Here is a 138,546-nt window from a genome sequence, read left to right on the forward strand (position 1 = left end):
TCATCTGTTCATGATATTCTCAATATTAGGTTGGTGTTAAAAAATTGTAAGAAACACCAGTAAGTAGACAAGAAGCCCTTCTAATAGGAAGAATGACTGATATACATGAAGGAGGGGATGTCAAGTTGATAAATGGTTTATTTGTAAAGTCTTCATGGTATTTCGGGAATGTTAGCTTTTTTTAGATTGACAGCGCCAACAATATGAGCAGCAGGGAGAGGACGGCTGTCTGTCATGGGGATTTGTTTAGGTTCACCCCACACAGTGGGTCTGTATTGGTATCACAGAGTGATGTAGACAAAAAGGCAGAAGCTTTATAAATTTTCCAAAGGTTCCAAATTTTTAGTTTTCAAAATGTGTGCCTCCGAGAAAATACTGAGCGCCCCACACCCATGTCCTTGGCCCACACATAAGGAACTACCCTACATGTTGGGCTCTAATAACTAACTATTGTTCCATCCAATCTCCCGATACTAAACCCCCATTTGTAGTCCTCACAGAACATTCTTCTTTGCTCTCATCCTGTCTGCTTCTCATACAGCTGCCTTCAAGATGCTCCATAATCTGAAACTTTCAGGTTTGTTCATCATCCACAAATCTCTATTGTACTCTGGGGATTCTTTAGACCTCATAGTATAATAAGTGGAGGCCCAGGGATACTCACCTTCCCTCACCTCTCTTGGGCTCCTTCATGGAGTCTGGTGTTCCCTCAGGGTTCCCTCACCTCTCTTGGGATCCCTCATGGAGTTCGAGGATCCCTCTGGGTTCATTCACCTCTCTTGGGTTCCCTCATAGAGTCCAGTGTTCCCTCTGGGTTCCCTCACCTCTCTTGGGTTCCCTCATAGAGTCCACTTTTTCCTCAGGGTTCACTCACCTCTCTTGGGTTCCCTCATGAAGTCCAGTGTTCCCTCAGAGTTCCCTCACCTCTCTTGGGTTCCCTCATGGAGACCAGTGTTCCCTCAGGGTTCCCTCGCCTCTCTTGGGTTCCCTCATGGAGTCCGGTGTTCCCTCAGGGTTCTCTCACCTCTCTCGGGTTCCCTCATGGAGTCCAGTGTTCCCTCAGGGTTCACTCACCTCTCTTGGGTTCCCTCATGGAGTCCAATGTTCACTAAGGGTTCCCTCACCTCTCTTGGGTTCCCTCATGGAGTCCGGTGTTCCCTCAGGGTTCTCTCACCTCTCTCGGGTTCCCTCATGGAGTCCAGTGTTCCCTCAGGGTTCACTCACCTCTCTTGGGTTCCCTCATGGAGTCCAATGTTCACTAAGGGTTCCCTCACCTCTCTTGGGTTCCCTCATGGAGTCCAGTGTTCCCTCAGGGTTCACTCACCTCTCTTGGGTTCCCTCATGGAGTCCAGTGTTACCTCAGGGTTCCCTCGCCTTTCTTGGGCTCCCTCTTGGAGTCTAGTGTTCCCTCAGGGTACCCTCACCTATCTCGGGTTCCCTCATGGAGTCCAGTGTTCCCTCACCTCCCTTGGGTTCTCTCATGGAGTCCAGTGTTCCCTCACCTCCCTTGGGTTCTCTTATGGAGTCCAGGGTTCCCCCAGGGTTCCCTCACCTCTCTTGGGCTCCCTCATGGAGTCCAGTATCCCTCAAGGTTCCCTCACTTCTCTTGGGCTCCCTAATGGAGTCCGGTGTTTCCTTGGGGTCTTCTTCCAGCCTCCTGGGTAACATCACAGACCCTGGGGAAATAATGAATCCTGTGAGTGGGCCTCAGCAGTCACATGGGGCACAATGACATTATGACACTTGTTTTTGGAGAGCTTGAGAGCCAAGATATGGGTGCACCTCACATGACTGTGATTGGGTCTCAGTGGTCACCCGGGGGCTGTGACATTACCTAGAAACTGGAAGAAGTCAAAAGAGAGTCATATGCTGCAAGAGAGCCCAGGAAAAGTGAGGGAACATTAGTATGAGAGTTTATTATACTTCCGCACCTCCTCTGGGCCTCCACTTATTAACAAAACAGATGGACGAACCTCCTGAATATTTGCAAAACAGATTCTGTAAAGTTTGCCCATCTCTACTTGTTACCTAAAAATACTCATGTGGTCCCGATTGTAAAAACCTTCAGAAACAACCTTAAAAAACGTCTAACCTTACTGATGCTACACATGAGCATCTTCCACTCTGACCTTGTCTCGAAAGAGGAAGGTATAGATTGATGTAAATTGTATTCGGATTCCTGTCGTATGTTATCTGTGAGGACAAGGTAAGATCCTTCATGAAACGACATTAAGGCTTCGCTGTCGCCACTAAATGGAGAAGTCTCTGCTTAGTGCACGGATCCTGCCGGAGCCTGATGTCATTAGCAGATACGCCATATACTGGATCTCGGGGACAGGTTTTATCGCTTACCGTATGCTGACATGTGAGCTGGTAGGTGATAAGCTCTCCCGAAAGGTTTTGCAATTTATAGTCACAGATTTCTGAAATCCAGAGCACATAACTGGGGATTTACAGAAGTTACAATAAAACAAGGCTCTGCCTGCTTGGAAAAGACATCATGTGCAGGTCTGGATAGCCAACATCACCAGGTATTGTGTTTCATGAATGGAAAATGGAAACGTTGCTTCTAAGGGCGATCGTAAGGGAGGTAATGGGGGAATTTATTAACCTGTTACGTTTTCTGGTGGGGATGGGAGTAATTGTGGCGGATTGTTGGCCCTTGGCTTTGTACAAAAGTGCTTGGAGAGGGGGGGGGGCAGGGCAAGGGGGCCTTAGCTTGGTCTATTTACTATAACATGCCACAAACCTGCCATGAGTTACATGAGATATCTACACCAGACTACAGTGCAGGCAGGGGTCCGGCTTTACTCTAATCTGGAAAACCGGGGGATGCATTGGGACTCTGCATCTGTATTACTGGATGGCGTAGCCCGTACCCCCCTCCCCATCCAATGTATACATTCTGAGCCTTATGCAGATTTCCTACCTGGCACATTAATATCTGGACACTTGGTGATGGAAGCTTCAAGATGATCATAAATGGGACGAAGTCATGAAATTTCAATTAGAAAATTCCTTATTTATTAACCCTAAACTTCCCATCAAAGTGAGAGTAAACATCTATAAAGAGAGCTTGTGCCGTAACAAAAGAAGGATTATACTCATCCGAAGCAGCTCATTGTGGGTGGTACTGGAATTTGGTTGACAGGTCCAAGGTCTCCTGCACGGAAATCACTGCAGGCAAAGCGTGGAGATGTTACTCATAGATAATCCGATCACTTTAATGACTTGTACTCATGCAGATATGAAACCCCAGGGCTTACAAGTTTGTCAGAATATACAGTATACTTTATAATACTCTTACATTAGGGTGCATTCACAACTCACAGAGTCTATCGGATAGGGGATATTGTCTGAATGGGGAGGGGGTGTCGATTAATGGAACCCCAATTGGTCCTACGTAGCGGGCCAAAGTGAAAACGCACTGCGGGAAAAACGCGGCAGAAACACATCGCAGATTTTCCTGCATTGTATCATAGAAAGACCACAGAGGTTTCCTGCTTCCATTATAACTATAGGGAAACCGCCACCATTTCCATAGGTATAGTTGACATGCTGCAATTTCCAAAAATACAATGGTTTTGGAAATTGCAACATTTGCACTCCAGTGGTCCCTGAATAGCTCTACTTCCTGTCCTACAAATGTGCACATGGTCACTGTCGCCAATCACTGACCTGTGTGCACAGCGCGTGATCATGGAGGCCAGTGATTGGATGCAGTAGTCACATGCACTTGTACGACACATCATCTCTGCAAGCCAGGAAGTAGAGGCCAAGAAGGACACTGGAGCAGCAGCATTAGAGCGGTGGAAGCTTTAACAGGTTGTTTATATTGTATCCATTAAATGACATTCCCTGAATTTCTGCAATTTTTTTGTAATCCTGGATAACCCCATTCAAAGAGAGTCTGCCTCCCAAACCCAAAATTGTGCTGTGCTTTCAATAAGAGCATGAACATACAATTATGGTCACAAATGGATAGAGCGATGCAAAGATCATCATATTTTTATAGATATGCAATTCAGCTTGCAAGTGCACTGAGGGCGGGGTCTATGTTTGAGATTTGCCTACAGAACGTTGCCAGTACTCTCCTTTTGGAATTGGTGCCCAGGTCTCCACAATGTCTTTGATACGGACTCTTCCATTACTGCTGTCTGTAGGTAAATCTGATAAATCAAGCCCCGCCCCTGTGCACTTGCAGGTTGATTTGCATATTTGAAAAAATATCATTATTTCGACATCTGTTCCATAGCAATACTATTGGCTTGGGAGGAATTTTGGGACTCCCTTTAATGGTCACAGACAGACTAAGCCCCGCTCTGCACCCTTGTGCCCGTGCCCTCGAGTCGATCCTGGTGCACATGCCTCCCACCAGCCCCTTGCCCTCTCCATGTTCTTCTTCTCCTTTTCCTTCCTCGCTTCCTTTTGCCCTAAGGATCTGCTTTCTCCCCTCACCCCGTGTCATTCAAGAGGACAGAATAGCTGATCCTCAAACAAATGACACTGCTTGAAGTTTTTCCAAATTTCTCTTCCCTGATATTATTCCAGATATTCCAGATATTCTCTGGTCCTATAAATATTGTTTTTGTCCCAGCGCAGGACTGGAAAACAGCTTTGAAATTCCGACTTGGAGCCGGGCACCAGAAATGGCTGGTGTTTATTTATAGTTCCCCACGTGCTTCCCTTGGTAACTCTTTCATTGCAGACGTAATGCTCCATCCGCGTCCAAACCCATTGGTGAGGTGCATGGAGTTGCCATATTTTTTTTATGCACAGCAGGAAGGAAGAAATACTTAATGCAGCTTTAATAACAGGGATTCTTTTTTTTTTCTGCAGAACTTTTCCTTGGCTCCTACAGTGACGAAATCCCGCTGTAATTCGAGAACAGATACCTCTTCTAAAGCATGTCATTAGCCAAAAAGGAAAAAAAAAACCCTCACCAACAGCAGCCCAGATGTTGAAAGAGTGCAGTAGCATCCAGCAGAAGAGACCAATCTTGCTCACCACAGACAAGACGTGTGTTACTCCTGCTGCTCCTTAAGAAGGCACTAGAGTCTGTTGTATGGACATGTGAACTCTTCTCCACGGCACGGACGGAAGGCAGACAATATTTTGTCTGCAAACCAAGAAGGATTCGATACATTGACACTCTCAAGGTGCAGGAGATCTGGAGACCACAAGACAATATTTCATTTGGTGGTGCAAATATCATCGGCTTGAGGAATGTAAAGGGTGGATCCAGACGTCAAGGGGGAATATTCCTGTTTAGGAGTTATAATCCAGTGACACCGCAGTGTCATACAATACGGTATTCCATACATCGCCCCAGAGCCAGAGAGACGTGCGAGTTACAATGATTGGATTCCATCTCCTATGGTTTGGCGTTTTGTGCAACCTGTGCTCCGGTTACTACAATGGACCCCTGCAGCCAGAGATGTCCAATGGGACTTTGCACCACTACTTTGTTCCCGATGGGGACTACGAGGAGAACGATGACCCTGAGAAGTGTCAGATGCTCTTCAGAGTGACGGACGAAAGAGCGTGTCCGGGAGATGGACAATCTCTCTCCTTGAAGGAAGAATTCGTGGTCATAAAAAGACAGATTGAAGATGCGGAAAGGGTTCTCGAAAGCATCAGTAAAAGCATATCTTACGACTTGGATGGAGAGGAAAGCTATGGAAAGTATCTCGGCAGGGAATCGTCTCAGATAGGCGAAGCCTTCTCGAACTCGGACAAGTCCTTGACGGAGCTTGAGCTTAAGTTTAAGCAGAGCCAGGAGAACGAGAAGAACGAGTTGAAGGGGTTAAACGAAGACTTTGTGGATATGATGATCCACACGAGAGCCGTTCTCAAGGAAACCTTAGACGTCTCCCTGGGACTGCGGGATAAACACGAACTTCTCTCTTTAACCATTCGAAGTCATGGTGCGAGGCTAAGCAGACTCAAAAATGACTACCTGAAGGTTTGAGAATCTGGAGTCGGTTGTCGCTAATTTATGCAAATTCTGATCATCTAAAACATAATTTTTTACAGATTATTCCAAGCTATGGGTTTCAGACAGTAGCCAGTTATCTGTATGACTTCCTCTGACTGGAGGTGACACCCTGCCGGCCGCCTGGTCATTCGGTTACAGTAAGAGCTGCTGTGCAGTAAGCTGCAGACCCTCCGGGGTAATGAAGGGGTTACACAAAGCAGTGACATCATCAGAATAGTTTACGAGGAAGTAATAAAATGCATCGTAAATCAATCTTTGCATTCTTTTTAATATTTAAATAGTCGCCTTCTATGTCAACATTTTGGTTGATCCTCCAATGCTGGCAGAACCTGTAAGCTCCCGGGATCTGTCGTCCTTCCAGCGTTTATTGAGTTAACTTATATCGAAACTCGGGATATAATTGGGTTCTGTATTATTAGAGATACGATGTACACCGGTATAGTTTTATTTATTTTATCAGTATTGGGGTGTAAATGAATTTGCTGTATATAAGATGCAACTTATTACAGATTCTTAAAGCTTTTTCTCTGTATAATAAAATCTTTGAGGTTTTTGTTACTCGTACAGCACAGTATTATGTGTCCTATACCTTCTTCTGTCTATAGGGATTGCTCAAAAACAGCGCCACTCTTATGCATTGGTTGTGTGTGGTATTGCAGCTCCGTCTCACTTGAGTGTGATTTACCTGTAATACTGGATACAGCCCATTGCCGAGAGTGACTGCGCCTGGGAAAAAAGCAAACCGGTTTTCCTAACGCCAGGCAACCCCTATATATATAGGCATGCTGCTGCCAGTTCCAAGCTATACATGAGGTTCATGTGTCATGTACTGTAACTGCATTTCGGCATTTTGTTGCATTCACATAGGTCTGGTAATCTGGTGCAGGACCTCTCATGTGGTTGTGCCAGATCAAAAAACATTGACTGCAATGATTCCCAACCTGGTCTATTGACAGGTCCGGTGCTTCACCATGTTTGAGGCTATGAAGCTCCAGTTAGAGCAACGCTCCAACCAAAAACAAAATTGCGGGTACCACTTCTAAATAATTTTTACCAAAAGACCAAACTTTTGAAGGAAGCAAATGTTGCATGAAGGCGTGCAGTCATCTTCCTAACAAGAGCGCTGCAGCCCCGTCAGGTTTCCCAGGCACCACTGTTGGGAATCACTGGGTTAGAATTTTGGAAGGCCAAATTGTCATCAGTTGTGTCTGGGTCAACCATAAGACAAGATCAAAAAAACATTGACCGCAGGGTTTCTCAACCCAGTTGCTGACAGGTCCCGTGCTGGACAAGAGATCACCAGTCACTGGGTTAGAATTTTGGCTGGCCACATTGTCATCATTGTCAACCATAAGACAACCTACAACAGGGGTTGGGAACCTTCGGCTCTCCAGCTGCTGTGAAACTACAACTCCCATCATGCTCCATTCACTTCCATGGGAGTTCCAAGAACAGTAGAGCAAGTATGCATGCTGGTAGTTGTAGTTTTGCAGCAGCTGGAGAGCTGAAGGTTCCCTACCTCTGACCTACAACTAATATATATGACCCCAGGACTAATCTTTGAAGCCACTTGAAGATCCCACCACCATGTATCTTTGATATGAACCCATAAAAGAGCTAAGTAATTGTTATCTATGCAATGTTCTGGTCTATTCTCTCCACGCTTCTGTATCTGCTAGATATCGATACCATAAAGTAATGGCGTCCATGTAAGAACAATGTATTAGCAAATTATTCTACACCCATGCTTATGGTGACTCCTAAGATTGAGCCAGAGAGGAGCAGAGCGGACTCCAGACATATCAGGACCAGGGGGTTCCTTAGTCCTAGCTGAGGAGATGACTCTGAAGTTCTCCTCCGTCTATATAGAGCCTGTGCATGTCCACTGACAAACCAACCCTATTGGGAAGTGGTTGGCTCCGAGGTCACCCCCAAAAGTGATCGTCTTCTGCTGGACCCATTATTGTATCTAAGCCCAGTCCTACCATGGGATCCCATGGTACCAATAGTGAACTATAACTACTGGGTGTCCACTTGTAAAATTGACAACTCACAACTGCCCTGGGCTGTCAAGGACTGGTAGGAGTTGTAGTCATGTAACAGCTGGAGGGTCACAGGTTGGAGATCACAGCCTAACACATATTCTTGTGAGGCTACACCATACACAACTAAGCCCCACGAAGTCATCCTATTCCCATGGCTCTCACTTCATCGCATCCCACACTTCACTGCGAGACAGGCTCATATATAACAGTTTTATTGACAATAAAATGGACTAATTGTTCGTAAATCTTATACAAGCGCATGAGTCATGTAGATTCCATCACCACAAAAGAGATTGGAGAAGATGCGTTCCACTGACTTTATAGAGTCTCGTGGCCACCTACTTAGTTATAGAGAGTCCACTGAGGTTACGTTATACGGATTCAGCTGTAAGTACATTTATAGTTATATTATCTGCTATCTTTAGGGGGGTTTGATCATTTGGCATGTGTTACGAGCCTAAAGGGGAAGCCAATGACCTCAAAAACCGGACACCCTCAGCATGCCCCCTATCTTATTAAAAATACTTCTATGTATCCAATATTATTCATGGAATTGTTTGTTCTGGAACAAGCAGAGGTTGCCCTGTAGTTTGTATCTAGGGGTCGTTCGTTACCCTTGTCTCGTGGCTGGACACGTTCAGATAGTTGTATCATGAGATGACCAGCTTTTCATAACAACATGATTTTGACATATTTGTCCCAATTGCATGCTATAGGTGTATGTGATGCTATAGGTGTATGTGATGCTATAGGTGTATGTGATGCTATAGGTGTATGTATGCTATAGGTGTATGTGATGCTATAGGTGTATGTATGCTATAGGTGTATGTGATGCTATAGGTGTATGTATGCTATAGGTGTATGTGATGCTATAGGTGTATGTGATGCTATAGGTGTATGTGATGCTATAGGTGTATGTATGCTATAGGTGTATGTGATGCTATAGGTGTATGTGATGCTATAGGTGTATGTATGCTATAGGTGTATGTGATGCTATAGGTGTATGTGATGCTATAGGTGTATGTATGCTATAGGGGTATGTATGCTATAGGTGTATGTGATGCTATAGGTGTATGTATGCTATAGGTGTATGTGATGCTATAGGTGTATGTATGCTATAGGGGTATGTATGCTATAGGTGTATGTGATGCTATAGGTGTATGTATGCTATAGGGGTATGTGATGCTATAGGTGTATGTATGCTATAGGTGTATGTGATGCTATAGGTGTATGTATGCTATAGGTGTATGTGATGCTATAGGTGTATGTGATGCTATAGGTGTATGTGATGCTATAGGTGTATGTGATGCTATAGGGGTATGTATGCTATAGGTGTATGTATGCTATAGGTGTATGTGATGCTATAGGTGTATGTGATGCTATAGGTGTATGTATGCTATAGGTGTATGTGATGCTATAGGTGTATGTGATGCTATAGGTGTATGTATGCTATAGGTGTATGTGATGCTATAGGTGTATGTATGCTATAGGTGTATGTGATGCTATAGGTGTATGTATGCTATAGGTGTATGTGATGCTATAGGTGTATGTATGCTATAGGTGTATGTGATGCTATAGGTGTATGTATGCTATAGGGGTATGTATGCTATAGGTGTATGTGATGCTATAGGTGTATGTGATGCTATAGGTGTATGTATGCTATAGGTGTATGTATGCTATAGGTGTATATATATGTGATGAACTTGTGGTTTTATTGTAAATTGCAGCTTGTCAATGATTTTGTTACATTGTATCGGATCAGTTTCAGGATAACATGAGTTGTCCCATCTAAGGACAGGATAAGGGATAAGTTACAAACTGGTGGGACTAGTGAGACCCCGACTGATCATAGGACCCCCCGGTGTCATTGCCATCACCGGTAACATCGGGTTATCTTGTTCTTGCCTCACATGGTTTAATGAAGGAGAACAGTAAATCATTCTGGCAGTGATGGTCGGTGCTCTTTGCTTTACCTCTGACACATCTGATATCTCGCTCTGTTGTGTAGGTTACACTTTTGCTGGCTTCATTACCTTGTATATTAATGTGTCCGATCAGTGCGACAAAGGCAAAAGTGAGAAACGTTACAAAATGCTGCAAAGATTTATTACTGTAACTGTAAATAATCCAATAAAAACCGTCACTAATATATAACTGGTATATACTCTTACATATCAGATGGGTCTGTATACGGTATATACTCTCACATATCAGGGTCTGTATACAGTATATACTCTTACATATCTGAGATGGGTCTGTATACGGTATATACTCCTACATATCAGATGGGTCTGTATACGGTATATACTGTTACATATCAGAGATGGGTCTGTATACGGTATATACTCTTACATATCAGATGGGTCTGTATACGGTATATACTCTCACATATCAGATGAGTCTGTATACGGTATATACTCTTACATATCAGGGTTGGGTCTGTATACAGTATATACTCTTACATATCAGGGTTGGGTCTGTATACAGTATATACTCTTACATATCAGGGTTGGGTCTGTATACAGTATATACTCTTACATATCAGGGTTGGGTCTGTATACAGTATATACTCTTACATATCAGGGTTGGGTCTGTATACAGTATATACTCTTACATATCAGTGTTGGGTCTGTATACGGTATATACTCTTACATATCAGAGATGGGTCTGTATACGGTATATACTCTCACATATCTGAGATGGGTCTGTATACGGTATATACTCTTACATATCAGATGGGTCTGTATACAGTATATACTCTTACATATCAGAGATGGGTCTGTATACGGTATATACTCTTACATATCAGAGATGGGTCTGTATACGGTATATACTCTCACATATCTGAGATGAGTCTGTATACGGTATATACTCTCACATATCAGATGAGTCTGTATACGGTATATACTCTTACATATCAGGGTTGGGTCTGTATACAGTATATACTCTTACATATCAGAGATGGGTCTGTATACGGTATATACTCTTACATATCAGAGATGGGTCTGTATACGGTATATACTCTCACATATCTGAGATGAGTCTGTATACGGTATATACTCTCACATATCAGATGAGTCTGTATACGGTATATACTCTTACATATCAGGGTTGGGTCTGTATACGGTATATACTCTTACATATCAGAGATGGGTCTGTATATGGTATATACTCTTACATATCAGAGATGGGTCTGTATACGGTATATACTCTCACATATCTGAGATGGGTCTGTATACGGTATATACTCTTACATATCAGATGGGTCTGTATACAGTATATACTCTTACATATCAGGGTTGGGTCTGTATACGGTATATACTCTTACATATCAGTGTTGGGTCTGTATATGGTATATACCCTTACATATCAGAGATGGGTCTGTATACGGTATATACTCTTACATATCTGAGATGGGTCTGTATACGGTATATACTCTTACATATCAGATGGGTCTGTATACAGTATATACTCTTACATATCAGAGATGGGTCTGTATACGGTATATACTCTCACATATCTGAGATGGGTCTGTATACGGTATATACTCTTACATATCAGATGGGTCTGTATACAGTATATACTCTTACATATCAGGGTTGGGTCTGTATACGGTATATACTCTTACATATCAGTGTTGGGTCTGTATATGGTATATACCCTTACATATCAGAGATGGGTCTGTATACGGTATATACTCTTACATATCTGAGATGGGTCTGTATACGGTATATACTCTTACATATCAGATGGGTCTGTATACAGTATATACTCTTACATATCAGGGTTGGGTCTGTATACGGTATATACTCTTACATATCAGTGTTGGGTCTGTATATGGTATATACCCTTACATATCAGAGATGGGTCTGTATACGGTATATACTCTTACATATCTGAGATGGGTCTGTATACGGTATATACTCTTACATATCAGATGGGTCTGTATACAGTATATACTCTTACATATCAGGGTTGGGTCTGTATACGGTATATACTCTTACATATCAGTGTTGGGTCTGTATACGGTATATACCCTTACATATCAGAGATGGGTCTGTATACGGTATATACTCTTACATATCTGAGTTGGGTCTGTATACGGTATATACTCTTACATATCAGATGGGTCTGTATACAGTATATACTGTTACATATCAGAGATGGGTCTGTATACGGTATATACTCTTACATATCAGATGGGTCTGTATACAGTATATACTCTTACATATCTGAGATGGGTCTGTATACAGTATATACTCTTACATATCTGAGATGGGTCTGTATACGGTATATGCTCTTACATATCAGATGGGTCTGTATACGGTATATACTCTCACATATCAGGGTCTGTATACAGTATATACTCTTACATATCTGAGATGGGTCTGTATACGGTATATACTCTTACATATCAGATGGGTCTGTATACAGTATATACTCTTACATATCTGAGATGGGTCTGTATACGGTATATGCTCTTACATATCAGATGGGTCTGTATACGGTATATACTGTTACATATCAGAGATGGGTCTGTATACGGTATATACTCTTACATATCAGATGGGTCTGTATACAGTATATACTCTTACATATCTGAGATGGGTCTGTATACGGTATATACTCCTACATATCAGATGGGTCTGTATACGGTATATGCTCTTACATATCAGATGGGTCTGTATACGGTATATACTCTTACATATCAGGGTTGGGTCTGTATACGGTATATACTCTTACATATCAGATGGGTCTGTATACAGTATATACTGTTACATATCAGAGATGGGTCTGTATACGGTATATACTCTTACATATCAGATGGGTCTGTATACAGTATATACTCTTACATATCTGAGATGGGTCTGTATACGGTATATACTCCTACATATCAGATGGGTCTGTATACGGTATATGCTCTTACATATCAGATGGGTCTGTATACGGTATATACTCTTACATATCAGGGTTGGGTCTGTATACGGTATATACTCTTACATATCAGATGGGTCTGTATACAGTATATACTCTTACATATCTGAGATGGGTCTGTATACGGTATATGCTCTTACATATCAGATGGGTCTGTATACGGTATATACTCTCACATATCAGAGAGGGATCTGTCAGTGTAACAATGTATCGGTCACACGTGATAGATGAAGCGACTTCATTGGTTGTTTTCTTGCAGGAAATCGCTTCCTCTGCCCTTTTATCTGCAGCTCTCTGGTCCGGGCGCAGTTCGGGGTTGCCAGTAATTCCGATGATATAAATCAGGATAAGTAATAACGTTCTAAGATGAAAGGAGACTCCGGATAATAAAAATAATTCTGTTTGGTAAAATGAAAGTGCATTGACTATATTATAGGACAAGAATCTGATTTTATTAAACTTATTAAAGATCCCATAAATTCTGCTGTCAACTTAAAAGTTTCCAGACCACGGAAGGAATTTGTGTTCCGCTGCAATATGCTACAAATGTGGTGGAAAGGACCGTCTGGGGTACAACTCAGGAACATCTACTGCTAGACGAGGCCCTTGTCAGTGATACGTCTCCATTATGGGGGTAAGTAGTAGAAGTCAGGACTACAGAGGAATCGCAACTACAGAGGACGCCGCCATCCTGCAACTTTTACCAGGAATTGTACCTACAGAGGACATCACCTTCCTGCAACTTTTACCAATGTTCTGTTACTGTCTATCTTATATAAAAGTGACTCTTTGGTGCACCAGTTGTCTTCCCCTAGATACACATCTGCATGATGAAAGGAGCAACAGATAGGACTAACAGATTTGAGGCCCTAATCCTAGGTGGATGCAGTCGGTACTCCGGGATTCTACAGACCCGGCTGGTAATAAATACTGCCATTCTATTTTAATTTGTAATGGCCCCTTTAAATTCTTCGATACTGTGGCTGGGCTGCCATAATCAATGCAGCAATCAGCTCATACACGTCATAGAATAGCAGATACTAGGAAATCCAGAATATTGCATCTTGAAAGTTCAGGGTTCACTTTTGAAATGTTGGAGCCAATAGCTATAAAGATCTGCCAACATCCCACTTTGTATTGTATCTTAAAGGCATATTTTGTTACCTTAGCCATGTTTAACTCCTGAGTGTATCTTGCATCTGGTATATAGAAGTCTACGGGGTTCTGGCTACACACAGTCTTCACTGAAGTCAGATTTAAAGTGTAAGTAGGTGAAGGGAACATACTTTTTCCATATACTTCTTTAGTTCTTATCTGAGTATTTTGCATCCGTATCCAATATAGAAGCAGATCAGTTTACAATGCTGTCTATGGCAGGGGAAAGAGAGAGAAAGCTATGAGGCTGGTTACAGCATTAAATGAGTCATTTCCTTAAGAAGAAGTCTCTGCTTTGAGAATCTCTCCTCTGCTAACCCTTCCCCTCTCCATAGACTTCTATAGTACAGAATTGATCACTTTAGGTTACAGTTCTGGACTCTGCACATAGACTGTTGTCTCTAGTGAGACTGGTGAGCGGAGGTGCAACAGAAAAGTGTCTGCCTTAATGTAGGAAAGAACACGTGCACACAGCTTTAGGGGATGGTGTGTATGGGTAATATGTGTATGGTAAAGATACCACACAAAACACCCTAATATACCACCTGAGCAGCAGCACAGTAGAGGACTCCTATCTTATGTCCTGGAAGTCCTGGAAGTCCTGGAAGTCATGATCGGCCCCCACAGATATAGCCCTGATCTCAACATCATCCAGTCCGTCTTGGATGACATGAGAGAGACTGATTAGACAAGCAACATTCACAGAAGATCTGAGCTTAGTTCTTGAAGATGGCGGCGGGAACAACCTCCCTGCCCAGTCCTGCCAAAAACTGTCTGCAAGTACCGAGAAGAACTGAGGGAAGGCAAAGGGCAAAGGTCACACTAAATTTTCTTAAATTTGTTAATTGACAAAAACAAACTATTAACCCTTCAATTTCTGAAAGTGTTCTTACTGTGCAGCAATATGCCCACGTGTGCCTATAAGTGTTGCACACTAATGCACAGTTCACGTACAATATGTCGCAGACTGTGGAGTTACCGAAAGCATTGCACACGCTCAGCACTGCAAAGTTATTGGAGTTGTTTGTACCGTAGACCAGTCGTGCAGATGGTAAGAGCCTCTCAGACGTGCAGACAGCCCGGGATTCTCACTCTTCAGATGATTTAATGGAACATGATGGACATGTCAGGCTCAATCCACAATCCTCCACTTGCCCCAACCTCTCGTCGGCTGAGTCACGGGCAGGATGAAACAGGGACCGCTCTCCAGAAAACACAACCATGCAAAACACGGATTAGGTCATGCAGATGTCGCCTGTGCACACGACGGATTCACATGATGTCATGTAACTGTGTATGTGCTTTGGCTTGTAAAAAAGGAAGAACTTTAATGATGTATTTTTATGTCTGAATCAGAAGTGTTGTGTCTACATCCAGTATACAGCTCCATATACACACGCAGGCTGAGGCCCCACGTTGCAGAAACGCAGCATTTTTTGTTGCAAATTTTTGAACCAAAGCCAGGAGTGGATTGAGCAGAAGGGAGAAGTAGAAGTTCTACCTTTATGTTTCTCTGTTTCTCTTTCCTTTTGTAGCCATTCTTGGCTTTGGCTCAAAAAAATGCAACAAAATCTGCAACAACAAAAAAAGCTGCATTTCCGTAACGTGCGGCTTTCCAAAACCAGTGCAGTTTTGTAAATTGCAGCATATCGATTATATCTAAGGAAACGGTTTCCGCATAGATATAATTGCAACTGAAGGTCTGTGCAGGAAAACTCTACGAACTTTCTGTTTAAAGCGCTGCGGGAAGAGCCATGATGCTTTCCCACCGTTGTTTTTCTGCAGCGCTTTTTAGCTGCGGGACGTCTCGTAGGGCCTCAGCCTTAACCTTTTTTTGCTGTGTATTACATAGTGAGGGCCAGTTACCTCCACGGTCTGACTAGCACTGCCTTCTAATTGCACAGCTTTATCCAATTGCAGTAATATATATATATATATATATCTCCCACTTCCCCACCTGCCTTAGATTATCTTGATATAAAGTGCACTCTGGACCCTGTTCACCCTGTGGTCACACTGTAGACCTAGTCCAGGTCCAATAGAGGTAAATTGTCCTGTGTTCTTACTGTAGATCTATCCAGGTGCCCAAGAGGTCTGTTTATTCCGTGTAGGTTCCCATCTGAATGAATTGCCTTTGAAGGGGTTGTATGTTTGGAGAGACTTATCTTATTGTTACGGGCAGTGGATTGTGGACCTGCTGTGCTACCCAATTGGTTTGGCTTGGGGCCATCTCTAAGTGCGTCACCCCAGCAGACATACCCGTCTTCAGCTTTTTGCCCCCATATATGGGTCTGGGAGCCCACCAGGCTACTAACTCCAGAGGTGAGCCCAGTTTGGTAGCAGCTGACCAGGCAGACAGAACTGATGTGCTGAGCACCACAGAAATGGGATACAAAAGGGGCAACACGGTGGCTGAGTGGTTAGCACTGTAGCCTTGCAGCGCTGGAGTCCTGGGTTTGAATCCTGCCAGGGACAACATCTGCAAGGAGTTTGTATGTTCTCCCCGTGCTTGCGTGGATTTCTTCCCATTTTACAAAGACACACTGATAGGAAAAAAAAATACATTGTGATCCCTATATGTGAACTGAGACTAAAAGCAAGACAGACAGACAGATAAACAGTTTGAAATCAGACAGGGAACAGGACAAGGTCAGGAAGCATACGGTCACAGGTAAAAACAGCATGAAAACAGGGAGCAAGGACTCTGAGCAGCATGCATGCACACAGGTAAAACTCAAACCTGACACCATAATAAAAAAGAATACATGCATGGTATAATGGTATACAACACATTGCCTAGCCTGTCTGGGACTAAAGACACTGCCTTAAATAGATACAGACACACAAGGATAGGTGGGAGGATGTTAAGCAGGTGCAAAACTAATAATTAAAGAGACAGAGAAAGAGTTGCATTCAAAAATTCCTTGGAAATTCCTTGGACATTACCACCGATGAGCTTCTTATCTTCAGACCACCAAATGGTAATTGATATTTGCCATTGACCAGTGGATTGCAGGGTGAGGAGACATGACACAGATAAACTTGCACGGTCGCTGACAAGTCTAAAGCATTAAAGGATTGTCCAGGAATTGGAAGAACCAGAGAGGAGGCTTACAGCTTAGAACGTTCTTATGTCTTGGCCACTACTTACTCTGAGAATTTACTTCCCCTCAGTAAATTCTTCCACTGCAAAAGTAAAGTTGGATTGACTTTTGGGCCAGAACGTTACCTAGCCCATTATACATGTCCTTGGATGATTCCTGGGGTAACAAATGATCCATTGTCGTGGTTTATTATACAACGAAAGACAATAATTTATTGAAAATATTCTGGAAATGAAGCCATAGAAGACCATAGAAGGTGTACGATCATCCTTGTAAGGAGTATACGCTTGTAAAGTACAGAATGTAGCTTGTTTTCATGCCTTTGTGGAACATGTCATCCAGAGCTGTGCCAATGTTTGCTCAAGTTTTTGGCCTTACGGTAGCGGAAAATGTAATATTTTTACCAGTCTTTTATTTGTCTGTTGCTAAACATTGGCAAGTCCTCAAATGTCAGGAAAATGGAGAAATAAGTGAATAATAAAGGGGAAAAGTGATGCCTCTGCTTAATATAAAGATAGTTTGGAGAATTGAGCTGTGCCCTTCCATTTGAGTCCTGTTGCTCCATGCGTTACTGTGTAACCCTAGGCTCAATGAAGGGTTAAAATCTTATCCCATTAGTGATAGTTTATAATAGGTGCCTGTAAGTTCACTTGTGTACAATTATCCTCTAGCCAACCTCTAGGACCCCAATGGATTAGAAGAATGGGGGCTCAAAAGTTCCCCTAAATTCCTCATGTGAATGGGGCGGTGGGGGGCTGCATTGCCTGAGCTCCATCAACTTCTCTAAGGATGGCAATATCTGGCACCTCCATAGAAGTGAGTGAAGGGTTGGTCACTGTTTCATTCACATGGAGCATTTAGGGCAAAAACATAAATATAGAGGCCAAAAGGGGTCACAGTTGTATCGAGGCACAGAAGCCAAGGGGCCCCACAGGTCACACTCAACATACTAGGGCTGAACATCTTAGATCTCCTTTCTGATTTCCTCCAAAGACTGACAATCCATGCTCAAAAAATTATGACCATTGCAAAAATTTGATACACAGCCTTCCACTGTAAGAAAGGAAAAAAATAACCCCTTATTGGCACAAACTAGCATTTGATCAAAGGCACATAGTCAAGGAGCGATTCTATGGGAGAAGCAGTGGCACAGAAGAGGGAATTATTATGTAAGTGGATACTGACAGGTGATGGGTATGGGGGGGAACCCAAAGAAGTTGTAAACCAGTGTTGACGGTGGTCCAGGTCTATAGAGAAGGAAATGTAAATTCTAAAATGTATGGATAGAACGAGGCTGATGGATATAAGAAGTTCTGCAGGGAAGCCCCAGATGATCTTTTGCACGAGCCATAAGTCGCTCCCCTGGTTTTGGACCTCTGTTCTCCCTATCATTAGAGTCCCAGGAGTCGAATCCCAAGTAATCAGACACTTATTCCCCAGGCACAGATACTGGCACAACCTCTCTCAACCATTTCATTCTTGTTACAACCAATTTTTCCTATCCCTACCAGAGAGTAACCATATCATTGACCTTGATAACTTGAGCATTAAGAACTTGTACCCCTAATGCCGCATATAATGTGCAACGTAATGGAAAAATTGTAGCACGGGATGGAGCGAGATTCCTCACTTTATTGGTTCGGCAATGTCATTTGGACACTCTATGCTTGTATCATTAGGCATTGTATCATTGCACGTTCTGGTAAAAACAATGACTTGGCGTGATGGAATTAGACATGATCCACATAGTTGGATTGTCTCGATGAAATTGGTGCAATTCGTTGACTATCCTCTAATGTGTATGGGGGATAATCCTTAGTCAATGGTTTATGTACACCTAACCCACCCTTGGCAAACAAAAATTGACAAGCCTAAGCAATGTTTACTCTCTTCGGACGTGTGAGGTCATAAAGAGCCGAGGACAAACTTACCAAATTTAATATAAACAAAAAAAAGTACAGTGCTTAACAAAAAGAGATGTAACAAGAAAGACCTATACATACCAATGATATAAGATGGAAGACATTAAACAGACCTCCTTGTACGCCTGGCTGGGAGCTCAGGAAGATACTGGGCAGATGTACTGGTGACTGGCGGCCGACATCTCCAATATCTGACGAAGAAATCATGAAATTGTCGTACAAATTTGGAAACGCAGCCTTAGCACAGACCTTCTGAAACCTTCAACCAAAACCCCACTATGACAACGAATACAGAAGACATCTACAATTCATAATAACTATCAATTTTTTGAAAGACCATCCGATGGCTTCTCTGCAGACCACACTAGACTCAAGCTTTGCTTTCCCATCAGTCTGGTTATCGCAACTTAGTTCTAGTTCTTGGAAACTTAGCGGGAAGACGTTGCAATCTGACACGAAGATGTTAATTATCCTTCTTCAAAGTGATAGGATGACTACTGACCCCACTAGGACTCTGTGTCTAAATGTTTGAGATTGCTGCCGACTCGGTGGAGAAAGTTTTGCTGGACTGTGCTCCCTTTTATGTGGGAATCTCACATCCATTATAAAAGGTTGGACATTAAATAGACTTTGGCCACTGAATGGTTTAACACAACGGTTGCCAACCTAAAAACCTTTGTACAGTCTTCACCTTAGGTTTAAGGTAGTGCCATATCCAGAGGACAGAGAGCTTTATGGCAAAGATGACAAGTAGTCTGTAGCCGGAGCTGCTTGACACCAACACTCTCCGAACCATCCACATCAGGAGGTCCCATCCCAGAGGTGACAATGAAAAACAGCAGAGTTTTAGAGATATCATAGGTTCCCCAGTGCTCCATACACAGTATAAAGCTCCTCACCCTCTCCACACACATTATAAAGCTCCTCACCCTTTCCACACACAGTATAAAGCTCCTCCCCCTCTCCACACACAGTATAAAGCTCCTCCCCCTCTCCACACACAGTATAAAGCTCCTCCCCCTCTCCACACACAGTATAAAGCTCCTCCCCCTCTCCACACACAGTATAAAGCTCCTCACCCTCTCCACACACAGTATAAAGCTCCTCCCCCTCTCCACACACAGTATAAAGCTCCTCACCCTCTCCACACACAGTATAAAGCTCCCCACCCTCTCCACACACAGTATAAAGCTCCTCACCCTTTCCACACACAGTATAAAGCTCCTCACCCTCTCCACACACAGTATAAAGCTCCTCACCCTTTCCACACACAGTATAAAGCTCCTCCCCCTCTCCACACACAGTATAAAGCTCCTCACCATCTCCACACACAGTATAAAGCTCCTCACCCTCTCCACACACAGTATAAAGCTCCACAGCCTCCTCACCCATAGTATAATGCTCCACAATTGCCCCACACAGTATAATATGCTCCACAGAGATACCCCCAGTATAATGCTCTGTAGTGGCTCCACACAGTATAATATGCTGCCCATAGCCCCCTCTCCTCAATATAATTATCCACAGGGGCCTCACAGAGTATCATATGCTCCGCAGAAGCCCCCTGGTATAATGCTCCACAAGGGTACCACAGAGTATACTATGCTCCCCAGAGAGCACCCCCAGAGTATAATGCTCCACAGGGGCCCCATACAGTATATTATGCTCCCCAGAGACCGCTCCCAGAGTATAATGCTCCATAGTGGCCCCACACAGTATAATATGCTCCACAATTACCCCACACAGTATAATATGCTCCACAAAGATACCCCCAGTATAATGATCTGTAGTAGCTCCACACTGCATAATATGCTCCCCATAGCCCCCTCCTCAATATAATGATCCACAGGGGCCTAATAGGGTATCATATGTTCCACAGAGGCACCCAGGTATAATGCTCCACAGGGATACAACAGAGTATACTATGCTCCCCAGAGACCACCCCCAAGAGTATAATTCTCTGCAGTGGTCCCATACAGTATACTAAGCTCCCCATAGACTTCCCCCCATAGTATAATGCTCCATAGTGACCCCACACAGTATAATATGCTCCCCAGAGCCCCCGACAGTATAATGCTGCACGGTGATCCCGCACAATATAAAATTCTCCAAAAAGCCTCCCCTTCCCCCCAGTATAATATGATCTGGAAGCTTTCAAGCTGCTTTAGGTGAACCTCAAAAAATTTGTTTGGATGATTTTTCGGGTCACATGATCGGAAGCAGCTCTCTAACCCCCCCGGGACGTGCAGCCCCTTTCTCTTTCCCTGATCTTACAGGTAATTATTACTTGTACTGTGGGGGCTGACTATAGTAAAGTCCATCATCATCATCATCATCCACTGCATCAGATAAGTGACTCTAAACCCCCTGGACAACCCCTTTAATATAATAAACTTGGTGTAACATTAATAACTATGGCTTGTGCTGCTGCTTTATTTGCCCATTGAACTTTACAAGTGCAAACTAAGCTGTAGTAATGGAGATGCCGAGTCCTGCACAACGTGTACGCAGCCCTGATGTCTGCCAAAGGTTACTGGGTGAAAAGTGATCGCAGTCATGTGACTATTATTAGGTGAAAGGTGCGAACCCGGCACAGTGTAATAACCAAACAAACTAAGCCGCAGGGTTCCTGGTAATAGGATTATGGCTGGTAAACCAGCAGCCGCCTCCATGTATGGGAGAAATCTGCAGGATACATTTATATCCAGGGAACCTGCAACATCGAAACTTCTAGTTCTAGAGCAGGAGGGGCTGTGCAGATGTATATGGCGTATATATATATATATATATATATATATATATATATATATATATATATAGCAGATTGATGTATATAGCGTATATATCTGTAGCAGAGTGATGTATATAGCGTATATATATGTAGCAGATTGATGTATATAGCGTATATATCTGTAGCAGATTAATGTATATGGCGTATATATATGTAGCAGATTGATGTATACGGCGTATATATATGTAGCAGATTGATGTATATAGTGTATATATATGTAGCAGATTGATGTATACGGCGTATATATATGTAGCAGATTGATGTATACGGCGTATATATATGTAGCAGATTGATGTATATGGCGTATATATATGTAGCAGATTGATGTATATAGCGTATATATATGTAGCAGATTGATGTATACGGCGTATATATATGTAGCAGATTGATGTATACGGCGTATATATATGTAGCAGATTGATGTATATGGCGTATATATATGTAGCAGATTGATGTATATAGCGTATATATATGTAGCAGATTGATGTATACGGCGTATATATATGTAGCAGATTGATGTATATAGCGTATATATATGTAGCAGATTGATGTATATAGCGTATATATATGTAGCAGATTGATGTATACGGCGTATATATATGTAGCAGATTGATGTATATCATTGTAACAAGACATTCAGTCTGCAGTTACACTATTTACTTCGCTCGGATCGAGGATTGACGGGATTGACATTACACAATTGGACAACGTTTTGTTGGGGAAAGAATCATTCAAAATTTCCAAAAATTGAAACTATGTAACATCTTCTAGGCTTCAGCTCTAAGTTACCCAAAAATCAAGTCACTCTATGAAATAACCTCATTGGCTCTTTCTAGGACGAGTTATGGCTCAGATAATACGAGCTCTGTTAAGATTTCAGGTTTCTATTTTCAATGTCGAGGTTAATTCGGGATTTCTATGCGTCTCCCTGCCCCGTTCCATTCTGAACTTTGACCTTTCAAGGAATTTTTTTCCACTTCACAATCATGGAGTATACAGGAGGCGTTGAAAAGGCAAAGAATAGCCGCCATTCACCTCCGACGCCCCACTAGGACATGTTTGGGCCATGGAGGATACGTGTTCTCTTGTACAAGATCCTAAGAATAACAACCTGTAGAGTCCGGATAAGAAAAACATGGCGTCTCACGGACTGAAGAAGGGCAAATGTCTTTGTGCTGTAATTGTATAGTGAAGACTATTACTCTACACAACTGTTGCAGCCAATGACTGTAAGTCTATTCTATTTAACCCTTTATTACCAAGGCGGGGTCTAATAGGATGCAACATTTTGTCACTATGTTTCCGCCTGCTATAGCAATAGACTTCTTATCTCCTCTTGTCCATGGTCTGGTGTTAGAACTCTATCAGTAACTTTTGTCTCAATATTGGTGTGAGAGTGGACGAGCCCTTTAAGGTGGCCACCATAGAGCGGGCGCCGCTACAAGTGTTACAGTTTCTTTTTGTCCTTCTTCTTTCCTGCCTAGAGATGACTTGCTACATTGTTGATTTTTGCATTTTCCAGCTTTCCTCCTCCTACAGAGCCCTGTGCAAGGCAGAGATAAGTATTTGCACTGTGCACAGGCTGTAGGTGTCACATTTCCAGAAGCACAGGGCCGGCTCTGTATGGCTGAGGGCCAATGACAGGGTCAGGAAAATAATCTGACAGCAAGAAGAAAAAGCATGACAGAAAGGGAGAGACTGAAAGAGAAAGAGGCTAAGACAACAGGAGGCAATGCTGGGGGCCGGTGCATAGAGCAGACTCTGTAATGCTGACACTCTCCAGGACACATACACAGCTATTGTAGACCACAAGGTACTGTGCTCCCATTATATTCCAATACGCAGTACAGTGCAGGAAATATAGAAATGCTCTTGTAGGGGATGGGGGAGGGGCTGTGTAATCTAAGTACAGGCTCAGGCTCTGTTCACATGTGCCTTTGTTTTGTACGACGGATCTGTACAGAGATGAAAAGAGAGCGTGCAAAAAAATTTTTTTTTTTTTCTTACAGGCACAAATTTTTTAATGCATTTTTCAAATCTTCTAGTAAAAAAATAATAGAAATTAGAGAAGATTTCAGATTAAAAAAATAGATAAATAAATTCATATTAAATTATGTAAATATTTTATAATATATTTAATATATAATATATAATAATAATTATATATATATATATATATATATATATATATATATATATATATATATATTATTATTATTATTATTTATTTTTATTTTTTTTTAATTTACTTTTTTTATTTTTTTATTTTTTTTGTTACACCTTTCTATCCGAATCCATCTCTTCTGCCCGGTCATGTGACTCTCTGACCAGACTAAATATTCAGCACTCAATGCATATTCCTACAATCCTGCATGATGGACTGTACCATTCAGACTCTTCACAAGGGGACACGGAAACTGTTGTCACTCACTCCTGATGAGCAGCAGACACTTCCTATCACACAGTTATAATGAAGGAGCTCGCAGCTAATCTTGCTATATACTTATAGTCTCCTAGATTATTTAGAAGTCTATGTAAAATATTACTGTCCCACCGGAACGTACATTGTATAATGGCTGAACACCATAACATGAATGGGAGCAGAGCTGCAGTAGCGTCACCTGGCCACTAGGCATGCCACAGTGCTATCTGCCTCTAACTCCATGCACTTTGTAGTACAGGGACCCCTCATTGTTCAGATGTTCTTTGCCCTTTGGAGGAGGAGTCCTGGAGGTGATGATCCGGACCCCGCAGAGCCCTGATCTCAACATTGTTCAGTCTGGTTGGATGACGTGAAGAGACAGATGGATTGGAGCAAGCAACATCCATAGAAGATCTGGGCTTAGTTCTCCAAGATGGCGGCGGGAACAACCTCCCTGCCTAGTTCTGCCAAAAACTGTCTGCAAATACCGAGAAGAACGGATGGAAGGCAAAGGGCAAAGGTTACTCCGAATATTAATGGGATTTACATTTCTCTTTTCTTGACCAAATAATCTATTAACCCTTCTGTTACTGAAATCATTCTTCCTTTTGCATAGTACTGTAGATAGTTGGATGGTCTCGTGGACCTTGGTGGGTTCAGTTGACTTTCAGGCTCATGCCTTGGTGTAACACAAATATTTCTTTCCGTTTCAGATTTCTTAGAGCGGACTTGCGTTGTGCGGCCGGGTCACGATGTGGGCTTCTCTAGCTAAGAATTTATTACGGAGCAAAGTCCAATTCTCCGCAGCCTACACATCACTAAAAGCTGCAAGGAACAGGCGTTTTCCTTGTGGATCTCTGCTGCATGTCTCCCGCTGGCAGCACACCGCCCCGGTCTATGAACAGACTTGTCTCACTGAGGCCATGATTCGCAACGTTGAGACTCTGGATGCCGAGCGCTTTGTGTGTGTGCACTGGGAGGATGGAGGCCGGAGTCTGTACCCGTACGTGTGGCTGAGAGATAACTGCCAGTGCCCGCACTGCTTCCTCCACTCTGCAAAGGCAAGAAAACTCCCCATCGAGAATCTGGATGTGAACACTGGCCTAAGCCATCTAAATCTGACGGATACAAATAAGGTATTCTTCATGTTTTCTTTAGGTTACAGATTACTGAGACATTCAGCCCCATCATCCTAGTAGTGCATATCGGGTGCTACAAAGTAACAAGGTTTTCCTCCTGTGTGAGAGCTCATTTGCATAACTTTTTTCCCAGGGATCATTGCCTGACCTCTGACTCCCTATACCAGTAGGGGGTCTCCACAAGGAGAAGCAGCACCACTTAGTACTACATAAATACCACCGCGCGTCCTGTTCTGATCTAGAATTCTCTGCACTTAAAATTCTGGCAAATATTTTCAATTTCCAAGATTTACAACTATCTATAGTGCAGACGATCTGTAGACTGGGATCATTTTACTTTAAGGGGTTATGGCATGAAAAGTATTCCTATGGATAGAGGATAAATATCTGATTGGTCGGGGTCTGGGCGATGAGACCCCCACAATCCCAAAATGGAGGGTCCTGACCCCCTTCCCCCCCCCCCCCCCCCCCCCCGTTACGCATTCAGCCTGACTACAGCCAGGCTGTATATGGATGAGACTGATGGTGGATGGGGCTTCCATTCACTTCAATGGAACTGCTGGAGACAACTGAGTTAAACCACTTGGGAATGGGGCGCCATCACCACCAATTACACCCACTGGTCCTCCACCAGTCTCTGTATCTTGGCCTCTAGCGAGGATGTCCCAAGTTACCTAGGCCCAAATACAATGGGACTTTACTGGCTAAATGACCCCTTTAAGATAAAAGCAAATGTACTATAAAAATGTTAGTGGTCAAATATTATCTTTCCTACCAAGGTCCTCAAGCTCATTCAGAAGACCCATCCGGAATAGGGTTGTCACTTAAAGGGGTTCTCCAGGAAGTCTTTTATGACTTCCTTCCTCCAGGAGTTCATGCTGTACCTAGGTGTTCTGGGCTGGTTCGGGGCCCAGGTCATGTAAGCAGCACCCGGCCCCAGGGTTGCTTTCCCTTTCTCACATGTAGTTACCTATGGTACGGGAGCTGGAAGACTTTAGCAAATCCAGACCTTAAAGCGTAAGTGATCTTCCAGAATGGAAGAAAAGGTGGAGTGACTATGGAGCCAGGTGCTGGGGATCCTATGACCGGGGGTCTGAACCTGCCTGAACCCCTAAGTCAAAAATTATTCCTGGAAAACCTCTTTGTAGGGTTTGTGCAGGACTTGAAAACATGGCTCCTTTCTTCTTCCCAGGTCACATGTCAATGTCACATCCCTGTCCCATTAAATTGATAGGAACTGAGCTACAGCATGTCCCTGTGACCAATGGCCATGATATCACCTCCTGATAACAAGAAAGCAGCCATGTTCTCGAAGTCCTGCCCAACCCCCTACTCTGGATGGGTCTCCTCATTGAACTGGGGGACCTTGGCTTCTTTCCTTGTTTGCCATTCAGTAGACTTTGCTATGACATTTGACCAATAACATTTTTATAGTGAGATTTATTTCATCTTAAAGGGGTTGTCCAGCCAGCAAAGTTAAAGATTGATTGGAGAACCCCTTTCATTCAAAGCTTTGCCTGAAGAATGACCAATGGGAAAGAAAACAGGAAGGTAAATCAATGAAATTCAAGATCTGAATGTTTCCCTATAAAACTATGTATCAATCTGCTCCGCTCCTCCTGCTCTGTCACATGCTTAGTGAGTGTCTTACGAGACTCCTCATCTCCTTCACATAAACATTTACTTTACAAGGGAGATGGACCCATGAAAGGAGAAAAGGAAGCGACGGAACCCTGGGAAGATCATCGGAATGAAAGCAATCGCGATCGGCTTTGATGTAACAATCGCTGTTGCTTTTCCTTTCTCTAATGGTCCATGTGGGCATTTACGTAATTAGCCCCAAGTACTCTAATGTAACCATTATAGGACCGAACAAAGGAAATGAAACATTAAGTCGGACCTACTTGGGAAACCACTTCTTACCATCAGATCAACACTTTAGAGAACGGATATATTTGGAAGAAAACTGGCTAGCTACTTGCATTTTTGAATTTTTTCTGCAATGTGAGAATGGGATTAGCCGGAATCCCATTCACTTTGGATTTTCGCAACGTGAGGCCCCATCTAAGAGGTAATGCCCAAAATCAGACAGGACTCTGTCCACAGGCATTGCTGATAGGTCTCAGAATTGGCAACTATGGCACCCACTTAACAACTCAACAGGCGCCATATTTAATATGGCACATGTCGGGAAGGGGTTAATGACCTATTCTAAGGAGAGATCATTAATATAAAGTCTTGGATGATCCCCCACAACTCACTGCGGTTATGGAGACCACCAATAATAAGGTCTTACTGTATCTTATATTTTTGCATGTTTTTGTCTTCCCTAAAACGTGTAACATTTCTTGTTCCTTCCTTCCCGCGGCAGATCAATAGCAGGATATCCGTATTCCATGGCGGCCTCGCTCATTATTCTTCTTTAAAGACGGTATAAAAAAGCAATAAATAATTTCTTTGAGAACCAGAACATTAAAGTGACTTAAGATTTATGAAGAAGTGGAAATTTTTTCCAACTTTTTTGTGAACTCAGAGTCTGGTTAACGGTTCGAGACAGCTGCGTAGACCAACGTGATACTTCACACACACGAGAAGACGGCTCAGGGGCACCTGCTATACATTAAGGGGGCAGAAGATCACATAATAAGGATGTATCCTGTCTGAGATTTACCGCTTACACTGGGGATAGACCAAGTGCAATGTTGCGTGATCATATTAAACGTATCGAATTCTCCAAAGGATACATAATAGAAAGGAACACTAAAACGATGATGGAATTTATAAAAAAGAATCAAAAACATCTAGAGGTCAAGTCTACAGGATTTTCTGTGAGCTCCTATAATAGATGACATCCTATGGAGGAGCCATATGGTCAATCAAACAAATCCCAATTTTGACAGATTCCTGAGAACTAGATCACAAGAAGTGGTGGAATTTATACAAAGTCCCAAAGTGTTCGCAAGATGGAGCTTAATGTCTCCCAACTGCCTAATAAGTAGCCACATGGACTATGTGACACCATACGGTTACTATGTATTTCCAAATTTTTTGTGAATTATGATCAATAGTTTGTACTATTTATATGAGAAGTATTGTGACTGTTGTCAGGGGACATGTTGGCATGTTTGATCAAAGTTTTTCCTTCTCTTTGTCCACCATCACAGGTGTCCATTACATGGCCGGACAATCACCAGAGCGAATTTGACGCCCAATGGTTGAAGAAAAGATGTTTTTCAAAAGAGTCAAGAGCAGAGATGCAAGAGGAACTCTTTGTTCAAGGTAAATACCAAATATTTTTGTATTAGGGTGGAACTTTTCGAGAAGAGGTACAACATTGACTTCAATGGGGGCTGACGACACTACACAATTGTTTCCATCTTGATGGTTTCAAAATCAAGAATAATAAGACTTTGAGGGCGCCCAACATTCTCCGAACCTCAAAAGATCTTCCACCAAGACTTTCTATAACCATGCCATGATATTTTACAAAAATTTACAAAAAGAACTCTGCCCCACACATGTGAAAGGATATCCCCCTGGGTATCCTGAGGATCCATGAGGATTATAGTTGTGATGAATTATTCGGCCAACACTGGTGCACGTGCCTAGAGATTGTGGTCCCGCTGTAGCATAAATAGGAAAGAAGACCGGCCCGGGCGTTCAATAGCTCAATCTTGTGGTTGGATCATTTACATCATAGTAGCGATAAACATGAAACATTCCGGTTCAATGAGGGCCGATCTTAAATCTAAAAATACTTACAAATGCAGAAGGAAAGTTCTCCTGAGCAGAAAACCAGTCACGTTGCGATATCCTGTAAATAAATCAACCCCAAAATTCAGAAATTGGAATGTGTCGCTGGCGTCTTCTCTGTTTATGACACAAATTCAAGGTTTGAATGAGGCCGTTTTAGAAATCAAGTCCAGGTGTGAATTGTAAGAGGTGAGAACTATTAGGTCAAACTGCAACGTTTTGTAACATTTTAACCATTGAGTGACAATCGCAGTCCATAACATTGTGTCCGTTGCATTCATTTAGACTCCAGGAGCAGCTCAATGGTTAAGATTAGTTACTAGTTCTACAAAAAGTTGCAGCGTCGCCCCAACCTAAAAGAAAAATAGTTCTTCTCTGTTTTCAATCTAATTTAGGTTTTCACTTTAGAAGTGGCATTTTTTGGCTGATAGAAGGAAAAACACTATGAATTTTAAAGGGGTTGTCCAGGGAGTAAGGATTACCTTAAAGGGGTTGTCCAGGGAGTTAGGATTACCTTAAAGGGGTTGTCCAAGAAAAAAACAGGCAAATGATTTTTTTTAAGTTGGTAAGGGTCATACTCGTCTTTCTGTGTTGCCCAGATGCCTCCCAGTGCAGTCTGGTCCTCCCGATCCATTGTTGTCTTTTGGTAGAATTCCCCCACCGGGCGTGACTCAGCGGCCTCAGAGAAGGGGTCTATTCATGAGGCTGCTAATTGGCCTCAACGGTCATGTGACCACTGCACTGAGGCCAATCAGCAGCTTCAATGGATTGGACCTGGGGCACAGCCAGCAGTTTTATGAAGAGCAACCCCCGACCTTGGGTTACTCTGCTCCCTCCCCTGATCTCTCAGGTAATTATTCTGCTATAGGGGCTTACTGTATGGTCAGCCGGCCTCCATATCACAGGTACCTGTAGAGGGCAGTGTGATCTAGGGGTCACTCACGGAGTCCGATCATATGACCTGGGGGTTGGAACTAGATTCCCTGGTCCATCATCCACTGTCTTATATATTCCCTTTAAGACATTCCCTTTAAGTGTTTTACGTTACATTTTGTGGTCAGTTTTTAATGATGCCTATGGGAAAAAAAGACAATAAAAAATACCATTGACCCCCAAAAACTCACTAAAAGGCCATAACTGCACAATAAACCATAGATGTGCCACCTCTTCAGATCATAGTTTGGTATTTCTTCCCTATGTTGTCACCTATAGCAGTTCCTATACATCTATACACGTCATGGTAAAGCCTCCTGAGCCCGGCTTAGACTGGTAACTATCACAGACCATATAGTAGATATAGGGTCCTGATGTCTTTAGCGTCTGTTCCTTGGGTCATGCAGAACATTGCGCTCCTTTCCTACTACCCCAAGTGAGTTTTTATAAGGTCATAGCCAAAGGTCACTCACGTGTTGAGTTTCTTACGAGGAATGTACGTATGAAATTACCCAAATAATGGGGCGTTTTACGATTAGCCATAACTGGGATTTCATTCTCACGTTGATTTTTTTTTTCCTCTATGGTCCCTTCCTTTGGTTTTTCTTCACCTTTCTCCTGTGCATTATCCCTCCACAAATTTCGTTCTCTCTAAATTCTGTTTCTTATACGAGACTTTGGTGTCATAACACAAACAGATACAGAAAATTTCCCCGTTTCTCTTCACACCTTAATGGGTGCCTGTAAGGTCCAAAATACCCCTCAAACCAATAATAGTGCCAAGTGGGGCCTTCCATGGGAGTATTTCCCACATACAATGTCTAGAACATTCCCCCAATATATAGAAGGAGTAAGATAATCCTTTAATAGTCCCACATTGGGGAAATTTCAGTAAAAACTCCCCCATTGTATCCTCGGGGTAAATTGGATACAATTAAAGACTCGTAACAATAAGGCAGAGAATGTGGCAACATTGTATAAGGTCTCAGCTCTGGAGTCTCTGCCGTACGGGGTGAACGTCTCTGATTTATTGTGTAACCGCCGCTTCAGGAGCCGGTGCCAGATTTTATTTTCCACTCTGGAGTCCAAAGTCTCATAATACGTTTCTTGTTTCATTCCATTTGGCAATAAAACTACAATTTTGCTCTCTAATGGATTCAGTCTCTTGACGGTTACTATATACAGTAGCCGGGGAAACTCCACTTCACTGTTAGGACGACGTCTTATTTGTCTCTCTAAGTAATACACGCATAAGATTCCACATTACTGTACACACAGCTAATAGTCTTCACACTGCTGACAGTATTCTTACATGATGTGAGGGTCAGTCTTAAAGGGGTAGGTTAACAATGTGTCATCAGTGAGGGTCCAAAATCTGGGACCACCACTGATCAGCTGGTTGAAGAGGCCTCAGGTTTGGGCGAGTCCTGTGATCTCTTCACTGAAAACCAAGCACAGCGCCATACATAGTGCAGTGGCTGTGCTTGGTATTGCATTCAGTTTAATGTGATGACGTTACTGCTGTCCAAATAACTGATGAAATTTACTTGGTGAGTGCCGCGGCCTCCTCAAACATTCCCCCCATTGAGATCTGTCCTAGGTGGTCAAAATACCTGAAAAATTTATAAGTTTGTAGATCAGAAATTTTCGGACGCAGGGGTACTTATTGTGTATTATGTAATTATTTACTTATTTCTATATCTGATCTAGGGAAAGAAGGGTTATTTGAACTTTTAATGTTTGTATATACTGTGTTACCTTTAATTGTATTACCCCGATCGAAAAATCTGATCACTACTACAATACATTGCAATGCTTATGTAATGCAATGTATTGTAAAATTGCTATAGTTCTATTATTGGCAGCCTATCCTAGAACAAATGTAATGACAAGCTGGATCCCAGCTGTCAGGGTAATGGATTGCCACCCCCAAGACTATGATCCTTCCCAAATGGTGACGTCCATGCACCACCAGGAATATGGTGCTTTGGTCAAGTGTGGGCACTGATTATGCCTGGTCTCCGCTGTACAATACAGCAGAGACCCATTGGCTATGGAGCCCACCATATACAAAGACCCAACATTGGCCGTAATAGTATAGAAGACATGGAGAAGAGGATTATAGGCCCCTACATGGCGCCATTATTGGCTTGGGAGGCGTCTCTGACCTGACAGACTATATGTAGCATGTTATGAAAATCAAGGGGGTTGACATCATCTTATCTGACTCGGACCCTTCTATGACTTCACTGCCCTATGGACATATCATATTATTTATTGGGATCTTTGGTTCGCCTGAAGTGTTTTTAAACATGTCACGAATGTATGGAAGTGTTTATATAAGCGCTTAACGCAGCAGTAAATTACATTGTACATCAAGGAAACCGTCTACGGGTACGAGCGATACTTAATATAACGTATTGCTAAACATCTGGTTACAAGGAAACAGTTTAGTAATCTACACCAGACGATGGAGGAAACGCGAGACCTCTACATAATGACCTACATTGCATGCACCGCCGGGGAATTGGGACTTCATGGCGGTTTCCTCCGCTCTTCACGCAATGCAATTTAATGAATATAAAACAATCTGGATCAATTAAATCAATGACTTAATCACCAGGGGGACCATCGGGAGCCTGACCGAAATCCCTCGCAAAAATATTAATTAAAAAAAAAAATTCTATAAATATGTCATTGCTCAGAAATTCATGAGGTCATATGTGATATAATGGAATAATCCGGAATATTCAATTTGAGGGCAAATTTGGTCGTCTCCTTTGCAATTCTCTTAAAGAATGGTATTGGCAAGTCTCATATTTTCCATAGAATTAATGATGATTTACAAAAATTACCCGACCATAATGGAGTCGCAGGAAACAAGAAAGAGGGTCGGATTTTTTTCTATTTTTAAGAAACAGCGCCACAGTTGTCTACAGGCTGTGTCTGGTATTGCACGCCAGTGATTATTTTTTGTTTTATTGGCAGGGGGATCCCATAAACCCCTTCCGTCAACTTCACCTCTTTGCATCCTTTAATAGATGCCGATCCACTGATTCCGACCCGGTTGAGTAGTCGGTGAAGATCTGTTGACAAATCATTCCTGGCGATCCGCTCGCCCCTACATAGTACACATTGCAGCCGTGAGTCAGATACGATTTCCTTCTCATTGCCAACACCCGTCCCTTCTAACCATTATTATATAATACAGACCAATTATTTTCGGTTCCCTTTTACGCTTTTTGGCTTCGCTGTCAGACTTACATTCGGATTAATGATTTCAACATCTTTCCAAATGGCAGGATGTTCGTTGCACCAATAAAAGCTATTTAGAGTTTGGCTGAATGTGGATTTTTTTGACAGATTTGTGTGATTTTTAACACCTAGTAAAACGTTGGGAGTGAATCACACAACACGTTATCCTGGAGGTTAAGGGCTTCGGTTCTGTTTATATAATTTGTGGAACTCTTTGTTACTTTTTGTCCTGAATTCACCAATTTTTTTCCCCACATTTTTTTTTGTTTCTTTATTCATATTGTTGACTTTGTTGTTTGTGAATGGTTGAGCCTTCAGCATCAGTTCCATCATATCTCCATATAGTTAGGGTATAGGTCTTCATTCTGGGATAGTGAGTGGATACTTGTAAATTATCCCGTTCTGCCCTAGTGGTCAACCCCATAGGTACAACTGATACAAAGTATCCAGCACTTTGTTCTGACTTGAACAATCCATGCACTAGTAAGTGAAGAGGCAGACATGTACAACAAGGTCTCCGGAGTTTATCTATATGAAGTCATCTTCCCTTGGACAGTTTTTCAAGTATTTGCTTTCCAGTTTATTGGAGAATTGAGTTTAACAATTCCTGGTTGTGTTGTCCAATATATTACATTGATAGGTGACCGCTTGACAACCCGGTCATGTTGAACTTATCCTAAAACACCCATATACATGAATGTAAAGTTATATGAACCAGTTAGGACTGGTCTACTATCTTATGGGAATGGTATCCTGACTATTTGGTCTACTATCTTTACTATCTTATGGGAATGGGGGTCTCCTGGCTATTTTGGGGGGAAGTAGGATTGGTTTGTTGAATTTCAACACCTAATCCTTTTGTCTCCGAGAACACAAGCTGACTCCAGAGATGTCTGGCTGCAGTTTACACCCCTTTCCTTATTCAGAACATATGTACATCAGCAGAGTCAAAAGTGCAGTGTATAGGGTTGTCTGGAAGAATAGAGTTCGGTCAAAAGAGCTTTAGGCTGTCGACTATTGAAGGTTTATAGGCACCTTTAAGTTCATGGTGGAATAACAGGAATAAAATATCGCCACTGGTAACTTTGTAACTGTAGTAGATAACGCCTCTCTAATAAGTAACGTTGTATATATTGGACTATTTTTTGGAAAATGTAACCTTCTTTCTGTATGGTTCATGAGAGATAACAATGACAAGGACGATCCAATTCCATAAAAGCAGAGAAGTTCTGACACTCAGGATTCATATTTACGGCATAAGATGATTGTCAGCGCCTACAGGGAAACTTACATTCTACCTACATTTGTCATCCATGTAATGGATTCTTGAGTCTACTTACTAGACTTTGTCTCAGAGTAGTATAAACTTTCCTCGAGGGTTTTTACTTCCAGGTAGGATCTAAGACCCTTGAAAGCAAAACCACAGACATGAAGTTGCTAACACGTAATCTGCACGTGTCATACTTTCCAAAAACCTTCAGAGAAGTTCAGAGACCTCAGTGTTTGTGGGTTTTCAAGGTTCTTCCGAAGACCTTTTTTCATTAACATTGAGAAAAATTACAAAAGACGTTGGAAAGCTCCTCCAACCATGACGGTCTATGGTCGAGGGTCTACTTTGTGGACACATCAGCAAGTTCTTGTTATTTTAGATTAATTACTGACATGACCTCGGAGAAGACTGTCGGCAATTTGTCTACAAGGCAGATTTTAGGGTTTTCTTTCCATTCATATTTCTTGGAACTTCTGGCATCTCCAGTATTCCTGGTATTGAGGCTCTGGTTTACTTTTCTTGTCATTATTAAAATAAATGAATCTTGGCCTCTGAATACGAATCAATAATTCTTAGTGGAGAGTAAAAGCTGCTCCAATTCCATTTACTGTGCTACGCTCTGAAGGCCGTGTCTGGCCTGGGTTCTATCCCATCAAACTTCTTGCCATGTGTTCTGACTCCAGCCCTGTAGTATCTAGAGACCGTTATCTTGAGGTTTTGCTTCTTACATACTATCGCGTTTCTTGCTATGAACCTTCTGCTTTAAAAATTTAAAATTCTATAGGGTCTTTGTACTTATTATCAAGAGCCCAGTAGCATTGTATATCTAAGCAATGAGCGCTAGCAATGCTGTTACCTGTACATTGCTGGTAACTGTATCACTGTCATACAACCCTTGTCTTCATGAATAAATCTTAGAGCATGTTCTGTTCAGGACTGTTTTTTTCCAGACCCAGAATACTGAAGTTTGAAAATACTTTCCATATTCTTGAAATTTGACCTGACTTGTCCATTGAGCTCTTCTACTTGTCTGTTGCCCATCCTGACCTACCACCTACCAAAGCGCAGCCTGCCCTGATCCCAGCCATTACTGTTGCACACAGATTCTTCTTGTCCTGACCTCTGTCCATCTGAATCCATCTTTGTCCTGTCTTCTACCTTTCTTGTGCCCATCCCGACCTACCACCTGTCTATTATCATTCCAAAACACTGCAAGCCCTGACCCTTACCTTTCTACTGTTGCACATAAACTCTTCCTGCACTGTCCTCTGCCCATCTGAATGTAACTTCATCTTATCTTCTACATGTCTTCTGCCCTTCCTGACCTACTACCTGTCTACTATTGTGCCAGAACCCTTCCAACCCTGGTTCCAACCTGTCTACTGTTGCACACAAATTCTGCCAGCCCTGACCTCTGCCCATCTGAATATATCTTTGTAATGTCTTCTACATGTATTATGCCCATCCTGATATAACTCCTGTCTACTGTTGTGCCAGAACACTACCAGCCCTGACCCCAGCCCTTCTACTGTTGTGCACAAACTCTACCAGCCCTGTCCTCTGCCCATCTAAATACATCTTCTTCCTACTGAGTTAGTCTTGGTGGTATATGATCTGTTCTTGTCTGCTGCTGTCAGCTAACAGAGACTACCTATGGGATACTGGCCAGGTCAATACAAATCTTTGTACAGGGAAAAAATCAGGGGAATTCCTTGGAGTCACATCCTGGGTATAACCAAGAGGAAATCAGTGACTTTATGTCTAGTAAGGTGTGCCACAGGCAAGAAACATCTAAGATACCTGCATGATGCTATCCCAAGGTTTTAGGATAGAAGTTGACTGGACTGATATAAGGTCTAGATACAGTCCTGCTTTGCATTTCATCTCTGAATTGTATTGACATGGCTCCCAGGTTATGTTTAGTTACCTACCCTGTTTGATGTCTTGACAAGACGCCACCATCCTAATGACGACCAACATTGCTACATTGTGCATTTCCTTGTAATCAACAGGGGGCTTTATCTGACATATGTAAACCACTAGAAACCATTCCTCATATGGCTTGAGATTTTCACAGATGTCGACCCCCTGATTTATCCACATCAAGGGGACTTCTCCCAAGTTGTAGTTAAAACCCAACATGTTTGAGTTTGAAAGCCTCCCTAAGACTAACAAGTATATACTGCTCCCTGGAATCCTAAAAGTCTATTCCTAGTATTTGTGTTTCCATGTGAATAAGCAATAATCAGCCCATCACATAAACTGTATATGTATATGTAAGCTTTATCTATGTGTATATGTATGGAGTCCCCTGAAAAACCAATGAGTGGCACAGTGTAAATAAATAGTTACCCTCCTCATAGAAAGGGAGTTTTGTGCCTCTTAGTAACCATCTTTTGTATACTTTGTAACAAACAAGTTCTCAGATAGATAGATAGATAGATAGATAGATAGATAGATAGGGAGATAGAAGATAGATAGATAGATAGATAGATAGATAGATGATAGATAGATAGATAGATAGAGAGATAGATAGGGAGATAGAAGATAGATAGATAGATAGATAGATAGATAGATAGATAGATAGATAGAGAGGTAGATAGGAGATAGATAGATAGATAGATAGATAGATAGATAGATAGATGATAGATAGATAGATAGATAGATAGATAGATAGATAGATAGATAGAAGATAGATAGATAGATAGATAGATAGGTATAGATTAGGTATATAGATGGAAGCAGCTCTACTTCTATTCAAGACAATGGGAGGAAACCAAGACCGAGCATGTCTGTTACATGAATATACTCGCATATAGATTTGCAGATCACATAAATAATCCATATTTCTCTTGCAGAACATCAGTATTGGGGCAGTGATCTGAAAATCCCCACAATGTCATATGAGGACGTCCTGAAGTGTGACCAGACGGCCCTCCAATGGCTCTGCACCCTGCGGGAAATGGGGATTGTGCTGCTGGAAGGGGCCCCTGTAAAGCAAGGGGAGCTGGTGAGACTCGGCAGGAGGATCGGCTACATGAGACACACCTTTTATGGGTAAGTATACGCTGTACATTGGATTTCCATCACGTCTCTGTCCCAGATAAATATTTATCATGTGACCTATTTCTTATTTAGTCAAAGCAGGAAAATGTTTGAGAAAAAAACATTGAAAATCTTTTTGTGAAGTTTATTTACAGAGGAGTTTGGAGAGAATTTCACATGTCTGAGATGAAGTAACACATCAGTCATCCAATATACAATGGAATAAGATGAATTAACTTCCGATTCTTGGTCTTATATGATGAAGGGCTCTTGTACAAGGTCTTATTATGGTCTTACGTACCTTGAGTTACTGTACGAGATAAAGTGTCTCCAGATGTCTCCAGTTTAATATAGAGACGTATAACATTGCCGTATACACACAATGCCTCACATACAACATATCCTACTATTATACAAGAGAACAATTCTCCAACTTCCTCAAGATCAACACACTCCTATCCTGAGGTTATTTACTAATAGCTTAGTCTAGCAACGCTATTATCTAATTTCCAGTCTGTGACCTCTAATTTAGCTCTGACTTCCCCCATCACTTCATGACTATGCCCTGTCAGCTCAGAGACTATGCCCGACCACTCCAGCTCAGTGATATATAGGGGTATAGGATAGAGGAGAGAAGCTGAGCTGTGTGATATATAGGGGTATATGATAGAGGAGAGAAGCTGAGCTGTGTGATATATAGGGGTATAGGATAGAGGAGAGAAGCTGAGCTGTGTGATATATAGGGTTATAGGATAGAGGAGAGAAGCTGAGCTGTGTGATATATAGGATTATAGGATACAGGAGAGAAGCTGAGTTGTGTGATATATAGGGGTATATGATAGAGGAGAGAAGCTGAGCTGTGTGATATATAGGGGTATATGATAGAGGAGAGAAGCTGAGCTGTGTAATATATAGGGTTATAGGATAGAGGAGAGAAGCTGAGCTGTGTGATATATAGGGTTATAGGATAGAGGAGAGAAGCTGAGTTGTGTGATATATAGGGGTATATGATAGAGGAGAGAAGCTGAGCTGTGTGATATATAGGGGTATATGATAAAGGAGAGAAGCTGAGCTGTGTGATATATAGGGGTATACAATAGAGGAGAGAAGCTGAGCTGTGTGATATATAGGGGTATAGGATAGAGGAGAGAAGCTGAGCTGTGTGATATATAGGGTTATAGGATAGAGGAGAGAAGCTGAGCTGTGTGATATATAGGATAGAGGAGAGAAGCTGAGCTGTGTGATATATAGGGTTATATGATAGAGGAGAGAAGCTGAGATGTGTGATATATAGGGGTATATGATAGAGGAGAGAAGCTGAGCTGTGTGATATATAGGGGTATAGGATAGAGGAGAGAAGCTGAGCTGTGTGATATATAGGGGTATAGGATAGAGGAGAGAAGCTGAGCTGTGTGATATATAGGGTTATAGGATAGAGGAGAGAAGCTGAGCTGTGTGATATATAGGATTATAGGATACAGGAGAGAAGCTGAGTTGTGTGATATATAGGGGTATATGATAGAGGAGAGAAGCTGAGCTGTGTGATATATAGGGGTATATGATAGAGGAGAGAAGCTGAGCTGTGTGATATATAGGGTTATAGGATAGAGGAGAGAAGCTGAGCTGTGTGATATATAGGGTTATAGGATAGAGGAGAGAAGCTGAGTTGTGTGATATATAGGGGTATATGATAGAGGAGAGAAGCTGAGCTGTGTGATATATAGGGGTATATGATAAAGGAGAGAAGCTGAGCTGTGTGATATATAGGGGTATAGGATAGAGGAGAGAAGCTGAGCTGTGTGATATATAGGGTTATAGGATAGAGGAGAGAAGCTGAGCTGTGTGATATATAGGGGTATAGGATAGAGGAGAGAAGCTGAGCTGTGTGATATATAGGGGTATAGGATAGAGGAGAGAAGCTGAGCTGTGTGATATATAGGGGTATAGAATAGAGGAGAGAAGCTGAGCTGTGTGATATATAGGGGTATAGGATAGAGGAGAGAAGCTGAGCTGTGTGATATATAGGGTATATGATAGAGGAGAGAAGCTGAGCTGTGTGATATATAGGGGTATAGGATAGAGGAGAGAAGCTGAGCTGTGTGATATATAGGGTATACAATAGAGGAGAGAAGCTGAGCTGTGTGATATATAGGATAGAGGAGAGAAGCTGAGCTGTGTGATATATAGGGGTATAGGATAGAGGGGAGAAGCTGAGCTGTGTGATATATAGGGGTATATGATAGAGGGGAGAAGCTGAGCTGTGTGATATATAGGGGTATAGGATAGAGGAGAGAAGCTGAGCTGTGTGATATATAGGGGTAAAGGATAGAGGGGAGAAGCTGAGCTGTGTGATATATAGGGTTATAGGATAGAGGGGAGAAGCTGAGCTGTGTGATATATAGGGTTATAGGATAGAGGGGAGAAGCTGAGCTGTGTGATATATAGGGGTATAGGATAGAGGAGAGAAGCTGAGCTGTGTGATATATAGGGGTATAGGATAGAGGAGAGAAGCTGAGCTGTGTGATATATAGGGGTATACAATAGAGGAGAGAAGCTGAGCTGTGTGATATATAGGGGTATAGGATAGAGGAGAGAAGCTGAGCTGTGTGATATATAGGGTTATAGGATAGAGGAGAGAAGCTGAGCTGTGTGATATATAGGATAGAGGAGAGAAGCTGAGCTGTGTGATATATAGGGTTATAGGATAGAGGAGAGAAGCTGAGCTGTGTGATATATAGGGGTATAGGATAGAGGAGAGAAGCTGAGCTGTGTGATATATAGGGGTATAGGATAGAGGAGAGAAGCTGAGCTGTGTGATATATAGGGGTATAGAATAGAGGAGAGAAGCTGAGCTGTGTGATATATAGGGGTATAGGATAGAGGAGAGAAGCTGAGCTGTGTGATATATAGGGTATATGATAGAGGAGAGAAGCTGAGCTGTGTGATATATAGGGGTATAGGATAGAGGAGAGAAGCTGAGCTGTGTGATATATAGGGTATACAATAGAGGAGAGAAGCTGAGCTGTGTGATATATAGGATAGAGGAGAGAAGCTGAGCTGTGTGATATATAGGGGTATATGATAAAGGAGAGAAGCTGAGCTGTGTGATATATAGGGTTATAGGATAGAGGAGAGAAGCTGAGCTGTGTGATATATAGGGTTATAGGATAGAGGAGAGAAGCTGAGTTGTGTGATATATAGGGGTATATGATAGAGGAGAGAAGCTGAGCTGTGTGATATATAGGGGTATATGATAAAGGAGAGAAGCTGAGCTGTGTGATATATAGGGGTATACAATAGAGGAGAGAAGCTGAGCTGTGTGATATATAGGGTTATAGGATAGAGGAGAGAAGCTGAGCTGTGTGATATATAGGATAGAGGAGAGAAGCTGAGCTGTGTGATATATAGGGTTATATGATAGAGGAGAGAAGCTGAGATGTGTGATATATAGGGGTATATGATAGAGGAGAGAAGCTGAGCTGTGTGATATATAGGGGTATAGGATAGAGGAGAGAAGCTGAGCTGTGTGATATATAGGGGTATAGGATAGAGGAGAGAAGCTGAGCTGTGTGATATATAGGGTTATAGGATAGAGGAGAGAAGCTGAGCTGTGTGATATATAGGATTATAGGATACAGGAGAGAAGCTGAGTTGTGTGATATATAGGGGTATATGATAGAGGAGAGAAGCTGAGCTGTGTGATATATAGGGGTATATGATAGAGGAGAGAAGCTGAGCTGTGTGATATATAGGGTTATAGGATAGAGGAGAGAAGCTGAGCTGTGTGATATATAGGGTTATAGGATAGAGGAGAGAAGCTGAGTTGTGTGATATATAGGGGTATATGATAGAGGAGAGAAGCTGAGCTGTGTGATATATAGGGGTATATGATAAAGGAGAGAAGCTGAGCTGTGTGATATATAGGGGTATAGGATAGAGGAGAGAAGCTGAGCTGTGTGATATATAGGGTTATAGGATAGAGGAGAGAAGCTGAGCTGTGTGATATATAGGGGTATAGGATAGAGGAGAGAAGCTGAGCTGTGTGATATATAGGGGTATAGGATAGAGGAGAGAAGCTGAGCTGTGTGATATATAGGGGTATAGAATAGAGGAGAGAAGCTGAGCTGTGTGATATATAGGGGTATAGGATAGAGGAGAGAAGCTGAGCTGTGTGATATATAGGGTATATGATAGAGGAGAGAAGCTGAGCTGTGTGATATATAGGGGTATAGGATAGAGGAGAGAAGCTGAACTGTGTGATATATAGGGTATACAATAGAGGAGAGAAGCTGAGCTGTGTGATATATAGGATAGAGGAGAGAAGCTGAGCTGTGTGATATATAGGGGTATAGGATAGAGGGGAGAAGCTGAGCTGTGTGATATATAGGGGTATATGATAGAGGGGAGAAGCTGAGCTGTGTGATATATAGGGGTATAGGATAGAGGAGAGAAGCTGAGCTGTGTGATATATAGGGGTAAAGGATAGAGGGGAGAAGCTGAGCTGTGTGATATATAGGGTTACAGGATAGAGGGGAGAAGCTGAGCTGTGTGATATATAGGGTTATAGGATAGAGGGGAGAAGCTGAGCTGTGTGATATATAGGGGTATAGGATAGAGGAGAGAAGCTGAGCTGTGTGATATATAGGGGTATAGGATAGAGGAGAGAAGCTGAGCTGTGTGATATATAGGGGTATACAATAGAGGAGAGAAGCTGAGCTGTGTGATATATAGGGGTATAGGATAGAGGAGAGAAGCTGAGCTGTGTGATATATAGGGTTATAGGATAGAGGAGAGAAGCTGAGCTGTGTGATATATAGGATAGAGGAGAGAAGCTGAGCTGTGTGATATATAGGGTTATAGGATAGAGGAGAGAAGCTGAGCTGTGTGATATATAGGGGTATAGGATAGAGGAGAGAAGCTGAGCTGTGTGATATATAGGGGTATAGGATAGAGGAGAGAAGCTGAGCTGTGTGATATATAGGGGTATAGAATAGAGGAGAGAAGCTGAGCTGTGTGATATATAGGGGTATAGGATAGAGGAGAGAAGCTGAGCTGTGTGATATATAGGGTATATGATAGAGGAGAGAAGCTGAGCTGTGTGATATATAGGGGTATAGGATAGAGGAGAGAAGCTGAGCTGTGTGATATATAGGGTATACAATAGAGGAGAGAAGCTGAGCTGTGTGATATATAGGATAGAGGAGAGAAGCTGAGCTGTGTGATATATAGGGGTATAGGATAGAGGGGAGAAGCTGAGCTGTGTGATATATAGGGGTATATGATAGAGGGGAGAAGCTGAGCTGTGTGATATATAGGGGTATAGGATAGAGGAGAGAAGCTGAGCTGTGTGATATATAGGGGTATAGGATAGAGGAGAGAAGCTGAGCTGTGTGATATATAGGGTTATAGGATAGAGGAGAGAAGCTGAGCTGTGTGATATATAGGGTTATAGGATAGAGGAGAGAAGCTGAGCTGTGTGATATATAGGGTTATAGGATAGAGGAGAGAAGCTGAGTTGTGTGATATATAGGGGTATATGATAGAGGAGAGAAGCTGAGCTGTGTGATATATAGGGGTATATGATAGAGGAGAGAAGCTGAGCTGTGTGATATATAGGGTTATAGGATAGAGGAGAGAAGCTGAGCTGTGTGATATATAGGGTTATAGGATAGAGGAGAGAAGCTGAGTTGTGTGATATATAGGGGTATATGATAGAGGAGAGAAGCTGAGCTGTGTGATATATAGGGGTATATGATACAGGAGAGAAGCTGAGCTGTGTGATATATAGGGGTATAGGATAGAGGAGAGAAGCTGAGCTGTGTGATATATAGGGTTATAGGATAGAGGAGAGAAGCTGAGCTGTGTGATATATAGGGGTATAGGATAGAGGGGAGAAGCTGAGCTGTGTGATATATAGGCATAGAGGAGAGAAGCTGAGCTGTGTGATATATAGGGTTATAGGATAGAGGAGAGAAGCTGAGCTGTGTGATATATAGGGTTATAGGATAGAGGAGAGAAGCTGAGTTGTGTGATATATAGGTGTATATGATAGAGGAGAGAAGCTGAGCTGTGTGATATATAGGGGTATATTATAGAGGAGAGAAGCTGAGCTTTGTGATATATAGGGTATATGATAGAGGAGAGAAGCTGAGCTGTGTGATATATAGGGGTATAGGATAGAGGAGAGAAGCTGAGCTATGTGATATATAGGGGTATATGATAGAGGAGAGAAGCTGAGCTGTGTGATATATAGGGTTATAGGATAGAGGAGAGAAGCTGAGCTGTGTGATATATAGAGGTATAGGATAGAGAAGAGAAGCTGAGCTGTGTGATATATAGGGTTATAAGATAGAGGAGAGAAGCTGAGCTGTGTGATATATAGGGGTATAGGATAGAGGAGGGAAGCTGAGCTGTGTGATATATAGGGGTATAGGATAGAGGAGAGAAGCTGAGCTGTGTGATATATAGGGGTATATGATAGAGGAGAGAAGCTGAGCTGTGTGATATATAGGGGTATAGGATAGAGGAGAGAAGCTGAGCTGTGTGATATATGGGGTTATAGGATAGAGGAGAGAAGCTGATTTGGAGCAGAATTTCTGAAAAGCAGGGTAAATCCTGACATGACTCCTAGGAGGGACACTGAAAGTCCTGATTACTCCGCCCATACACAGTTATTGACAGTCTTTTACGTACACAGTGATATAGGGAGAGCTGTCAATCACTGTATGTAGGCGGAGTAATCAGGACTCTTACTGTGTCTTCTAGGAGTCCTGTCGGGGTTTACTTTACACTCTGCCCCCCTCCTATAACCCTATAATATATATTAGATTCCCTCTCTATTATATTCTGTTCTCAGTCCTATATTCGTGTTCAGTCATTTCCATACAACTAGTTCTATCCAGCACTGACACCACTGAGCTCACAGAATAATCCAGCTGAGATCCTGAAAAGTGAAGGTTTGTGAGAATTGTTGGCGCGTAGAACTGGTAAGGGAATCAGCGAACGCTTTTATCTGACTTTGTTATCCACAAGAGTAGCAGAAACTTCTGTTATTTATAGGAAGCCATTTTTCTATGAAATATTTCAGTGCAGCCCTGCCATGAATTGTAAACCACTGAGCACTAAGAGCAAAGTGTTATAGGGTGTGAGTCACCCGGACAGCGGCCAGGATCAGAGCGGGTGTTCACATTCATATTCTTGTGAGGGAGTTAATGTAGTGGAAATGAATAATTAAAATAAGCCTTGGACCAGCTGGGATATCGCATCGGGCAGCGGCAAACAGGATAGAAGTGTATGGACTGTTTCACCAGGGAGTCCTTTACCCAGAGCTCCTAAGGCCAGGAGGAAAATAGCCAAAAATAGACACAATAGATATTCTATATACATTGCTACATTTTGTTCTGGATACAATGTAGCAAAGTAACAGAACACCACAGATTCTGATGTACAACTGTAGACACGTAGAGTGAGCCACAGCCACACAATTGTCCACTGCCCCCTACTATCTGCTATCTGACCACTTCAGGTTTTCTAGATATTCCCAATCATTTTGTCACCATTCCTATGGGTTTTTTTTGTTTGTTTTTAAAAAAGCAGCAAAATCTGCAACAAAAAGTTTTTCTGCAACCTAAGCCCTTAGTCTGAAATGGTTCCCGCTCTGTTACGGTCATTGTTATTTAGTGTGATGTCACAGGGGCGAGGATATAATTTGTGATGTCTACGTGGTATTGGAATTTTTTAAAATTATTTTACTTTATTTTTTAATATTTCATATTTTTAAATTATTTTACTTATCTATTTTAAATTTTTCTGCTGTCCCCACCATTCCCAAGCAATCATTGAGCCTAATAAGTGGGGAAAGAAGCATTTTTCTTATATAAGATCTATAGGAAAGTTTCTTACTTTTCCCTGTACTGTTAGGGTAAGTTCACACTGGGAGCGTAAGGGCGGATTTTGGCACCGAGAATGACGTGGGGGCTTCCAATAATCGCGGCTTCCCCCTCCGGAGTAGGCTCAAATGAATGGGTCAATTCAGGAGGTTGCTGCCGCCAGGTTGACGCCGCGACTCATCCGCCTGAAGAAAGGGCAACTTGCTTCTTTGTTGCTGCTCACGGAAAAAAGTAACCTGGCGGTCTCCATAGACCACCATTGTGAGGGGGCGGATTATGACGTGGATTCCGCACCATAATCCGCCCCCTCTATGCCCGTCTGAACTAGCCCTTAATTTGTGCAAAACTTGCCAAAATTTTAGTGACCATTTAAGTGCTAAATTTTGACTACTAGGCCGAGCTCACTAGATATTGGGCTACCCAAGTACATTGCATTCAATGAGCCATACATCTATAGCAGTGATGACAATGTTGCAATTGCCCTCAGGAAAGCAGAATTTCGCCCCCTATTTACATACATTATTTACATTTTTGGAAAATTTTAGATGAAATAAAACAAACTGACTTAATGCACAAAGGAAGGTTGAGGTCTGCTCTGACTATGGCGCGGCTATCCAGCTGAAGTTACTATAATGACCAGGTAACTGTGCACATTGTCCGAGATTTTGCAGAGCTTACAATGGCGCCAGTAGTAATCATGTGCTCGAGGAAGGGAAGCGAGCAGACGGGGTCTTCACTTCGCGGCACTTTAAGGAAGTGTAAATTGCATTTTGATTATTAAGTATTGCCCTGCACGCCATGCTTTTTCCATCCTACGAAAGCAATGTACGTATAGGCAACCGCCAGAGCGACTGCAACGAATTAGGAAAATATTTCTCTATTTTAAGGTGGGCTGGTTAATATTAGTACCAATAATATAACGGCCACATTATGTCTGCGAGCAGAGGCACACATGTATTCAATAGTTATGGGATCCCTGATTTTTTTTTTTTTATAGATTTTTCTAACAAGAATTCCATGTAATTGGAAAAAAATATTCTTCCACTGTGCAAATTCATCAAAGCTCCGTGGTTAGAAACTAGACTGGAAATAGAAATAGGCTACAAGTAATTGCCCGGACTCGACTTCAGGCTATTTTCATCACACGCAACACTCTCGGCTACGAAATTTGTTTGTATTAGAACTCTCTTTGTAATGATATTGTAACCCGATCATAAACTCAAGGCTTTTGCAAATTGAACAGACTTGGGGGAATTTCTCCACCCTCTACGCCAGTGGCCGTATAGGTTGGACGAAAGTGGATGGAAATGAGTGGTTTCATCCATAACGAATATTCTGTAGGGGGAAATATAACGACAATTATTTTACGTTCCATTAGAATTGTCTGGAAAGAAATTTGTCTCAATTTGTTAAAAATTTGTTTAGATTTGTCATCCTATTGTTGGCCAAAGATATTTTGTGGTTTTGAAAATGATTTTATCAACAAATGATCTCAGATTGTTGGCCGATGCATGATGGAACGCAGCCATGACCAATGTAGACTGATGGCTGACTGTGTCTTCAAAGCAATTGTTCCATCATCAGCCTAATGTATATGGTCACCTTCAGGGGAATGACTTGTTTTGTGAATATTCGTGAGGCTTTGGCTTGGACAGAACTTTTTCTGTCCAAATTGGAAGTGATATTATTATATGTTATGAGTATAAGACACTCGGGGAGGTGCGGAAACAAGACTACTCATACTCAACCTTCCTCACTTCGCTCGGACTCCGCTGCAGCATGACATCAGTAGCTTCTTACCACTATTGAGACCTGCGATTGGTCCTTAGCAGTCATGTGGGACAGGTCAATGTCATGATGCTTTGATGTTGTGCCCCCCACACCCATCACATGAGTGCCAAAACCCAATCATGATCCGGGGCTACTGGCATCACCTAGAAGACCAGATGTTGTTACGGAGCCCCAGAGAGGTGAAGATAGGGGAGTATGAGTTATTTTTTTAGGTTTCTGTGCCTCTCTTTGCTTATGCGGTGTCTAAATAGATCCCAAAGTGTCCTAACAACTCATAGGTGGCAAACCCATAAATCTTGGATTTGGCCAAAACAGAAATTTTTCAAAAACTTGGTTCGTTACGAGCTGGTTGGCTCATCCATATTAAAGAATCTCAGACAGAAAAGTATGCCTCTAACTATCTACTGTAACAGTGATGGTATGGTCCATAAATGGGGCGCCTGTTTTTGTTCGTCTCTGTTTCTTAGCTGACTACGTCAGGCTCGGACTTCTCTAACCTCTGAAGATCACCTTCTATTAGCAGAGACAAGCCGCGTCGTACAAGTAATAAATGGAAAAGTCAGATCTGCCACAGTGTACCCTTATGTAAGATGTCGCTATGCCCTACAGGGTCGGTAGACAGACGATTTATTCATCAGACAACCATTTATTAGGTCGCGAAACCTGAGACCACATTTTCATGGAAAGAGAGAAAAAGCGTTACACAGTTCCCATTGACATCAATTCATGTACTGTTGTGTCCACCAGCAAGAAACATTACTTGTAGCCCTGTTTAGGCTCTGACTGGTAGATGAAGGTCCTGAATTCGTGGCCTGTCGTGAAGGGGCCCGAAGAATTTTGAATTGGGGTTCATTAGCTTAAAGTAATTACTCTGGGTTAATGCATGCAGAATAACAACTTATTCGATGGATTCTCAGATGGCACAATGATAAGTGATGTATCTGATCCATGGGATTCAAAACTGATCACTTAATTGGGAATGCTGTGTCCCCTATTCAAATGAAGCAATAATTCCCTGTGCCCAATGACACTCCTGGGCCATAGTTTGCCTATATGCTGCCATGGTTGGGCTCTAGTTGTGCCTATATGCTGTCATGGTTGGGCTCTAGTTGTGCATATATGCTGCCATGGTTGGTTTCTCGTTGTGTATATATACTGCCATGGTTGGGCTCTAGTTATGCCTATATGCTGCCATGGTTGGGCTCCTGTTGTGCATATATGCTGCCATGGTTGGGCTCTAGTTATGTATATGTGCTGCCATGGTTGGGCTCTAGTTGTGCATATGTGCTGCCATGGTTGGGCTCTAGTTGTGCATATGTGCTGCCATGGTTGATCTCTAGTTGTGCATATATGCTGTCATGGTTGGGTTCTAGTTATGTATATGTGCTGCCATGGTTGGGCTCTAGTTATGTATATGTGCTGCCATGGTTGGGCTCTAGTTATGTATATGTGCTGCCATGGTTGGGCTCTAGTTGTGCATATGTGCTGCCATGGTTGATCTCTAGTTGTGCATATATGCTGTCATGGTTGGGTTCTAGTTGTGCATATGTGCTGCCATGGTTGGGCTCTAGTTATGCCTATATGCTGCCATGGTTGGGCTCCTGTTGTGCATATATGCTGTCATGGTTGGGTTCTAGTTGTGCATATATGCTGCCATGGTTGGGCTCTAGTTATGTATATGTGCTGCCATGGTTGGGCTCTAGTTATGTATATGTGCTGCCATGGTTGGGCTCTAGTTATGTATATGTGCTGCCATGGTTGGGCTCTAGTTATGTATATGTGCTGCCATGGTTGGGCTCCTGTTGTGCATATGTGCTGCCATGGTTGGGCTCTAGTTGTGCATATGTGCTGCCATGGTTGGGCTCTAGTTGTTCATATGTGCTGCCATGGTTGGGCTCTAGTTGTGCATATGTGCTGCCATGGTTGATCTCTAGTTGTGCATATATGCTGTCATGGTTGGGTTCTAGTTGTGCATATGTGCTGCCATGGTTGGGCTCTAGTTGTTCATATGTGCTGCCATGGTTGGGCTCTAGTTGTGCATATATGCTGTCATGGTTGGGTTCTAGTTGTGCATATATGCTGCCATGGTTGGGCTCTAGTTATGTATATGTGCTGCCATGGTTGGGCTCTAGTTATGTATATGTGCTGCCATGGTTGGGCTCTAGTTATGTATATGTGCTGCCATGGTTGGGCTCTAGTTGTGCATATATGCTGCCATGGTTGATCTCTAGTTGTGCATATATGCTGCCATGGTTGGGCTCTAGTTGTGCATATATGCTGCCATGGTTGATCTCTAGTTGTGCATATATGCTGCCATGGTTGGGCTCTAGTTGTGCATATATGCTGTCATGGTTGGGTTCTAGTTGTGCATATATGCTGCCATGGTTGGGCTCTAGTTGTGCATATATGCTGTCATGGTTGGGTTCTAGTTGTGCATATGTGCTGCCATGGTTGGGCTCTAGTTGTGCATATGTGCTGCCATGGTTGGGCTCTAGTTGTTCATATGTGCTGCCATGGTTGGGCTCTAGTTGTTCATATATGCTGCCATGGTTGGACTCTAGTTGTTCATATGTGCTGCCATGGTTGGGCTCTAGTTGTGCATATATGCTGCCATGGTTGGGCTCTAGTTGTGCATATGTGCTGCCATGGTTGGGCTCTAGTTGTTCATATGTGCTGCCATGGTTGGGCCCCAGTTGTGCATATATGGTGTTGGTTTTGATACCCTGGCACCATGGAAGCCAAAAGAATTTTGTAATGAGGTTGATAATCTTCATACCACTGGGTGGATCCATGTAAGGGAGTTGGGTTATCCTATCCTAACAACTTATCACTAATGCACAGGATAGTGGAAGTATCTAATCACTCGGCACCGCACCATGGAGACCCTGATCATAAGAATGGGGTGCCATGTCCCACGTTTGAATACAACAATGATTTGTTGCCTCTCCATTCAAACTCTATTGGATTGATGGAGATAATATCTCCCAACCATCCATTTGAGGACATGGGGCTCATGATCGGTGAGGGTCCCATCCTGTAGGTATTAGGTTGATATTCTGGATTTACCACTTTATAGCTTCCATTTAAATTGCTAGAAATAATTGGCTTTCCCAAGTCATTCCAACAGGATTTTAGTTTTCCAACTGTGCCAAAATCATGAAGGCTTACGTAAAATTCTAGAATTGTAATAATTAATGTATTTTATGTGAATTTGCTGTAATAGAAATACTAAGTCTACCCTAAAGCACGACAATACATTATATAAGACGGTATTTGTGCCTACGCCACTGTGTCCGTGCAATACGCACATGTTGAAGAAGGAATGCCACAGATGTATCCGAAATGAATTGGTTTCCATGAATAGCCGGTACTTGATATTTCATGTGTGACGCGAAATGGTTCCATTTGGTTTGCCAATGAAAACATAAGGTACCGGGGTCATCATCTCGTCTAATTTCCTCCGGGAATTCCAGCAATGAATACGTCACCTGACAAATTCCAGATGTCAGTAACATAGGATGTTGTATGAGTCCTTAGGCATCAGTGAACTCTTCGGGATTGACCGTGTCTTATTGGCAAGGGATGTGCTCTATAACACTCACAATTACATTTGGACGTAGTCATGGTTGGTCGTGACGTCCAAGTAAATGAGTCGTTGTCTCTATGAAATGAGACCTATTTTATTTCTATTGCACACATGGCAATTTTGCAGCTTAGGTGATATGTATCATCCTAGAGTCATTTAAAGGGAATGTATCACCCCCATTAATTTCAGGAAACAATTTAGCAATAAATATTCTTTTTTTTTTCATAATTGGACATATAGGATAGGTCATCAATATGAAACAGATGGGGGTCTGAGGCCTCGCACCTACAACCAGTCAGTTGGTACTTGCCCAGTACACTCAACCACAAGCAGATGGGACACCATGTAACAGCCCAAGGCCGCCATTACAGCTCCCATTGCAATGAATGTTGGTGGAGGTCCAATAGTGGGCACCTATCCATGCCACAGTCTCTTCAATCTGGTAACCTGTGTCGGGACCCCACTGATCACATGTTGTTGACCTATCCCAAGGATCAATATGTTAATCCCATAAAACATCTTTTATCAGATTTAGAGATATACTTTACAGAAGCCACATGGACCATAATAACCTGTAGACTGTCAACTTGTTTTGGAGAGTGTTGTGGGCATGCTTTGTGACCAATGGTGTGGTCATTGTACAGGGAGAGGGAGGGGAGGACGTGTGACCCGGTCCTATTGTGATAATCTTGCCTTTGATGACAATAAGCTGGCTGCAGAGAAGTGATCGCTACAGAACGGGAAGGGTCTATTATGAAGCTCAGTGGCCAGAGGAAAAATTACTCGATGTCAGGCTTATGTTTTAAAAATGTTGATAGTAACTTGGAAAATTTGAAACAATTATTAACATAATTTACAAAATTTGTTAACTTGGTTTCAATGGTTGGTCATTTTTTGATGTTATACTGGATCTATACCCACAATATTATATGTCAACCCGCACAGCTCCTCCTGCTCTATAACTCACTGCCTACTGATTGGCCTGCAGTTTTGAAGCGACTGGATCACCTTAAAGGGTCACAGTTGTGAAGTTGTGGCAGAACCAGGCAGGGAGATTGTTCCCATTCCCATCATGGAGAACTAAGCCCAGATCTTCTGTGCATGTTGTTTCCTCCAATCCGTCTGTCTCTTCATGTCATCCTAGACAGACTGGATGATGTTGAGATCAGGGCTCTGCAGGGGCTGGGTCATCACTTCCAGGACTCCTCCTCCAAAGAGCAAAGGTCACACCAAATATTAATTAGATTTACATTTCTCTTTTCCTCATTCGCTTTGCATTCTTCTTTCTATCATGGAAAAGTTATTATTTTGCAGCATTTTTTCGAGCCTGTCTAAAACATTTGCACATCACTTATGGTTGTTTTAGCGCTGAGATATTGTACGAAGAATCTCATCAGTGCCCTGACAGCCAGACGGGAAACATGTGCTGCTGAGACTTGTATAATAGGAGATGAATGTATCCCAGACTGAGTCACCTCACGTCTTAGCACAGGAAGGAGCTTGTTACAAGGTACATTAAGAATAGTGGGATGGTATAACAAACTGGAAGTGATATGGGATAAATCTTACAGACGTGGACAAATTTGTTGTGATACTTTTATGATTTACCCGTTTTAGTCCAGTTCTCAGGTATAGTTTAGTCGTATCAAGCCTGCTCAGTATCAGACATGCCCGGCTGGCAATAATGCCCTCCAAGTGCAACATGAAAACCAGAGCAAACCGTAGACAAGACAAGCTCAGTCTAAGACCCTCAGGCAATAGAATCATGGCTTCTGCTAAGTCGAGATATATTTATTTTTATTTACCACCCCTTAAAGGGGATGTTTCATGGAGGTCACCCCTCTTGAAACAGGAGTCGGGCTACTGCAAGACACAGCGTTTCTCTGAATGGTGGACCATTACATGGACAGGTTGGGTCAGCCAGAGCGGGAACTTCTGGTCAATGGTGGAGGTGGGCTAAGAGTGCACAAGACCATTAGGCATTAAGGGTATATTCACAGAAATGAGTGTGGAGCTGATTTTAAGATGGATTCTGCCTTAAAATCAGCTCCAAATTCTACTTGGAATCAACCTTCAAGGAACCAGACTCTGATGTGTTTCCTTTAGACAATTCTTTCAGCTCACCATAAAAATAAGCTTCATACTTTGGGCGGATTCCACCTGAGAACTCCCATTGAATGAATGGGCATTGGAAAAATACTGCCTGACTGGTGAGGAATGTGATGCAGAATTTGCAGATTTGAGGTTCCTCCAGATTTGGTGAATTGGATGTATTGTACTTTTGAATTTCTGAATCAAAACTTTTAAGCTTTTAAAAATTCTGAAATGTGAATACACACTAAAGCTAAAGTTACGAGAGGTTGGGTTGGTTGGCACTTGGGTTGGTTGGCACTTGGGTTGGTTGGCACTTGGGTTGATTCACGCGTGTAAATAGTGAGATTATGAGTGTCCTTTGGTCGTTGTTCCCTGGGCACTGCCGTAATTCTCAATATGTATGTTTTTGATATCCCAATTCCATTTTAAGAACTTGTCCAATAATTCTTACTAGTTTCACCCAACATTCTCCTCCAGCCAACCTGCTTTGCACTGACAAGGGTAAAACCTCCGAAACCGTTATCTGGCATTGGGTGTATTTCCTTATGTAGAGGACCCTGGTTTAGCTTTTATCATAAGTCTTGTTGCAAGACCTGATTATGATTCGGACATTGACTTCTCAAATGAGAAAATAAAATCAAAGGTTTCAGTCCTACCTGCTTGGAAAAACCTACATTAAGGACTGAAAGGTTGCCCTGTTGGCTATTTGGTTACCTCTATACTGGAGTGCTGACTACTTTTTGGACGTTGTCACATGGTTATTGGCATTGGATCCCAGGATGGGCATCCATTCACCAATTTTTTGTTTTATTTTATTTTCTGTTCTTTTTGCATTGACCTCTTTAGCAGCTATGTTATAAGTCCATGTCTGACCTTTAGGGTTGAGCCGATCTTGAGATTTCAGGATCATTTTTAAAATCCGATTTCCGATCATCTTCCATTCGAACCTGATCCCAATTCTGATCCTAATGCAAGTCAATGGGATTTTTTTTTAACGATCAAAGATCGGATTTTGAAAACGATCCTATTCACTACACAGCATGGAGTCCAAAAATTGGACGCTTTAATTTTTGGACTCCATGCTATATAGTGATTAAAAAAAAATCTGCCAGCTACTTAGTCCCCCCTGGTGTCCACTTACCTGCACAGAACCGCTGCTGCTCCAAGTTGTTCTCGCTCCTCTTCTCTCTACTTCACAGGCCTTCAGAGCATCGTGCGTGCCACCACCTCCCTACGCTAGTGTTACTGATGCTGGCAGTAGGTGGGGCTTGTTGTGGCTTAGGAGAGTGTGGGCAGGTACAGAGCCCGCCCACACCAGTACCCGCCCACACTCTCTTAAGCCACAAGCCCCGCCTTCTCCCAGCATCTCTAACACTAGCCTAGGGAGGTGGGGGCACGCACAGCGCTCTGAAGGTAAGTGAATGAGAGAAAAGAAGAGCAAGAAGAACAGGGAGCGGCAGTGGATCTGTGCAGGTAAGTGGAGCGATCGGGATCAGAATTCTGTTCCCGATCTTCTTTTTTTTTTTTTTTTTTTTTAGGGAGGATCGGAACCCGATTGTGAAATTTACTCGATCGCCGATCAGGATCCGATCTTTTCCGATCCCAATCACTCATCCCTACCGACCCTTAAACAGGGTTTGCAACCTGAATTAGGATATAAGCCAAAGCAGGATCCTCATAAGGTAAAAGACACCTATTGGTAGACAATAGTTTGGGGTTCTTGCCCCTTGTCAGAGGTAGCTTTTGTCATCCTGGATAAGAACTCATTTACATATACTTTTGTCTGTGGTGCATAGACTACACTATAAGACTACATTCACACCTGTGTGAGTCCTAAAATTGTAGACAGAAAAGTCCTTGATGATGTCAGGGAGAAAACAACCCAATGGACCCCATTATGGTCAATGAGGTCCCTCGGAGTTCATTCTGTCCATCAAAGAACAGATGATAAAACAATGTATCTGTGAAGATACACTATGCTTCCCTACGCAACTGGTGGTCTCCACAAGTAGAACCAGTGCCCACTAGACCTAGATGTGTAACCTATTATGTTCCACAATCCTACAAAGCCCTTGTGCTCTCGGAGCTTTGCTCTTACACTCTGCTATTTTGTAGCGTTTGTAGAATTGCTGACTTCACCAGTCTCACTTTTCCGTGCTCGAAGCAGCTTTGTGAGTTATATAATTTTCATTAGTACATTATTTTTAATAGCACATAAAGGAACGGGTTAGACGTGTGTAATTTGATCGTTGGCTTCTCTTGCCAAGGCCGTTTGCAAACTCTCCGTCCGTTTCACCGCTGTAACCAGAACAGCCAGGGAATCCCTGCCAAAGGGGGCTTTTCCTAAATGGGATGGTAAAAGTCTCAGCTAACGCTATTGCCGTCCTTACCACCTCCACACAAAGGTTAACAACGTGCGCCGTGGACAGGGTCTAACTCTTTGTCTGTAAAACTTTAAAATGAACGCGAGGGGAGTAAAGGGGGTGAGGGGGGGGTTGGAGTTTTTTGGCAGGAGTTCTACATTCTTTCCAGATTAGAACATAGCATCAAGAAGGTTTCCTTCTCCGTAATAACTTTAGACCACATATGAGTTGTGTTAACGTCTTGTCGTAGTTCAGTTGATGAGCCCAATATGATGATAATCAAAGAAATGCGGTCGCAGCAAATGTTCGGAGTTGGGGGGGGGGATGACAGAGCTTGTTTGTTTCTCATTACCAGGAATTTTGTGGTTGCGAGAGTGATACTATACACAAAGACCTCATGTAAACAACTGTTGTGTAGTCACTGGGATCCAAAAAGTTTTACCCCTGTCCCTATCCCAAAGGGGTAAAGTTTGTGTTCTTGTGTTTACACAGCTTTGACATTGGCCAATGGCAGGCGGTGATTTATAGATACAAGCTGCAGTAGCTGTCTTCTGTAAATTACTCTCCTCCGTCCTCCTCTTTTCTATTCCTTCTCACTCCCTCCAGAACATTCCTGGATCCAAGGAGTGTCAGGGTGGAATTTTTTCAGTTCTGGTTCAGAGTGAGTTTGATCCAGACGGCGACGGTTACATAATATCTTCTGCTGTAAAAGAAACTTCCTAGTAACTTTTTGGAAGATGTTTTTAGTTTGTGCGATTGTGCTGGAAACTTATGAAAGCGAAGGGCTTCTGTTTAACGGGTTTATCTAATGAGAAACAGTCATCACCCATAGACAGGCTGTCATCGCTGGGACCCCCCATGATCACTGTAATAGGGCTCCAGCCCCCATATTTCTTCACTGACTGAGTTTCAATAGAGTTGGGGGTCAGTATTGTGCACTTTTGTTTGTAAACCATTGACTATGTTCTCCTATAGAGTATACGTTTATTGCAATAACGTCAGCTTGCAACAGATTTTGGGGTTTTCCACCTACAAATTATTCAGCCAATCCAAACTTTTTGGAAAATATGGTTCGTACATCTGTAATAGCATGTCACCTTGTGATATCATATCACAAAGCAACATTGTTTCGAAAAGCTAATCATCATTGTTCTGAAAAGTTAATCAACTGTCTCATACACACATGGTCGTGGCCAGCCAAGAAGGAAGGTAAAGAAGGACACAAAGAACTCCAAGGAACTTGGCTGCCATGTTAACGTTTTATTATTCAGTTCTATGACTGTCTGAAAGGAAGCCGAGGATTTGGAACTTGGTAATAGAAAAATACAAAGTTATATTATAAAATGTAACCAGCATAGAACATTGGAGTTAAAAATGTGTTGGTGGTCTGTGGCGGACATTCACTATAAATCCAAAAATAGGTTGGAAATTTTTTTTTTCCACTTATTTATTTAGGTCCATAAAAGGGAGGGTATTCATGACTGTCTAGCCGATGTAAAAACTGAATTCAGGAGGGTTCTTATTAGATTGAATAGGGAACAGTAGTAACGCATTCGGGGTCAGAGTCATGTTTAGAAGGTCAGTCCTGCAAAGTCTGGCGGAGCTGTCAGTTACTTACAGGGTAAACACCAAGGTGAGTTGTTTGAGTGTGAAAGTTGCACCTTCCTGGTATGTAGATGGGAGAAAGTACAAGGTTCGCCTTGTAAGACTGTGATATCCGTATTCAACAAGGAATATATAACTGGGGATTGAGGTGTTGTGGACGTTGTGCTACTGAGGGAACACACATCCCACTGCTAAACCAGTCCCCAGTGGTCGAGTCATTAAACTATAGCGATACATAGGAGCTCTGTCTGCAGAATCGAAAGCTCCAAAATACACGGACGACATGTAAATGAGAATCTTTGCTCTACTTTACAGCGAAGCAATAAAAGCATTGAATGATATTAGTACGAATGACTACTGTAACAAATAATAGGCAGCAGTGTAGTCGTAGTCAGATGTGTCCAGATTCTTATAAGTGATACATGATGTGTCATATCATGCATATACATAATGCCATAAATCTCTGTACAATGTGGAACAATACCCCTTGGCATCACTACCATGGAGGCAACGCTATGGGGCACATGAAGGACCCCTGCAGGCCCCTCTTGCAGCACTTTGATCTCTTTTGATGTCTGGCTGTTCAGATATTGTAAATCCTTCTCTCTGATACATTCATTGAGATTTACAGTCTGTCTGCAATGTAATGGAGCAGAAGAACAGAAGCTCCATCACCGGTGTGAACATGGTGTTACACATTTTGAGCGTTAGTCATAGTTACTATAGCCGTAGTGGATTTTCAGTTCTTGCACCTACTTGCTCTTCGTCTTCTGCCCTATTGAAGTTAAGACTTTCCTCTCCTTCACGTTCCTCCTGGCTCCTTGTGAATTACCTTCTAAGTCAGACCACATTGTATCCTTATCACATATCCAAGACATCTGTGTCTGCCGAGCTTGATAAACGCCGCTACAAATGTTATTTATGAAGCTGACGGGTTTCCAAGTGTCTCTGCTTCCATCCACATAACTTATCGAGCGCAGAGCCGTCTATTTTCTGGAGGATTTTTCTAACTACTTTACCATATGTTTTGTACCCCATGTCTTCACTGATGGAAAATCCACTTGTTGTTGTTCTTGATACACTTGCCACAGTTTAAGACTGTCTTGTGTGAGTTTGCATTGTCAGTCTTATTGACTCTGCCTCATTGTCTTAAGGTTCGTAGAGATGTGTAGAGAATCATTCAAAAAATTCAAGGTTGAAGGAGAAGCGATTATTGCTACTTTGTTACCAATCGCATCTTATAGGTTGACATAAAAATCATTTGGGGGGATTTTTTTAAGTCTGGCGTCTTCTATGGAAGTCTGATCAAGGCCCCAAGTAGCGCTGGACGCATCGGAATGATCGAGAAGCTCTGAGCTCTTAATAAATCAGGCGCGGAGTGGAAATCTAGTGCAAAACTAGGTATGTGGTCAATCTCTGGAGCATCAAAGACGTCCCACATTATCCCCCATCTACATAGGAAAGCTGGTGTAGACGGGATAATAATTCCCCCCATTGTTGGTCGGTGTCCTCTCCATATGTGTGAACAGGGATCCTGTAAAAATTGGTCAAGAGCTAAGTAGAAAACATGACAAGGTTGTCAAACAAAGTGATCGAAATTGGTGTCTGGAAGTGGTTTCCACCCTACTCTACATTGAGAATGCACGAACAATTGGCTGAGCCGTGCATATCGGTATATGGAGATACGTCTTCTATAGTAAAGGGCATGTTCCCGGGATGATGTTGTGTATTTATTTGCATAAGGAACATGACTGAGATATGGACTTCCTTGAGGGAATCTCCAGACCAGATCCCCCGAGTGCTCTCCAATAGCAACAGCTGATAGATTGCAGATGATATTCGGAAGTCCAATATGAGGCTCAATGTGCAGAAGTGTTGTGGTGCAAATCTAAGGTCAGGGCTGATTGTCAGGATTGATACAAAACAGAGAGTGGTCAGGGCAAAGAGCAGTCAAAAAGCATAGCCTGGAAACATAGTCAACCAAATAAGAGCAAACCAATAACTCCTTCAAGAAGGTTCTAGAAACCACATAACCTTGTCCCTCAGGAAGGTATGAACATCTTGAACTGATGTTGAGATGTCTTGTGCCCCATATGGAGCACTTGAAACACCAGTAGATGTAACGCAGCGGTCGTCATCCCGTTATAACTTCGGCACAATATTAGAGCAACGTCTCCATTTGCGTAATCTTCTTATTTGCTGGTTGTAGCCAAGTCACAGACTGCGGAAATTCTGGACACCTGTCACACGTCGTCTCTATCCCGTAACACATTTCATGGATTTCCTACATTGGAGACAAAGATTGATGCCGTTATGGCCGAGAAACGTTTGGATGCGATTTTCATTGTAACGTGAACAACGCGATGCTGACAACCGGTTATTAACTTCAAAGGGAAAGACTCATTCACTTCCTTCTGAGACAAGATTGGAGACGTTGACAATCTATTCAGTCTTGTCGGTGAGTTATCCCGGTGTCAGAATAGTGTTTGAAGAGTCATCTGGAAGACAGACAGGAGATGTGTAGTCCTCTCATCTCAGCGAGGAAGATGTCTCCAGATGAAAGACTGATGAGTACAACGACGAGATCCTTTACATTAAGACCATAATATGTCAATTTTATTCTTAGACTCAACAGACGACTAAATAGGAGACCTCTAGAGATCTTTAAAGAGTAACTTTCGCTACCTGCAGCTCTTTATATCCCTAATAGCTGCACCTAGTTCTGGTCCTCTTGTCCCCACCATTCCTGAGCAATCTGGGTGGTTAGTTTTGGTGCCCGATATGATAGTTAGTGTGACACTCAGGAGGGCCAGGGCTGGTATCCTGGGTAATATATCAGATGTGGCCGGCTTGTAGGGAGTCCCTGGGTCCCAAAAGGTTCACCAAATCTCCTTTTTGATGTCCCCGACTACCCACCCCCACGTGGTACCTGACAATGACAACAGACAACCAGGTCTCGGGGGTAGTCGTTTCTCTTTTACTAGCAGGACAAGGTAATACAAATGTACATATGGAGTAATTCTTCACATACAATACAGTGATGCCTGTAGGAGTGTCCAGGCAAGCAGGTGATGGAGCTTGGAGCAGGAATGCTTTGGATAGTTTAATTAGTAGTTGCTTGGGTAGTTAAACTTGTATATACTTGTAAAGATGGCCTGTATCCAGGGGGTTAGTCCTCAACAAACTGGGTACACGTATGTAGGAGAGGAAATAGGGAGCACAGGCACAGGTGTGCTGGCTATGGGGAAATAGAAATACTGGTAAATATATAGAAGGAATGGGGGAGGAACCTCTTTACCTTATATGCAAATGTCCAAGCCATCTCGGTCTGCAAGGACTATTAAAGGGAATTGGATGAGCAGGACCGGGACATTACATTAGGCTTTGTTGGTCTTGGGCAAGAGCAGACAATGGGGCAGGATTCAAAGCTTTGATACTATTCACCAGTGATTGGAACTATGAATGCCACTCGTTTACCTGCTCCTGTCTGACACCGCCCACCTGACAGTAGACTCCTAATTAACCTATCAGGCACCAAAACTTGCTGAACTGGTTACTTCGGTATGGTGGGGACTAGAGAAAAGAAGTTGCAACTGCTCATTTAACCCTTTCCCGACATCCATCTCTCTATGAGGGTGAATGTTGGGTGTTTAATATGGCGGCACTCAGGAGCGGAGACCCGGCGACAATGCTGCGATCAGTGCCCATATTAATGCAGAAATATAAAAAAGTTACCCGTGTCCGATTCTGGCCACTCAAATAGCTTTTTACTTTCAAAGTTTCGGATTCTCTTCAAGGTGGTAAAAATTAACAAAAACTCCAAGTTTCGGTATCGCCATAATCGCGCTGAATACAGGTTACGTGTCATTGTGACTGCACAGTGATCGATATAGAAGCCAAGAAGAAGGTTTTTCTCTAATTCCACCTCATTGTGATCTCATGTCCAGCTTCTTAATACATTGTAAAGAATATTAAATAGTTACAAAGTACAATCTGTCCCACAAACACGAAGCCCTCCTACGGCTCCATCAACAGGAACATAAAGGATTATGGTCTTTGGAAGAAGCAATTGATACATGGCCGTGTCGGGAAGGGGTTAAAGTATCTTCTTAATGTCTCCAATATCTTTCAGATACACCTGGCAAGTTCAAGATAAGATTGACGCCAATAATGTTGCCTACACGTCTGGGAAGCTAAGTCTACATACCGATTACCCTGCTCTTCAGTATCCCCCGGGGGTAAGTACCCGAATACTACTGAGGTGCAACATGAGGGCCAAGCTTTGTGTTTTCTGTCCAGATTTATAAAACATTTGTTTGATTGGGTCATCCAGGATCTTGGTGGACATTAGGAGTGTAGCAGTCACATTGGCCGGGGGTGCCCGAGGAGGACCTCTAGAGGTGGGGGCTGATTTTTGCTTGGAATCAGAAGCTTCAAATTACAATCCATCATCTCCTACATCAATAAGTCATAGGTGGCAAAGCTTATACTGGAGACTGTAGAGACAGGACCTGATGGGGAGACCTTTATTTCCTGTGCCTTAGATGAGGTTATCTAATTGGGAACGGTGTCTGAATGGCTATACAACACTAGCAAGCCGCCTGTGGATACTTTCATTCCTTAAAGGTTTTCTCAGCTTGGAAAAATCCTTAATACTTACAAGGGTCCTTTGACAAAGGGCTTTAAAAAATTCTCATTTGCAATCTATGGGGAAAGCTGGTAGGTGTTCACTTTTCCTGCAGTGCCTCCGCAGGTGAAATGAAGCATTACAAAATGACCATTAAAATGAATGGCTTGCCTGTGCAATGCGGGACTGTACCGGACAGGACAGGACCAAACTGGACAGGACAGACAGGTTCTCCAGAGCAAAAGACACTCTTTGTAACAACACTGTACTCTGATCAAGGGTCAGAAGACACAATGTGTCTTGTTAGGGAGAGATAATGCAGGGACTTATAAGACCATACATGTCTTGCTGAGAATTCTGGGTAAGGAACATGCAAATAAGACCTTATTGGTGGAAAATGGGAACAAGCTCTAGCGCCACCTTTAGGAAGGAGCTCCCTATAGACTATGCAGTCACAGCAGCTGGAGCAGTAAGCCAGATGTCAGGGACCCCATGCTAGAGATAGCTGCAGATCCTAGAGCAGGGTAGGGAACGTACGGCTCTCCAACGGTTGCAAAACTACAACTCCCAGCATGCATACTTGCTCTGCTGTTCTTGGAATTCCCATGGAAGTGAATGGAGCATGCTGGGAGTTGTAGTTTCACAACAGCTGGAGAGCCGAAGGTTCCCTACCCCTGTCCTAGAGGTTGGATCCTCATCTGTCAGACATATAGGACAAATTCTTGATTGTCAATGCCCCTTTAAATCCCATTTCTCAAAGCATCGGTGGGAACTATCTGGAAGGAGATTTCCTAGAATAACAAGTTCTTGAAAACTCATTAAGTCTTTGAGGCTAATAATGAACATACCATTAATTGTGACTATTGTAAAACATCAAAGTAAAAAAACAGGTAAAAAGAAGTGAGTGGAGGGGAACAGATGTGTGTGAGGTCACGGACGTGTGCATGCCAAGGATTACATACACCCATAGGATTACAGAGCTGTGTCCGGTCCAAGCCATTCATGCAAACACAACCGTATAGATGAGCCTGGACGCGGCCTCTGACTATGATGTCATCTGCAAATGTTCTATCTGTGATTTATGTTCTTTCAATTAAGATTTGCAGAGTTTATTGCTACAAACAATGGAGCTCCAGTGATTACAAAGAGCCCAGTATAGACATCCAGGACTAGCAGGTCCGCACATGTACTTCATTATACCAAGTGTGCAACTGGAAGAGAGTCAGAAAATCATCTCTAATAGACTATTACTAGGAGGCCGGAGAGGCGAATGTCTATTATGTGACTACTAGATATATAGTTATAGGATAGAGGAGAGAAGCTGAGCTGTGTGATATATAGGGGTATAGGATAGAGGAGAGAAGCTGAGCTGTGTGATATATAGGGGTATAGGATAGAGGAGAGAAGCTGAGCTGTGTGATATATAGGGGTATATGATAGAGGAGAGAAGCTGAGCTGTGTGATATATAGGGGTATATGATAGAGGAGAGAAGCTGAGCTGTGTGATATATAGGGGTATAGGATAGAGGAGAGAAGCTGAGCTGTGTGATATATAGGGGTATAGGATAGAGGAGAGAAGCTGAGCTCTGTGATATATAGGGGTATAGGATAGAGGAGAGAAGCTGAGCTGTGTGATATATAGGGTTATAAGATAGAGGAGAGAAGCTGAGCTCTGTGATATATAGGGGTATAGGATAGAGGAGAGAAGCTGAGCTGTGTGATATATAGGGTTATAGGATAGAGGAGAGAAGCTGAGCTGTGTGATATATAGGGTTATAGGATAGAGGAGAGAAGCTGAGCTGTGTGATATATAGGGGTATAGGATAGAAGAGAGAAGCTGAGCTGTGTGATATATAGGGTTATATGATAGCGGAGAGAAGCTGAGCTGTGTGATATATAGGGTTATATGATAGAGGAGAGAAGCTGAGCTGTGTGATATATAGGGTTATAAGATAGAGGAGAGAAGCTGAGCTGTGTGATATATAGGGGTATAGGATAGAGGAGAGAAGCTGAGCTGTGTGATATATAGGGGTATAGGATAGAGGAGAGAAGCTGAGCTGTGTGATATATAGGGGTATATGATAGAGGAGAGAAGCTGAGCTGTGTGATATATAGGGGTATATGATAGAGGAGAGAAGCTGAGCTGTGTGATATATAGGGGTATAGGATAGAGGAGAGAAGCTGAGCTGTGTGATATATAGGGGTATAGGATAGAGGAGAGAAGCTGAGCTCTGTGATATATAGGGGTATAGGATAGAGGAGAGAAGCTGAGCTGTGTGATATATAGGGGTATATGATAGAGGAGAGAAGCTGAGCTGTGTGATATATAGGGGTATATGATAGAGGAGAGAAGCTGAGCTGTGTGATATATAGGGGTATAGGATAGAGGAGAGAAGCTGAGCTGTGTGATATATAGGGGTATAGGATAGAGGAGAGAAGCTGAGCTGTGTGATATATAGGGGTATATGATAGAGGAGAGAAGCTGAGCTGTGTGATATATAGGGTTATAAGATAGAGGAGAGAAGCTGAGCTGTGTGATATATAGGGGTATAGGATAGAGGAGAGAAGCTGAGCTGTGTGATATATAGGGTTATAGGATAGAGGAGAGAAGCTGAGCTGTGTGATATATAGGGTTATAGGATAGAGGAGAGAAGCTGAGCTGTGTGATATATAGGGGTATAGGATAGAAGAGAGAAGCTGAGCTGTGTGATATATAGGGTTATATGATAGCGGAGAGAAGCTGAGCTGTGTGATATATAGGGTTATATGATAGAGGAGAGAAGCTGAACTGTGTGATATATAGGGGTATAGGATAGAGGAGAGAAGCTGAGCTGTGTGATATATAGGGGTATAGGATAGAAGAGAGAAGCTGAGCTGTGTGATATATAGGGGTATAGGATAGAGGAGAGAAGCTGAGCTGTGTGATATATAGGGGTATAGGATAGAGGAGAGAAGCTGAGCTGTGTGATATATAGGGTTATATGATAGAGGAGAGAAGCTGAGCTGTGTGATATATAGGGTTATAGGATAGAGGAGAGAAGCTGAACTGTGTGATATATAGGGGTATAGGATAGAGGAGAGAAGCTGAGCTGTGTGATATATAGGGATATAGGATAGAGGAGAGAAGCTGAGCTGTGTGATATATAGGGGTATAGGATAGAGGAGAGAAGCTGAGCTGTGTGATATATAGGGTTATATGATAGAGGAGAGAAGCTGAGCTGTGTGATATATAGGGTTATAGGATAGAGGAGAGAAGCTGAGCTGTGTGATATATAGGGTTATAGGATAGAAGAGAGAAGCTGAGCTGTGTGATATATAGGGATATATGATAGAGGAGAGAAGCTGAGCTGTGTGATATATAGGGGTATAGGATAGAGGAGAGAAGCTGAGCTGTGTGATATATAGAGGTATAGGATAGAGGAGAGAAGCTGAGCTGTGTGATATATAGGGTTATAGGATAGAGGAGAGAAGCTGAGCTGTGTGATATATAGGGGTATAGGATAGAGGAGAGAAGCTGAGCTGTGTGATATATAGGGTTATAGGATAGAGGAGAGAAGCTGAGCTGTGTGATATATAGGGATATAGGATAGAGGAGAGAAGCTGAGCTGTGTGATATATAGGGATATATGATAGAGGAGAGAAGCTGAGCTGTGTGATATATAGGGGTATAGGATAGAGGAGAGAAGCTGAGCTGTGTGATATATAGAGGTATAGGATAGAGGAGAAAAGCTGAGCTGTGTGATATATAGGGTTATAGGATAGAGGAGAGAAGCTGGGCTGTGTGATATATAGGGTTATAGGATAGAGGAGAGAAGCTGAGCTGTGTGATATATAGGGTTATAGGATAGAAGAGAGAAGCTGAGCTGTGTGATATATAGGGATATATGATAGAGGAGAGAAGCTGAGCTGTGTGATATATAGGGGTATAGGATAGAAGAGAGAAGCTGAGCTGTGTGATATATAGGGTTATATGATAGCGGAGAGAAGCTGAGCTGTGTGATATATAGGGTTATATGATAGAGGAGAGAAGCTGAGCTGTGTGATATATATATAGGGGTATAGAATAGAGGAGAGAAGCTGAGCTGTGTGATATATAGGGGTATAGGATAGAGGAGAGAAGCTGAGCTGTGTGATATATAGGGGTATAGGATAGAGGAGAGAAGCTGAGCTGTGTGATATATAGGGGTATAGGATAGAGGAGAGAAGCTGAGCTGTGTGATATATAGGCATAGAGGAGAGAAGCTGAGCTGTGTGATATATAGGGGTATAGGATAGAGGAGAGAAGCTGAGCTGTGTGATATATAGGGTTATATGATAGAGGAGAGAAGCTGAGCTGTGTGATATATAGGGTTATAGGATAGAGGAGAGAAGCTGAGCTGTGTGATATATAGAGGTATAGGATAGAGGAGAGAGGCTGAGCTGTGTGATATATAGGGTTATAGGATAGAGGAGAGAAGCTGAGCTGTGTGATATATAGGGGTATAGGATAGAGGAGAGAAGCTGAGCTGTGTGATATATAGGGTTATAGGATAGAGGAGAGAAGCTGAGCTGTGTGATATATAGGGGTATAGGATAGAGGAGAGAAGCTGAGCTGTGTGATATATAGGGATATAGGATAGAGGAGAGAAGCTGAGCTGTGTGATATATAGGGTTATATGATAGAGGAGAGAAGCTGAGCTGTGTGATATATAGGGGTATAGGATAGAGGAGAGAAGCTGAGCTGTGTGATATATAGGGATATAGGATAGAGGAGAGAAGCTGAGCTGTGTGATATATAGGGATATATGATAGAGGAGAGAAGCTGAGCTGTGTGATATATAGGGGTATAGGATAGAGGAGAGAAGCTGAGCTGTGTGATATATAGAGGTATAGGATAGAGGAGAGAAGCTGAGCTGTGTGATATATAGGGTTATAGGATAGAGGAGAGAAGCTGGGCTGTGTGATATATAGGGTTATAGGATAGAGGAGAGAAGCTGAGCTGTGTGATATATAGGGGTATAGGATAGAGGAGAGAAGCTGAGCTGTGTGATATATAGGGTTATAGGATAGAAGAGAGAAGCTGAGCTGTGTGATATATAGGGATATATGATAGAGGAGAGAAGCTGAGCTGTGTGATATATAGGGGTATAGGATAGAAGAGAGAAGCTGAGCTGTGTGATATATAGGGTTATATGATAGCGGAGAGAAGCTGAGCTGTGTGATATATAGGGTTATATGATAGAGGAGAGAAGCTGAGCTGTGTGATAGATATATATAGGGGTATAGAATAGAGGAGAGAAGCTGAGCTGTGTGATATATAGGGGTATAGGATAGAGGAGAGAAGCTGAGCTGTGTGATATATAGGGGTATAGGATAGAGGAGAGAAGCTGAGCTGTGTGATATATAGGGGTATAGGATAGAGGAGAGAAGCTGAGCTGTGTGATATATAGGCATAGAGGAGAGAAGCTGAGCTGTGTGATATATAGGGGTATAGGATAGAGGAGAGAAGCTGAGCTGTGTGATATATAGGGTTATATGATAGAGGAGAGAAGCTGAGCTGTGTGATATATAGGGTTATAGGATAGAGGAGAGAAGCTGAGCTGTGTGATATATAGAGGTATAGGATAGAGGAGAGAAGCTGAGCTGTGTGATATATAGGGTTATAGGATAGAGGAGAGAAGCTGAGCTGTGTGATATATAGGGGTATAGGATAGAGGAGAGAAGCTGAGCTGTGTGATATATAGGGTTATAGGATAGAGGAGAGAAGCTGAGCTGTGTGATATATAGGGTTATAGGATAGAGGAGAGAAGCTGAGCTGTGTGATATATAGGGTTATAGGATAGAGGAGAGAAGCTGAGCTGTGTGATATATAGAGGTATAGGATAGAGGAGAGAAGCTGAGCTGTGTGATATATAGGGGTATAGGATAGAGGAGAGAAGCTGAGCTGTGTGATATATAGGGTATATGATAGAGGAGAGAAGCTGAGCTGTGTGATATATAGGGGTATAGGATAGAGGAGAGAAGCTGAGCTGTGTGATATATAGGGGTATAGGATAGAGGAGAGAAGCTGAGCTGTGTGATATATAGGGTTATAGGATAGAGGAGAGAAGCTGAGCTGTGTGATATATAGGGGTATAGGATAGAGGAGAGAAGCTGAGCTGTGTGATATATAGGGGTATAGGATAGAGGAGAGAAGCTGAGCTGTGTGATATATAGGGGTATAGGATAGAGGAGAGAAGCTGAGCTGTGTGATATATAGGGTTATAGGATAGAGGAGAGAAGCTGAGCTGTGTGATATATAGGGGTATAGGATAGAGGAGAGAAGCTGAGCTGTGTGATATATAGGGGTATAGGATAGAGGAGAGAAGCTGAGCTGTGTGATATATAGGGTTATATGATAGAGGAGAGAAGCTGAGCTGTGTGATATATAGGGGTATAGGATAGAGGAGAGAAGCTGAGCTGTGTGATATATAGGGGTATAGGATAGAGGAGAGAAGCTGAGCTGTGTGATATATAGGGGTATAGGATAGAGGAGAGAAGCTGAGCTGTGTTATATATAGGGGTATAGGATAGAGGAGAGAAGCTGAGCTGTGTGATATATAGGGGTATAGGATAGAGGAGAGAAGCTGAGCTATGTGATATATAGGGATATAGGATAGAGGAGAGAAGCTGAGATGTGTGATATATAGGGTTATGTGATAGAGGAGAGAAGCTGAGCTGTGTGATATATAGGGATATAGGATAGAGGAGAGAAGCTGAGATGTGTGATATATAGGGTTATATGATAGAGGAGAGAAGCTGAGCTGTGTGATATTTCCTCTCTTGTACTGTATATAACACGGTATATTCTACATGTGATTCTCAGGTCCAATTCCTTCACTGTTTAAAACAAGCAGAATCTGGAGGGGAGAGTGAAGTCGTAGACGGGTTCAATGTCTGCAACAAACTGAGGAAACAGAACCCAGCAGCCTATGACATCCTCACGTCCACCGAGATCGACTTCACAGACACCGGCGTCGATTATTGTGACTTCTCTCTCCAGTCCAAGCAGCAGATTATTGAGTAAGTCATTATATTAGTGGATGTCTGCGAATCGCTACAAGGAATTACGTAAAAAGGAAGTGGCTGCCCCCTTGTGGCCCAGAAAGGTGATACGACTGGAGACCGCACAAGGATTCCTGCAGACACTGGAGCAGCATCAGCTTAGATGGCGTCACTGAGGCCGATCCTGGATGATAAATCTTTACATTGTCTGGTCTACATTTAGTCCATGTTATAGTTGGGTAACTTTAATACACAATTTTTTAACACAATTTTTTAATTTTTGGTGCATCTTGACATGTTTAAGCCATGCCCCATTCACTAAGAAGCCACACCCACATGTCTAGCAAGTCAACCAGATGATCAAAGATGTACAAAGTTGCAACAGAGCTTTGCCAAAGATGTTCTACATTGACAACAGCTAGAAGGGTGAATCTGTCTGGGTTACTCTGCTTGTCCAGACAGATTCATCCATTGAAGTGTATTGTGTTTGGGACAATACCAGATTTATAATGTCCCTGATGCAATTTTTGCAATATATGTAAATGTGTTAGAAGAGTGATTGGGTCTTTAGTCACCCCAAGAATGACTGTGCATTGGACAGTAGTACATGGTCGCATTGTTAGTCTGTATATAAATCTACCCTCGGATCCTTTTATGGGAAGTTCTTCCTTTGTAGAAAAAGCACCAAAAGTTTAGTCTCCATCTCATCAGAAAATTCTTCTATGGCATTGTGAGCCTATTATCCTGCGCAGGGTCCGCCATACTGTATGACTTGACTATCTCGTGAAGTATCACTACATTCTGCTCCACCAGATTGGGGCTTTACCTAAGGCCCCAGATAGCGGCTGCAGCGAAAAGCGATGCAGGAAATAGGTAGGTAGAATTAACATTCAGCGATTTCCAAGAACCTGGGGAACCTCTAATACAGGGGTAGGGAACCTACGGCTCTCCAGCTGTTGCAAAACTACAACTCCCAGCATGCATACTTGCTCTGCTGTTCTTGGAACTCCCATGGAAGTGAATGGAGCATGCTGGGAGTTGTAGTTTCACAGCAGCTGGAGAGCCGAAGGTTCCCTACCCCTACTCTAACCCAATATACCCTATAGCAAGTCCCAAACCACTCATACGACCCCATGCACATGACCAAGTGTGCACCCAAGGTAAGGCCAAGTGCAGTGACATATAGTAGGATGACGCTTAGAGCACCGACCGAGGACATTCTGTTATGCACTTACCTCTATGGAGGCTTCCGATTCCATAGGACTTGCTATATTGACCCTTGGACATCCCCTCAGAGGACACACTCGGACATGGGCATGACCCCTAAGACAGTGTTGTGACTAATGCAGATTTTTTTTTTGAACAAAAAGCATCAAAATTCTCTCTAAATGAAGTAATGAACTTGTTAATTGAGAAATGTGAAGCAGGAACATAAGACGCGGCGTCTCAGTAACCACAAGAGATCTCCGAGTCTCTGAAGACATTGAAGGATAATGATTTACATATGTGACACCGGGGACTAAATCCGGGACAGGACCGTGACCTGCCTGGGGACAGAGCGGCTGCTGTACAATTGCCGGAGCTTTGAGGAACGTCAGCGCCTGATATTATCAATGGTGGAGGTTTCCATTTATTTCCTGCCAGTGAACAACATGAGATGTAACAGGAGGGACTGTGACGGAATATACGGCCACATATGGTTATATATGGTCCAAGTCACCGAGTCTATCGGGGCTGGAAGACGCTGCCATGTGAAATCGCCATCCGGACAAGTACTGTAGATTATAGACTTACCGTGGTAGGGTGAAATATTGTCTGTTATTAAAGGGACCCAATAATCACAATAATTATATAATATAACATGGCGATATCCAGTGACCTTCTTTTCCATCTTTCAAACACTATTTCTCTGATTCCCAGTCTTTCCTAATTTCTGCCACCAATTTCCCAGGTTACTCTGCAGACTCTGATGACTGGTGTACAAGTGGCGCATCCACACTAGATATATGTGTGCTAAAGATGTGTCACTGTGTTATATAGGAAAATCCACTAGCTATTTATTGAGAAAGGTCAAAGTAGGATCTATCTAACCTATCTGCAGGGCTGGGGTGATATGCTGGTTCTGGTGACAGTAACCTATCTATCTGCAGGGCTGGGGTGTTATGCTGGTTCTGGTGACAGTAACCTATCTATCTGCAGGGCTGGGGTGTTATGCTGGTTCTGGTGACAGTAACCTATCTATCTGCAGGACTGGGGTGATATGCTGGGTCTGGTGACAGTAACCTATCTATCTGCAGGACTGGGGTGATATGCTGGGTCTGGTGACAGTAACCTATCTATCTGCAGGACTGGGGTGATATGCTGGTTCTGGTGACAGTAACCTATCTATCTGCAGGGCTGGGGTGATATGCTGGTTCTGGTGACAGTAACCTATCTATCTGCAGGGCTGGGGTGATATGCTGGTTCTGGTGACAGTAACCTATCTATCTGCAGGACTGGGGTGATATGCTGGTTCTGGTGACAGTAACCTATCTATCTGCAGGACTGGGGTGATATGCTGGTTCTGGTGACAGTAACCTATCTATCTGCAGGGCTGGGGTGATATGCTGGTTCTGGTGTCAGTAACCTATCTTTCTGCAGGGCTGGGGTGATATGCTCGTTCTGGTGACAGTAACCTATCTATCTGCAGGGCTGGGGTGATATGCTGGTTCTGGTGTCAGTAACCTATCTTTCTGCAGGGCTGGGGTGATATGCTCGTTCTGGTGACAGTAACCTATCTATCTGCAGGACTGGGGTGATAGGCTGGTTCTGGTGACAGTAACCTATCTATCTGCAGGGCTGGGGTGATATGCTGGGTCTGGTGACAGTAACCTATCTATCTGCAGGGCTGGGGTGATATGCTCGTTCTGGTGACAGTAACCTATCTATCTGCAGGGCTGGGGTGATATGCTGGGTCTGGTGACACTAATCTATCTATCTGCAGGGCTGGGGTGATATGCTGGTTCTGGTGACAGTAACCTATCTATCTGCAGGGCTGGGGTGATATGCTGGGTCTGGTGACAGTAACCTATCTATCTGCAGGGCTGGGGTGATATGCTGGTTCTGGTGACAGTAACCTATCTATCTGCAGGGCTGGGGTGATATACTGGTTCTGGTGACAGTAACCTATCTATCTGCAGGGCTGGGGCGATATGCTGGTTCTGGTGACAGTAACCTATCTATCTGCAGGGCTGGGGTGATATGCTGGTTCTGGTGACAGTAACCTATCTATCTGCAGGGCTGGGGTGATATGCTGGGTTTGGTGACAGTAACCTATCTATCTGCAGGGCTGGGGTGATATGCTGGTTCTGGTGACAGTAACCTATCTATCTGCAGGGCTGGAGTGATATAACATTAATAATATGTGTATGCTAATGTTCCATTTCAGGTTGGATCCTTCAGGGGAACTTCTACGAATTAACTTCAATAATGCCACCAGGGATTCTGTTCTGAATGTTCCTCCTGAGAAGGTTCAGCCTTTCTATTCTGCTCTGAAGGAATTTGTGGACTTGATGAATCAGCCAGAAAATACCTTTTATTACAAAATGAGACCAGGTCAGTAAATCCCTCCCCATTCTAACCCCCTGCTGGTCCCCGCTGGTCTGCTTGGCTTGGCCTGGAGTGAGGATTCCCCATTCTATGTAATATCTCAGATCATGAACTCCCATGATTTGTACAGCGCTGCAGAATATGTTGGTGCAATATAAATATGTTATTATTAATTGTTATTAACCTCTTTAACCAGTTGGTTGCTGCACTGCTGATAATAAGGAGTCGGGGGGGGGCATATTCTAAAACCCTCTACTTTGGACACCAAGAGAACTTGTCCTGTCTCTGTCTCGATATCTTGAAGATTCTTAAGACTTTGAGAGAGCCTCAGTATAAACACAATACAGATATAAGAGGCCAGCAAGTGTAACGTAGGAGTAGCTGCGACACGTGGGTGCCAATAGTGGGGTTGTCCGACCCTAGAGAGGAGTGAACTGGATTCACCTCTTCTGGGCCTCCTAGTGACCTCTAGGGCGCTGTGACCTGTGATTGGTCCTTAGCAGTCACATGGGGTGCTCCAGGTCATGATGTCATGAAGAGTATAATCATTTGACTTCCGGTCCTCTATGAACATATTTGGCCAAAAACGAATCCTTAGGTTGAACAATCCAAACTTGAATCTTTTGAGGTTCATCCGTCCGTTTCCAGCCAATCCTGTGGATAAGTCATAAGTCTGAAAATTTGATTTGGGACTAGGAAACCCCTTTAAGGATTGGGCAGCTAAATTATGTCAACATCAGTGTCTTGTAGTAACATCAGTGTCCTTTAATAACATCAGTGTCTTGTAGTAACATCAGTGTCTTGTAGTAGCATCAGTGTCTTGTAGTAACATCAGTGTCTTGTAGTAACATCAGTGTCTTGTAGTAACATCAGTGTCTTGTAGTAGCATCAGTGTCTTGTAGTGGCATCAGTGTCTTGTAGTAACATCAGTGTCTTGTAGTAACATCAGTGTCTTGTAGTAGCATCAGTGTCTTGTAGTGGCATCAGTGTCTTGTAGTAACATCAGTGTCTTGTAGTAGCATCAGTGTCTTGTAGTGGCATCAGTGTCTTGTAGTAACATCAGTGTCTTGTAGTAGCATCAGTGTCTTGTAGTAACATCAGTGTCTTGTAGTAACATCAGTGTCTTGTAGTAGCATCAGTGTCTTGTAGTGGCATCAGTGTCTTGTAGTGGCATCAGTGTCTTGTAGTAACATCAGTGTCTTGTAGTAGCATCAGTGTCTTGTAGTGGCATCAGTGTCTTGTAGTGGCATCAGTGTCTTGTAGTAACATCAGTGTCCTGTAGTAACATCAGTGTCTGGTAGTAACATCAGTGTCTGGTAGTAGCATCAGTGTCCTGTAGTAACATCAGTGTCTGGTAGTAACATCAGTGTCTGGTAGTAGCATCAGTGTCCTGTAGTATCATCAGTGTCCTGTAGTATCATCAGTGTCCTGTAGTAACATCAGTGTCCTGTAGTAACATCAGTGTCCTGTAGTAACATCAGTGTCCTGTAGTAACATCAGTGTCCTGTAATAACATCAGAGTCCTGTAATAACATTAGTATCTGGTAGTAGCATCAGTGTCCTGTAGTAACATCAGTGTCTAGTAGTAACATCAGTGTCTGGTAGTAACATCAGTGTCCGGTAGTAACATCAGTGTCCTGTAGTAACATCAGTGTCCGGTAGTAACATCAGTGTCTGGAAGTAAGATCAGTGTCCTGTAGTAACATCAGTGTCCGGTAGTAACATCAGTGTCCTGTAGTAACATCAGTGTCCTGTAGTAGCACCAGTGTCCGGTAGTAGCACCAGTGTCCTGTAGTAACATCAGTATCCTGTAATAACATCAGTGTCTTGTAGTAAAATCAGTGCCTGGTAGTAACATCAGTGTCCTGTAGTAACATCAGTGTCTGGTAGTAGCATCAGTGTTCTGTAGTAACATCAGTGTCTGGTAGTAACATCAGTGTCCGGTAGTAGCATCAGTGTCTGGTAGTAACATCAGTGTCTGGAAGTAAGATCAGTGTCCTGTAGTAACATCAGTGTCCTGTAGTAACATCAGTGTCCTGTAGTAACATCAGTGTCCTGTAATAACATCAGTGTCTTGTAGTAAAATCAGTGCCTGGTAGTAACATCAGTGTCTGGTAGTAGCATCAGTGTTCTGTAGTAACATCAGTGTCTGGTAGTAACATCAGTGTCCGGTAGTAGCATCAGTGTCTGGTAGTAACATCAGTGTCTGGAAGTAAGATCAGTGTCCTGTAGTAACATCAGTGTCCTGTAGTAACATCAGTGTCCTGTAGTAACATTAGTATCTGGTAGTAACATCAGTGTCCTATAGTAACATCAGTGTCCGGTAGTAACATCAGTGTCCTGTAGTAACATCAGTGTCCGGTAGTAACATCAGTGTCTGGAAGTAAGATCAGTGTCCTGTAGTAACATCAGTGTCCGGTAGTAACATCAGTGTCCTGTAGTAACATCAGTGTCCTGTAGTAGCACCAGTGTCCGGTAGTAGCACCAGTGTCCTGTAGTAACATCAGTATCCTGTAATAACATCAGTGTCTTGTAGTAAAATCAGTGCCTGGTAGTAACATCAGTGTCCTGTAGTAACATCAGTGTCTGGTAGTAGCATCAGTGTTCTGTAGTAACATCAGTGTCTGGTAGTAACATCAGTGTCCGGTAGTAGCATCAGTGTCTGGTAGTAACATCAGTGTCTGGAAGTAAGATCAGTGTCCTGTAGTAACATCAGTGTCCTGTAGTAACATCAGTGTCCTGTAGTAACATCAGTGTCCTGTAATAACATCAGTGTCTTGTAGTAAAATCAGTGCCTGGTAGTAACATCAGTGTCTGGTAGTAGCATCAGTGTTCTGTAGTAACATCAGTGTCTGGTAGTAACATCAGTGTCTGGAAGTAAGATCAGTGTCCTGTAGTAACATTAGTATCTGGTAGTAACATCAGTGTCCTATAGTAACATCAGTGCCTGGTAGTAACATCAGTGTCTGGTAGTAACATCAGTGTCCGGTAGTAGCATCAGTGTCTGGTAGTAACATCAGTGTCTGGAAGTAAGATCAGTGTCCTGTAGTAACATCAGTGTCCTGTAATAACATCAGTGTCTTGTAGTAAAATCAGTGCCTGGTAGTAACATCAGTGTCTGGTAGTAGCATCAGTGTTCTGTAGTAACATCAGTGTCTGGTAGTAACATCAGTGTCCGGTAGTAGCATCAGTGTCTGGTAGTAACATCAGTGTCTGGAAGTAAGATCAGTGTCCTGTAGTAACATTAGTATCTGGTAGTAACATCAGTGTCCTATAGTAACATCAGTGTCCGGTAGTAACATCAGTGTCATGTAGTAACATCAGTGTCCTGTAATAACATCAGTGTCCTGTAGTAACATCAGTGTCCTGTAGTAACATTAGTATCTGGTAGTAACATCAGTGTCCTATAGTAACATCAGTGTCCGGTAGTAACATCAGTGTCCTGTAGTAACATCAGTGTCCTGTAATAACATCAGTGTCCTGTAGTAACATCAGTGTCCGGTAGTAACATCAGTGTCCTGTAGTAACATCAGTGTCCTGTAATAACATCAGTGTCCTGTAGTACCATCAGTGCCTGGTAGTAACATCAGTGTCTGGTAGTAACATCAGTGTCCGGTAGTAACATCAGTGTCTGGTAGTAACATCAGTGTCCGGTAGTAACATCAGTGTCTGGTAGTAACATCAGTGTCCGGTAGTAGCATCAGTGTCCTGTAGTAACATCAGTGTCCTGTAATAACATCAGTGTCCTGTAGTACCATCAGTGCCTGGTAGTACCATCAGTGCCTGGTAGTAACATCAGTGTCTGGTAGTAACATCAGTGTCCTGTAGTAACATCAGTGTCCTTTAATAACATCAGTGTCCTGTAGTACCATCAGTGCCTGGTAGTAACATCAGTGTCTGGTAGTAACATCAGTGTCCGGTAGTAACATCAGTGTCTGGTAGTAACATCAGTGTCCGGTAGTAGCATCAGTGTCTGGTAGTAGCATCAGTGTTCTGTAGTACCATCAGTGCCTGGTAGTAACATCAGTGTCTGGTAGTAACATCAGTGTCCGGTAGTAACATCAGTGTCTGGTAGTAACATCAGTGTCCTGTAGTAACATCAGTGTCCTGTAGTACCATCAGTGCCTGGTAGTATCATCAGTGTCTGGTAGTAACATCAGTGCCTGGTAGTAACATCAGTGTCCGGTAGTAACATCAGTGTCCGGTAGTAACATCAGTGTCCGGTAGTAACATCAGTGTCCGGTAGTAACATCAGTGTCCGGTAGTAGCATCAGTGTCCGGTAGTAGCATCAGTGTCCGGTAGTAACATCAGTGTCCGGTAGTAACATCAGTGTCCGGTAGTAGCATCAGTGTCCTGTAGTAACATCAGTGTCCTGTAATAACATCAGTGTCCTGTAGTACCATCAGTGCCTGGTAGTATCATCAGTGTCCTGTAATAACATCAGTGTCCTGTAGTACCATCAGTGCCTGGCAGTAGCATCAGTGTCCTGTAGTAACATCAGTGTCCGGTAGTAACATCAGTGTCTGGTAGTACCATCAGTGTCCTGTAGTAACATCAGTGTCTGTTCTCAGGCCAAGTGGTGACATTTGACAACTGGCGGATCTTACACGGACGGAAAAGCTACGAATCAGGAGGAGAAGTGTCCCGTCACCTGGAGGGCTCCTACCTGGATTGGGACGTGGTGATGTCCAGACTGAGGGCCCTGAAGAGGAAGCTGCAGAACTCCAGCTGATTCTTCTCCGTGTCATTCAGTAATGCACGCCTTGTGAATACATTGTAACTATATTACAATTATATGGTTATGGATCAGTCCTGTCACATAATAAATTATTTTGACACATGGATTTCTTATTATTGTTTCTTAGACTTTTCACCATTTATAATATTTTTATTGCATTTCCTGGGACGAATCATTTCTGCGATCTGTGACCTATGATGGGGATTTATTAATATCAGTGCAAGGTAAAAGTGGGACAACTGCCCATCACAACCTAATGCCCCAGGGCCACTAGATCTCGTGCCACAAGAAGATCTAGTATTCTGTATAAATGGCAGCATGTAAGGGCAACATATAGGATGGAGATCCGGGCCAGGTGGGGTCACTTGTCATTGCAGCAAATTTATACAGTCCCCTATATACAGTGCAGTCTTACGCCGCCATATACAGTAGCAGTAGCAGATTATAATAAGGTCATTCTGGGTGGCCGCCCAAATATCATGGAGATCCCACGGCCACCCAAACCTCTCACCATGGTTAACAATTGCAGTGCCAGTAGAATTGTAATCTGTAAGTAGATGCAAGGCTGTAACTAGTCATCCCATAAGTAGGAGGCAGCATCATAGAGTGGGTGGTGCGGGTCTACGCTGTGTCACATTGAGGACTCCCCTCCTGTACCCCAAGACCATTGAAAGTAGAATTCCCTTCAGCTACAGTTATCCGATCTGTAGCTTCGACATCCCAGTTTCATATTGTGCACGCTGGTGGCAATTCCTCATTCCCTCGACACCGGGATGATATTGAGGTGCAGGTTTGGTAAAGGTCCTTTCTGGTGCCAAACTTGGGCCACAAGCCACGATCCGTGTCTCATCTGTCACATTGTAGGCAGAGCAGGGCAGGGATCAGGGCAGTTCCTACTTGATGTGAATTTCCATTCTGGCACAGGGATGTCCGACACATGACGTCACCACATTGCACCTACTGAGTCCAAGGCATCAGGACAAGAGACAGGAGCCGAGTGGTGAAGACGGGACCAGAGGATGCAGATGTGCCGAAGTCAGGACAAACCTCCTATTGACCAAGACAATGGGACAGCACATAGAAATCAGGACTGTCCCGCTGAATCTATTATGATAGGGAGGTATGACCTGGGTCTATTAAGAAGACATGAATACTCAGTCACACCAAGTGTGCATGTGTATGGCAGTGGAATGGCTATTGGTCATTGGTCAAAACACAACCTGGTCAGACGGATCCAGATTTCTGTTCACCTTGCTGACGGGAGGGGCAGAATCTGGTGCAAGCAACAGGAATCCGTGACCCTATAAAGCAGGTGTTGGGGGTCAGGCTGATGCAGGCGGAGTAATAGCGTTTGGTGGAATGTCTTAGCCCACTAAGTGTCTTCTGATAGCTGTGGATGATATCTGTGGTTCTGAAGAACAAAGAGGGTCCAACGCCCTACTAGGTGGGTATCTCTAATAAAGTGGCCATTCGGTGCATTTAGGATTATAAATTGATTCCCCAATTCTGCTTGCGCTGCTCTTTCAGTTTTTCACCACTAGATGGCGGCAATTATTCATCACATTTCCTACTGGCTGTAATTTCCATGTGCTGGTCTGCATTAAACATGTATAAGCCAAGTTCCTTGGCCCATTGGGGCAGCCGAAGCCATAAAGGGACAGCGAGCCCACTTAATTCAAGGCAGCATGGTGGAGAGAACATGAATTCTAAATAGTTTTAGCACATAATGAACTGAGCTTAAATATTCCGCTTCATTGTTCCTCTGATCCCTGGGTTCATCTATTATGTACAGCAGAGGTCCCTTGTAAGACGCTGCCAGGTTCGTTGGCTAGTTAGAGGTAATACAATAGATATAGGGGAGTGAATGCAATAAAATACTGAAAAATAACCCAAAAAAAGGGATGGGAATGGCCGCTCAGGTATATACAATGATCAGTATAGCACATTGCAGCCAGCAAAAACCCAATATTAGTGCTTGAAGCTATACACATTATATTGGCTATATACCCACCAGGGTATTGTTATGGGGCCTATGGGGAACAGTCACAGGCCTTCACATTCTCTTTACCTGCCACTAGGTGGAGCTCACTGCATGCAATTGGTGATGCTATACTGTATAAATCCATGACTAGTGAGCTCCACCTAGTGGCGGGTGTAGAATAGGGACGGCCCTATTAAGTCAATGCAGTGTAAAAAATCTCCTGTCATTAGATGGAAACCATCAGTAAGCTGCTGACTGACCTGTTATTCTTACTACAGATCCCTGTTTACTACAATAACTATATATCCAATGATGGTGGTGCAACGTCAGAGTGCATGACTAACGCGACTTGTCACTGTTGTGTCTGCTTTACATGAATGTGACAAAATGTAATAGTGACAGAACTTCAGCGAGTGACAGACGGCTGCTACTTCCATAGGTGCCACCTTCCTGCAGCGCTTAGTATTACAGCACAAGAGACTGTTACTAACTTTTCAAGCAGCTGAAGTTTCATTTCATAGATCTTGTGATTCTGGACCAAAATGTAATTCACTTTAATTAAAAATGTGTCTGTCTTCTGCCTGAAAAACCTCTGTAATGTTCCTGCCACTAGGGGTCTCCCTTGCAGCTAATTTGCAGTTCGCTCCCTGTCTCTAGCCAGGGTTGGTCCATAGATACATTAGATAAGCAAGAGGAGATCACAGTGAGCGGGGGAGGGGAAGGTTCTTTTCTCTCTTCCTACAGTGAATGGAGAGGGGAGGGGTTGATTCTCCTCACAGCCTGCACACACGCGTCTTCAAACTGTTGCTGTGTGTAAAGGATTGAACATTCTGCTAATCTTACAGAAAAGGGCTTCAGTATTCTCCCATCTACTTGTGTGGTTACAGATGGGATATTATTCGCAGACAGCGGCGGCTTTAATGACTCCGCTCACAGATTGTTTGTGTTCCTGTATTTTAGCTGCTTGTGTATTTTTGGTCCAGTGTTCCTTGATCTCCTGTATTACGGTCTCTTTCTCATCTACTCCCTGGTATTATCAGTAGTGGGGGGGGAGGGGTCACACTGCTCCTTTCTTCGTCGTCTCCTTGTTGGAAACGTTTAAAGGAAATTGCGTTTGTCAAATGTTTTATTTTTATTCCGGTGAATTAATGGAAAGATTACGGTTGTGTGTTCTGTGATAAGTTTGTGTATTAGTTGCTAAATATTCACACCAACCATTAAACCCAATAGAATTTACCATTGTCAGATCTTATTTGTCTTCTAATGGCTTTATAATTGGTTCAAAGGAAATGGAGCAAACATTGACTCGTGGTGATAAGATTGGTGCAACCAAAACAATGGTGACATTCATCTCCCCCCTCCCCCACCCCGAGAGCTAACATGCCAATAATTCCTTATGATGGAGCTGATAATTCGTGGGGCTAAATTGTTGTTAGTTCTTTGTCCTTAATATGAGGGTCATACAGGAGTCTACCAGATGCCAAAGGACGGCACCCACAATTATACCCCCATAGAGAGCACGGACAGGGGTATCAGGGTGAAGCATGGGGTACATTACCTGGACTAAGCACTGAGGACCCCTCAATCGGACGTCCACTCCTCTGATATTGATGACCATTCCTAAGGATCCTGGAGTAAACCTTGTCCATGATGCAATGAGGTTTGGTTGCAGTAGTGAATGGGTTAATGCCAGGCTCAGGGTTTGACTGGACTTTGCTATCCTTTTATTGTCTCAGTGTGATTGCAGTGATACATTGTATCCATATGATATAAATATAAGCTCATAGATGTATACACATACACATATGACATGTCTATATCTGAACACGAAAATACAAAATAAAAACCCGGGATATCTATAGAGCGCTACTGTGTGACAGTAAAACAGAAGCCAATTGCATGCAAAATTAAAACCAAATAATTGAGTCTTTATTGATTCCAATTGACAGTAGAAAAATAGGCGAAATATAGGCTACGACTCAATTATTTGGTTTTAATTTTGCATGCAATTGGCTTCTGTTTTACTGTCACACAGTAGCGCTCTATAGATATCCCGGGTTTTTATTTTGTATTTTCGTGTTCATTAACCCCCACCACCTCACTGGTTGGTGTCCGGGTAAGAGCTGCAACTGTTTATCTTCAGCCCCCCTCTGGGGTTTTTTATATACGGGCGCCAGGTAACTTTTTTTCTTCTTGTGGATGTCTATATCTGGACAGATACATTGTATCCATATGATATGAACATGAGCTGATATAGGTATACATACACGTATGACATGTCTATGTCTGGGCAGATACATTGTATCCATATGATATAAATATAAATTCTTATATGTATATACACCCACGTATGACATATGTCTATATCTGGCAGATACATTGTATCCATATGATATAAATATGAGCTCATATATGTACACACATACACGTATGATATGTCTATATCTGGCAGATACAATGTATCCATATGATATGAATATGAGCTCATAGATGTATACACATACACGTATGATATGTCTATATCTGGCAGATACAATGTATCCATATGATATGAATATGAGCTCATAGATGTAAACACATACACGTATGACATGTCTATATCTGGACAAATACATTGTATCCATATGATATAAATATGAGCTCATAGATGTATACACATACACGTATGACATGTCTATATCTGGACAAATACATTGTATCCATATGATATAAATATGAGCTCATAGATGTATACACATACACGTATGACATGTCTATATCTGGCAGATACATTGTATCCATATGATATAAATATGAGCTCTTATATGTATACACACCCATGTATGACATATGTCTATATCTGGCAGATACATTGTACTTCGCCGATGCTTGCCCCCGATGGATGAGGCGCACATAGAGGCGTCTGTGTCTCCCTACAAGTACATTCTATGCTTTGCACATTTCATTCCCAATTACCAGTGACATAACATTAAACAGGATAGAGGTCAAGTTTCCAAATGGCGCATACAGACCACCCACCATGGATCCAATAACTGCATCATTGTAGCAATTAAATGAAAACAAATTCCTGCTGTGTTAATTACTTGCACTGGGGCGAGGGGGGGGGTATACAGGGGGGGGGGGCACAGATCGGATGATGCTATGCAGGGCAAATGATTGCTTACAGAAATCCTTTTGTTGTATGTAACACGCTGTTGGGTATGACAGGCGGCCATTCTCTGTAAGAGTTAACTCTTTATGTGCAGGGTCAGGGGTTGCCTGGCGTGGGTGGCAGGGTGATAATTGTCCGCCAGGCTGGTCAGGATTTAATAGTGTGGGGCATTGTGGGAGGTCAAGCTCCTCCATAGGGATCGTGCACATTAGCAGCAGGTCCCTGTAAGTGTTGCGGAACTGCATAGTGTGAATGGTAGAGTATGTACTACATGATCTTCATGGTGACTCAGACTGGATATCAATGGGGACGGCCAAGGCTGGAGGGATCCACATCGACCAGGCATTCGTGGCCTATCCTATGGAATAACCCTTTACTTTCACACACGACACAACATGGAGACCTGGACAACATTGCAGATATTCCAACGTTCCACCTTCATTCTAAGCACCTGCAAGAAAAAACACAACACGGTTAGCGCAGTTGGGAGCCATATACATCCAGGCAAACAATAGGAAAACATCAAATAACAGACCAAGGAATAGCCACTGGTTTTGGCCAACATCTCTCCATATTGGCATCTTTGTTTGCTGCTTTAGCGTACCTAAGATGTCATCAAGTTAAAACATCTGCAGGGTCTTGCAGGACGAGTTGTTCTCTGCCTATATAAACCTTCATTCATGGAGTCCTATCAGATTTTCGGCTCCATTATGGCTATAGCACATTTTCACTGAGACTGTGGGCATATACAATTCTCTCCCCTATCCATTACTACTATCACTGGTACATTTACATTTAATTCTGCCAGGAGTAACTGTAAAATAGCAAACAGCTGAGAAAAGCCCATCCTATAGGAATGCAGGGAGGCGGAACTCCAATCCAGGTTATGATACAGCTAAAAAGATCCCTGACCCAGGAAAAGAGAAATCTGATCCCGATAAGGAAGGATGCTTGTGATGCCTTCTGTGATAACACAAACAGCTAGTCAAAAGTATATAGAAGTATATAGTAAAACCTCCTTACGTTGTAGAAGTTGTTGCAGGTTCTCAGTTCCTGCTGTTTGCAGATAAGCAGGCTGTGAGGAGAATCAGCCCCTCCCCTCCATAGCCACTATATGAAGAGAAACATTTTTAAATAAAGCGCGTTACATTTTGGTCCAGAATCAGAAGCTTTAATAAGACTAAGTTGTCTGAAAAGTGAGTGACCATTAACCCTTTCACCCCCTTACACTTTAAGGGGACACATGGCAGCCTTTCAGTATCAATTCCTTTGCCCTCTCTGTGAATTCTGAGTTTCTTTCCTCATTGTAAAATAAAGCTGGAACTATAAATGTGTGAATTTTTATAGCTGAGGAATGTGCGGTCTAATCTCGGGGCCATGGCCTGTCATCACCGCCGTAACGTCTCTATCATCAGGTAAAGGGATGTTGGCACCGGGGCCCGGCAGCAGATAATTATACTCAATGAGCGGCGCTAAGAAACTTTAGATTTTCAGATAAAACTCAATAACAGGGCTAAGACATTGGTGCGATGATCAATGTCGGCACGTATCAATGGACCGCGTAGATATGGAGTCAGGATAGGTCTTGCATTGCAGGAAGGATCACTTGACGCCTGGGATATTGAGGCTCAGTGCTTTGTTCTATCTCAAACTTCTTTACTTTACACAAATGGGGCGACAATGCAAAATAAATCTGCCCCTTGCATTGATATCAGTGCCCTGGATGTTTCTATATACTCTGCTTATATTATATACCATTACAAGAGCAACATGCAAAACTAACCGTACACCTAAAGCTGCCCCATCGCTAATTCTCCAGGAATATTCTAGCTGTATGATTTGTTTCATCCCATCTGCATCCATACATTGTGAACCCTTAGGGCCATGTGATCACTAGTCCCGGGCTCGCACTCCGGTAGAGACAGAAAGTCGGTGTCTCCTGCCGAAGGAGAAGGTTGGGAAGGTTGGGAAACAGTGTATTAATGAAACCTTGCATTATAGGAGTCCAGTGGGTGGTCCCATTTAGTCCGTAGGAATCCAGTGGGTGGTCCCAATCATTCTGTAGGAGTCCAGTGGGTGGTCCCAATCATTCTGTAGGAGTCCAGTGGGTGGTCCCAATCATTCTGTAGGAATCCAGTGGGTGGTCCCAATCATTCTGTAGGAGTCCAGTGGGTGGTCCCAATCATTCTGTAGGAGTCCAGTGCGTGGTCCCAATCATTCTGTAGGAGTCCAGTGCGTGGTCCCAGTCATTCTGTAGGAGTCCAGTGCGTGGTCCCAGTCATTCTGTAGGAGTCCAGTGGCTGGTTCCAGTAATTCCGTAGGAGTCCAGTGGGTGGTCCCAATCATTCTGTAGGAGTCCAGTGGGTGGTCCCAGTCATTCCTTAGGAGTCCAGTAGCTGGTTCCAGTAATTCCGTAGGAGTCCAGTGGGTGGTCCCAGTCATTCCATAGGAGTCCAGTGGGTGGTCCCAGTCATTCCTTAGGAGTCCAGTGGCTGGTTCCAGTCATTCCTTAGGAGTCCAGTTGGTGGTCCCAGTCATTCCATAGAAGTCCAGTGAGTGGTTCCAGTTATTCCATAGGAGTCCAGTGGGTGGTCCCAGTAATTTCATAGGAGTCCAGTGGGTGGTTCCAGTCATTCCTTAGGAGTCCAGTGGGTGGTCCCAGTAATTTCATAGGAGTCCAGTGGGTGGTCCCAGCCATTCCATAGGAGTCCAGTGGGTGGTTCCAGTCATTCCATAGGAGTCCAGTGGGTGGTTCCAGTCATTCCATAGAAGTCCAGTGGGTGGTCCCAGCCATTCCATAGGAGTCCAGTGGGTGGTCCCAGTAATTCCATAGGAGTCCAGTGGGTGGTTCCAGTCATTCCATAGGAGTCCAGTGGGTGGTTCCAGTCATTCCATAGAAGTCCAGTGGGTGGTCCCAGTCATTCTTTAGGAGTCCAGTGGCTGGTTCCAGTCATTCCATAGGAGTCCAGTGGGTGGTCCCAGTCATTCCATAGACGTCCAGTGGGTGGTCCCAATCATTCGATAGGAGTCCAGTGGGTGGTCCCAGTCATTCGATAGGAGTCCAGTGGGTGGTCCCAGTCATTCCATAGGAGTCCAGTGGGTGGTCCCAGTCATTCCATAGACGTCCAGTGGGTGGTCCCAATCATTCGATAGGAGTCCAGTGGGTGGTCCCAGTCATTCGATAGGAGTCCAGTGGGTGGTCCCAGTCATTCCATAGGAGTCCAGTGGGTGGTCCCAGTCATTCCATAGGAGTCCAGAGGGTGGTCCCGTTCTGTAGGAGTCCTAAGCCCTGAATGAGCAGGATTTTAGTTCTATTGAATCTTTTCCCATAAACTATGTATCCACTATATAACATTATGTCCAATGTCACAGGTTCCGAACGACTATGAGGGTCCCATAAAACTCCACTGTCCGGCTGTATTTCTCTGTAAAGGTTCTAGACTTTATTCGGCTGTTCTAGAGCTTCATTTCCATGGACAAAGGCCAAGGCGTCAGGATATCAGAACCTGACTAATCCGTATTTGTTTCCTGTTTTTATGCCAATAATGATCCGTTCATAAACCTCCACCTTGTGGCCTCCCTGCCCCGCACCCACCCGGTAATCTTATCTCCGGCCCTGCCTTGCTTTATCACTAGTAAGTCTGAAGTTATCGCGTTCCTTACTGCGCCAGATACAGAGTCAGGTACAAAGGACGGACGGCAGAGCCGGGACAATAAGTAACCGCCAGGCTGGGAAAATATTATTATATGGCAGAATGTAAGAAAATAAAATGTTGACGGGAGTTTTTTATCTTCCACAAGTCATAAAATGTTTCATATTCTAGAAATACAAGTGCGGCCGATAAGATTATACACAAAGCCGCCATTGTCTGCCGGGAGCCAATCCACGGAGAATGATCTTATAAATGTGTAATAAAGTGAGTGGGTTGTCAGGTTTACTTATTACTAGGATTTACCTGGTGGGCTGATCCAATGGGGTCAATGTACGGACACGAGAAGGAAAACTGAACTCTAGTGAACCACAGTCTGGTTTATTTCACTGAATTAGGAATGATGGAACGCGGTGACAATTTTGTAATGTATTTTGTTCTAATCTAATTTATAATCCTGTGTGTGATGTAAAGGAGCGGACTGCTGCAAAGAAAACCCCTACAGAATGGGCAAGTGTCCGTCTATTATTAGGCTTAGCGGTCAGAGTGAAAATTGCAGGATATAGAACTTAAGTTGCAATATTAGACACAACCCATGGACAAGTGGGGGGGGGGGGGGTATTTCTAATAGATCAGCCATATTTTTTCCCCCCTTTAAATGTAGGTGGATTGGTCTGATACTTTGTTTAATTGGATTGACTATATTTTTACTTTTTATAACAGTTTTATGTCCTTTCGTACGAACTCTTATCATCCAGGCCGACTTAAAGGAGCCCCAGATAAAGGACTCGCCCCGGGGTTATTCCATAGATTTTCTGTCTGACTCTTTGTGACTCTGTATTTACAGACGGAATCTTCAAAGGACTTTCCCTTTCTGCGCCTCTTTTCTTCACCCCATAAGATCTTCTATTCTTCTCTTATTGTCTTTTCTGTCCTTGTTATTTTTGTTATAAATAAAAGAAAATCTATCTGAAGAATGAAAAATCGAAAAAATCCCAGGACTTGGGTGTACAAGGAGCCTGCGCTATTGCCGTGACCCTTAATAGGACCCGACCTCGGGGGTCTGCCAGTCCAAGGGAATTATGTTTATTACAAATCGCCCATTTCCCCTGTGTTGGGGTCCATTCCCCTCTCCTGGGCCGGTCTTTCCCATCTTACAGCATGCAGGTTCAAAGACACTTAATATCACTTCTAATATTATCTGATACAAAGTTTCACATCCATTTAATGCCAATATTCCCTGATACCTTCCATTAACCCCTGTGCAAGGATCTGGACTTTGCTGCAGACAATCCCCAGGTGACTACCCCAGGAGTAGAGTCTGTTTGCAAGATTTGATGTGAAAATGAGCAGAAGACCCCAGGACACAGCACAAAACCAGCGGGCGGAGGTCGTAGACAGGTGGGGAGAGGTCAGGTCAGTTTGGTTTAAGATATTGCCGCTATGGCAGGATAGCACTCAGGATAGCAGGACAGTCCTGAATTTGTGGAAGGTCCTAGTGGGTCGGGTTGTTTTGCATTTGTGGTGGGTCAGGTCGCAGATTGAGTTGAATACAATGGTGTAGTATGAAGCTCCACTATTCAGGCTTCACCTGAGCACTGCGGAAACAGGACTAGGTCAGTATTTGGGGTTTTTGCTTTGTTTTTTGTATTATATTGTCTGAGGGGCCCCTGGGGTAAATGTTAATGTCTGATGGGCTACTGGGGGGACATTATATTATATGGGGCCACTAGAGGGGGATCTGACAGTGTGATGGACCACTCAGGGGCATTATATTGTATGGGGCATTATACTGTGTGATGGCCACTAAGGAGCCCGGCAGGGCACAGTACAAATGAGTCAGTCAAGTGAAGTGGGCCCTAGACAAGGCAAGGGCCAGGTAGCAGGCTACGGACAGGGCCCCTGGACAAAACAATCAAAAGCAAGCTATTGTTGAAAAAGTTTTATGTTGGCATCAAAGGAATGAGCATCAGGTTATATTTGCATGTAGATCTATAATGGGCCCCAAGAATGGATTTTTCTGGTGGGCCCTAAGTACCCCAGTCTGATACTGGGAAGGGGAGAGCAGAAAGCCGGCCAAGGTATTCCTGAGACCGAGGCACAACAAGGGCCCAGAGGTCCTGAGATAAGGGGTGACAGTGACCATACAACCGGCCTTCGTTATTAGCTGATCAGCACCTAAAGTTATTTTGTAACATTTAGTATTTTATTTATTACTTTGTAGTCTTTTCCTCTGAAATTATACAATTGTTACTAATTTAGATTAAAAATCCAGAACGGAATTTCTTCAAACCAATCACGAGATATAAGAAGTTCCTGCAGAGATGGGGGAAGCGAATTAGGTAACTTTTGGCTACTCCAGGGAGAACAATGGAAGTCACACAATGAGGTCAGGAAAATTTATACGTTCAGGTCCATGAAATCCAACAAAACGGAGTCAATAATATCTAGAAAACTATCTTACTGTTGACAACAACTGGCAACTCCATGTCTGCTATACTGTAATCTATCTCTTCATTGGACTGGATATCTCGTACGATTGCTCATCAAGTGTGGCCAATGCCTTATAGAATAATAGAACAAAAACATTCCATGATAAGAGATGAGAGGAGATTAAGTCACATTAATACAGAGGGCACCGGAGCTGGAGTCTTAACCACTGAGCCATGTCACTTGGATCAAGTTCAGATTTGCACTACTCTTTTGCTCAATAATTGGATTTGCGCCCGGAGAGATGGGTACAGCTTTCTTATGCAAAAAAAAATAAAACTCTTGGAATAAGAAATATAGGGGAGACCATGGGCTTAAAATGACATGCACTTGATGTTCGCTCACGCTTCATTCGTATAGGCATCGAGGTCTCCGTAAGAGACTCGCTTGCAGATTCGGCCAAAAATCGGCGAGAGGTCTTTTCTCTCCGTGGTTTCAATATTAAAAAGGGCCGACATCCAGAAGATCCCATTATAGTCTATGTGGTCTGCGAGTAACCGCTGTTGTAGCGGATGGGCTCTCCGTCATTTGGGTCCCCCAGTGGACCTGAACGATGACCAGCCTGGAACAAAGGTGAGGACAAGTTTTAGTATAGAACCAGCAGACACCCGCCGAACACCCTGAGGATCCCATTATAGCAGGGATAGGGAACCTTCGGCTCTCCAGCTGCTGTGAAACTACAACTCCCATCATGCTCCATTCACTTCCATGGGAGTTCCAAGAACAGCAGAGCAAGTATGCATGCTGGGAGTTGTAGTTTTGCAACAGCTGGAGAGCCGTACGTTCCCTACCCCTGCCTTATAGTCTATGGGGTCCATGGGTAACCGCTGTTATAGCTGGCAGGCTCCCCGTCATTCGGGTCCTACCATGTATACAAACAACAGAGTACTGTGCAAGCGTGAACCGAACCTTAGCTTACTCAACCCCTCCTAACTTACCATCCTGGAAACCTCTCAACTCCTTTCAAATTTGTTACTCACCCATCCGAGCTCCAGACGTTTCTCGATTCAGGCAATGCCAAAGTTTCCAGATGACTTGTGACTTCCGCCACTCCTTGACTCGATCTGAGTATCTGCTTGGTTCTCCTTTTTGACGGCATTGTGTTGACAAGGCATTGGCACGCAAAGATGGAATGGACACTGCCTGGTCATCGAGGTATCTCCTTGCCCTTGGGTCTTTCTCCAGTTCTTGACATTGTCTAACTTTCCCCTATTGACTCCAGACATGATATTGCTTTCCATCTTTCTAATAGTCATGCCATACAGCACTCTCTTATTGGAGCGGAACCTCTCCAAAAAGCCACCTCTTTGAGAAGACCATCTCCTTACCCAGACCACATTTTCGGTGACCAGCCATCGTCTTTGAGAAGACCACCTCTGTAGAAGAACATTCAATTTTGGCTATTTTTTCCTTGCCAAACTCCAAAACCAAGTGAAGTTGTAGACACCACCTCTTGGAATTGTTTTCCCTAAAAATGAATCAGTTAAATTTGGTCAATTCTTTTCCTTACCAAACACCAAAAATACCAGACAGTGTAAAAAATAGGGCAGGACGATATCACGGGCGATCATCCACTGACCCAAAGCCATATCTATCACTGACACCTTGACTGTGTTTCCAATAGAGAATTCTAGAAGCCCCAACAGTGTCCTTTACAACTTTTTAAGAGAATTTGCATGAATTTACCAAATATTTGGTATGAATTTGCCAAACCGGAATCCGTTCTGCAAGGTTGTCTCCTCTCTGCTCATAGGACCACCCCTTTCATCAAACAAGACGGCGGATAACCAATATGGTGGCCATTTCTAGGAATGAACCTTAATCTTTCCATTTTCGGTTCTCAGAATATATTCTGTTTCTTTCCGACTGGTTTAGACAGAGGTAAACTAAAAAACAATGCGATATCCCGTCTCTCTCTACGGCCCGCGACATACCCTATAAATACACCTATGATTTCTAAACCACAACATTAATCAAATCTCTGCGCGCAGACCCTAAATGGAGCCAGATGTGGAGCAGCCGCATAGCGTAAAATATAGATGTGCGATACTTGTGTCCAACATATGGCATAATGGCAACAGTAAACGCACCATCGCTCAGCCATAATGAAAACAAAATCAGCGCCGCAGACCCAACGTGGAGCATGAAATTATATTCTAATAATGGATCATTTGTCTCTATTATATGACGGTAATTGTAGGATTTGGGTTCAGCTCTGTAGCCATCCCCATACATACTTCTATGTACATGCGTGTGGGGGGACAGAACAACTTGAAAATACGGAAAATGGATTCCGTAATTCTTCCTATTTACTGTAGATGTGTAACAAAGAATCGTGCGTCATCCTCCGACCCTTTAGTGTGGCCCTCAGAATGATACATAGTAGTATTACCAGGGCAAGTTTGTTTCCATCGCTGGCAGCTCCTGCACTGTTTACGGGAGACCCCTGCAGCCCCTGTATATAGATAAACAGAGTGGCCAGCAATGGAAATGGAAATGGAGAGGTGAGTAATGGTTTTGATGTATATATGTAAAATGTATACAAATAAGAACTGGACAACCCCTTCCATTCTCACCTCCTTACACAGGTACAGTCACCAAGTAGCGAGGAATTGGTGCCAACTCTTGTTCCCGCTGGAAAACCCCTTTAACAGAATGCAACAATATGTAATATTATCCTAATAATACGCCCTATCCCTTTAAGACCATAAAACATGTCCGCACATTTAATTGCCCGAATCAATATTCCACATTATGCTATTACTGTAATTTTGCTCAGGGAAAAAGGGATTAAGTCGATTTCGAGGAGCTCCAATAATTTTATTATGTTTTTTAATTCTACAATATAGTCGGGTTATTGCGTCCAGGTTTTCGTTTTTTTGGGCACACAAGCATGTGATTATCATGCGCGTCTCAGTTTACAAGAAAGGATTAGCGAGACTGTTGACAGATGGTCAAAATGTGAGGTTGAGACTGCAATTACTTTATCAATAAGCATCAACATTGCTGTCAGGCCAAGACTCTTGTTTTTGAAAGGGTTTCTAGAATTCCCAACCTAACAAATGTAACTGGAACTGAGCGATAGAAATATGAAAATAAATATGCTGCTATATTGTGCCCAGAATTTAGGTTAAACGCGAAACAAAAGACTTTTCACAAGGCTCGCTAGGATTCTGGGACTCGGAGACCGGAGACCCAGCTTTTCTATCCACTTACTCCATTAACCCTTTAGAGCACGAGCCCGTGAATTCTCCGCCGGACTGTGCACCGTACACTACAGAAGGATCGCAGGCTCGGGGTTTGTCTATTGCTGGTTTTGCAATTTTGTAGCATTTGGTTTTTGCAATTTTGTAACATTTGCGCAAGTTTGTTTGCCAATTTTGACCCTTAAGATTTTGTATCTTCTGGCCCGTTATTTATATAATCGCTAATGATGTGTGATTGTCATTTATAGAATAAGGAACAATATTCATAGAAGTCACCGATTACATTACAGGAGTTATATGCCAGCCTAAAGGTCTATTCAATAAGATAATGGATGAAAACCGAACTGTGACATCATTGTGATCCAAAGCCTTTATTTGTGACATCACTATCTCAGCTCAGCTATTTGTGACATCACTGTGTGTATTATCTCTGTACTGTGACATCACTGTGTGTATTATCTCTGTACTGTGACATCACTGTGTGTATTATCCTGTACTGCATACCTCCCAACTTTTGAAGAACCGAAAGAGGGACAAAATGTGCGGCGCGCGTAGCGCGCCGCGGCAAACTTAGCCCCGCCCACTTTTGTGTTGACTCCACCCACTCGTTAATTTTTCATGTGCCCGCACACAGTATAATCCTCCTACAGTCACCCGTAAATTATATGTCTCCCCTCTATCTCTCCCCCAGTTTCATATACACCCTTCATCTGCCCCCAGTTTCATGTCCCTCTTCCATCTCTGCCCCCAGATTCATGTCCCTCCATCTCTGTCCCCAGATTCATGTCCCCCATCTCTGCCCCCCGATTCATGTCCCCTCCATCTCTGCCCCCAGATTCATGTCCCTCCATCTCTGTTCCCAGATTCATGTCCCCCATCTCTGCCCCCAGATTCCTGTCCCTCCATCTCTGCCCCCAGTTTCATGTCCACTCCATCTCTGCCCCCAGATTCATGTCCCTCCATATCTGTCCCCAGATTCATGTCCCCACATCTCTGCCCCCAGATTCATGTCCCACATCTCTGCCCCCAGATTCCTGTCCCTCCATCTCTGCCCCCAGATTCCTGTCCCTCCATCTCTGCTCCCAGATTCATGTCCCTCCATCTCTGCCCCCAGATTCATGTCCTCTCCATCTCTGCCCCCAGATTCATGTCCCCACATCTCTGCCCCAGATTCATGTCCCCCATCTCTGCCCCAGATTCATGTCCCCCATCTCTGCCCCAGATTCATGTCCCTCCATCTCTGCCCCCAAATTCATGTCCTCTCCATCTCTGCCCCCAGATTCATGTCCCCCATCTCTGCCCCAGATTCATGTCCCTCCATCTCTGCCCCCAGTTTCATGTCCACTCCATCTCTGCCCCCAGATTCATGTCCCCTCCATCTCTGCCCCCAGATTCATGTCCCCTCCATCTCTGCCCCCAGTTTCATGTCCACTCCATCTCTGCCCCCAGATTCATGTCCCTCCATATCTGCCCCCAGATTCCTGTCCCTCCATCTCTGCCCCCAGATTCATGTCCCCCATCTCTGCCCCCAGATTCATGTCCTCTCCATCTCTGCCCCCAGTGTCATGCCGTCCTCTCCATCTCTGCCCCCAGATTCACGTTCCACCTCCACATTAAACTTACCTTCTCCTCCGCTCCCTCGCCGCTCTCTGCCCGCCTCTCTCGCTGACACATGCGGCTGAAGCGAGGAGCTGACCTGTGTCAGCTCCTTCCTTCAGCCGCATATGTGTTCAACTCAGATCTGCGTCCTCTGAGTTGAAATCGGGACATACCTCGCTCCAACCGGGACCGCGGGACATGTCACCCAAAAACGGGACTGTCCCGCGGAAATCGGGACGGTTGGGAGGTATGGTACTGTGACATCACTGTGTGTATTATCTCTGTACTGTGACATCACTGTGTGTATTATCCCTGTACTGTGACATCACTGTGTGTATTATCCTGTACTGTGACATCACTGTGTGTATTATCCTGTACTGTGACATCACTGTGTGTATTATCCTGTACTGTGACATCACTGTGTGTATTATCCTGTACTGTGACATCACTGTGTGTATTATCCTGTACTGTGACATCACTGTGTGTATTATCTCTGTACTGTGACATCACTGTGTGTATTATCCTGTACTGTGACATCACTGTGTGTATTATCCTGTACTGTGACATCACTGTGTGTATTATCTCTGTACTGTGACATCACTGTGTGTATTATCCTGTACTGTGACATCACTGTGTGTATTATCTCTGTACTGTGACATCACTGTGTGTATTATCTCTGTACTGTGACATCACTGTGTGTATTATCTCTGTACTGTGACATCACTGTGTGTATTATCTCTGTACTGTGACATCACTGTGTGTATTATCTCTGTACTGTGACATCACTGTGTGTATTGTCCCTGTACTGTGACATCACTGTGTGTATTATCCTGTACTGTGACATCACTGTGTGTATTATCCTGTACTGTGACATCACTGTGTGTATTATCTCTGTACTGTGACATCACTGTGTGTATTATCTCTGTACTGTGACATCACTGTGTGTATTATCTCTGTACTGTGACATCACTGTGTGTATTATCCTGTACTGTGACATCACTGTGTGTATTATCCTGTACTGTGACATCACTGTGTGTATTATCTCTGTACTGTGACATCACTGTGTGTATTATCCTGTACTGTGACATCACTGTGTGTATTATCTCTGTACTGTGACATCACTGTGTGTATTATCCTGTACTGTGACATCACTGTGTGTATTATCTCTGTACTGTGACATCACTGTGTGTATTATCTCTGTACTGTGACATCACTGTGTGTATTATCCTGTACTGTGACATCACTGTGTGTATTATCTCTGTACTGTGACATCACTGTGTGTATTATCCCTGTACTGTGACATCACTGTGTATATTATCCTTGTACTGTGACATCACTGTGTATATTATCCTTGTACTGTGACATCACTGTGTGTATTATCCCTATAGTAGGATATTATTCTGGACATTTTTCCTCTTTGCATACTCAGACTACAAGATACAAGTCTGAGCGTCTTCCTCGTTTTCGGAGCTTGTATATAACAATGGCGATACTGCATACAAGGACTCTCATGTTAACTTAGCAGATTGATTCCTAATATCTTTCGGAGCAATACTAAAGCAGGACTGAGTGACAGAATGTGAGCGGTCGCTGCTGAGATTATACTGTAGAGTGACAGAGATCAGGGGCTGACAGATGTCACTTATGTGAGAAGAAACATAGACTGCAAAGACAAAGAGCAGAAAGGAGAAGTAAAGGAGAGGCCGAGATCAAAGAGACAGCAACACACTGGACAGCAATGGTGACATGTCCAGGCCTGGCATCGCTCATACAAATGGGCAGACAGGAGGGATAAGTGTGCACAGGGTCTATCTCCACCGCAACGAAAGCCAACATCAATCTATGTATCTCCATGGACGTCTGTGCAGACAACTGAGAGTGCAAGGACAAGAACTGGTGCAACCAATCCTATATATAGCTGCAGCTGTACAATAACCTCTGTGCGCCCGGCCGTCATTCTTTGGCTTGTTGAAGGTTTCATCATGGGTGTAGAGGTCTTCCAAATTATGATATGGGAACAACATAAAGGATAGTGATGTCCTGGCCTGCACTTTAACATTCCCATAAGACTTGGCCAAATAGACATGGAGAGAAGGAGACGTCTGGCGCTGCTAAGTCCTTTGACTTCCATCAGTTCTTCTCGGTATTTGTAGACAGTTTTTGGCAGGACCGGGCAGGGAAGTTGTTTCCCGCCGCCATCTTGAAGAACTAAGCCCAGATCTTCTGTGGATGTTGCTTGCTCCAATCCGTCTCTCTCTTCATGTCATCCCAGACAGACTGGAGGATGATGAGATCAGGGCTCTGCAGGGGCCGGATCATCACTTCCAGGACTCCTCCTCCAAAGAGCAAAGGTCACACCAAATATTGATGGGATTTACATTTCTCTTTTCTTCTTTCACTTTGCATTTTGTTCATTGACCAATATAAACCCTTCTATTTTAGAAAATATTCTGAGTTTTTTTCCCCCCACCTGCCCAAAACTTTTGCATAACATACATATGCATAATGGTTGCAGCAACTGTTATACATACACATAATGGGATTACATACATAAGGCACACAGGCTTGGTGGTTACAGCTACAGCCTCCATCTCATAGACTATAATGAGGACCGCTCGGTGTCCGGTCTCCGTGCAGGACTTTTCTCGACGATTTTGGGGAGAATCTGTGATATAGATGTGAACCTCGCCTAAGGCCTGCTCCGGACTTTCTTGCAGTCTCCTGGAGGGAATGGCCCGCAGGACATGTTGTACTTTCCAATAGACTTGGTACCGGCTGATCTTTCTCATTGAGTACAAATGTTATTAATGTTCAAGGGCAATATTAATTCAGATTCCAAACTAGGTGCACATCGTACCTCTCAGCATATACCAGACACTACAGCTTGTTACTTGTATATAGGGAATGGTAACTGTTGACAGCATGTATATACCCTTGGCTGCCCAACCAGGACTACCTCTCTCTTCAGCATCAAACATTGCAATAACAATTCTTGGAATATATACTTTAGTACGGAATGTAACACATTGTAACAGTCAACGATCCAACCATCAGATAGTTCCATACTGTTCTGTCTAAACTGCTGGAAAATGCACGATCAACCTCTCACTGGCCTCAGACAGTCCAGTCACACCTTATGGGAATCAATAATAAAGAATAAAAATTAGGAGATATTTTTCCAGTCGCCCACATTGTAGCATGGCTTGACGTTACAAGGCTCTAATGCAACAAGAGGACCTCGACCTACCATGTACCATATACAATATAATGGGGTGTACAGGGCCGAGGTGCAATGTTATAGCTAAGCGTCTGCTATCGATACAGACCGGAGCAAAGCGCAGTTAATATAACAATGTCCATATTTAATGCCTCCCCATATAGGATGTAGAGTTATTTCCCTGACCAAAAAGGGATGCAGGTGTTGAACTATTACAGTGGAGAATGGGAAACCACATGTTCTGGAGCACAAGTAGACTCTATATTATCCATATACATGCATAAGCGATTTCCTAAAGACAATTCCTACAGGACAATGTAACATTACTTTCAGAGTGTTATAATTGGCGTAATGACATCAGACATGAAGCAGACCTGCGGAAATCCGCCTTGTGCACATTCACGTGAAGGGATGACATGACTTTTACGTTTCTGTATTGCAGACTAATGAGCGTCCGTAGAGGTGTGCAGGTGCACGGGGAGGAGGAACTCTTGCTTTGCGGTTGGTTGTAAGGTCAGAAAGGAAATACAGGGAGGAAATATTTTAGGAGGCAGGATACGTCCTAGTTCCCCTGGAGAGCCTGTAAAGCATGTGGGAAACTAGATCTAGTCTCAGAGCAGGAAATGGCCACAGGAAAGAAAGCAACAGCAGGTTTTTATGACCTATATTGAGTGGTGAGAAAGCATTATTCAAAATACTTTTCCAGATCCTTTGCTATCCCAATGAATTAGTGGAGAGGTTATGTTATTTCATCAATTTCTTGACACCGTACAAAGGGTATTGAGACATTTACCGCCTATTAATAACTCCCGCTTGTTCTTATTTTGGCAAGCATAGGCCCAATACATCTGAAGACCTTTTGGAAGGAATCAAAGACATGTCTGAGACTGGAGAAGATGTATATCACCAAGCTGGAAGACTACAAGATGCAAAGAGAAGACCAAGTGGACCAGTAGTGACCAGAGAAGATGTATATCACCAACTGGAAGACTACAAGATGCAAAGAGAAAACCAAGTGGACCATTTGTAACCAGATTAGATGTAGATCACCAAGTTTGAAGACTACAAGATACAAAGAGAAGACCAAGTTGACCAGTTGTGACCAGTGAAGATGTATATCACCAAGCTGGAAGGCTATGAGATGCAAAGAGAAGACCAAGTGGACCAGTAGTGACCAGAGAAGATGTATATCACCAAGCTGGAAGACTACAAGATACAAAGAGAAGAACAAGAGGACCAGTTGTGACCAGAGAAGATGTATATCACCAAGCTGGAAGACTATGAGATGCAAAGAGAAGACCAAGTGGACCAGTTGTGACCAGTGAAAATGTATATCACCAAGATGGAAGACTACAAGATACAAAGAGAAGACCAAGTGGACCAGTAGTGACCAGAGAAGATGTATATAATCAAGCTGGAAGACTACAAGATGCAAAGAGAAGATCAAGTTGACCAGTTATAAACAGATAAGATGTATATCACCAAGCTGGAAGACTACAAGATGCAAAGGGAAGAAAAAGTTGACCAGTAGTGACCAGAGAAGATGTACATTACCAAGGTGAAAAACCAAGAGATGTAAAGATAAGAACAAGTTGATCAGTTGTGACCAGAGAAGATGTATATCAAGCTGGAAGGCTATGAGATGCAAAGAGAAGACCAAGCTGACCGTTTGTGAACAGTGAAGATGTATATTATAACGATTAAAGACTATGAGGTGCAGAGTGAAGAAAAAGTTGACCAGTAGTGACCAGAGAAGATATACATTACCAAGGTGAAAGACCATCAGATGCAAAGAGAAGAACAAGTTGATCAGTTGTAACCAGAGAAGATGTATATAACCAAGAGTAAAGACTATGAGATGCAAAGAAAAGTTCACCAACATAGTCATTCATGAATAGTTGGGCGAAGAGTCATAAAAATGGACACACGCTCTTCGATATTGCAGAAAGTTGGAGTGATGATGGTTTAGAGAGTATACAATACTGATGTGTGATGTATGAAGAGAGCAGTCAGTATAGGTGGTGAATGCACAGAGAAGGCCTGGCCCACAGATAGGTAGGAGGAACCTTCAGCTGGCCCATATTCTAACAAAAATATGGCAAGCCCATTTGATCAAGCATAGACAATACTATTACTAACCCCTCTGGTGGATCATGGGTTGCCACGGTCTATAAGTGCTCTTACACCATTAGTACCTGTTAGTTGACCATTCCTTTTGCCGACAGCTATTCCTCCCAACCATCCCATACACATAGTTATCATTAATTGAGAGAGGGAAGTAAGTTGCTGCTGATGTCTCTGTTGGTAGGTTATCTCCCATGAGATCAGAAGGAACCGGCTTTAAAATTCAACATTCTTGATCCTTCTTTCCCCCGACATCTGTCAATGGAAGGCATCATACATATAAGGCAGTTGTCTTGCACCACCAAAATTGTCAGGTCCAGCCAACTTCTCTCTTATGTGTATGGGGGCCATTTTTGGAATATTTCAAAAATCTAGCCGACACTATGACCCGTGATCAACAAGAACGGCAGAATCTACAAGAAGATTAACAATGTTTTTTGTATGTGGTATAACTGGTGTTCCTCTGTGGACCCAAGATACAACCATTCAATATCACATATGCAACCAATATTACCAAGAACAACTGGGTTCTGCAACTTTTTAGACCCGGTAGAATTCGAGCCCTGTGCTGGGGAGTCAACGACCACATTTTTACCAAAAATAAATGGTAAAGTTAGTTACTACCTATAAATCTATCAGGGGTTCATCTCCATATCAGGCCATGGGGCAAGTAACTTGCAAAACGTGAAAGGACCATTGAGGAACACTGCCTGATATTACTATGACTTCATTGACTATGACTAGATGAATCCATTGACTTCTGTTGGGCAGTATTCACTTCTGCATGAATTGTTTTGAAGGTGTAACATTTTGTTGATATTAAATTTTCATTTTCACATCCAAGAACTCACTGGACTAGAACCAAATATCAACTGAGCACATATCCAGATGAACATGCTATCTTGGGTGCACCCGTTTTACCAATCCGAGAAAATGGCATGTTCTATTAATGGATTGGTCACTTGGACCATTAAAGAAACTCCAACTCCACCACCCCGACTCCAGAGTCCCGCCGCGCCTATTCTATGGTGGTGCCAAATTCTGCAAACGTTCCAAACCCACACTGAATCGTAAACCAGAGAAGGTTCTTCACTCATCCCCACTCGAGGACAAGGTCCACGTTTTTCCACTTCTTGGGTCGAATGTTCATGTTGATTATCGAAGTATAAACCAGAGACGTTTTCTTTATGGGAAATGGAGTCAGATCTAAATTACTCGATCTTGTGGAGCCAGTTTGACTTGCATGACATTCGTAAGACAAATACTGCAAATTAATATTGATTTACACATCAGATTTTGGGTCTGGGTGGTCTTCTGTACTTGACAGATGTCTTTGCTATGAAATATATACAACCCAAGTCCGGCCAATAAGTTTAATAACAACGGCAAATGTTTGCAAATTTGGAGCTCTTTAAACAAAGCTGTGAACGGATCCAGTCAGCGACGCTGCTGTGTATGTTAATCAGTCATGAACCGTGATTCTAGAACTGTGTGTATTTTCCTATGTCACAAGAATACATCTCCGCTCCAGATATCATTAGCAGTGTTTTATTCCGGGGTAAACACGTGTCACTCATATTTAGAAGCTGAATGGCAGATCTGAACGTTTTGTTTGGAACGACGTCAAGTTTTTGTCACATGGATTTTTTGATATTGAGATTTGTGATATCATGAACAGAGAAGGTGTTGGCAAGTCAAGTACCTGGCTACTGATGGTATATCGGAGTATCCAAACTGTGAGGTCAAGTGGTGGTGCAACAACAGGGGTCACACAAGATCCAACCCAACCCGATATCTAGGGGTCCTCTAAAAGAAAAGTTGATTTTCTTAGCTGTAAGATCGCACCGGCACAAAAAAACTAAAAAGTTTTGTTCACTTACAGTCACGCACCGGCCCTATACCACATATAAGTGGTTTAGAAGACATTGGGGGGGGGGGGGGGTCAACTCCCATGAACTTCCTCTCCTATGGTTTTTGACCCTTTCATGCAAAGATTTTTCAAAAACAATTTTGTAAAAAAAAAAGTTGTTACAATTTTGAAAATTGCAACAAAATATACAAAAAAAAAAAAATCTTATGTAACTAAATCCTTCAACTATGGAAATTCCAAAGTTTCTCTACGTTCTACGTCAACTTTATCGGGATCCACTTGGGAAAAATATCCCTTCGATGCCTTTTCTCCAGTTTGTATTGAATCCGTCTTCACGAATTCTGCCACTTTTTAGACACCCAGTGACATGTCAGAGCCTGTGTCTGTTACGTTATAGACTTTCCCACAGAAATCACCGGTTATATAAGAAGCTTTGGCAGAACCAAACGTCTTCCTTGTAAATTGTGAAATCCGTCATAATCCGGTTTTCTACTAATAAGAAGTGATATGGTTGTGCGGTTAAAGTCCGAGACCTGGGAACACCCTGCGATAGGTAAAAAGGTGACTGGACCGTCCAGGTGGCTCCGATGAGCTCCGAGATTTAAAGGGAATATCCAGACGGAAGATTTTGTTTTTAAAAAAAGGGTCAGAACAACATAAAAAGAAATAATCAGAGTTTAAAAGGACTTAGTTGAGGACTATTGGGTTATTGGGTATTCTGTTTTATTCTGTGGGCCCCAAATTTCTTGTAAATAGTTAAGAACATTTTCTGTTATTGGTTAAAAAAAAATAACAAAAAAACAATTTGATATATTGGAAATTATATTTTAGGTTAAAATTACAGAGAAAATAATGGGGGTTATTTATTTACACTGGTGTGCCTATATAAGTCTTAGTAATGTCCCTGACTGGTGCAGAGCGAGATATACTGGTGCAGAGCAAGATATACTGGTGCAAAGCGAGATATACTGGTGCAAAGTGAGATATACTGGAGCGAAATGGGATATATTGGCCCAGAGCGAGATATACTGGAGCACAGTGAGATATACTGGTGCAGAGCAAGATATACTGGTGCAGAGCAAGATATACTGGTGCCTAGCAAGATATACTGGTGCACAGCAAGATATACTGATGCACAGCAAAATATACTGGTGCAGACCGAGATATACTGGTGCAGAGTGAGATATACTAGTGCGAAATGGGATATATTGGCCCAGAGCAAGATATACTGGAGCACAGTGAGATATTCTGGTGCAGAGCGAGATATACTTGTGCGCAGAAAAATATACTGGTGCACAATGAGATATATTGGTCCTGAGCGAGATATACTGGTGCAGAGCAAGATATACTGGTGCGGAGCAAGATATACTGGTGCGCAATGGGATTTATTGGCCCAAAGCGAGATATACTGGTACACAGTGAGATATACTGGTACAAAGAGAGATATACTGGTGCAGAGAGTGATATACTGGTGTAGAGTGAGATATACTGCTGCAGAGTGAAATATACTGTTGCACAGTAAGATATACTGGTGCAGAGCGAGATATACTGGTGCAGAGTGAAATATACTGGTGCAGAGTGAAATATACTGGTGCAGAGTGAGATATACTGGTGTAGAGTGAGATATACTGGTGCGCAGCAAAATATACTGGTGCACAATGAGATATACTGGTGCACAGCAAGATATACTGGTGCACAGTGAGATAAACTGGTGCACTGTGGGATATACTGGTGCACTGTGAGATATACTGATGCGCAGCAAAATATACTGGTGCACAATGAGATATACTGGTGCACCGTGAGACATACTGGAGCACAATGTACCGATGTAACCTGTGACTGCTGTGGTCCAATCAGAGGACTCAGGCGATGACATCTCCCAATGGGCTGAGATTGGCGGGCACCACGAGGAGGCCGAGAGAGGTGAGGGAAGGTGACTATAAATATTTGGGTTTTTTTCACCTCCCCTGGGCCTCCACTTCTTGTACTCGGGGGTCTGAAGAGACCCCAGAATATAACAATTCCACTTCCAGTTCTAGTCATACAAATCTTCAGAGGTTTGCTCATCTCTATTTGTAAGTCAGGAATGCCTCGGACCAGTCGGGGGCTTTATTAAGAATGGTGTAAGAAACTCCCCCTCCCCCCTTATTTGCACTATACAGTATATAGTATATAGTAAGAAAAATCTACAAGTACAGCCAACATTAACTTGACATTTGATGCTCCATGTACCATTGCAATGAATGGTATGTAACGTGTTGAATATCAAGTTATCATTTGCTGAGTCAAGTTAACATTTGCTGCATCTGTACCATAACAGCCTGAACCACTTCGTCAGCGCTCTTACATCATTAGCCTGAATCCAGCAATCCCACAAGAACCTCCAAATCTGCTTAATGAAGTCAGCTGTCAAGTGCAAGAAGAGTGTTGGCTTCTATTTGGGTTTCCAACAAGACTCCTTAATTTGGTGCTGAGAAGAGCGCTAGTCCTCGGAGAAAGTAACGCGACCTTTCCCTTCGGCTTAACAGGTTCTGCCCCCGCTCTATGGGAATCTTAACTCTTCATAACCTTCCACAAGGGGTTAACCATAACATCCCAGAAGACGGACATTGGGAAACAGAAGCATGTGGAAGATATCAGGCTCACGATTTTTCAACATAAGCAGCACTAATAGACTTTTCCTATTGCCAGGCACAGCCCCCTGCAGTTCTACAAATTAGCTCTAAGCCCCTGGGAACCCCGGGCCAGCAGCTGCTGCACAGATGCAAAGGCCTCGAATGGAGCTACAGCTGTTACATGACTACAACCTCCAGCGAGTAAGATGTCACATTCTGCACTGGATTATAGGGTTTGTAGTCTGGCCTAATCCGCTAGGAGCTGTGCATGATTATGGGGCAGCCATCTTGCCTGGGCTCTGTTTGCAGCATTTAGGGATATGCTTTGCAGCAGTCTCGGGGCCACAGGGAGCCGAAACGCTAAGGGAGAGTTTTCTAGACATGCTGGAGGCAGAGGAGCTACGCTGTGAGATCATCTATTGTCAGTAGTGGGTGCAATGATGGATCAGCAACGTTATTTTATGGAGGCGTTATCTTCTATTGTAATCCTATCTGTCTTCTATGTGATGTAAATGAGGTGACTGCTGCAAAAAAAAATAAAAAAAATCAAATACCCTCTAAAAATATCTTTAACATAAAGGGGAACTGTCTCCACCTCCATCAAGTCCAGTTCTTTGCATCATTTATTGCCACGGACTCCAATGCAGTTGGATTTTTTTCTCTAGCTCCCGCCATTCTCAAGCAGTCAATGCTTTTACTTTTGGTGTTTGATACGATATCTAGGTCCTGTGATGTCATGTGGGAGTTCTCAGCCAGGAACAGTCAAGAGGGCGTGGCTTTCAGTTCGTAGAGCCTACAGGACACAACCCACTTGACGGTAGGGAGGCTAATTAGCCTATTAGGCAGCAAAACTAACTAGATGGTTGGGGCTGGTGATAAAACGCCAACGGCGCCATCAATGGAGCGCTGCCTACTGAACAATGCAAAGAACGGGAGTTGGTGAAGATGATGAAGTCGCCTTTAAAATTGGTTTAAAATTCTATCGTTTGCTGGTGACACATTCCCTTTAAGGTGCCCTTAAGAATTAGACGACATCTGATAATTTCGACAGTAACAAATGTTCATTAACACGACGTCGACCAATGACAAGTCATCATCATTGATTTAGAAAGTTTGATCCTCAAGGGGAAAGTTCCATAGAAGAAAAACTTAAAGTGACCTCCAGTTATGACTAGTGCCGGTGAATAGAAGAAGCTTTGTAATGTATCTTATTAAGGAGATTTGTTTCCTTCTCCACTTATTAAGCTTCTCTCCAGCTCCTTCTCTTCCATCAGACTGATTGTTTCCATTCTATTCTTCTCTGTATTCATCCTTTTCCTTGAAGTCTGGTCATTCTGTGCATTTCTGGTCTCTTATCTACAACCTAGTAGTGTTTAAACCCCAAGAAACAGCAGCAATTATTTGAGTGTCTTTTCTATCCCCCTCCTCTCTTCATAGAATAATATGGAGAAAGCAACGGCCTGAAACGTGGAGACGAAAACACTTTTCTTTAATAAAATATATTACAAAGTTTCTTATATTCACCTGTACTATTCATTTATAACTGAGGTCACTGTAATTTGTGGCTCCCTTTAGTATCTCTGTCCATCTCCATGTGCTGTGGCGTTCTCGTACTCTCATACAGTCCAGTTCATGACGTAAGTGAACATGCCTGATGTCTAAAATCCTGCTGCACGTGGCGGTCCACAAGGATTCCATACGACACAGAAAACCAGGACGTGTTGGAGAGTGTACTTGCACTTGAACTCGTATTGCATCAGATTTTCATGTTTACAGATGGAAGATTAATGTGATCTATTTTAGTCCTCTTGGGTGGAAGAGGAGAATTTGCTCTAGCTCCACCCTTTAGACGGTGGATCTGTGCAGATCAATGCCTGATATTCCTGAGACCTTGTGGCGTGATCTGAGAACAAAGCCAAGTCAGAGTAGAGGTGACATCACATTAATGAGACATATTACCCCTTCTGACCCACATCTAGGACCTCTGAACTAGCCAGCCCTTCCCCAAGAGGGAAAATCCATGAACCAGCTGTCTACAGATGCTCCTTATTTCTTCTGGATAGAGGTATTCTACCTTAGTCTAATTCCCAGATTATGCTACTAGGCATTGATCTATAGGGGGCTGCCTTCTAAAAGGTAGGGCTAGAGCAAGTTTTCCTTTTCCACCAAGGAAGACTTATTTGCATATATCTTTCCCAGAATTCTTAGCAAGGCATGTTTGGTGTAATGAGTCCCAGTATGGTGGCCTCAGAGAGACAATGAGACATAGTACCCTTACTGAGCTACATACGGCTGGGCTCTATTGCAATTGCCACCTCTGCCCTCCCTACGACTACATAATGTCCATCCCTATGGAAAACAGGTGGCCACTATCAATATGCTCCAATATACAATTTGTTAGTGAAGAGTATACAGCATATCACGGTATGTCATCTATAGGGGACGTCAGGGACCCCAAACAGGCGGCATGTGTATGAGCCCTGCAGAAGATATTATATAGTAGACGACTACTGTTATATAGATCCCCAGATGAATCCCAAACCCCATCCACCTGTACACAATCCCCAGCCTCGATGTTGTCATGTTGCAGCCTGCTAACATACCAGGCGCTCTGCTGCTATTACTGCTTGTCCACACTTCGCTAATCCCTAGACTGAGTTAGTGTTTGCAGCAGATGTCAGCAATTCCTGATAACTTCATCCTGTGGGGTGCGGGGTAAATAACACATGTAGTGAAACCTAATTCTTCAGTTAACATTGGTAATAGTCTCTAAGCTGGTGTCGCCTGGAAATAAAGAGAATCTACATTCTTACTACAGGCAGGGGTCTCCATTGTTGCAGCCCCTGTCGGTTTTCATTAACCCTTTTTTTTCCAACCACCAGTAGATATTAGACCTGCAATCCGAATCTCCAGTTGCTCATTGTTTAGACTTTTAGCCCTGCTGGAACTTGTCTATCGATAAGACACTTACTCCGGCCGGGTCAGCAGTCGGATGGCTCTCGAGTGTCAAACGTCTTGGAAAAATAAGAGTTGGGTTAAACACGTTGTTGAGTGCAGATTAGATAATGAAGGAACTTCGATTTGATGCTGAGGGTATCAAGGACCGACCGTAAGGATGAAGTCACGTGTTGCAGAAAAGCTGCATTTTTTTGTTGCAGATTTTGCTGCCAAGTTCAGGAGTGGATTTAGCAAATTGGAAAAATCTAAATGTTCTGGAACCGCTCTTGGCTGTGGCCAAATAAAAACAACGCAATCTAAAAAACATGGAGTGTTTGGCCTCAGCCTAAAATAGTTTTGATAGACTTTGGCTCCTTGGTTTGTATCATCTATATAAGAGAAGTCTAGTATCACCGTATTCAGCCAGTATGAACGTTACCACTTGGTGCTGCAACAATTTTTGTATTTTTTACTCCCTAAATTCTAAGGGCCAAAACTTGTTTATTTTTCCATTGCTATATGAGGGCTTGTTTTTTGTGGGACAAGTTATATCTTGTGGCATTTTGAGGTGCATATATATATAAAGTATCAAAAAATGTTACTGTTGTTTCTTGGGCAGGGGACGAGAAGCAGCAGTTCAGATATTTTTGTGCTCAATGCATAATCCCGGGTCTAAACCGTGCGGAGGCAGCACATGTGCAGAAGGTTTATCCGCAGTGGGATATACCCCCCTGAAGACACAGTGCAGGAATTTAGCACTGCCAATGGACCTTTGGGAGGAGGGTTGGGGACAGTTTAGGGACAAGAGTCCGTGCACTCACTTTGCTAAGAAATGTCAATTCTACCAAATTCACATTCAGGACTAAACGTCATCAGACAGAATAGTTCTGTTATGCAATTGCTATTTAAGCAACTTCCATAATATGCATCAGATGAATGATTGGATCAAAGGATTGCAAGCAAAATAAGCTACCTATAATCCAACACCACTCTTGTTAGAAGAGTCCAAGGTATAGAAAGGAGCCCAGTGCAAGGCAGGATTGGACTGCTCGGGATCCAGGTTGTATCTCCAGAACAATGTGAAAGAAACTAGGTGGACTTAAGGACTGAACGAGAAAACTTATGACAGGGAGGAGAGTGATACGATAGCCATAAGGATAATAGCCAAAACACAAGCAGAGGAATATCAGTAGCCAAGGCCATAGTCGAATCCATAAAGCAAAATCAGCAAGAGGGATTATCCGAAACCAGTCAACCGGGAGATCCACAGAACCAGGGTGAGGAACTAGGGGTGAGTTCTAAGCACACACATAGCCTAGGTACATGAAGCAATCACAGGCAATGAATCAGAGTCAGGTTACCTCAGCCCTAGATTCAGAATTCTGGCTCTACATCTGACTGGTTGAGCAAACCCAACCAGAAATGGTCTGATAGACATGGACACCTTAACCCAATGGCTGTGAAATCTAACACCTACAAAGCAACAATCCAAGAATGGCCTGTGACAACTGCAAATCTTCTTATCCCTGTAACTTCTGCTGAATCTCCCGTAGACATCTTCTTTGTTTTTGCAGATGATAGACCCAGTGTTGTCCATTGCTCTCAGCAAAAATTGAACGTTGCCTGTGCCATGCATACTCTTTGCAAAGTGCAATGCATCGCCTCCCCTGTGCATCATACCTGGATCCATATAACTACGAGATGTCTGGGCCTGATCCAACATCTTCAAACAAGATGGCGGCCAGAACCCGGCCTATAGACTTCTAGTCTTCTACTACGTTATGTGATGGTGGGAAAGATTTCTCGCGGCTTCTGGACTTTCTCTTAAACAGCCCAGAAAATGAAATTTTCCTTTCGGGAGTCATATATTTTGGAAACAGATTTGAGAACTTTTTATCTACCTCAAGTAAAAACAAGCAGTTTTGTGACGTAGCAGAATATCGCACGTAATTAATTTGTGCCCCCCACATAAACACATATTGCACACACACCTATAAAACACATCAAAGCCAATGACATAAGGTTCTTGGGTTTTGTCCCATAAGCAAATCCAACATTTCTATCACCACCTAAGTATTTGAGAAGTGAAAGGTCTCGTTGCGCTGAGTAAATACATGGAACAAGTTGCCGGTATGAGGTGATCTTCGTGTCCCGGCCTGCTGAGCATTCAGAGATGATCAAACATCCTATTATGGAATGCTTTTCATTCTAGTCGTGGGACAGAATCGGTCCACCAAGTCAATGACCACATTAGATGATGAAGTGCACAACACAAGTTGCATTCACATAGGTCACTAATAGTCTTCATATGTCCAGTATTAACCCTGCATACTGTGCCAATAACAAACCCCCCTGGTAGACCAGAATACCCTCAAATCTATTTTTTGTTGGGGAACAACCAATGGCCCACTTACCAATGGCTACTCTTACTCTCTCATATGGTCACAGTTTGGACAAAGCGGGGATTGAGCAAGTGCCCTACTGCTTAATGCAAGGTTTATGGCACCCCATGACCCCTAGGTTTGCAAATAAGCACCCTTTCAAAAAAGAAAGCTTCCTCTAGTGCCACCTATTGGAATGGAGCAATCCTATAAGTCAATGTCCAACCCTTCAAAAAGATGTGCGTATAGTTGTATCCGGATGATTCCCTTTTATTAGAGATGAGCAAACCAATTTGGAACCAAGAAGATTCATTCAGAGTTTTTCAAAAGTTTTGGGTTTGACTCTAACCCCAACTTTTTGGGGTTCACAATCCATAACCAAGGAAGACACAGGGGAGGTGTTGTAACATAATAAACACTTATACTCACCTTCTTCCGCCTCTCCAGGACTCCCTCACGACCTCGGAGTCTTCTTCCAACCTCGTCTTCTTCCAACCTCGTCTTCTTCCAACCTCTTGGATGACGTCATGGTCCCCGGGGAACCAGTTGGTGGTCACAAAGGGCTGCACCAACGACATGACATTTGCGTTAAAGTCCGATGATGTATCACTTATTCACTATGTAACGCTTCTTGCAAGGAAGGGGCCGATCAATAAGAATCATAGAACAACAATAAGAGTTAGTCTGAGTTGCCCCCTCCTTGGGATTGTCTTCGTTCAGAGCGTTCCTTCAGTTGGGACCTCATTCTATGTTCTTCGAGTCTATATTTTATGTTAATCTTATTTTTTTAACATTATTTGAATATTTTCAGGTTTTATAGTAAAACTGCCCCATAAAGGATCTACAAAGGATATTTCTACTTCTATTTTTACTTGGTAACTTAAAGGTCCTGAAATGACTTACAGCCTCGACAGTAAATATAAGTCCAAAAACAGGTTTATATTTAGTTGACAATTATATGTTTGGAAGCCGAGACTTTACATTAAATGCCTGCACCGAGTGTTCCCCATTCATTAAAATAGTGTGGCTGCCCGCTGCATTGGCATTAAGTAAAAATAAAAACCAAGGCAGAAAATAAACCTACAGCTCTCTAAAGATTAAAGGCACAGAGTCGCTCTTAAAGGAGCAGCACAAGCCATGTACTAGGATACAAGGACAATACAGCGTGATCCTGTAATAGCATACCTCCCAATTGTCCCGGATTCCGCGGGACATTCACGGATTCGGTGTCCCGTCCCGCGGTCCCGGTCGGCGGGAGGTATGTCCCAGTTTCAACTCATCGGAGTGACACTGCAGAGAGAGCGGCGGGGGAGCGTTGGAAGGTGAATATAAGTGGTTTTTTTTGTGTTACACATTGAGGGGAACATAATGTAATAGGCCCATGACACTAGGGCAGACGAAGGGGGGATGGCATGACACTGGGGCAGATGAAGGGGGGATGGCATGACACTAGGGCAGATGAAGGGGGGGATTGCATGACACTAGGGCAGACGAAGGGGGGATGGCATGACACTGGGGCAGATGAAGGGGTGATGGCATGACACTAGGGCAGATGAAGGGGGGATGGCATGACACTAGGGCAGATGAAGGGGGGATGGCATGACACTGGGGCAGATGAAGGGGGGAGAGAACAGCATGACACTGGGGCAGATGAAGGGGGGATGGCATGACACTGGGGCAGATGAAGGGGGAGAACGGCATGACACTGGGGCAGATGAAGGAGGGGATGGCATGAAACTGGGGGGACATGAAACTGGGGACAGATATGGAGCGACATGATACTGGGGGCAGAGATGGATGGTGGGGATATGAAACTGGGGGCAGATGAAGGGGTTATATGAAACTGGGGGAGAGATGGAGGGAGGACATATAATTAACAGGTGACTGTAGTAGGATTATACTGTGTGGGGGGCACAGGAAAAATGAATGAGAATGGGCAGAGTCAACATAAAAGTGGGCAGAGCTAAATTTGCCGCTGCACAGTTTATCCCTCTTTCTGCTCTTCACAAGTTGTCAGGTATGTAATAGGATGTCAGCCATGGAACTATTTCATGATGTTTCTTCCCTCCTAGATATTCCACCATCAGCTAAGAGCGGAAGAGTTTGGGAACCATCGCAACGCCATGAACTGCAGACAACGTCATGTTACAGATTGGGGTGCTGTTTGGAGGTCGCCCCGCGCTTACTGTTTCTGTGTACCCCGTCAGTGCCTGCCCAAGATAACAACTCCATTTTCTGTCCCAGTCTTAAAGAAAGTGAACATTGGAACAATTTTTGTTACTTATTTTTTATTGCGCACTTTGGCGTTCCATCCTGTTGGGTCCACCCATTCTACATACCATTATCTTATTCTGAAGAGGGCAAATAAGGTTGAAACAGCTGCATGCAAATTGGACATATGGCTCTAGTATTCTGCATATTTGGCTATAAACTGGTGGTTCTGGATGCATTACAGGCCCATGGGGACATATAAGAAATGATTTGTATGTCCTTGTCTGTTCTTTCCCAAAAGTAAAATCCTCATTTTTTTTTTAAATTTATAAAAGTAATGTCCAAATATGCAATTTATTGAACAAGACATCATTGTGCAACGTGCAAGTCGAGTTCCTCTCTCCATTTAAGCCCAGTTGACCCCAAACCTAAAGGGACCACAAACCTGAGATCTCTCGCGTTGACGTAGGTTGTAGAGTCCAATGCAATTTATTCTCTCTGTTATCAATTATTTCTGGCCGGGGAGGTCGGAGAGTCACATTTAGACTGGGATTATTTACTGGCAGGAAGGCTACAAAAAAAATGTCTGCCCCCATGACCACCACTTTATCTCCCGCTCTGAGGACTTCCAGAAACAGCTACATAAATATAGGTGAAGGATAGGAAAGGTTCACTATAAGCTTGGGGGGTTAGAACTCCTCTAAATGGTCACCTTGTCTGGAGAACATTAAAATATGGAGGGTTCTTAAAGAATTTTTCAAAAAAATCAATTGCAAATGAAACACAGGTTTAGAACAAGGCTCCACGTTGCAGAAACGCAGATTTTTTACAGATTTTGCTAAGGTTTTTTGAGACAAAGCCAAGAATGGCTCAAGAAGGGATGGGATATATCTAAGTTATTCTACTTCTTCCTCCTGGGTTTGGCTCATAAAACCGCAGCAAAATTTGCAACCAAAAAAGTTGCGTTTCTGCAATGTGGTACCATAGCCTTGGGCAGCATCAATGGCATGGGCGGCATATGTATATCATCCATGATCCATTCTGCCGCTGGTGCACTAGCCCGGCCCAATTATTGGGACCAGTCAGCATGGCTGCAAAACCAGACAAGAATAGGACCTGTCCTGAATTTTGCTCGCAACCCCATACACCGAACCGGGACCGTGGGGACATAGAAATGAATGGTAGCTCGAAAAAACAGAAAACAGCACCGAGCGGCCCATGGCGTAATATCATTCATACAACAAATAGTATCTGGCCCGGCAGAGAAGCTGTCTACACTTGAGAAAGGGCTCTCCATAGCCCAAAACGCGTTGCATGTTTGCCGAAATAAAGCCATATTTTTGAATATTTGTGGTGGAGTGCAATTCCTATTGTCCTATTGAGTTTGGTCTTGGTCCGTACTTGTGCATAGAAATGAATGGGTTAGTGTACTTTGTGCAGGGCCTGAGAGTACGTGACTCTGGGATCGAAAGAATTCCAAAAAAAAGAATCCCAGTGTCAATGCACAGTGGCGCCCCCCAGTCACCTGGCTACACAAAGAACTGCACTGTAGATGCTGGGGCTGCATTATACAGGGAAAAACTGGAAAATAGGAGAAAAAAACTGACGGTTATGTAAAATATCAGGGTCATTTTACAAAAAAAAAATATATATTTTTGCACAGTCATCATTTCTTCCCTATTTTTCAATGATGTGGGGAAAAAAAGTCTACAAAACCGCCACATGTGAATACACCCGCATTCATTTAGCTACGTTTAGTTTCTGCAGTTCTGGACTATGGGCTCGTGCACTTGTTCATAACATTGTGACACTCTCTGCACTGATCTAGTCCATTGTAGTGTCCATGTCTCATGCGAGTAGCCATGTCCATGGTTTACCTAGACACTATCCATACAAGGACACATCTACAACTAAGACCCCAGAGTATGATGTGACGACCTGGGACATTAGCCGCCTCTACATCCCTGTAACTAGGTCCCTTATGCAACGGCTTGGTGACCATCGGGGGAGGGGTATGCTTTATTAACCGTCCCGCCAAAAAAATGTACTTTTTGGCAAGAATGAAGAAAATAATTGTACGATTCCCAGCAAAGTGGCCCGTCCATCCGTGAGAAGATTCCCATCCACCCCGCTACACAAAGTGAACATTGTCTGGTGCGGTAGAGGACAGGGCAGTAAATTATGTTCATTTCTAATGGTGTCAGCAAAAAATGAATTTTTTGACACTTGTCCAAATTATTCCGCAGCCCTAAAACCAATATAAAACCCAGCGAAGAAAGCATTTGTTTCCTGTAGGGTCGGAGTGATAACTCACTGCTGACACAATAGATTTGTTTCATATTTCCACTGGTTTGGGGGACAGGGAACAGCTGAAGAAAGCCTCATTGTGTTCCCTTTCCCCGGCTCGCGATGTGCAGCCATCATATTAATGTGCAGCAGCTTTTTTGGAGCCGACTCAAAAATGTGCATGTGGAATGTGGTTAAACAATGCAAATATACGACGTTCTAATAGTATTGTAAGTAGCGTGTTAACAATGTTTTGTGGGAAAGCGCTCACATACATCAAGTCATTCCTGGTTAATAAATGTGTCGTTCATTAAGGGAACGGATCTCCCGAGCAGAATCTTCTTGCAATGAGTCATTACTAGCCCTAGTGGTATTCATGTATGTGGTGCTATGAGTGAGGATGACTTACTGTATAAGGTAAGTGCACCTGTATGCAAACAACACAGGGGATTACAGTATATGCATGCATTATAGAGAGGGCATCGACATCCTGCGGCTTTCCAATCTTCCATCGGCATGAGCAGTCTCATCCCCTTTCCCCCATCTGCCTGCCCTGCCACCAATATACTTAAAGACACTGTCACTCCTAGAGATTTGTCTTGAGAATATTCACCCAGCAGTTTCACATTGGACTGAATTTCTTCATTCTGAATCGGAATTACTCAGAAGGCCCCTGGGAAAGAGCATTGGACACCATGGAAGAGCCCTGGAGAGATGAGGGCAGGTGAGTATAATAGTTTATTATTTTTCCACATCTCACCTGAGCCTCCGAATATGAAGAATCTCCAGAATGTAATAATGATTCCTGAAAAAAAACCTGAAATTTTTGGAAAATTTGTAACAAACCCGACTTACGGCCACAGGATACGTTGGTGATAAATTCATTGTGGAGGTTCAAAAAGGGTCGGGATGTCTTTCTTGAACGGAAAAGTATTACAGGTTTCGGGTTTTAGATTTTGGAAGCTGATCCATGGTTTTATACCGATTGCTGAATTTGAAGTTGGGAAGGATTTTTTTCCCCTGACATTGGCATAAGACTCATGGGGTTTTATTTGCCTTCCTCTAGATCAGCACAGTAGGATTATAGGTTGGACCTCGGCTACTATGTAACAATGTTATAAACCAATTTGCTCATCTCTATTACTGGCCAAATCTTGATGCCCAAGGACTTCCATGGACTTGTTACACTTCAGAGCTGTATTCACAATTCTGCAGACTTCAGAGCTGGAATCTCCCAATTTGTTTCCTAGGTAAACCAGTTGTCCTAATACATTCTAAGAGCTGAATTGGGTTCACTTCTACCATTCTTAGGTTCCAAACTTTGGAGACGTTCTGGTAGGACCATCCCCATACAGCCGCACCCTACTTTGGGCTTGGTGCTGTACAACTCACATCACTATTTATAACCTATTGCATGACCCGTAGGACTCACGCCACATGTACTGTACATAGTATAGGGTTAAAGGGGCTGACACTATTACTGCTAGTCCTTCCCGGAGGTGCATATGGTCATCACTCATATGGATGAATTTTGAGCTTGTGTCCTGAGGGTTCCTTTAATGGTGCAAGCGATGAAGTAGACAAATGTGGTCGGTTTCTGTTGTGTAGCCATATAGTCACATTTTCACCTTAGCTGAAAGGCACCTCTGTTCATTGCCAGATGTTGTGACATTGACATCTTGTATAAAATGAGTTTTTGGCCGCGTGTCCTGGGCATTAGGTTGATGCCTGGCGGTGTCACCAGCCTAGCTTAATATTATAAATGCTACATTAGGATAACATGAATAGTTGCTGGAGTAAAAAGGTCACGGTCTATAAACACGACCACATTTATCACATTTTTATACATGCGCTGGGTATTTGCTTTTCACTAGGACTATATCATGGTTGGCAGAGGTGGAGGAACACCTGAAATAACAGAGGAACCTGTAATTGGGGACTGTATAGGGAGGGAAACAGACCTGGTCTACACAGCTGATCTGGTATTTCCATACTAATTTCTAAGGACTTGGTAGGAACCATCATCGCTATTATTGTTTGAGGGCAACACGTGATGGGTGATCCCAAACTGGAGGAAGACAGGGTAGGGTATCCTGTGTCAGAATCTGTACAATGTATGTGAGATCATAGTAGGACATCACCATCAGTCCATGATCTTCCCAGTATTTGTGGATAAACCACTTTCATGAGAATACATTTTGCTACGATCATGGGGTTTGGGTTGGATTGGCTAAATTATAAGCACATTAATGGTCATCTTACAATAATAGACCATGTTACAGGCTATGGATATCACAGATAGAAGACCTAAATGGGGTATCAAAGGGAATTGAAAGAGTCAAAGTGGGCACAATCCAAAGGTTAACCTATTACTTGTAGTGTTGTTGGTTGGGGGAACCATAGCGTCAAGTCTTATGGTCCAACAGCAAAGACCAACAAAAAGATCAATGTAACACAGGCAGAAAATCCGCAGCAAAGACTTGTACATGTAGCCTAAGAATGGAAAACTGACACACATTGATAATGTTCTACGTACATGTTAATACATACAAAACAACAAACCCACTCGCTACATTCGCTACGTGTATTCCCGACGTCAAAGAGCAACATTCTCCGATCGTCTTCTAAGTAACACGAGGACATTTCCCTTAGAATTGACTCCGGTTCAAGAAGCAGCAGATGTTTTTCCTAAATTTAACCTGGCTTGGTTGTTTTTCCAGCACGCGTGAGCTCAATGCGCTCTGCTATAGCGTTTAACTTGAGTTATGATGCTGGGTGGAATTATATTGATATTTTTACTCGCTTGTCACTAAACCAAAGGGAAAATAACTCCATGTGACCGGCCATCAAACACGCCGAGGCCAACGAAAACACATTGCATTTGTTTAATAACAGAACATTCTAGTCTGTAAATACCGTGATTCATGTTTCTTTTGTGTGTTATTAACTTTTTTGTATTATTGTGGAGGGGAGGGGACCGATAGAAAAAGTCATTTTGGCTCCATATTCTTGAACTGCACCATAATGTTGGGTCTCCAAGGACCTAAAGTCAACTGAGGAGCGAGCAGAGGCATGAAAGCTCTTGGGCTCCAATGTCATATAGTATTATATGATGGCAATAGCCTGTGTGTATACTACCTGGAAGACGACTGGCTATAAGCCAGATAATATTGCACTCGGAACATGGACAACTCATGACCACAATCTCAGAAACATGGATGCCTTGACCATCATGACCCCATGTCTTCTGCCCATCTGGACACCTCTTACTTGCACTTTGCTTGAACTGCTACAAAGTATCTGAAGCAACGTGCATGATCTTTGTAGGGACCCAGTTTCATCCAGGACCACCACATATCTCAGTGATAAGTATAGACTCCAGCCAATGGTCTCCAAGGTTATGGAGCCTTCTCTTTTTCTTATTCTGTCCTCTGCAAGTTTTGCAAGGCCATTTAACTTCAACAGGTGGCAGGTATTATTGTCAGACCCTATAAAGTATGATGTTCTCATAGATGAAACAGGGCATTGATGTATTGACTTGACCTATAGAGTTCTCTGCTTTGAGCCCTGTCCATTGTATATTACTGGACTCGACAGGAGTCTCAAACAGCTGATCAGTGCAGGAGGCATAAAAGAAATCCCAGAAAACCCCTTTAAGGAGGGTCATAATGCAAACTGATAAATACAAAGGGTTAATTAAATATATTAAAAAAAAAAAAAAAAACAGATCCCGACCTGTAGATGAGTCCGGAGGCACCACCACACATGGACATGATGGGATTTCGCCAACAACAGGATCCCGACCTGCAGCTGAGTCAGGAAGACATGATGGGATTTCGCCAACCACAGAACGGACTCTAAATATACTAAAACAAACCTAAATCGCGAGAAATAACTTACATGAGAAAATAACTGTGACCACATGAGATTCTTTTGGCTTCATCCGCGTGTGAGAGTCCCGTCCGTATCACCATCCAAATAGCTCAGGAGCTCTGGAGTCCGAGGTACAGAAGGTGTCTCTGCCCCAAATAAGACCAGTGCAATGAATTAAGAGTAATAGTTGGAGGATCCCGGCATGAGAGTGCAGAGGTTGCATTTACCACCGGGCCCTGGAAGGTGATGGGACCCCAAAAGTCTTTGCGCCATAGAAAATACACTACGATTCTAAATGCACAGGATAGGTAGGGGTCCCATTATAGATTGCGCACTGGGACCCGGGAAGTTCAAGTTACTCTACTGGATCTTAGTATCTTGCATTGGGGCCCATTAGATTTGTGTTACCTTTCTGGGAACCTTATTAACACAACTGAACCACTATACGTAGACCATATAACACGTCACCCAATGAGTTGGCCATATTGGCCCATGTAGATGACTGGTGACATGTGCTGGTCTCCCAGGCTACCCAACTGTAGGTTTCAATGAGACAACTGGCTATTTGTGGAGGAAAGACATCTCTAAAGACGAAGAAGATTTGTTGGGAATTTTCCTTGGAAAGGTCCAAACCTTTGCCAACAAATTGATAAACAATGTGCGAAATTGTATGAAATGTTTCGAGTTATCTACGAAATTCTTTTCATGTTGTCTAACATCTTGCAAAAATGTAGCGAAAATGTTATCTCCCCAGTAAAAGTGATGAATACGGTCCTGAATCTACTTTGTGTGACCCCCATCTCCAAGGTCTACGGCAGTAAAAGCCTCTTCTATCAGCGCGGTTATCTCTCCGCTCATGTAAACTATTCACAGACTCTGTAAAACCTCATCATTGGATGTGTTGAGATGCAATAGTGCATTCAACGGAGGACTCGGCGTCTTAATGGTTTTCTGTCGCTGGTGTTTATCCGCCTGGATTTGGTGAGCAGGCAGTGATGTATAGGGGCTCTTGTCTGAAACCGTTGAGAGATTTCGCCTGGCTCCTCGCCAAGGCTGCAAATATTCCCCCCTATTGCAGCCGGTATAAACAGCATTGGGACATGTTCCTCATATTCCATCACAGCAGGTATCCCATCAGCTGTAGAAATACTCCAGCTGCCAGAAAGCAAAGCTTTCCTCCAACATATTATTTTTCTGAGCACATGCCAGCCGTACGTGGCGAAACAGAAGCCCCGATTGTGACTTATTTCCCTCCACAACCAGGATCGATGACAATATTTTATCCACAACACATATAGGATTTTCCAGACACTGTTATATTGTTGGTGCCAGAGATCAAGTGGAGATTATATGGAGCAAGAAAGGAGCAGTTGCTCGGGGACCTTCACTACATAGGGACATCTGCCACATGGGGACCTTCACTACATAGGGACATCTGCCACATAGGGACCTTCACCACATAGGGACCTTCACTACATAGGGACATCTGCCACATGGGGACCTTCACTACACAGGGACATCTGCCACATAGGGACATCTGCCACATAGGGACCTTCACCACATAGGGACCTTCACCACATAGGGACCTTCATCACATAGGGACCTTCACCACATAGGGACCTTCATCACATAGGGACATCTGCCACATAGGGACCTTCACCACATAGGGACCTTCACCACATAGGGACCTTCATCACATAGGGACCTTCACCACATAGGGACCTTCATCACATAGGGACATCTGCCACATAGGGACCTTCACCACATAGGGACCTTCACTACACAGGGACATCTGCCACATGGGGACCTTCACTACATAGGGACATCTGCCACATAGGGACCTTCACCACATAGGGACCTTCACCACATAGGGACCTTCATCACATAGGGACCTTCACCACATAGGGACCTTCATCACATAGGGACATCTGCCACATAGGGACCTTCACCACATAGGGACCTTCACCACATAGGGACCTTCATCACATAGGGACCTTCACCACATAGGGACCTTCATCACATAGGGACATCTGCCACATAGGGACCTTCACCACATAGGGACCTTCACTACACAGGGACATCTGCCACATGGGGACCTTCACTACATAGGGACATCTGCCACATAGGGACCTTCACCACATAGGGACCTTCACTACATAGGGACCTTCATCACATAGGGACCTTCACCACATAGGGACCTTCACTACATAGGGACATCTGCCACATAGGGACCTTCACCACATAGGGACCTTCACCACATAGGGACCTTCATCACATAGGGACCTTCACCACATAGGGACCTTCACTACATAGGGACATCTGCCACATAGGGACCTTCACCACATAGGGACCTTCACTACACAGGGACATCTGCCACATGGGGACCTTCACCACATAGGGACCTTCACTACATAGGGACATATGCCACATGGGGACCTTCACCACATAGGGACATCTGCCACATGGGGACCTTCACTACATCGGGACATCTGCAACATAGGGACCTTCACCACATAGGGACCTTCACTACATAGGGACATCTGCCACATGGGGACCTTCACTACATCGGGACATCTGCAACATAGGGACCTTCACCACATAGGGACCATCACTACATAGGGACATCTGCCACATGGGGACCTTCATCACATAGGGACCTTCACTACATAGAATCTTCCATCACATAGGGACATCCACCACATAAGTACCTATACCACATAGGGACCTCCACTATCTAGGGATTTCCACCTCATAGGGATTTCCACCATATAGCGACCTCCACCATATAGCGACCTCCACCACCCAGGGCTTTCCAGAATCTTTCAGCCATTTGCTCAGAGTTCAGATGCCCCATCTGCCTCTGCACCCTAACCAGAAAAAAAAAAATCAATAGATTTGAGTGTCCCACCAGAAACACTAAAGTGACTGTATTTGCCTCTGTATACAGTAATGATACAACTTATTATGCCTTTAAGGGAGCGAACCATTTGAGTGGAGCAGATGTTACCCATGATTGATGACTTAGGCATCTCCATAAGTCTCTGCTTGGGCCAATCCTGAGATTTTTGGAAACTTTGTAACAAACCTGGCCCATTATGAACCCATTTGCTCATCTCTATTACTGGCCCAAACTTTTTGCCTTTGGACTTCGACCAGTTGTCAGTGTTCCCTCTCAGAATATACCAACCTGTATTGCATGAATTTTTCACTCTAGGATTCCCACAGCCCCCAACTTAGAGGGAACAGCGCCCACCGTGACCTGGCCAGACCAAGGGAATTGTACAAGTTTACAAAGTCTTCATCATGTCTGAGGGCATCAATGTCCCGGAAATATCCGACTCTCGCTCTTGTGTCTCCAGCTTGTCTAGTAATTGGCTCCATTCGCCACCGAACCCCGGCGAAACGTTTTAAGGACGTCTAAGGTTTAGAAATGTTCTTTTCAATCTTCTCGGGACTATGCCGCACTGTCTGGCGTTGGCCAGGGTCGTATGACTACGTCTTTGTGGAGGTTTCTAATGTTTCAGTAAATTAATATTATTTACTCTGTAACCAAATGAACAGGATATTCCCTTCCATCTGTCGGAGTATTCATAATTGTTGGTGTATGTGTAGGACACAGTTCTGTTTAGAATGACTTGTCTGTACGTGGAGTTGCAGCTTTCTGAGAACTCGTTGCTGTCCTGGAAGCAATCTGCTTCTTTCAGATGTCTAAACAAAAATTGGATTGTGGTGGAGGCCAAGCTGAGGACCAGCGGAACCGATGGCGTTTGCTCAGGGCTGGGTGTTTACAGCTGAGCGTTGAGTAAACATTTATTACCCCGGTGGAATTTGATGCTAATCGCCACTCATGTTTAATGGTTTTAGAACGGAATATTAAAGTTTTATGGTCTTGCTGGCCCATGAGCCGGACAACCAAATGTGCTGAACAAATCATGTCATTTCAGATGATCTGGATGGCTGCCGCCTTTTGTACGAATTACAAGTTTCGGTCCATCTGTGTTTTTATGAGTTTCAAGAGGTTGTAGACGTAATAAGTCCTGCATTGTGTTCATAAACAGCGCCACCCTTGGTCATGGGCTTTGCTTGGAATGGCAGCCTAAAGACAATAGCGAAGCTGTTTCTGCAAATTATTGCAATTATTATTGCAGATTGTGGAATTTTTCAAAAACTAGATGGTTCAGTCGGACCTGTTCTATGTATAGGGAATATATAATAGTACCTGGCGCTGTAAAGGTTAACAATTGGAATGATCCCATATGCCGTACCCCAACAAAACACAATAATATCACAAATATCAATCCACCATTCCCAACCCCCCCATTAATCCAAACCCACAATAATCAAGTCATCTGGAGATTCTACCGACATCCTCAAAAATAATCCATTCCTCCATGGCACCGGCCCAGGCTTGACATCTTGGTGGCCCTGCGGCTCTCCAATGGTTGCCCATAACTCCTCTAGCCAATTGCAACCCCTGTGACCTTGCCAAAATCCCTGTCTCGGTTCCGCTTCTGTGCACCAGATCTGTTTTGTGCATTTTTTGTGTCTTGTCCAATAAAGAGACGTGGCTTAGAGAGGATTGTGGATGAAATGCAACAAAATGGGCAACAATATGGGCAACAATATGTGCCGAAACGTAACTGCAACAGTAACCAGAAGTGATATAAACAGTCCAAGGGAATGTTCACACAGCAATGATACCTGAAGAATCCAAACGATGGAACCTCAGGTTTGCACGCTGTTTCTGCCATCGGCCACGTAAAGAGTCCAGTCATTGAGTAGCCCCCGCCCGGGATTCACGATTATGTCCTGGTAGGGTAGGATGGAAGAATCATCTGTCACTTGCCCCATTGAAAACAAGGGGACTTCAGGGTGGGAGTTCTTGAACCTGAAATTTGGAACGGAAATGCAGCAAAATCCTCATTAAAAAAAAACAAAACATCCTTTGTCTGGACATACCTGCAACGTCCCAGGGCTAGCAGTGTGGCGATCAAGCCTGGGAGGATGCCTAAGATGGCAACTACTTGCTCTATCTTGTGTCATGTTGGCTTTAGTTGTAGATCTCTGGGGAGCACAGGGTTGAGTCGCACCTGGATGACGGTAGAGGATTCCTCCATTGTACACCCTGGTGTGGGTCTTCTGAGTGTTGATGTTTTGGGGAGCCCTCAATGGGTGCAAAAAAAACACAGTGAAGGGTTAAATAAGTATTGCCCCCATCTTAGACCTCCATCCTGATTAGCTGTGCTCAGCACTGATGCATAGAGAATGGAACAGGAAGCAGACAGCGCCGTTCTCTGTATAGTGGCCAGAGCAGGTACTGCAGACCATCTCCCATTCATCTGCATGGGTGACCTAAGCTGCAGTGACTCACTTCTACCACTACACAGAGAACAGCGCTGTCTGCTTCCGGCTCCATTCTTTAACCGCTTGCCCATCTATCCTCTCTTATAGACCCAACCATTTATCCCTGATCTCAGAGGCCTCGGGAGGGAAGCTGGAAGGGTTGACTCTCTGGCCAAAACTGAGCTTTTAAGTTTTTGGTTTGGGATTAACTTTAATATTCAGTTTTAGCCGGGGATAACTAGATGCTGTCTATTTAGAAAGCTTCTCTTTCAGGACCCTTGTACGTGGGACGTTGCGTCCTTGCGGTTTGTGTATCCTGCAGGCTCGTCCGCTACATCTGCCTTTTATAGGGATTGTCTATGTTTGCTCGCAGCACTTTTCCATATGTACTTTGGTGTGGATTAGATCCATGCCGGGTTCCACTCGAGGCTTCGTCTATAATTTCGGATGTTGCGCCTCTTGCCCATTTTCAGTCTGTGATTTACGACATGTTTTCGGAGTTCTCGGGTTTTGGGGCTTTACGTGGAACGTTCGTCCTCCTACAAGTCGTAGTCATCTCTCGTCTGATCCGCAGACCTGGCTTGTAAATTAGTCTTGTGAACGCAACGGAGACCAAACTTCTGTTATTGGGAATGAGGTGCCCCGGACTTATTTATGACGCCCCAGCCCTCCGCGTCTCTGCTTGGCTACGACGACCGTATAAAACAGTTAATCTGTACTTTTCGAGGGACTTCACCAAATGAGGAGCAGATGAGCTCAGTAGCTTAGGACTTGGCAGGCGCCGCCAGGACTCCTTCCAAAACACATTTTTCCATATTTGTATTTGCAGAACTATGTGTGAATATGTCCCTTCTTATAAAACGAGCCACTGTATTCATTTAGGTCAGCGGGCTGCATGTTCGTAGCACTACAGTATGGACGCCTCATTATGGTGAACATGCTCTAGACGTTTTAAAGGGGTTCTCCGGTCATCAAATGTTTCTTTTTCATTCCATAGAATGGTATAATAATAATCAGTGTCCCGACCCAGACAGGTCTTTACACCAATATCTGGGTAATGGGTACCAGTGACCCATCCTCTATTGAGGCAGACCACGTGGCTGCTATAGGGCCCGACATACAACTTCTTGAAGGCATTTTGCAGCAGCCAACACTAGGGGGAGCTCACTGCATAGAGATTTTTGCAGCTCTATTGACTTCTATGGCAGCTGTATACATTCCTATGTGCTGAGCTCCCCCTAGTGGTGGAGATATTTGCAGTAAATTGATTACCTGGCCATTTATCAGTGCACTAGTGCCATAACTTTTCTGAATTTTGCTATGGGACCTCCTGAATTCCGTATATACCCCTGCAGTGACTCTGATGTTCCCCATAGTAAAACACTCAGGTTCTCAGTGTGCACAGACTCAGATGCCCCTCTGGGTGCTGGCCACCATGTATGTAGGTGAGAGCTATACATTTTACATATAGAACTCTAAACCAAATGATAAAATTGTGCCTGTCTGCGGCCTCCACTAGGGGGAGCTATCTGCACATAGAGTCATCTAGAGAGTGTCTAGGCTAATGGGCATTATATAATCTGTGTGTAGCTGTCTCCCCCTAGTGGCACATTATGACTGTGCAGTGTGAGGGCCTCATCTGCCATTTCGGTGGGGACTTCCCTGCCTGCACCTTTCTTATATGTTCCTTGTACCATCCCATAATGAATGCAAATGGCTAACACAAGGACCCCGTGGATTATCCTCAATGCCGCAATGCCTTGTCCATACCAATCTCCTTACCCGCCCTGCCGTTGCCATTGTGTGACCATACCCCGGCTTTAAAAGCCTTCCCTCCGCTCTCCGCCATGTAGACGGACAGACAGACAGACCGCCCCGACTGTTTATAAGAGATGTCAGGACTTTTTATTGCTGACATATCTGTCCCATAGTGCTGTGAATGTGCGTCTCCATTTTAGGACAATTCCAGGCTGCAGTCCCATGTAAGCTTCTAATCGTCCTATTTACGATCATTTTATGGGGCTGAATCCTTGTTAAACAAAGGGCTCTTCATCATCCCGCTGCGGTATAAGATCCGGCGTCCGTGTAATGTCACTGCTGAAGGAAGATGACAGTGTTTATAGAGACACTTATAAACCTAAGCCCAATGTATATTGTTATCCCAGCGCACCCATCACATACACATCAATTGTGCTGCAGATTAGGGAAGGCTTCCTGGGGACAAACAGGGGGCGACCGCCCGGCCCTACACTCTGGTTCTTAGTCTAGTCTTGTGTGATGCATTATGTCGTATAAGATTATAGGGCTGCAGCTTCATTTTTTGATGCCTGCCCCTCCTTCCCACATCTTCGTGTTTACTCACTTTGCTAAATCTGTCTTGAACGAAGAGACGGATTATCGGTTTATTGAGGGATCGGGTAATGTAGGGATGAAGAGAGACAAACAGACACACGGACACTGCTGCGGAGGCTCTAGTAAGTTTTCTATCTCACCCCACTGCTGGATGGAGTTACAGCTCCACCGCTCATCACTGCTGTACAATGTCCTCCATGCTGCTGCAGAACCCGTCAGGGCCACCCGGAAGCTGGGAGTTGTAGTAGAAATAATGCATGGTGTCAGTGGTGGCCTTAGGCTCAACCAAAGCCTCCAGTTCACCTCCTGGGCTGCTGCAGAACTGAGGGGGCCTTCAGGATACTGATGTTGGGGGTAGTAGTTCCCCTGGGCTCCTTTAGTCTATACAGAAGGGAGGAGAGGAGCAAGGAGCTGGAAAATGCACAATAATAGCTGCACGGTGAGCGAAGGAACCCTCCTGATACTGCTGTATCTGCAAGGTAAGACTCTATCCCAGTACAGAAGGATGGGGATATCGTCACTCCTTAGGGAGAGACCGCCATGTAGGTGTGTGGAGTCTTATTAAGCCATTTACGCTCCACTGTGAGGGATCATGGGAAGAATATGCAAATCTGTCTTCCAAGATGTAAATAGGGAGACAGTGCCTCAGTCATGCAGCCCACTAGGGGGAGCTCCCTTTAACATCATGCCCGACCTTCCCAGAGGCCTTTGCTGCAATGATGTGGGATTTTACCAAGTCAGTCTCTCAGCCGAGGACAGCTGTTTCCATCTGATTGGATACAGAAGGAGGCAATGAATCAATTAACAGCCACCTCCTCCTCCCTCCTTCCATAGAGTTCTGTTTGTGAGCTGGATAGACTCTATGTAAACAAACTTGACTGAGTGAAGATGAGGAGGAGATCGGCCTGATAAGTGGAGAAGGAAACAGATTTCCTTAATAAGATACATTACAAAGTTTCTTACACCTGTCCTGTTCATTTATGTAAAGAAGTTTAATAATTGGGGGTCACTTTAAGATTAAATCGGGTGAAGATAGCTCCCTCTAGTGGTGGCTGCTGGAAGGCGGAATTTTATAATTGACAGGAGACGTCCGAAAGTGGAGGAAGGGTTAACTCTTGGCAATCGCACCGATCATCTGATTGAAGGGGCCATGAATGGGACTGAACTGCAGCACTATATATTGCAATATAATATACGGAGAAGAATCCAGAGTGCCTAAGGATATTAAAGAGGTTTTCCGGCACTTCTACTACCGATCACAGCCACTATATAAACGGACAGTGGGTTTGGTAACGCTGGGTCCTGGGTATTGACCTTTAATTGATGACCCATTCTAAGAACATTAAAGTCATGGAAAACCCTGAAGAATTGCAATTTTGTATCAAGCGATTTTGTAGCAATATAAATATTGATAAATGAATCGTAATAATACTAAAGATAACTTTCTTACTGTAAAGAGATCTATGTATGAGGATAAAAGGAGCAGCCTCCGTGTTTGCCAGGACTAGTTATAGAGGAACCATCCTTACACTTGTGTCTATGGGTCACCAGACCGTTCACGAATCGGAGAAGTATTTCCCCGGGGCTGATATCATCCTCCCTACCTGCACCATGATATGATCGCACCCCTGGCATCTGTCGTGGCCTGAGCCAAGTAATGCATAACAGAAGGTAAGAAGCAGTGACTCCGCTCCGCGCCAGGAGGAGCAATGATAGGGCTTAATCTCTCTAAATATTTTAATCCCAAGACACGCTGACTTTGAAGAGGCCTTAAAGGAGGTATAAGGGGTTTATATAAGATGGAAACACACCCAGGCACCTGAAATAACAACCCAGGACGAGTCTTAAGATGGGTTTATTTGCTTTGGATGGTCATGAAAGAGCTCAAGACCTTAATGCACAGAAAACAGGAATCGCCTTAAAACATCTCGCTCTGACCACTATAGAAGACGTTATTCTGAGCATCACCTGGGTTATTATAGGGGGTCTCTAAGGCTTTCCTGTGCATTGGCCGACAGTATGAGACACGCATTAAGGACCAGAAAACCCCTTTAATAACCCCCTCCCCCCACCAAGTCTCTATGTAGTAAGCGCCCTCTAGTGGCTGCAGCCAAATGTTATCCTATAATGTCATGGCTTCTTATATGTAACGATGACCCTGAAATCCACAGAATCCGCCATCCGCGCAACGTCCCTTATACAAGGTTGTTTCATCATAACTTTAAGAAACTGACAATTAGGAATCTGGATCAGGAACGCCACAACCTATGATTATCCCCTCCCGCCTGACCCCGGGGTGTTCTGCAGAATGTTTTATAGCGCGGCACCCCTTTTTTTATTTGGATTGCTTCACATGATACCTCTCATTAAATACATTTTTAACGTTTTATGATTTTTTTTTTTTTCTTTTATGACTTGTCCTAGATTTAGCAGCTCCCAGCAGGTTCTTAAAGGGAACTTATCATTAGGTTTGTAAGTTGTGTTTTTGGGTTTGTATCTAGTTCTAAGCAATGAGCGGTCAATCCTGCGGGGTATATAGATGATCATGGAGGTAAAATATAGAAAAGATGAATATTGACCCGTCTCCTCTGCACCATGGAGCGGACAGGCAGTAGTCAGTGATGTCTCCGGCTTTGCTGCAGCCTTATACATTGTTACAGCCTTATACATTGTTACAGCCTTATACATTGTTGCAGCCTTATACATTGTTGCAGCCTTATACATTGTTGCAGCCTTATACATTGTTGCAGCCTTATACATTGTTGCAGCCTTATACATTGTTGCCTTCTTCATCAGCATTTACATTGTAGCAGTTTAACCAATTGTAGCAGGTCAATTAATTCTGCTACATCTGTATGTTGTCCAAGCCTAACGATTTTGTAGGACTGATAGACGACTAAAGTCCATGGGGGCCGTCCAGCTCTTGGTCAATGTTGGACGTTAGGGGAGAGAAGGATTGGGCAGCTGGACATCAATATGTCCAATCCCTCTTTTCTTGGGGAGATAAGCCACCACCAGAGGAATCTGACAGCAGCAGAAAGGTAACCATTAGTATGAAAAATCCACTTTGGCATATTTAGGCCGCCACTTTATTGCATGTAAAATCTGCAAATTTTTTGCACCTTCCTCATGGGAACGTTCCGTGACATTTGTCCTCTGCAGCAGCCTATAGAGAAGCAATGCCCTATTAATAGTAGTGGGATTGAGGCATTACTGACCCCCAAACCTTACAAAACGCATTCAATATCGTCCTATAGGACTACGAGGAGTATCAGCTGCATCGCTTTTAACAGCACGGCTGTGATACCGTTCTTAGAGATCATCTGGGTGAATTCCTTGAGGCGACTGACGAGTCTTGTAGGATCTCCGATGACGTTTCCTTGCACACAATGCACTGAGCGCTTGCTCCTTATTCCTATACGGTGGCCGTTAAGTTCGGATCAAGCTGGTGCATGTAAGAGCCTGAAGGCGACTATCCGAGCTGTACTGAGCGCTGGCACCGTACAGGGGCCGCCTCTCACCCTGACAAAGGGAAAACCTGCTTAAGCCCTGTAATGGTAATTAAGTCACTGACTAAGGTTGTGCCAAATTCTGTAACGATTCTCCCGAGGTCTCCTCAAGGTCATGGTTTAAAAAAAACCATGGTCGAATACAAGATCTTGAGTCGTCTTCCACCAAATCACCAAAAAATTGATTTGCAGTTGACCGACAACCAATAGGGAGACCATTCTCGCACTCACATGGGTTGTCGCTCTAATTTCATTGTCCTAAAAGGTAAATTTACATTGGCCCATTTAGTATGGCCCCATCTATAGGTCTACAAATGGGTCCGTGAGCTCAGGACAGGTCCTATTCCACCAACTCCAACTCATTGCCCCACTGATTCCAGTACACATGCCCATGTATTACACAGGTACTTGTGTAGGAAATTAACGGGTCCCTGGAGGTCCATGCCGTTCTCCCAAAGACCCTACAATCTGCACATTCATAGGCTATGATAGATAGCTCGTGGCCATTCTGGAGACCACGAAAGCAGGAAGATGACCCCTTTAAGTCTTTAGAAACTTCTATGCAAGTCAATGCATTTCCATGGTATCAGACTGCAAACAATCCCGCTGTAGTCATATTCCCTTCCATCCGTCCGTCCACTATTGAACGCTAGTAGGAAATGGTCAGCATGGTGGTTCAGTGGTTGACACGGGGGGGGCTGGGTACGAGGGTACCACGAGTGGTGATAATCTCTTTACAGTGCTGCAAAATAGGTCAATGGGAATGATAAAAGGACAAGGACAACCATGGGCATATCCCTTGTCCATCAATGAGTATCCAATCCCAAGTCCATCAATCTACACATGAACACCCCCGGCCATGGGGCTCTTTTTAGCTCGCTGGCAGAAAATTTTTGCTGTGTGTTCTTCACTGGCAGTGAAAAGGTTAACTAATGGATTTGCACCTATACAGTAAGGACGTTACAAATGTGACCCAAAATGATCCAAAAATAAAATCGCCTTTAAGTGACATAATCCTGTATTTCAAGCACTGCAAGTAGCGCGCATACCAGACAGCGTACACAGAACATTTGGGACAAGTAATGCCGGAGGGAGAAGACGGTCAGTGAGCGATACAGACGACACTAGATGTGACAACCTCATATTACTAGCTATCTATCTAGGGCATTCCTTAAAGGGGACCTTACACCAACTCCACCTATTTGCATCATTGATGCCGCACCACTGATTCCAGCACAGTTGGATTTTTCTCTCTAGCACCCACCGTTCCTGAGCAATTGGTGTTGTTATGTAGTTTCAGCACCCAAAATGCTAATTTAACTCTCTACTGTCAGGTGGGCGGTCCCTGGCATTCAGCAGACAGCCTAGGACTAAGCACCTGAGAGTTGAGAGCGAACTAGCCTATTGGGTGCTGAAATGAACACCATCGATTGACCAGAGATGGAGAAGACCAGAGAGAAAAATCCAACTGTGCTGGAATCAGTGAAGGAACTGGGAGTTGGTAGAAGTGATGAAAGGTCCCCTTTAAGATGGCCACTCACGTTAGATGAAGGTTGGCAGGACCAGTTGACTATATAAGGCAGTGAGTGTCCCCCAAACTTTTTAGACTTGGGGGAACCCCTGGAATAAAAAAAAAAAAACCTCAATGCACCCCTAATAAACAGCTTTTACAAAAAAAATTCCAGTTTTGATGGTTTTGATGCAGCAGGCCTGCACATGGTCACTGACATCACCATGAGCAGTCAGAATGGTAGAGCAGGAAGCTGAAGCCTTCCTGCTTCACTGCTGTATTGAACCGTCATCTTCAGGAGATAGAGATGACATCAAGACATGCGGCCATTTTCCCACCAGAGTGTTACGGTACCACTGGCATGCCTCGTGGTCACTGACATCACCATGAGCAGTCAGAATGGTAGAGCAGGAAGCTGAAGCCTTCCTGCTTCACTGCTGTATTCAACCGTCATCTTCAGGAGATAGAGCTGACATCAAGACATGCGGCCATTTTCCCACCAGAGTGTTACGGTACCACTGGCATGCCTCGTGGTCACTGACATCACCATGAGCAGTCAGAATGGTAGAGCAGGAAGCTGAAGCCTTCCTGCTTCACTGCTGTATTCAACCGTCATCTTCAGGAGATAGAGCTGACATCAAGACATGCAGCCATTTTCCCACCAGAGTGTTACGGTACTACTGGCATGCCTCATGGTCACTGACATCAATATGAGCAGTCAGCATGGTAGAGCAGTTAGCTGATGTCTTCCTGCTTCACTGCTGTATTGAACCCGCATCTGCAGGAGACAGATAGAGCTGACATCAAGACATGCAGCCATTTTCCCACCGGAGTGTTGGGGTACTGCTGGCAGTCCTCATGGTCACAGACATCACCATGAGCAGCCAGAATGGTAGAGCAGGAAGCTGAAGTCTGACGGGTTACCAAAGCACCCCAGTTGGGAATCACTGATCTAATGTGTATGGATGTCTCCAGACTAGTGAATTGATCTGTTGGAATTCAATGTAGAAGATCCTTTTTTTCTGGGGGCAATAAGGGGTTAGAAGTGCGGCAGTGACTTCTTTCCCTCTGCAGCCACTGAGGGCCAAGGTAGTTGTCAGTCAAACGTACCTATCTAATGTATATGGTCAGGCTCACGGCCGTGATCTGAAACCTGTACTAATACTATGAATTGTGGCTGTCAGGGCATGCTGGGCGCTGTAGTTGTAGCTCACAGGTAGCAGACGGCCGTCTCAGACAGTTTGCACAATCCAGCAGCTAAGGCGAGCACGTCTCACCCTGGTTATTTGATACCGCATGTCTTAAAGAGACATTTCCGTAAATTATAGCCTATTCATTAAAAGGGATTACTGTACACAAAGAGAGTGACGGTAACAGTCGCTTTCCTGGAGCCTTTCACACATTAATGAACAGGCGGCATCTGCAAAGTCTTTCTTAAGTCAGACGTCTTCATTTTTCTGCTTTATTATCAAGATGAATATTAAAGTATTACAGGGGCTTTGTTTGTTCTTCGGGAGCAGGAAGCGGCTGCGAGTTAAATTCACATTACAGGACATTTCAATATTTGACTTGTCCCTGTTGCATATACAAATCGCGGTCGGATGCCTCAGGCGTACAAATCATTTCCTCTGTCCGCAAATACACAAATCAGAGAAATCTCCGCTGTACGAGGAACAGAAAGACGCCCCGTGTCACAGCGAGGAACAGCATAGACGGGAACGAGAGTGGAACCCAGCGAAAAATGGAAACTTTGTATTTGTAAATCTATTGATGAATTTCTTTTACATTTTCATGTTTTTTTATATATCAATTGATTTTTTTTCAGCACTATACAGTGAAAGGAACCGTGTAATATGGTAATTATAATGTATCTATCTATCATAACTAGAAAATATAGAGAAAGTGATGATTACATTCAGCAGGCAGAGATGGCGCCGTCTCTAGCAGCCCTAGCAATGATGTGCTGACCTGACAGCAGAAAGAGTCATGTAAAAAATAAGATTGTGTCTGAACAATGCAGAGGAGCGGCCAAACTGTAGGGATGGGAATGCCAAATGTGTAAAAGAAGGTGATAGAATATAAGCTGAGGAGTGCAGGGATACAGGAACGGGTTTTTGCGAGTTAGGCTACGGTCCTGCATGCAGCATGTCCAGCAAAATGACCGGAACCCAACGGGCCCATTACAGACAACAGGATCTTTTTGGTGTCCATCATGTTAACCATCGTGCACTTCCATTGTAATATTCATATGACAGAGTAGACAATGGTCATGTGACAGTATATTATAGTGGAAGAGGAGACCTGGCAGTGATAAAGCTTACCCGGACACAGGTCACTTACCCGGACACAGGTCACTTACCCGGACACAGGTCACTTACCCGGACACAGGTCACTTACCCGGACACAGTACCTTACCCAGACACAGTACCTTACCCGGACACAGGTCACTTACCCAGACACAGTACCTTACCCAGACACAGTACCTTACCCAGACACAGTACCTTACCCGGACACAGGTCACTTACCCAGACACAGTACCTTACCCGGACACAGGTCACTTACCCGGACACAGTACCTTACCCAGACACAGTACCTTACCCGGACACAGGTCACTTACCCGGACACAGGTCACTTACCCGGACACAGTACCTTACCCAGACACAGTACCTTACCCGGACACAGGTCACTTACCCGGACACAGTACCTTACCCAGACACAGTACCTTACCCAGACACAGTACCTTACCCGGACACAGGTCACTTACCCAGACACAGTACCTTACCCGGACACAGGTCACTTACCCGGACACAGTACCTTACCCAGACACAGGTCACTTACCCGGTCACAGTACCTTACCCAGACACAGGTCACTTACCCGGACACAGTACCTTACCCGGACACAGGTCACTTACCCGGACACAGTACCTTACCCAGACACAGGTCACTTACCCGGACACAGTACCTTACCCAGACACAGTACCTTACCCAGACACAGGTCACTTACCCAGTCACAGTACCTTACCCGGACACAGGTCACTTACCCGGACACAGTACCTTACCCGGACACAGGTCACTTACCCGGTCACAGGTCACTTACCCGGACACAGGTCACTTACCCGGACACAGGTCACTTACCCGGACACAGGTCACTTACCCGGACACAGGTCACTTACCCGGTCACAGGTCACTTACCCGGACACAGGTCACTTACCCGGACACAGTACCTTACCCGGACACAGGTCACTTACCCGGACACAGTACCTTACCCGGACACAGGTCACTTACCCGGACACAGTACCTTACCCAGACACAGTACCTTACCCGGACACAGGTCACTTACCCGGACACAGTACCTTACCCAGACACAGTACCTTACCCGGACACAGGTCACTTACCCGGACACAGTACCTTACCCAGACACAGGTCACTTACCCGGACACAGTACCTTACCCAGACACAGGTCACTTACCCGGACACAGTACCTTACCCGGACACAGGTCACTTACCCGGTCACAGGTCACTTACCCAGTCACAGTACCTTACCCGGACACAGGTCACTTACCCGGACACAGTACCTTACCCGGACACAGGTCACTTACCCGGTCACAGGTCACTTACCCGGACACAGGTCACTTACCCGGACACAGGTCACTTACCCGGTCACAGGTCACTTACCCGGACACAGGTCACTTACCCGGACACAGTACCTTACCCGGACACAGGTCACTTACCCGGACACAGTACCTTACCCGGACACAGGTCACTTACCCGGTCACAGGTCACTTACCCGGTCACAGGTCACTTACCCGGTCACAGGTCACTTACCCGGACACAGGTCACTTACCCAGTCACAGTACCTTACCCGGACACAGGTCACTTACCCGGACACAGGTCACTTACCCGGTCACAGGTCACTTACCCGGACACAGTACCTTACCCGGACACAGGTCACTTACCCGGACACAGTACCTTACCCGGACACAGGTCACTTACCCGGACACAGGTCACTTACCCGGACACAGGTCACTTACCCGGACACAGGTCACTTACCCGGACACAGTACCTTACCCGGACACAGTACCTTACCCGGACACAGGTCACTTACCCGGACACAGTACCTTACCCGGACACAGGTCACTTACCCGGTCACAGGTCACTTACCCGGTCACAGGTCACTTACCCGGACACAGGTCACTTACCCGGACACAGGTCACTTACCCGGTCACAGGTCACTTACCCGGACACAGTACCTTACCCGGACACAGGTCACTTACCCGGTCACAGGTCACTTACCCGGACACAGTACCTTACCCGGACACAGGTCACTTACCCGGACACAGTACCTTACCCGGACACAGGTCACTTACCCGGTCACAGGTCACTTACCCGGTCACAGGTCACTTACCCGGTCACAGGTCACTTACCCGGACACAGGTCACTTACCCAGTCACAGTACCTTACCCAGACACAGGTCACTTACCCAGTCACAGTACCTTACCCGGACACAGGTCACTTACCCGGACACAGTACCTTACCCGGACACAGTACCTTACCCAGACACAGGTCACTTACCCGGAAACAGTACCTTACCCGGACACAGGTCACTTACCCGGACACAGGTCACTTACCCGGACACAGGTCACTTACCCGGACACAGGTCACTTACCCGGTCACAGGTCACTTACCCGGACACAGTACCTTACCCGGACACAGGTCACTTACCCGGACACAGTACCTTACCCGGACACAGGTCACTTACCCGGACACAGGTCACTTACCCGGACACAGGTCACTTACCCGGTCACAGGTCACTTACCCGGACACAGGTCACTTACCCGGACACAGGTCACTTACCCGGTCACAGGTCACTTACCCAGTCACAGTACCTTACCCGGACACAGTACCTTACCCGGACACAGGTCACTTACCCAGACACAGTACCTTACCCGGACACAGGTCACTTACCCGGTCACAGGTCACTTACCCGGACACAGGTCACTTACCCAGACACAGGTCACTTACCCAGACACAGGTCACTTACCCAGTCACAGTACCTTACCCGGACACAGGTCACTTACCCGGACACAGTACCTTACCCAGACACAGTACCTTACCCGGACACAGGTCACTTACCCGGACACAGTACCTTACCCAGACACAGGTCACTTACCCGGACACAGTACCTTACCCAGACACAGGTCACTTACCCGGACACAGTACCTTACCCGGACACAGGTCACTTACCCGGTCACAGGTCACTTACCCAGTCACAGTACCTTACCCGGACACAGGTCACTTACCCGGACACAGTACCTTACCCGGACACAGGTCACTTACCCGGTCACAGGTCACTTACCCGGACACAGGTCACTTACCCGGACACAGGTCACTTACCCGGTCACAGGTCACTTACCCGGACACAGGTCACTTACCCGGACACAGTACCTTACCCGGACACAGGTCACTTACCCGGACACAGTACCTTACCCGGACACAGGTCACTTACCCGGTCACAGGTCACTTACCCGGTCACAGGTCACTTACCCGGTCACAGGTCACTTACCCGGACACAGGTCACTTACCCAGTCACAGTACCTTACCCGGACACAGGTCACTTACCCGGACACAGGTCACTTACCCGGTCACAGGTCACTTACCCGGACACAGTACCTTACCCGGACACAGGTCACTTACCCGGACACAGTACCTTACCCGGACACAGGTCACTTACCCGGACACAGGTCACTTACCCGGACACAGGTCACTTACCCGGACACAGTACCTTACCCGGACACAGTACCTTACCCGGACACAGGTCACTTACCCGGACACAGTACCTTACCCGGACACAGGTCACTTACCCGGTCACAGGTCACTTACCCGGTCACAGGTCACTTACCCGGACACAGGTCACTTACCCGGACACAGGTCACTTACCCGGTCACAGGTCACTTACCCGGACACAGGTCACTTACCCGGTCACAGGTCACTTACCCGGACACAGTACCTTACCCGGACACAGGTCACTTACCCGGACACAGTACCTTACCCGGACACAGGTCACTTACCCGGTCACAGGTCACTTACCCGGTCACAGGTCACTTACCCGGTCACAGGTCACTTACCCGGACACAGGTCACTTACCCAGTCACAGTACCTTACCCAGACACAGGTCACTTACCCAGTCACAGTACCTTACCCGGACACAGGTCACTTACCCGGACACAGTACCTTACCCGGACACAGTACCTTACCCAGACACAGGTCACTTACCCGGAAACAGTACCTTACCCGGACACAGGTCACTTACCCGGACACAGGTCACTTACCCGGACACAGGTCACTTACCCGGACACAGGTCACTTACCCGGTCACAGGTCACTTACCCGGACACAGTACCTTACCCGGACACAGGTCACTTACCCGGACACAGTACCTTACCCGGACACAGGTCACTTACCCGGACACAGGTCACTTACCCGGACACAGGTCACTTACCCGGTCACAGGTCACTTACCCGGACACAGGTCACTTACCCGGACACAGGTCACTTACCCGGTCACAGGTCACTTACCCAGTCACAGTACCTTACCCGGACACAGTACCTTACCCGGACACAGGTCACTTACCCAGACACAGTACCTTACCCGGTCACAGGTCACTTACCCGGACACAGGTCACTTACCCGGTCACAGGTCACTTACCCGGACACAGTACCTTACCCGGACACAGGTCACTTACCCAGTCACAGTACCTTACCCGGACACAGGTCACTTACCCGGACACAGTACCTTACCCAGACACAGGTCACTTACCCGGTCACAGGTCACTTACCCGGTCACAGGTCACTTACCCGGTCACAGGTCACTTACCCGGACACAGTACCTTACCCGGACACAGGTCACTTACCCGGACACAGGTCACTTACCCGGAAACAGTACCTTACCCGGACACAGGTCACTTACCCGGACACAGGTCACTTACCCGGACACAGGTCACTTACCCGGACACAGGTCACTTACCCGGACACAGGTCACTTACCCGGTCACAGGTCACTTACCCGGACACAGTACCTTACCCGGACACAGGTCACTTACCCGGACACAGTACCTTACCCGGACACAGGTCACTTACCCGGACACAGGTCACTTACCCGGACACAGGTCACTTACCCGGTCACAGGTCACTTACCCGGTCACAGGTCACTTACCCGGACACAGTACCTTACCCGGACACAGGTCACTTACCCGGACACAGGTCACTTACCCGGAAACAGTACCTTACCCGGACACAGGTCACTTACCCGGACACAGGTCACTTACCCGGACACAGGTCACTTACCCGGTCACAGGTCACTTACCCGGACACAGTACCTTACCCGGACACAGGTCACTTACCCGGACACAGTACCTTACCCGGACACAGGTCACTTACCCGGACACAGGTCACTTACCCGGACACAGGTCACTTACCCGGTCACAGGTCACTTACCCAGTCACAGTACCTTACCCGGACACAGTACCTTACCCGGACACAGGTCACTTACCCAGACACAGTACCTTACCCGGTCACAGGTCACTTACCCGGACACAGGTCACTTACCCGGTCACAGGTCACTTACCCGGACACAGTACCTTACCCGGACACAGGTCACTTACCCAGTCACAGTACCTTACCCGGACACAGGTCACTTACCCGGACACAGTACCTTACCCAGACACAGGTCACTTACCCGGTCACAGGTCACTTACCCGGTCACAGGTCACTTACCCGGTCACAGGTCACTTACCCGGTCACAAGTCACTTACCCGGACACAGTACCTTACCCGGACACAGGTCACTTACCCGGACACAGTACCTTACCCGGACACAGGTCACTTACCCGGTCACAGGTCACTTACCCGGACACAGGTCACTTACCCGGACACAGGTCACTTACCCGGACACAGTACCTTACCCGGACACAGGTCACTTACCCGGACACAGTACCTTACCCGGACACAGGTCACTTACCCGGACACAGGTCACTTACCCGGACACAGGTCACTTACCCGGACACAGGTCACTTACCCGGACACAGGTCACTTACCCGGTCACAGGTCACTTACCCGGACACAGTACCTTACCCGGACACAGGTCACTTACCCGGACACAGTACCTTACCCGGACACAGGTCACTTACCCGGACACAGGTCACTTACCCGGACACAGGTCACTTACCCGGTCACAGGTCACTTACCCAGTCACAGTACCTTACCCGGACACAGTACCTTACCCGGACACAGGTCACTTACCCAGACACAGTACCTTACCCGGACACAGGTCACTTACCCGGACACAGGTCACTTACCCAGACACAGGTCACTTACCCGGACACAGTACCTTACCCAGACACAGGTCACTTACCCGGACACAGTACCTTACCCGGACACAGGTCACTTACCCGGACACAGTACCTTACCCGGACACAGGTCACTTACCCGGTCACAGGTCACTTACCCGGACACAGGTCACTTACCCGGACACAGTACCTTACCCGGACACAGGTCACTTACCCGGACACAGTACCTTACCCGGACACAGGTACCTTACCCGGACACAGGTCACTTACCCGGTCACAGGTCACTTACCCGGACACAGGTCACTTACCCAGACACAGGTCACTTACCCAGTCACAGTACCTTACCCGGACACAGGTCACTTACCCGGACACAGTACCTTACCCAGACACAGGTCACTTACCCGGACACAGGTCACTTACCCGGACACAGGTCACTTACCCGGACACAGGTCACTTACCCGGACACAGGTCACTTACCCGGACACAGGTCACTTACCCGGACACAGGTCACTTACCCGGTCACAGGTCACTTACCCGGACACAGGTCACTTACCCGGACACAGGTCACTTACCCGGACACAGGTCACTTACCCAGTCACAGTACCTTACCCGGACACAGGTCACTTACCCGGACACAGGTCACTTACACGGACACAGGTCACTTACCCGGACACAGGTCACTTACCCGGTCACAGGTCACTTACCCGGACACAGGTCACTTACCCGGACACAGGTCACTTACCCGGACACAGTACCTTACCCAGACACAGGTCACTTACCCGGACACAGGTCACTTACCCAGTCACAGTACCTTACCCGGACACAGGT

At 44.0% G+C, this 138,546-nt stretch overlaps 2 protein-coding genes across 3 annotated transcripts; both read left to right on the forward strand.

The window, feature by feature from the left end:
* Positions 1–4,765: 4,765 nt before the first annotated feature.
* FIBIN (fin bud initiation factor homolog) lies at positions 4,766–6,562 on the forward strand. The gene has a single exon (XM_075280829.1). It carries the CDS (start codon positions 5,357–5,359, stop codon positions 5,969–5,971), a length of 615 nt encoding a protein of 204 aa, XP_075136930.1. The 5' UTR covers positions 4,766–5,356; the 3' UTR covers positions 5,972–6,562.
* A 16,596-nt stretch (positions 6,563–23,158) lies between these two features.
* Positions 23,159–77,178, forward strand: BBOX1 (gamma-butyrobetaine hydroxylase 1). Of its 2 annotated transcripts, none has more exons than XM_075280834.1 (8): positions 23,159–23,179; positions 25,086–25,508; positions 28,676–28,790; positions 37,581–37,779; positions 61,228–61,333; positions 68,567–68,763; positions 72,173–72,339; positions 76,906–77,178. In XM_075280834.1, exons 2-8 carry the CDS (start codon positions 25,125–25,127, stop codon positions 77,064–77,066), a joined length of 1,329 nt encoding a protein of 442 aa, XP_075136935.1. In that variant the 5' UTR covers positions 23,159–23,179; positions 25,086–25,124; the 3' UTR covers positions 77,067–77,178. The 2 variants fall into 2 exon arrangements, with proteins under 2 accessions (XP_075136935.1, XP_075136934.1); XM_075280833.1 differs by lacking the exon at positions 23,159–23,179 and adding an exon at positions 23,587–23,763.
* The last annotated feature ends 61,368 nt before the right edge of the window (positions 77,179–138,546 follow it).

This window comes from Leptodactylus fuscus, chromosome 7 (genome assembly GCF_031893055.1).
Source record: "Leptodactylus fuscus isolate aLepFus1 chromosome 7, aLepFus1.hap2, whole genome shotgun sequence".
Classification (NCBI taxonomy): Eukaryota; Metazoa; Chordata; class Amphibia; order Anura; family Leptodactylidae; genus Leptodactylus; species Leptodactylus fuscus.

Bases quoted from the DNA above. Each gene is read 5' to 3' on its own strand.
- FIBIN (XM_075280829.1), top strand. From the start codon at position 5,357: ATGATTGGATTCCATCTCCTATGGTTTGGCGTTTTGTGCAACCTGTGC.
- BBOX1 (XM_075280834.1), top strand. From the start codon at position 25,125: ATGTGGGCTTCTCTAGCTAAGAATTTATTACGGAGCAAAGTCCAATTC. The intron at 37,780-61,227 runs GTAAGTATACGC...AATATCTTTCAG, and splicing joins ATGAGACACACCTTTTATGG to ATACACCTGGCAAGTTCAAG. The intron at 61,334-68,566 runs GTAAGTACCCGA...TGTGATTCTCAG, and splicing joins CTCTTCAGTATCCCCCGGGG to GTCCAATTCCTTCACTGTTT.